General features: G+C 32.8%; 7 protein-coding genes and 1 pseudogene across 14 annotated transcripts; 4 read left to right on the forward strand and 4 right to left on the reverse strand.

The window, feature by feature from the left end:
• Positions 1-16,252: 16,252 nt before the first annotated feature.
• On the forward strand, positions 16,253-19,495 carry LOC18095161 (senescence-associated carboxylesterase 101). 2 transcript variants are annotated; one of them, XM_052449970.1, is made up of 4 exons: positions 16,253-16,414; positions 16,528-16,885; positions 17,710-18,276; positions 18,515-19,495. In XM_052449970.1, exons 1-4 carry the CDS (start codon positions 16,398-16,400, stop codon positions 19,328-19,330), a joined length of 1,758 nt encoding a protein of 585 aa, XP_052305930.1. In that variant the 5' UTR covers positions 16,253-16,397; the 3' UTR covers positions 19,331-19,495. The 2 variants fall into 2 exon arrangements, with proteins under 2 accessions (XP_052305930.1, XP_052305931.1); XM_052449971.1 differs by having other exon boundaries at positions 18,518-19,495.
• A 14,293-nt stretch (positions 19,496-33,788) lies between these two features.
• On the reverse strand, positions 33,789-40,101 carry LOC7470755 (serine carboxypeptidase-like 18). Its single transcript, XM_052449979.1, has 14 exons — positions 39,891-40,101; positions 39,662-39,809; positions 39,410-39,490; positions 39,207-39,329; positions 35,767-35,869; positions 35,643-35,680; positions 35,451-35,552; positions 35,278-35,364; positions 35,018-35,173; positions 34,857-34,928; positions 34,648-34,766; positions 34,450-34,563; positions 34,186-34,255; positions 33,789-34,079 (listed from the first exon to the last, which is right to left on the reverse strand). Exons 1-14 carry the CDS (start codon positions 40,049-40,051, stop codon positions 33,996-33,998), a joined length of 1,458 nt encoding a protein of 485 aa, XP_052305939.1. The 5' UTR covers positions 40,052-40,101; the 3' UTR covers positions 33,789-33,995.
• A 7,961-nt stretch (positions 40,102-48,062) lies between these two features.
• LOC112325867 (serine carboxypeptidase-like 18) lies at positions 48,063-76,603 on the reverse strand. Of its 3 annotated transcripts, XM_052449977.1 has the most exons (15): positions 76,397-76,601; positions 51,071-51,216; positions 50,818-50,897; positions 50,615-50,737; positions 50,122-50,224; positions 49,994-50,031; positions 49,802-49,903; positions 49,629-49,715; positions 49,373-49,528; positions 49,230-49,301; positions 49,025-49,143; positions 48,823-48,936; positions 48,369-48,438; positions 48,153-48,259; positions 48,063-48,115 (listed from the first exon to the last, which is right to left on the reverse strand). In XM_052449977.1, the coding sequence occupies exons 1-14, from the start codon at positions 76,555-76,557 to the stop codon at positions 48,176-48,178; spliced, it is 1,455 nt and encodes a 484-aa protein (XP_052305937.1). In that variant the 5' UTR covers positions 76,558-76,601; the 3' UTR covers positions 48,063-48,115; positions 48,153-48,175. The 3 variants fall into 3 exon arrangements, with proteins under 3 accessions (XP_052305937.1, XP_024458640.2, XP_024448761.2); XM_024602872.2 differs by lacking the exon at positions 76,397-76,601 and adding an exon at positions 51,311-51,616 and having other exon boundaries at positions 48,063-48,259; XM_024592993.2 differs by lacking the exons at positions 48,063-48,115; positions 48,153-48,259; positions 48,369-48,438; ... (9 more) ...; positions 50,818-50,897; positions 51,071-51,216 and adding exons at positions 72,890-73,185; positions 73,295-73,364; positions 73,967-74,080; ... (8 more) ...; positions 75,917-75,996; positions 76,170-76,315 and having other exon boundaries at positions 76,397-76,603.
• Positions 74,230-86,882, reverse strand: LOC127904895 (serine carboxypeptidase-like 7). The gene is made up of 4 exons (XM_052449978.1): positions 86,589-86,882; positions 86,362-86,507; positions 86,146-86,277; positions 74,230-74,375 (listed from the first exon to the last, which is right to left on the reverse strand). Exons 1-3 carry the CDS (start codon positions 86,747-86,749, stop codon positions 86,180-86,182), a joined length of 405 nt encoding a protein of 134 aa, XP_052305938.1. The 5' UTR covers positions 86,750-86,882; the 3' UTR covers positions 74,230-74,375; positions 86,146-86,179.
• LOC18095168 (serine carboxypeptidase-like 18) lies at positions 85,025-106,820 on the reverse strand. 5 transcript variants are annotated; one of them, XM_052449975.1, is made up of 15 exons: positions 106,545-106,818; positions 106,318-106,463; positions 106,065-106,144; positions 105,862-105,984; positions 105,325-105,427; positions 105,176-105,213; positions 104,941-105,042; positions 104,768-104,854; positions 104,507-104,662; positions 104,346-104,417; positions 104,141-104,259; positions 85,735-85,848; positions 85,335-85,404; positions 85,125-85,231; positions 85,025-85,087 (listed from the first exon to the last, which is right to left on the reverse strand). In XM_052449975.1, the coding sequence occupies exons 1-14, from the start codon at positions 106,703-106,705 to the stop codon at positions 85,148-85,150; spliced, it is 1,455 nt and encodes a 484-aa protein (XP_052305935.1). In that variant the 5' UTR covers positions 106,706-106,818; the 3' UTR covers positions 85,025-85,087; positions 85,125-85,147. The 5 variants fall into 5 exon arrangements, with proteins under 5 accessions (XP_052305935.1, XP_052305934.1, XP_052305933.1 ...); XM_052449974.1 differs by lacking the exon at positions 85,735-85,848 and adding an exon at positions 103,943-104,056 and having other exon boundaries at positions 85,025-85,231; positions 106,545-106,820; XM_052449973.1 differs by lacking the exon at positions 104,141-104,259 and adding an exon at positions 85,937-86,055 and having other exon boundaries at positions 85,025-85,231; positions 106,545-106,819.
• An 8,743-nt stretch (positions 106,821-115,563) lies between these two features.
• On the forward strand, positions 115,564-119,311 carry LOC18095169 (serine carboxypeptidase-like 18). Its single transcript, XM_024589662.2, has 14 exons — positions 115,564-115,999; positions 116,081-116,226; positions 116,400-116,479; positions 116,560-116,682; positions 117,114-117,216; positions 117,310-117,347; positions 117,438-117,539; positions 117,626-117,712; positions 117,813-117,968; positions 118,040-118,111; positions 118,222-118,340; positions 118,429-118,542; positions 118,848-118,917; positions 119,018-119,311. Exons 1-14 carry the CDS (start codon positions 115,839-115,841, stop codon positions 119,099-119,101), a joined length of 1,455 nt encoding a protein of 484 aa, XP_024445430.2. The 5' UTR covers positions 115,564-115,838; the 3' UTR covers positions 119,102-119,311.
• A 113-nt stretch (positions 119,312-119,424) lies between these two features.
• Positions 119,425-127,585, forward strand: LOC7470754 (magnesium transporter MRS2-3-like; annotated as a pseudogene).
• Positions 127,586-128,079: 494 nt separating this feature from the next.
• LOC7478666 (uncharacterized) lies at positions 128,080-129,083 on the forward strand. Its single transcript, XM_002300242.4, has 3 exons — positions 128,080-128,470; positions 128,597-128,643; positions 128,799-129,083. The coding sequence occupies exons 1-3, from the start codon at positions 128,245-128,247 to the stop codon at positions 128,931-128,933; spliced, it is 408 nt and encodes a 135-aa protein (XP_002300278.1). The 5' UTR covers positions 128,080-128,244; the 3' UTR covers positions 128,934-129,083.
• The last annotated feature ends 15,096 nt before the right edge of the window (positions 129,084-144,179 follow it).

Genomic DNA, 144,179 nt, shown 5'->3' on the forward strand with positions numbered 1-144,179 from the left:
ACTAGTTTCATTGCCTTCATCTTCCTCATTATTCCTCAGACATTCATCAATATCATTATTATTAAGAGGATTATTAGTGTCACTACTAGTACCAACACCAATATTATGAACATTAGTGCTACTACTAGTACCAACACTAATATTGTCAATGTTATTTAACTCAAAACTCCTTAAATTCTCTAAATTGTCATCAATTCTCTAAATTGGCTAATGCTGATGTGGACTGTTGGATGTGAGCAACTGGGCATGTGGCTATTAATTTGGAGGAAACATATATTGCACTATTGTAGTGTAATATATGTTTTTTGTTGAAATCGTAAAACTGGTACTAAACTCGTGATTGTTTGTGATTTCATCCGATTTTACCGATTTCACTCGATTTTAACCTAATTTTATCAATTTTCTAGTTTTTAAGGCGATTCTACATGTTAAGCATATATTAACTCATAAAATCATACGATTCGTGATTTTAACAACCTTAGTCCTACGTACTCGATTATGAAGTGACCTCCAGCAGGCTGAACTCCAACACTAATAAATCCCCTTTTTTATATTTAAAATTTTCTAAAACCTATGAAAAGGAAATATACCCCCTTTATGTATTTTGTATTTAAAAATATATTAAAATAATTTTTTTAAAATCTTTTATTTATTTTTAACATAAACATATAAAAAATTTAAAATCACTAAAAAAACATTAATTTAAGTTTTTTTACAAGTTAAATACACTTATTCTTTTTTTTTTTTAAAGAAACAACCATTATCCTAAACACCCACTAAAGTCTCGGTGGCTGAAGGGTTGTTCACCAAGAATGTTTCTATATCTAGATAGTTTAATTAATTTTCTTTTCTTCTGATCAGTCAAGACACATAAAAAGGAAAAAAAATGAAGCAATCAACTGTAAAAACAAATATTATCTTACACCTTTCTCTTTTTGTTTGGGTCGTGCCTTGCATGGTACATTACAAATGTAGAACTTCCATGGTAGAAACAAGGAACCAAAAAGAAGAAGAAAGTAACCAGCCACAATGAATGAATTATCAAAGCTCATGTAATTTAACCTAGCTAGTAGATACTCCATACTCTTTCACTAGTAATAGACAACTTTCCTTGTAACCGCTTGGCTTCGACTTCTAGGGCACACATCTACATTGATATTATCACCGTCATCCTCTTTAAACGAACAAGGTTTCTCCTCATCAATTTTCCCAATCTTTCCTATCCCAACACTGTAACTCCTCATTTCCATTCCATTAGACATAGAACCGATATTCCTTCTCACTTCCTCTTCCCTGCAATGCATATTTGGCTGCATCACATGACTTCTCCTCGCTGAAGCTGATTCTGAGAGTACAGTTCCACTTCTTCCCCCTGAAGCTGATTGTAAAGGTCCACTTCTCCTCCCCGAAGCTGATTGTAAAGGTCCACTTCTCCTCCCTGAAGTTGAATATCCTATGCTGCCCTCTCTCTTAGAATTATTGCTAAAACTCTTAGGAAAGCCCGGTTCACCTACCAAACCATGATAATCATTACCAACCATATCAGAAGAATCTGCCATGAACTTCATGTAAAACTCTCCAGCCTTCCTGAGAACTTTAAAGGGTGCTAGCAAAATAATTACGAGCTTGCTTCTCTTCTTTTCTTTGCTTTTCATTGTCCCACCCATGTTAGTGCTAATACTTTGCATAAAACAGAAGAAGAAGTGTAACTATTGAGAATCAAGGAGGTGGGATATTTTGTTGCAAGAAATGGAAATCTTGGAACTTTGTAGTGATCATGAAGAAAGAGTGAATATATAGGTGTGTGATGGTTGAATTTGGATTTGATGACTTTTCCATATATTATAGTGGGGTTTATTTAATTATAATATCTTGCGAGTAATTATAACATCAGATTAAGGTTGAGGTTGTTGAACGGAACAGGAAAAAACGTGCGTGTGGAAACTTTCCAGCCATTAAAGACAGACGCATGGAGGTTTCAAAAGTAAATACCAAATAGTAGTATTAAAGTAGTTCATTCAGTAGGCCAAAATGGAAAATGCACAATCGGCTCAGAATCCCACCTCACGAATGATCAAGTAGGAATAACTTGCTCGACTTCCCTCGTCACCTCTCAGTTGAACTAATCACTGTTTTCGTTAATAATACAAAGATTAATGCTAATAAATCATATATTTATTGTACTATATATATGTTATTATCAGAAGAAATGTGAACGTATCCGCGCTGGGCAACTGGCCCCTTTTATCATATTATATTACGACAGCAGACCAAAATTGTAATACTTGTTTATAGGTTTGCGGGCTTGGGTCGACCATGCAATTTGAATTCTTTAACCGGAACAGGCCATACAATACACAAGTTGTGACAAAAAAAGTATTGCAGCTAGCCTGCCCTATGGCTATCCTATGAGGCAAAGCTTTCCAGCTTGACTTGGCTTCTTAAACAGCAATGTCAACGTTGCCTTCATAATCATTTTACTGATAACTCGGTTTTTTTTTTCAGGACCTAGCAAATCGTAAGCCCCGAGACGTTTTTTTGAGATATTTCTGAAATCTTCGTTTCCAAGCTAGCAAGTTACAGAAATGGAGTGAGAATGCGAAAAAAAGCTTAGTCAGCTCTTTTTTTTTTGTGAACCGGATCAAGTCTGCTCGAAAAAGTCAAGACAAATGTTAACGTTGCCGTTTCCCATTGGACCCGGCCCCAGCTAGCTTCGATGCTATACCTTGTTGTTGAGGTCACCGCAGCCATAAATATGGTTAACTGATTCACAGAGTTTTTTTAACTGCAGAAATCTTCGTTAGAATCAAGGATAGAAATGGAAGCAGATTGCTAAGACGCCCATTGAAACTGATAAGTCAAAGCTCTGTTCAAGCGTGGCACATCCTACATGGTAGAAGTTCCAGCGAAAGAACTTCCCATTTATTATCTATTTAGATCGTTGTGCATTTTATGAAACTCCACACCAAAGTAAAATATTTCTTTAGGGACTAAAGTTAAATTTGGTGTAAACAATGAGGATACGATACTCACATGTATTCGAAAGTAACAATTTCATGGGGATGTAGTTTTTGTTAGGGATAAAGATTCATAAACATTGTTCATATAACGCATTATAGCTAGCAAATGAGGATATTAGATTTATCAAATAAGCTTTCTAATTAACAGAGATCATGTCGATTTGAAATTCAGAATTTTTCACAATATTTTACCTCAAATTCCCACTTCTCTTAGCCCCTGTTTAATTAAATTCATTAGTTGGATAAATAAATTTAATTTAATTTTACCAAAATATTAACGATGGGGCAAGAAAGTGTGAAAAGATCTTTGCTAATCTACTTGCCATGACAGGTTCTCAATTCAAATGTAATCAATAAATAATACCTTATATTTAATTACAATAGACTCACACGTCAGGTCTAATTTGAAGATTAGTTGATTAAAAAAAATTATTAGATTATTGGTTTAACACGTGAATTATTAGGTTAATTATTTTTATTAAAATAATATTATTTTATAAAAAAAAACTCTTGATATTAATATGATTAAGTTGACTAAGTTAATCAAGCATCAACTAATAAGTTTGTAAATCTTGAATTTTAGAGATAAACCTATGAAACCGAATCAGGTTAATATCCAATGATTTCGTTTATTTGCAAGAATAGGTGTCACTTTCTTCATAAGAAAAAGCCCGTAGTGTTAAAATATTAGTAGTACGATGTTTTGCGGCTGCCGATATCTCAAATGGTCTTTGTTTGGAACTAGTCAGGTGTGAGATAGGAACATACAAGTGTAGGAACACAGGGTCTGGTCTATTGTATGATCCTGAGGCAATTATCATGAGGCCTAGACAGAACAATGTTGACTGTATGAGACCCGTTCAAAAGACATTAACCAAAACGGTATAGTAAGGGAGTTTTTCATATATATATATATACATATATAAACACAGTTTATTGTAAATTATTATTGTAAAATTATTTATTTGTCTTTGAACGGATTCATCCTTCAACAAAATTTATCTCTAATATTTTTTAATATAAAAAACACATCAAAATAATTTACATGTCTAATATTTTTTTTTATAAAAAAATTATAACATGCAGCAGAATACAGGCTAGATAACTACTAGTCTACTACACAAGATAATTTTCGTGAGCAACGAAAGAGTAAAAACAAATAACTTTTAGAAAAAGCATAATAGCTCATCATCGCTAATGTCTAGCAACAATCATAGAAACAAAAAAGGGAAGTTTCAAGAAGTGATCAGCACATTAATTGCTTTGGCGGTATCCCATTTAAGTTCATGTAGGTTTATAGAAAAATCTCACTAGTAATACCCAATACTCTTCCTACTAATAGCGTGGCTTTTACTTATATACCAATCTGCCTTCAAATTATCATCCTCCCTGAATGAACAAGGCCTATCCTCATCAATTCTCCCAATCTTTCCTACCCCAACGCTGTAACTCCTCCCCACACGGCCACTAGGCTCCACTGTAGTTTGTTTGATCACCTCTCCATTTCCATCCATATTTGACTCTATTTGATGACGAAGAGTCTTCTTGGCCATCGATTCTAAGATTCCCTTGAGCACCTCATCGTTGTTCGCGTTTGGATTAGGTTTAACACTGAAACACTTAGGCAAGATCATGGCTTCAGCAGTTGGACCGCAAACAAAACTTCCATTGCCACCTCTTCCAACACAACTCCACATGCTCTTCATGTACAAGTACTTGGCCTTGCTAATAATTTTGAAAGGTGATAATAAAATTCGAACAAGCTTGTTGCTTTGCTTGTTTGCAGTGCTCCTCATAGTTGCCCCAACGAGGAAATGAAACTAGCTGGACTGTGAAAAAGAAGAGTATTTCGGAATCTTGAGACTATTGAGATGAACAGAAACGTGAACATGCGCGTTTATATATATGTAATGTGATGATTTCTGGGTTTTAAAATTATGCTAGACTTGTTTCTTGGAGGTAACATCACGCAGGGTTAATTTGAAATGTAAAAGTACTATGGCAGGTCATCATTTTTAACAACGTGAAAAGGAAAAAAACAGGACGAAAACAGTCAAGAAGGCTAGTTATTGGACATTATGAACAGTCCTTCTGATCTGATGCTGACCTTATTGTCGTGGTCAAGGATGTTTCAACAATAGGCAGTTACCATTATTTTGTCTAGTTCTAATGTTTTTGTAAATTTAATACATGAAGAATTGCGTCAATCACCAGTGTAATATTAACCATTTTACTATGAAAACTATAAGATGCTATACCAAATATAGATTTAAGAGATTAACTATCAAAGAATCATTTTAATCCAATAACTTAAGCTGTTAAATATAATCTCAAGTTATGTTTTATATTATTGTTTAACATATTTTTCAAACCCAATAGTTTAAACTATTAGACAAGATTTCAAGATATAATTTATATTATTTTCTAATTAACATTAACATATTTAAACTTTTATTATTGAATCAGAGCTTAAGTTAACAACTATTTTCAAAATAATCGTGAGCTATGGACTCTCTGCTTAAGTTTATAACACATCCTTGAATCTCCATGCCTGGCTTTGATTTCTTGTTTTAGTCCTTAAAAGTTATCTAACCAGAATTCATGAAACAAAGAGAAGAGCTGGCTTTGAAATTAACAAGTGTAAGCAGAATTGTAGAAGCACATAGGTAGAATTGAAGCCGAAACCATAATTATACGAGAGTAAAGTGCATGATCAAATCCCATTGGAAGACTTGGTGCGCTCAGACAGAGTACAATAACTTGGGTAAATTAACTTAAATTCGATGCCTAGACAACTTGGTTTAGTTGCGCCTTTTGTTTGGTAGGTTCGGTTGACCATAATTTTGGTTAAAACGGAAAGCATGCAGCAGCATCCCTAGAAAAGACCTCATATAATAAAAAATTATTAGTGACGAATTTTTTTCTTTGTTTTCTGTCCATGAAATTAGACATTTACTTAGTTTATCCCACAAGTTTGTAGGCAGTGTAAAGATCAATATTATTCAGCTGTAATAACGTTTAAGGCATTTAATCTGTGCGTAGATTAAAACAAATAATATTAATATTCCAGACTGCAGCTCACTGGATTAATTAAGGAGCTAAGCCAATATTTTGTTTCTTTGTCACTACTGTCTATTTGTTTTAATCTAGAAGCAGTCTTTATGAAGCCTTCTTCTCTATATATATGATCAACATAGTTGCTATAAAAAATAATATTTTGGTATATTAATTAACCAACAAAGCGTCAAGAAATTTAGTAATATTTTTGTCTCCAATAATGGAGATTTGAGCTTGGAACAATCAGTGGGTCATGTCTAACTCCAAAAATGTCCTCTCCATCTTCCCATTAGACCCCAAACCTAAATCGTCGTGCACACCAGTTCTTCTCTGTATGCTTCCAAAAAACGATTCAAGCTCACATCATAATCTCATTTTATAATCTCTTATTCTTTTATTCTCAGCTATTGAATTAACAATTTCATTGGTTTTATGATTTTTCATCAATTAATGCCATAGACATTTAGTTGAGAATAATAAGAGGTTTGATCTATTAATTAGCCAATATTTTCTATTTATAAGTGTAGAACAATATACAATAGTAAAGGTAGAAATTACAACACTATAGCAATTCCTATATATATTCCATAATATATATGCCCCTTCAAGCCAAGAATAGAGGATTGACCCGAAGCTTATAGTGAAAAGCAATAAAAAAAAACAGTAGGAAGCGACTTAGTAAAAACATCTACAAGTTGATCATGAGAAGAGATAAAATGAATCTTAATCTCTTTCTTTGCAACACTGTCTCGTACAAAATGATCATTAACCTCAATATGTTTAGTACGAGCATGAAAGATAAGATTTACAGATAAATAAGTAGCACCAAGATTATTACACCAATAAGTAGGAGCAGAAGCAGAAGGGATCTACAGATCGGTCAATAAATACTAAAGCCAAATAACTTCAGCAGTGCCTTCTGCTAAAGCTTTATACTCAGCCCGATAGAGGAGTAGGTAACTGTGTGTTGTTTGCTTGATTTCCTTGAAATCGATGTATGACCAAAGAAAAAATAAGGTAACCCTCTGTAGACTTGCGGTCATAAATACTACCTGCTCAATCTGCATCCGTAAAGCCATGTAATGCAACAGATGAACTGCGAGTGATATGCAAGCCATATGATGTTGAATGTTTAATTTATTTAGTTATATTTAATTAAAATTAAAATTTATATTTGGATCAACATATTAGGAATCTAATGGGCCATAAACATCAAGAAACATTGATAAAAAAAAATTAAACTAGGATGATTTAATTAAGGATGTCTTAATTAAAATATATTTTAGAAATTAAAGACTATAATATAATTAATACAGAGATTATATTTCTAGACCTAGAAAAATCAAGTAAGGACTTGATTAAGTTAATTTCTAAAATTGTTATGAATTAATATATGATTATTATCCATTAGATAAATTGATATTTTGCCAATTTATAAGTTTTTTTTTCAGATTTTCATATACATAATAAGTTATGTCTTTTATTTTTAAATAATTATTTATTAAACAAAAAAATTATATATATCACAAAATATAAAACTAGTAATCTAAACATAACAATGCCTCCATGTATCTAGACGTTGCAGGGACTCCCAACATACCTATTTTATACTTTATGTTCGCTGTTTGATGTTGCTAATTCTCCCAGTTTCGTTAGCTCCTTGCCGTTTCAAGTAGTGTGAGTTGTCATATTTTTAAAGTGGCCGTCTCTCTTGGGCTGGTGTGTGCAGAAGTCAAAAGCATTTTCTTTGTAAGGTAGGATCCCTGCGTTTGCGTGTTTGACAGTGTGGTTACGGGTACTTTTTAAATAACTTTTTATGCTAAAATACATGCCAATGATATTTTTTTATTTTTTAAAAATCATTTTTCACATCAGCACATCAAAACGATCCAAAACATACAAACCATATTAAATTTTAATAAAAACAAAAAAAAAATCAAAATTTTTAGGAACGCGGCTGCGGCCGCGTTCCCAAACGTGTGATCGATACTTTCGTGTTTCTAGAGGAAGAAGGATACTTTCGGTCATTTGTTTGCTTTCTTACTTTCATTCGTGTCATGCTCAGGTGTTTGCTTTTCAGTGTGGTCCAAGTGCATTGTATATTGACTGTTTCACTATTACACCAAACTTATGCGAATAAATATGTAGAGTGCATTAGGGCCAAGTCTTTATAAAAATCATTTTAGCATATTCTATCATAAAAAAAAAAATTTTCTTTCTAGCTCGTTTATTTACAATGAAAAAAAGAAAAAGAAAAGGGCAAAAATATTTTTTTAACAAAATCCAATTTTTTTTATATTTCATGTCCAAACCTATGTTATGCTTTGGGGGAGCTTGGCTCCCCTAAAGTTTTAAAATATCTTAATTTTAGTCCTTCATTTTTTTAAATTTTCATAATAATTATGCATTTATCCCCTTCAAAAATAAAATATTTACTTTCGAACTTTATAATTTTAATGATAGCACCTTTATATAAGATTTTCTAGTTTCGCCCCTTTACATATATATTTGGACTTAATAAAATATATTTTTTAAATCGACCAATATTTGGCTAAAATCAAAAGGCCCATTAATTAGGCCTACATAAAAAAAAAAAACCATGTTTCTTTGTGGAAAAAAAATAAAAAAAAATAAAAACTCTTAATTTACAAGATTTTTGAATAAAAGGGTCAAAGCCTATTTTTACCATTCCTGTTGTAACCCAATTTTGGATTCACCAAGATTTTCTTGAATGTTATTTTATTTCTATTATTATTTATAAAAATTCAAAAACATTAAGAAAAAGTTTAAAATTCAAAAATATTTTTCTCGAGTCAACCACATCTTTCCGTCAAAACCGAGTCCATCAGGTCAATACGGGTCAAACCATGTCGACCAGGGTAAAAATTGAGTTTCGGGCCGTTTCGGATCAAAACCGTCATTTTTGACCAAAACCGAGTTCACCGGGTCAATACGGGTCAAACCATGTCGACCAGGATAAAAAATGAGTTTCATGCCGTTTTGGGTCAAACCTGTTATTTTTTGGTCAAAACCTGGTCCACCGGGTTTATATCCATTGAAAGTTTTTTTATGTTTCAACATAATTTTCGGTAATTAAAATTGATTTTTAGCAGTTGAATCGGGCTTTTTCTAATACTGATTTAAGTTTTAATTTTACCTATATAAATATATATTATTATATATAATAAAACAAAATTAATAATACAGAATTGTCATATTAGGCAGGGCAGTTACATTTATTGTAGGCGAGCAGTTGGATGGATACATTTTTTTTATTTAAAGCAGATGCTTGTTGTCCCCTCTCATTGGCTATAAATAAAAGAAAAGAATTGCAAACACTATTCACGTTTTTTTTACTATTTCTTCATGCGGGTAAGATATTGATTTTTATTAAAAACAATATGGAAAATATCAAATATATCATAACCGTTAAATTTAATAGTGTTTAGATCTGAACCGTTGATTTAATAAAATACAATAGGGCTTACCACAACAGATTAAAACCCAGACACATCTCAGCCCTTGAAATAATCTAAGCTTTGATCCTGTTGCGCCACGTCACTCGGTGTACCGAGCTTTCGGTGCACCGGGTCACACCAGATCAAACCTCCGTTCATCCGGACCGTCCGATCAACCTGCAGATCGAGCCAATCACAGCCGCACGATCTTTCCATCAGAGATCCAACGGATCACAGGCCTCAGCTGCACCAGTGTACCGTGCTAGCGTTCGCACCGTAGCATAACCCAGAGCCTCTCTCTCCTCTCGCCGGCGACTCCCTTTCTCTCTTCCGATCTCCCATCTCCGGCCGTCTCAAGCTTCCAAAACACCACAGAAAGGTCGCTATCCTCATATAAAGCAAAAACCCGGCCGGTTTCAGCGTTTTCTCAGCCCCATTTGGCCGTAAAAGGGCCGCGATTGTCGGCGGCCACCGAAGCTTCAAGTCGTCGATTCTCACTCATCAGCCATCAACGACCGTCAAGACCACCACCATCAGAACCCTCGACATCAGATCTACCAGGATCGACCATCGGTTGGCCAGAAATCTCGCCGGAAAATCTCCGCACCGCCAACAGTAGCCGCGCGTGTGGCACACGCGCCGCCAGTGGCATTTTCGTAATTTTCGGAGAAATTCGAGGGTATTTCAGTATTTTACCTATACAGTGACACTCAGGTAATTTTTTGGGTTTCTACTGGTATTTTTGATATTTTTTATATATATAAATACTTGTAAATTTTCTTGCATGTTGTAAAAAATACAAAAACCAAAGTCGACACGTCTCTTTTTTTTTAAAAAGGACCGATGTCAAAAATATAAACCCAAAATATAATGGATTATATCCAATATTTCTTTTGGTAACCCAAACGTAACTCTCCTTTTTAGGGTTAAAACGTCATATTTTAGACAAGTCTCCTAATTTTTAGGGACTTATGTCATTTTTAACGCGTCTCCTATTTTTAGGGACCGACGTTAACCATTTAAAAAAAAACAAATTACCAATAAACCCAAAATATAATGGATTATATCCATTATTTCTTTTGGTAACCAGACGTCACTCTCCTTTTTAAAGACAAACGTCAATATTTTAGACGAGTCTCCTAATTTTTAGGGACTGATGTCATTTTTAACGTGTCTCCTATTTTTAGGGACCGACGTTAATCATTTAAAAAAGAATTACAAATAAACCCAAAATATAATCGCATTTGAATCAAACAAAAAACACACAAGTAAGGGTAACCTTTTTATTGAAAGGATGTTTTAAGGGTGATGTCTACCTTCCCTTAATCATAACTAACCCCGTACCTGAATCTCTGGGACCAGTGTCTAATTTGGGATTTCTAGTTCCCTCAAATTACTAGATGGCGACTCCAATAAAATCTTTATTTCCCCCAATCGAGAAAAAAACCCTTTTTGTTAAATAAACAAAAAAGCGGGAGCCGTCGCCCGACGTCGTGTATCGACAATTCCTAGGGTCCAAAGCCCAATTTTTATTATCCACTTGGGTTCAACACTTATTATTTTAACAACCTCGTCGAAACCTCTCTTTTTAGGGATAAATATCATTTTTTATATACGTCTCTGTTTGAAAAAGGGGCCAATATTCATATTTTAAAATATTCATATTTTTTATATACAAGTTACGCCATTTTTTAGCAATTTCGATGGAAAACTCTTTTTTTTAACGTCAACATCTTTGATGAGTCTCTTGTTTTTTGGGGCTGATGTCATTTTCTGACTTGTCTAAAGACCGATATCAAATTTTTCACAAAATAATTAGAAATTAGAAAAAATAAAATAAAAGGCTAAAAATAATTAGGATAATTGATGGCAATCACAAAAATAAATTTAAGAGAAAACACATAGTAAAAGTAACTTTTCAAAGAATGCTGTAAAGGCGACGTCGTTCTTCCCTTAAGCATAACTAACCCCTTACCTGAATCTCTAGAACCAATGCTTATCTTTAGGATTTCTAGTTTCCTCTAATTACTAGGTGGCGACTCCTAATTTTCCATGATATATATTTTAGCCCTCGTCACGATATCCATCGAGGTGCGACAATGATGATATTGTGTGTGAGTAGTTGACCAAATTCTTTGTGTCCCAACTTCTGGTCAGATATATATAGGTGCATCATGATCTTTTGGTCCTTCAAAGTCAGTTAGTAGAGGGAAATTTTTTTATTGTCGGATGATTTACTACAAAGAATTGATAATACTGTGTTTGACAATCCATTCATTAATCAACATAGATTTCACTATTATGATCATAGTGGCAATAAAGATGATGAGATGTTAGACCCGAACATTGATGATGATGTTGATAATGATGTTGACAATGAGATAACACCTCTTGTTCTTGAATTTAGAGATGTTTTCGGGTCTACATTTGCTATTTCTTATGATTGAGCACTTAGTCATAGACGTTTTACATGAGGCTCTGATTTAGAGGTTATAAAAACATTCAACAATTAAAATGAATTTGTTAATACAGTTAAATGATGGCACATTGCATATTTGATTGAATACCAAGTTCAATGGTCGAACTCGACCTTTGTTCAATTGCAATGCGTGCAAGCACCTAAATTTCAGTGGTATTTACATGGAGGATATCATAAAATATTGGATTCATTTGAGATAGCAAAGTTAAAAGGGTCACACATATGCACCTTGACCTTTATAAAAAAAAGACCACCATCAGCTCGATGCAAATTCTGTTGCTAATGCTATATCAACCCTTGTGATGGGTAATATTTTAATGATGGCTGCAAGCATACATAATAAAATAAAATTGCATTACAAGTATAAAATATCATATGACAAAGCATGGATTGCAAAACAAAAGGTGTTTGAACATCTATTTGATTCCATTGAGTAGTCATTTAAAAAATTATCAAGGTTGTTGTTGGTAATAAAATAATCAAATCCTAAAACAATTGTTGATTCCACACAAAAGAAATCTTAATTATAGTACAATGATTCTTGGGAGAGTTTCTTGGTCATTTAGAGCTTATATTGAAGGTTTCAAGTAATGTAGACCACTAATAAGTATTGATGGCACACATTTGTATGAGAGATATGATGTGAAATTATTGATTACAGTTGCTTTTGATGCAATTAATAGGATTTTCCCGTTGGTTTTTGTAATTTTTTATGAAGAAAATAATTCTAATTGGAAATGGTTTTTACTTTCCTTATAGCGATATGTTACCGGTTATAGAACATATACATGTATAATATCAAATAGACATGCATACATAAAAAAAAATATTTGTTAAAGTATATTATGATATTTTTTAAAGCATATTAAACGTATTTAACTTCACATTAAACACAAGTACTGTTACATAAGATGTCGCAAATGCGAGGTGGTAAATCTTCTTATGGTGGGTAGACACATTATAAGGTTGACATTCCTAGAGCGTATGACTATTTTCATGGAAAGTTTGAGTCACAGTACATGCCTACCGGGCCCACAGACATTTATGTCTTGCAGTTATAGGATAAACATCGATCAGAGGATGTTATTGCCGGGATTGTAAGTATATTTAACTTCATTTAATAATTTCATTACTTAACATTAAATGTATTATATATTTATGTAATTATATTTTAAATTTTTATGCAGGATAGGGTTAAGATTTATTGTCGGACACATAAGCGGATGAAACTACATAAACAAGTTCAACCATATTTGTTATTGGTTGGTTTTTTATACATCAGTTTTCTAGAGCACATCAAGCTTAATGACAACTGGATCTATGTCCTAATTGAGCGACGGGGACACAAGACATACATATTTCATCTAAGGCATGAGTAGATGACATCAGCACTACAAGATTTTGCAATTTTGCTTAAACTTCATATCGATAGACAAATAATCACATCTACTGTGGTGTATAATTAGGTTGTGTTATGAGAGCGTGAATTTGGGTTGACACCCCCTCCTACTAAATTGAAGTGGGGTAGCATATATCTTAAATATATTGAGAAGATATTTACTATACCACCAAATGATGTTAACGACAAGGTATTGCAAAGGTATCCATTAAATTATGATTTGAATGTGTTAATTATTTGTTAAGTATATGTGAATTAATATAATTATTTAAATGTGTTATATAGGTATGCTAGAGCATATCTATTGCATTTGTTTGACAATGTATTATTTACAGACCTCACGAGGAGATATGTGCCTTTAATTTATCTAACGTTTCTAAATGATTTTGATGTGATTCCTACATATAGCTATATAGCTGGGGATCTATTGTCTTGGCATACATGTACAAACATCTATGTCTTGCATGCATGAAAGAGGTCAATCAAATTAGAGGATGTTTGTTACTTCTATAGGTATGAATGGAAGAATTTTAAATAACTATTTGCATTTTAAATTTTGTTACTAACATTAAAAAATAACTCATTTTTATTTAATGACAACTATGGTCATGAGAGCATCTTCATATGGGTTGGCCCTAAATCCCTATATTGTCACTTATTGCAGTCCAGATTATGAGGGTTACACTTTAGCTCCTATTAGGAAGCAAATAATGCAATGTTATTTTGCAATTATATGCATTTATATTGTTTGATTATAACATTAAAAATACAATTAAGCTAACATATTTATAATGTTATGTGGTGTGATAATAAAGTATTTGATAATAATCCAACATAAGTGTTTTCATTTTATCAGAGCAAGCTGGATAGGCAACAACCTATCAAGGTATTTTTTAAACCATTTGTTAAAGATAACAACTTAACTCCAATGAATTATTGCTATTTAATATTTAAGATACTTATCTTCTACAAATCATGTGGACTCCTTATGAGGATAAAAAATTGACAGTTGCTCAAGTTGTTTGCTCTAGCGAGATAGACATATGGACATTGGTGGCCCCGTTGATATTGTTTCAGATGGTTGAGCTACATTACCTAGATCGAATAATGTGATAGTTTGACTATAGACAACACATTCCAGTCAATATCGATACGAGTGATGCGTTGCACACCATAAATAATGGGAAGGGTAAAAATGATAATTATGACTAGTTAAGCCGCCATAAAACATATGTATCATAGTGAGATGCACAGATGAATGATATATTTATAAAGATACATCATGTGATTACAGAGGAGGAGTATATGATTTGGTACATGGGCATCACAATGCTGGATCCCGAGCAGGTTCCTCCACCTACATACATGCAATACAAGCAACATTCCCAGTGAATTCAAAATACCGTAAGCAATCAAATCTTTTAAGAATTAATATATGTTAAACGATGCATTTTATTTATTGATATTTTAATTTAATATTAATGTTTTATTATTATTATGTTCGCTTGTTGTTATAGGAGGGTCGAAAGGCCATATCTATGCTTCGTAATATTGACAAAGAACACAAAGGATACTCCTATGCATCTCAGTGATTTGATTTTTGCCGCCATGCACTTGAGAACCTTGGAGAGATGTTAACTCTTGATGAAGTCATAACAGAGGATGAGGCCACTCAGGTAGGAACATGAGTAGGATGCAGTCATGCTGCTGATGAACCTAGATCATTCAGTAGACAATGTAAACGTAGATAGATAGATGGTTTATGTTGATATATTTTAAGATTTCAATTAGTAAAATGTTATATTATTTAAGTATTTCATATTCCTTTTGCATGTATGTATGTATGAATGTATGTATATTTATTTATTTGCATTCGTCTCATGAAAATATTCTCATATAGAACTACAGTTCATAAATTTAGTAAGTGAGAATAATTAAGATTTGTGTTTCGAGAGGTAAGTCTGAGGCTGCTTGTGATTATTAAATGTGAAAATTTATTTTGTTTGGTTATTGTGGTTATTTGAAGGTATTTTTAAGCCGGATAAAATTTGGATATAGTTCTAAATAGAGGAAATCTTGTTGAAATTTTGTTAAAATTAAAAAATTCTTTACTCTCTAAAATCATTAACTAAATTAAATATAAGATTAACATATTAAATAATCATTAAAATTATAGTTGTTATACAATTTAATGATAAATCTCGTAAGAACCTTTTTATGTACAGGAATTTTGCTGCTGATTTTTTAAGGAATAGTGAGGGACGGCTAGTGTAATTCAATGGATGTCACGTTCTGTAACGTGACATTCTCAACTATGTTATTTTACCATTTTTTTTATATCGTGTTAATTAGCTAAATCTTTTTACTTTCTATGCTAATTTCGCAATATATCCTGAATTTAGCAGCATCATTTTGTACACATTTTGCAAGCGAGGAATTCCAGGGACAGGGACAGAGTACGGTAAAAGAGTCACTCTCGAGAGAGTCTTGACACTCAGCTATATTTAATTGTCACGTCTAGCTGAGAAGCTGCCTCTTGCAGGTTTTAAAATATCAATATCTTATCCAGTTTAATTAGTACTAAGCTTCAAATTTCGGATTTTCCAGGACTAACTTATTGCGCTGAGCTTAGTTTAACAACTACAGTTCAATTAGAAACACAACCCTGTAAGATTTCGATTCCCAAGTTTTTCACAGATAAACTAAGTTTAACACAATATATCAATTAACTGATTTCGAAGGAGATTTAATTGGTAATAAGTAAAAAGAAAGATATTTTTAATCAAATCAACTAATTAGGTACAGGATGACTTGAATAATTAGATCGAAAAGTTGAAAATAAAACCGAATAAATTAGTCAGCATCAAAAGAGTTTTCTTTATCCACTATTATAAATTCCCCACTTTCCAATGAATGAAGTTCCATCTCTTTGTTTGTGAAAAGAAAGTGATATTCCTCCAGCTGCGTTTCTTTCAACACCAAGAATGAGCCAATTTCCCCAGTAAGCACAAGAATTCTTCTAGCCCATTGACGTTCAGTTCTGGAAATGATTACATCCTAATTTCTAACAGCTTATGCTATCTTATGCCTGCGTGGTTTCGTTCTTGTTTGCAGATTTATCAGTGGACTAGATTTGGCAAACTTAGTGGTCAGCGCAGATTTGCTTCAGCTTTCATGCGGTGCCATAAAGGACCTACACGCAGAAACCAATCCAAATCAACAGTTGTCTGTAAGACACAAACTTGTCAGCCAATCGAATTGTACCACCATAGCTTTTGCCACTTCACCCCTCTGCACAAAAGACCATATTTTACAAGGAGGAGATTTGGTTTCGTCATCAGCTCTCAAGGAGCAGGGGTTTCCTCTCTTTGAATCCTTGTGCTCCAAAGGCAATCCTTCCTTCTCCATTCATAGAGCTGCAATAACCCTTTTTAAGGCCTGTTTTCGGGAGCTCTCTCTACTCAGAACTCAGGTACTCTTCTTCCCTACAATCTCTTGAATCCTTTTCCATATGCCTTTACCTGGGTCTTTTTTATCCTTAGTGTAGAATCATAGCCATTAGATCTGGTGAACTGGTTCACTTTCATTCTCTGTTAATTGTTTCTACCTGTCTCCGGTCCTCCATAGTAGAAAACAGCAAACTATTATTTAGTCCCTGTATTTTTAATAAAATAATTAATCAATCCCTCTGGGTTTAAAAGCCCTATATATATTGAGTGTCTATATTTTGTATCTTCTTATAACTTAGTCCCTCCCATGTTTGATCGTTACCATTTTCTTTCTCCTAGACTGCCCTTCTTTACTAGTCAATTTTTATAATCTCACCAGCTACAAACTAAACCAAAATTCGATTTAAAAGGGCAGTTCGGATATTCTAGAAAAAAATCACAATCAATTTTGGTGAAAGATGTCAAAGAAGTATGATTTCCAAGACTAAAAGGAATAATTTATAAAATCATAGAAAACACAGGAGCTAAATTGTATAATAATCTTAGTCAATTTTAACTTACAACTTTCACATGAGTGTGTTTTCACATACGTGGTAATTTCAGGTTTTTTTGTTTGTCAACTTAATCATTAATCTGAAAAAATGCTCGATTTGGTTTAGGAGTTAATTTTTTTTTAAAAATTTACTCGAAAATATATTAAATTAAATAATATTTTTATTAATTTTTAAAATTATTTTTAATATTAGTATATTAAAATGATATAAAAATATTAATTTGAATTAAAAATAATTTTAAAATAAAAAATAAAACAGTCCTTTAGCTTATATAATGTACTGTATCATGTCAGATCCATGATTCGAAGACTGGTGAATTACTATTGAACTCTCAGTTGATTGTTACCGGACACTCTCTAGGAGGATCAATCGCTTCTCTCTTCACCTTATGGCTGTTAGACAACATCAAACGAACATCCAACAGAAATAAACTCCCCCTCTGCATCACTTTTGGTTCACCCCTTTTAGGGGACCAAGGCCTCCAACGAGCCATCTCAGAGCATTCAAAATGGAATTCTTGCTTTTTACACGTTGCTGCAAACAAGGACCTATTCCCAAGAATTTTCACTACTTCACAACCTAGTCCTCGGTGCAAGCCTTTTGGTACATTTTTCTTCTGTTCTGAGCTAGGATGCAACTGTGTTGATGATCCTGAAGTGGTTTCAATGTTATTGAGAAGCACAATAAATCAAGTTTCCGCCGAAGAAATGGGGATTGATGATTATAGTGGAATTGTGAAGCGTCTGAAGTCCAGACTTATCTTGAGAGAAGATTCACAGCTTGGCCAACCGGTTTTACCTTCACTTCGGCTAGGGATAATCTTACAGCTGAAAGCCATTGGAGTAGAAATAACTGCCGAGGTAACGAGTACTATTTTTTTTTCTTCACAACATTGATTGATGACTTTCACAAACAACCTGTCTTAATATTTTGATGATGCTAAAATCCTTCGAAACTTCAGACCAAGGCTTAACTAGAGTGTTCATAAGATCAACTGGCAACTATTCTTTCCCTTTAATAACTCAAGTTCACTGTGTCTTTTGCTACTTTCTTTTAGTTTTTCGAATAGCTAATGGAAAATCCATTTAAACTCAACAGCAGCAGCAGCAGAACAACAGCATCAATGATCTAATATCAGAATTGGAAAGCCACGAAAATCGAATGGCACAACAAATGAAGGGTATTGACGGGATAGAAAAACTAAACAGAGTAAAGATAAAAATGGCATGCCTAGAATGGTACAAGAAAGACTGCAAGGCTAAGGGGATAGGTTACTACGACAGTTACAAGAACCTGTACTTTTGTAGCGACAATGACGTTACCAAGCACAAGAAAGTCCTCACCAATTACTGGAGAAATTTGGTGGAGGATGCTGAGCGAAAACCCCAGAAAGAAGGAGCATATATGCGGGAGACATGGCTTTATGCTGGGACAAATTATAGAAGAATGGTTGAACCACTTGACATTGCCGAATACTATAGACAGGAAGGGAAACGAGACTACCAAACTAATGGAAGATCTAAACATTATATTCTGCTGGAGCAATGGCAAAAGGAGCATACAGAAAAACTTGCAGGCGCACCAAACGATAAGAAGAAACAAAATGTGGCTGGTAGTCTTACTGAGGATTCTTGCTTTTGGATGAATGTGGAGGAGGCTCTCATTTCTTGCAAACAGTTGAAGGATGGAAGTAATGTAGAGAAACAATCAGCGAGAGAGCGTCTGAATATGTTTGAGCAGTATGTGATGGACCAAATCAATAACTATGCAGTATCTCCTGACATTTTCTTGGAAAAAAGCAGTTTTATGAATTGGTGGAAAGATTTTCAGGAAATCATAGAAACATCCCATGATTCTCCTCTCAGAGGCTTCATGAAGAATTGCAGACGCCAATATGAAAAGGGGCAGTTTTAGACGTTTAGCACTCAAGATATAATCAATTGTTTTACTTTCTTATGAACTATATTGCACCAAAATAATGTGTAATTGCTATCAGACCAAATAACTAAGGAAAGGATTATTGAGTTGCTGCAGAACTCAAACAGCAAACACAAGGATGAGTTTTTTCTTTTTGCAAAAGTTTTCTTCTTGTCCTCGTTCTCAATTAACTAAACATTATTATTTTATTAAGTAAAACTAAAACGCTGAAGAAAAAACAATGCGGTAGGTACACTGTTTTTTCTTTTTTGCCCCTTTCAAAACCAGTCAAGTACCTAGCTATTGGGGTATTTTTGTTATTTTATAGGATCATTTGTCGGAGGTATAATTGTGTTTTTATATTTATTGTGTACAACAAAATGGTTTTATTACTATTGTAATCATAATTTTTAAAGTTGGAGTAAATGAGGCTTTTTATTTTTATTTTTCATGCATAATAAAATGATTAAATTATCTCTAAAAAGACTAAGTTTTATTCACTAATGGTCAGGTATGTTTTGATGATGATTTGATATTTTTATAATGGTTTTTTTTTTATAATAATTAGTTGGTGGAGGGGCTTTATTTAAATCTGGAATTTTAATATATAGTAAAACAAGATGACATCCCGCGCACTGCCGCGGGCTTATAAAACAAATATACTTGATAGTGTTATAATTGTGAACCAGCACTAGATAAGTAATAGAAATTAAAGGTATGATGGAGTAAATATTTCATGACGGAAAAAAAAGTTGTGTTGGTGATCAAAAACTTAGAGACTGAACAAAATGATTTGTAGCAATTTACAGTGTTTTGTGAGGAAAGATACAGTGCTTTCGCCACATGATTTAGCTTTTCAGTTAATAAAAAGCAAAAAAAATTACAAAGCTAAATTCTCTACCAACTTAATATTAAAAAAAAAACCAACAAAGATAATTTTGGAAGGAAAAAAACCAATGAGAAAAAATGTTGCAGCAATTGACAATGTTTTGTGAGGAAAACTATAGAGCTTTTCCCAATAAAATAAACTAAAAAACCATTTAGAAAAATATTGTAGCAATCCACAGTGTTTTGTGAGAAAAACTACAATGCTTTCCTCATATGATTTAACTTTATTGTAATTATAATTTTTAACCAACTCAATATTCAAAAAACAATCGACAAAGATAATTTTGAAAAAAAACATAAAAAAATCACATGGAAAAACATTGCAACAATTCACAGTGTTTTAAAGAAAAAAAATAACAAAGCTAAATTCTTAATCAGCTCAATATTAAAAAAAAAATCGACAGAGACAATTTTAGAAAAAAAATAACAAAACAAACACCAAAAAAAAGAAAAAAAATCATTTTGGAAACACTGTAGCAATTCACAGTGTTTTTTGATGAAAGCTACAGTGTTTCCCCACATGATTTAGCCTTATTTGTAATGACTTGTAATTGTAATTCACAAATAACTCAATATTAAAAAAATAAAATTGAAAAAGATAATTTGAAAAAAATTATAACAAAAAAAAACCATGCGGAGAGACACTGCAGCAATCCACAATGTTTTATGAGCAAAACTACAATGCTTTCCCCACATGATTAAGCTTTATTACAAAGTTAAATTTTAACCAACTCAATATTAAAAAAAATAAAATCGACGAAGATAATTTTGGAAAAAAATATTACAAAAAAAAAACAAAAGAAACTGGAAAAAAACCATGTGAGGAAAAACTGTATCAATCCATAGTGTTTTGTGAGGAAAAACTTGCATTTACTTGTAATTGCAATTCTTAACCAGCTTAATATTTAAAAAATAAAATTGACAAAGATAATTTTAGGGAAAAACATAACAAAAACAGAAAAAAAACTATGTGGGAAAAAACACTGTAGCAATCAACAATAATTTTCGAGGAAAGTTACAGTGTTTTTCTCACATATTGTAACTGTAATTTTTAACCAGCTCAATATTAAAAAATAAAATAGAAAAAGATAATTTCGGAGAAAATAAAGAAAAAAACCACGCGGATAAACACTGTAGCAATCAACAATGTTTTAAAGAAAAAAAAATTACAAAAAAAATTCTCAATCAGTTAAAAAAAATCGACAAATATAATTTTGAAAAATAAAGAAATAAAATAGAAAAACTATGTGGAAAAACATCGCAGCAATCCACAGTATTTTAAAGAAAAAAATTACAAAGAAAAAATTTTAACCAGGTCAATATTTAAAAAGTAAAATCAACAAAAAAAAATTTGAAAAAAAAATAAATGAAAAAAAAAGAAAAAAAAAGAAAAAAAAAGAAAGGGAAAGTTAGCAAAAAAAAGAAAAAGGAAAAACACTGTGGATTACTGTTGTAATCCACAATGAATTGTGTGTGGGGGATTAGTGATTCCCCCTCACGATTTAGATATTGTTGTAATTATTTGGATACTGTCAGGATCAAGAAATTTAAAGCTTTAATTTAGAGTTTTTTTCATCATTTAATCTTACCTTTTTTTTTTATTCTCACGAGGGATAAGGATCATTTTGAACTTTTAGTAAATATAAAATATTAATAAAAAAACAATTGTGGTATATGTCTGGCACATGCCATCAAGTGGATGTCACCCACACTCATCATGTGATGACATTTGACGGTAAAACACAGCCTTTAAATGTAATGTTGGAAGCGCACCAACATCCTTTATATTGTCATGTTGTGTATAGGCTCGTTTGGGAACGCGGCTGCGGCTGCGTTCCCAAAAAAATTGATTTTTTTTTTGCTAAAATTTAATATGGTTTGTATGTTTTGGATCGTTTTGATGTGCTGATGTCAAAAATGATTTTTTAAAAAAATGAAAAAACATCATTGACATGTATTTTGGCATGAAAAGTTATTTGAAAAGCACCCGCAACCACACTGCCAAACATGCTCTATGTGTGTAGCAAAACTTCGGTTGAGGTTCAATAGCCTATTCTCTTTTCCTTTTTTTTTTCTCTCTTTTCTCCTTGCCAAAATATGGAAGTATTCTATCATTTATTTTGTATATTCAATTTAGTTTTGATGTTTGATCACTACATGCTTTGTTTTTTTTTTTTTTTTAATTTTATTTTGATTGAATTTTTCTTCTTCAATTTCATTTTGTCATTCAGTTTAATTTGATTTTTATGTCAAACTTGATACTCATTCTTTTGATTTTTATGCGCTTTTACTAATTAAATTTTATTTTCAATTTCAACCATATGCATTTGATTTTAATTTATTTTTATGTTAAATTTGATTCTCATTCTTTGTTTCTATTTATTTTTTTGTTTTGAATGTTTTTTTATTGCATTTTCTTCCTAATTTAATCCCTTGGTATTTGTTTAGTTAAGAATTCTTCTTTGTTTTCCCTTCTAAAGGGTTAGTCTTGTCCTCATGGCTAGGATAACGAGTTTCGAAGTTTGACACGGGTTGACTTTGGTGTTTTTAGATCTTTTTATAGAATTGATTTATTTTAAATTTTATCCTTCAAAATTTGATTTTTTAATTGATTTCCATGCTTTTTTCACTTGTTTTTATGGCGGGTTAGCCCGATCGTGGGTTGACTTGGATCCTTTTTCATTATTTTTTTTAAATTATTACTTCTTGGTTTCATCGTTAAGCTTTTTTTATTGAGAATTTTACTTCGTTGTTTTTTTGTGTTTGCCTTCTTTGTTATGTAGTTAGTTCCGATCTTATGACCACGATATGTGTTTTGATGGTTAGCATGAGTTGACTTTGATTTTTTTCTGTTTTTTTTTAAATTATTTTTTTTTATTTCATTCTTCAACATATATTTTTTTGGGCATTGATCTTTGTGCTTTTTTTTTCTTCACTTTCCTCTCTATGGATCTATCCTAATCCTATGTCCATGGTTGCAGAGATAACCAGTTAACCCAGGTCGACCCCTATCTTTTTTTTCATTGTTTTTATTTTATTTTATTTTTCTGGTTTTGTCCTTTTTTATAAGTTTGATAATTAAGCTTTCATAATTTTATTTAATTTTTTTTTATTGACAACTTTTTTTTTTACCTTTATTAGCACAAATACTCATTTGATTAGATAAAATATTTATTTTAAGAAACAAATTTACTAGACACAACTGAGTGAAAGACTTGTATTGCAAGCTCAAGTATGTTAATCTTAATTATTTCTTGATCAAATATAAATTTATTTAATATATATATATATATATAATTTCAATTTGAAAAACACGTGGGAGGGTTCTAGAAAAGCAAGGATTTGATTTCTAGAGAAACTAAAAATGATCAGTTCTATTACGCATAGTTTTGAAACCCGGACCGGCCCGGCGGGTCGACCCGGGCCTGGAACCGGTCCGGGTGGAGGTAAAAACCTTCTTGGGAGCTGACTCGGTGAAACCCGATCGACCTGGCGGGTCGACCCGGAACCCGGTCGACCCGGGTAAACCCGGATGAGACCCGACCTTATTTTCTTTGGCAACTGTCTTGCTCTTCGTCTCTCCTTCCATGGCAATTGTCTTGCCCAAGGTTTCTCTATACATTGTCTATCATTTTATTTCTGTACACAATAAAAGAAAAAAAATGGAAGAAACAAGTGAAATTGGAGGGCTAATATCAGCAATAGCAGCCTCCTTTTCCTTTTCTCAATCAAATTTTGTTTTTTTTGCTGATGGCCCTTTTAGTTTCTCTCCTTTCTCTTCTTCAAACCCTTCTCCTTCCCCTCAATCTTCTTCGTCTTCTTCTTCTGTACAATCTCAGCAATCCACTTTGCCTCAATCAACGGCGGGGGGTAATTTAGAGCTCCTAGGAATGGTCACCCACGAACAACACTGCTGGGTTTGATCATGAAGCTTTAGAGAGAGGTGCTAAGGTTTTGAGAGAGTAATCCTCTTTCTCTCACGCTAAAAAGGTTGAAACTTTTCAAGGTGTCCACAAATACAATCTGTAAGGGTGCTTTTACTTTTTTGTGTTTTTGGTGGTGGGATTCATGGAAAATTTATGGAAATGGGTTTTCGGGTTTGCTTGTTTACAAATATAGTCTGTAAGGGTGCCAGCAAAAAAAATTCATGAAACCCAATAAACTTTTCGTTGGTTTTGCTGGGTTTTTGAATTGGAATTGGATTTTCTTTATTGAGTTTTTTTATTGGGTTTTTAATTGGAGGTATTTTTGTAAAATTTCTTACCATATTTTTTTGGTCTTGTACAAGAAATGACAGCATCAACGTGGATGGGGTACAATTATACAATTCATGGGATATGACAGGCAAAATTAATTAGGTTGCCTAAACTGAAAGTTGCTTTTTGGAGCATTTGCTTTAACGAGGAGTTGAAATCTAATAGGTTTTTTTTTTTGGGTTGACCCGGGTTAACCCGGGTCAACCCATCTGACCCGTGACCCGATCATTAGACCGGGTCGATCACCGGGTCGGGTTTAAAAACTATGCTATTACGGCAACATTATGGGCCTTTTATAAATTTTACCATATATCAAGAGTAAGCCATTGATGTTCATTTACCGCGTCGAATTTTGCTAGTGCATAGCAAAACAGCGTACAATAAATCGGCAATTAATATTTTTTTTATTTTTTTTAAAAGATATTTCCAATTTGATTTATTTTCCTCTTAAATTTTTTTCTTCTCTTATTGAATTTTTTTTCCATACTATAAAGAGAAAATAAATTAATGAGATTTTTTTTATATTATATAAAAGTTAGGTGATGATATTTATTTTTATTTAAGGTTGGGTTGAGTTTTCTTATTAAAGCATGTTTATTTTTACTTTTTAAAAATGCTTAAATTTTTTTTATTTTTTTAGTTCAAATAAATATTTTTGATGTTTTTTTTTATTTTATTTTGATGTGATGAAATAAAATATAGATTTTACCAAATTAAAATAAATATTATTTCAATATATATTTTTTAAAAAATATTTTAAGACATTTCCAATTTTATTTTTTTTTAGAATATTGAGTCTGCATGAGCAACCAGACCCAATGATATTGGGTGTAGCTCTACAGGCAGACCCAAGAATATTAGGTCTGGCTCTGCAGCCATACCTAAGGCTATTTTCAATTTCTTTCCCTTAATTTTTTTTTTTAAGATATTTTCAATTTTATTATTTTCCTCTTTAGATTTTTTTTTCCTATTTAATTTTTTTTTCTATATTGTAAAGAGGAAATAAATTGAAGGGACTTGTTTTGTATTGTATAAAAGTAGGGTGATGACAATTTGTTTTTTAATTTGAGGTTGGGTTGAAATTCTTTATTAAAACATGTTTTTTTTTTCACGTCAAAAATTCTTTAATTTTTGTTTTAAATTTTTAATTTTTTTTAATTCAAATTAATATTTTTTTGATGTTTTTGTATTATTTTGATGTGATGATATAAAAAATAAATTTAAAAAAAATAAAAAAATATTATCTCAATATATTTTCTTAAAAAAATATTTTAAAAAATAATAATTACGTAATAATATAATAACTACCATATTAGTCCGCACTCCGCAGCGGGTCAATAACATTTTTTTTTTCAAATGTAAAAATGCTTGAGTTGAGTTAAAAGTATGAAATGTATTTACATCATCACTATCTTCAAATAAAATATTTTCTACAGTAGCACCATGAATAATACATAGTAATGCAGCACTCAATACACCTACAACTAATTTCTTTCCCTTTAATGTTTTCCTTTTAAGATATTTTCAATTTGATTTTTTTCCACTTTTTTTTTCTTTTCTCTTATTGAATTTTTTTTCCATAGAAAATAAATAGATGAGAGTTTTTTCCTTTTTTGAAATCCAAGAAAACCACCAGCAACAACAACAATATTAACAACAAATAGATTCTTAAGAAACCAACACAAACTCACATCAAAACTCTTTAAAATCTTATATTCAACATTAAACAAACGCAAAAGTTCACTTACTCTACACCAAACCAAAAACCCAAAAAATTAATCACAGCTTAAAAAAAGAAGAAGAAAAGAATCAGTAAAACCTGAGCTTTAATAGCGTGGTAATGAAACATCAACCTCCCCTGCAACTCCTCCACAAATGGAGTAACAGAAGGGTCTCTAGAATTCAGCAGCAAAACCACATGTGCAGTAATAATCGCCTTAACATGCTCTAAATTAATAACAATTGCTCTCTCTCGACCCAAAACAGTAGACAAGTAAGAAAGTAGCGGGTCAAGGATCCGAAGGTCACGAGCATGAAGGCCTGTACGATGCATGATTGTGTGCTTGCCAACTTCCACCACCTGGGCTTGTCAGTTGAGTCTAGTAAGAGCCAGGGTCGAACCCCAGTTCCTTTTTTGCGAGAGGATGGGAAAGGGACGTTGAGAGAGCTTGTGGTACAGGCTGGCGCGGGCCGGGTCATTGGGTCCATGTCGTCTTCAGATTTGGATAATATTGGTGGTGTTTGTGGGCGAGATCTCATGGTCGGAGGTGGCGGTGAGTTTTATTGGGCTAAACAAGAAGAGGATGCATAGTTTTGGGAAAGTATTGGAGTGTTTGCTTCGTATCACTACTAAAATTAACAGTTTTACCGACAGAATTTTCTATCGATATTTACACTAACAATCTTTCAACAAAAAGTTTATCGACAGATTTACGGATGGAAATTGTTCATCGGTAATCCATTCGTTAGTAATGTCATTTATGTCAGTAAAAAAACACCGATGGTTTTACAAACAAAAAATGTGTGCCAAAAAAATAAAATTACCCACTTTAATACATTGATGGAATTATTCCGTCGGTGATTGGTAATGACATTTATTGTAAATTTATTCAAACCTTCTGTAAAATACTGACGAAATAATTTCGTCAGTGATGTAACAGTGTTATAGTGGCATATGAAGTAAATTGTTCCCCTCGCCTCTGGAATATACCTACGGATTGTGTTTGTTCGTATATTCATCTATAATAATTAAAATATATATATATTTTTAAAATCTTTTGAACAAAGAAAGAAAATAATAATAAAAAAATAAAATTGTATAAAATTGAAATATGTAAAAATAAACTTGAATAATATAAAATCCAAATATTCATTACAAATTTATATGTTCAAATAAAAATTAAATTAGAACAATGGCGGTGCTGGAGGAGGAGGAGGAAGCTGGTCATTTCTGGGAACAAACGGCCAAAAAGGGGCACACATGTACCTCCCATTTGTGATCTAATATCCATGACATTTGACAGAGTTGTTCATAATCTGCCGAGAGTCATTCATATTTTTCGATGAGATGGGCTATATGTTGTTGTAAGGCCACGAACTTTTGAGACTGGGCGTTAACGGTTGAGACACTACGGGCCGTCTGCAAGTTCTCGGCCGTAGTGTTGGAGAGTCCGTACACTAGATTTTGTATCTGGTCCACCAGATGATCCTGCCTCCATCCATGAATCCGGATCGAAGTCCGGGTGGGTCGATGGATTGTCCCCGTATCTCTCCCTCAACTAGCTGTTATATGTCTCCTAGAAATAAAAATTAAAACCATCAAATTCAATTCAAGAAAATAATAACTTACGGAAGAAAATGGTTGTCAACATACCACAAAGTATTGAGCGCAGTTGTCGATGAACTGTTGCACCCCCTTTTGGTGGTTTTCACTCTGCACGTGCATCTCCATAAAAAACTTCATTGGGCTCGGCTCATGTCCTAGAGTCGTAGCCTGTAAGAAAAAAATGTTGCAAGTTAAATATATTTATAAATAACAACAAATTAATTAAAGATAGATGTGATTAAAATTAGTCTTATCATCTGCTTCACATGTAAAACGAAAGGAACGAAGCCACCGGTGTGCGTGGTAACCGAGCCGTGAATTTGCAGACTCCAGTTCCTCGAACTAGACTTCGAGCGTTGTGTGAAATGCTTGGATGTCACGTGCTGAATATATTCCGCTCATGTATCCTCCGGGATGTATAGCAGCTTGAAATCCTTCCAAATCGTCACGTCATTCCAGCCTGGCAGAGCATTTTCTCTGGCATATTTTTTAGTTTTTTTGTGCCTCATACCAAAAATCACTTAACCTATATAATACAAACGTATTATATATGAGTTAATGAAAAATGAAAAATGAAAATTTAATATTTAAAATAAAAAATAATTGTCGTATTGTTTTCATTGTTACCTAGTTGCAGAGTGATTCTCCCAAACCCTCCTCGCAACATTGTCATTTTTTTTTATCCCATTGAAATTTACCCTTGATTCAAATTTACCCTTGCATTAACAATTTATGAAAAATAAATCAATAATCTAAATAAAGTAAATGAATTTACATAAAAAAATAGTTAAAAATTTAAATTTAATACTAACCTGAAATCTTGAAAACCATACATCGACATGAGGTTTCCAATCAGGATGAATGGAAACCTAACTCCATTGAAACAATGGAATCTCTATCGACAATTTAAATGTCGATGTTATTACTCGGGTGACCTTAATGTTTGTGAATCTAAAAATCGATAAAACTAATAAAATATTAGTTGTTCATAAATTGTTAAACACAAACAAACTCAAAGCAAAACAAATTTACATTGAAAGGTAATCCTTCTAAATATTCAATTAACATTTATACTATAAATTTAAGGAACACAATTAAAATTCAACAAACATAATAAAACATTATTGCAATGTAGACAATAAAATAGAAAAACAAATATAGATTTTAGGAATGGAAAATGCTTACCTTAATAACATGTTTAATTTCAGAGTTTATCTGCATTTAATACAAAAAATAAAAATACATTGTTAATAAACCAAAGAAAAGAAGAAAAATAAGAAAAAAAAATACGTCAAAATATTCAACATATCTACTTGTTGATTGTGTTGAGAGGAAATACTTGAAGATCTTGAGACAAGAGAGGATTGAGAGAGTGAGATTGAAGACAATAAAAGGATTAAGAGAGTGAGATTGGAGATAATAAGAGAATTTGAAAGAGTGATAGTGAGAGATTGAGAGAATTGAGAAAAATGAACTTCCAACGCTCTTGTTGGTTTTATACTGCATTTTTATCAAGGGAATCTTGGACGAAATATTAAATAATATTATTTTTAATTAATCCGTCGGTGATTCCTTTAGTAAATGCACCTAAAAATTTTCATTTCACACTAAAATTTTCCGAAAACCCTCCAGATTTTTTGTTGTTCGTCTGTGATTTCATCAGTAAAAAAATTAAATAGTACACAACATTAATTAACAATGCATTGGAATTCGCATTCCATCAATAATTCCCTCGGGAACCTGACACTAAGTAATTTCCATCATCGATATGAGAAGGGGGGAACAATTCCCCTCACCTTTGGAATACAACGACAAACACAAACCGTCGATGTTTCCCTCGGTGTTGTTGATTGTGAACAGTGCTTGGAGGAGAGGAACAATTCCCTTTGCCTCTGGAATACACCGATGGACACAAACTGTTGGTGTTTCCATTGATGGTTTGCATAATGAACAATGCCTAGTGGAGGGGAACAGTTCCCCTCGCGTCTGGAATACATCGACATACACAAACTGTCGGTATTTCCATCAATGGTTTGTATAGTGAACAATGCCTGGTGGAGGGAAACAATTCCCTTTGCCTCTGAAATACACTAACGAACATAAACCGTCGGTGTTTCCATCGGTGTTTTGCACAATGAATGACAGATTGTATCTACATTCCCTATCTATCCATCTTACAAATACTTAAATTGAAAGCTGCACACATAACATAATAACACCAATTCAAATAACACTTATAAAATAAATACTTATTTGTTGAGAATTTCATCAATAACTATGGCATTACAATACTTTCGTGTTTTCATAGTTAGTTAGAATTGTCTTCTTCTTCTTCAATTGACTCGTCGTCAGCTCTAACACAATCTTCTACATTGATATCATTGCTATCATCACCTTCATCAACTTGTGCTTGTCCACTAGAGCTCAGAACAACATTCAACTCCTCAGCATCAATATCAATAAAAATATTATCGAAGATGTGAAAATTTGAATTTTCTTCGAAGTCAATCAATGGAGCAACTCGATATAGTTCAACCAACTCACTTACTTGAAAGACATCATCTTCGATATTTGAGTCATTGTTCTCATCCTGACGAACCTCGAGATGACCCCTGGGTTTGATTTTCAATACAGATAACCAATCAACTCTTAAACAATCCTTTCTAAAGTAAGGGGTGTATGTGTAATAAACTTGTTGGCATTTCTTGGTGAAAATAAAGACATCATTGACATTGTGAAGTCTAGCTTTTAAGTTAATTTTGACCAAACCATGATGAAGATCTACTCTGATTCCTTTGTCAGTGGTGTCATACTAATAACATTTGAATAAAAAAGACTCTGTTATGCTCTCTATGAGATTGCAGTTCAATTATCTCTTCTAATTTCTCATAATAGTCAACTTCAAACTCATTAAAAGTCAATCCCTTAACACAAACCCCACTGTTATATATCTTTCTACCCTACTTATATTATTCAGTATGAAACACGAAGCCATTACTAAAATACCCGTTGTGGCACTTCACTTTTCTTTCAGGACCTAGACGTAGTAAAGACAATGTAGCGCTAGCATTCCTTCCCATTTTATAAACTTGGTACATCAAGTACAACAATGAATAGTGATCGCGAATTCTATAACGAAATTAAGTATCCCGATAGATAATGAGTTTATGATAGTATTTACATGTGTTCTGAACCACGTCATACACTGGTCATCTTGTAATCGAAAGATTTGAGATTCGGTCAGCTGTGAGTTATTAGACAGTAAATATTGATGATGTTGCCTACGAGATATTCAACAATGTATGAGTTTGTAATATTATATGAGACAAATAGTCCATTAATAACAAAGTTTAAGTAGTATACTTACTGAATAAAAGGTCTCAGTTCACCGCAGTTAAATAGCACAAATTATGTGCTTGTTTGAATTCTATTTCAGACAAATATCTTTGCATGACAACATTTTTTGGTGCGGGTCATCCAGGATTGGAAAATTTTGTTTCATCGATACATCATAAGTCAACACGTTAGAGGGCCACAACTGCGTCAACTCATCAATCAATAGTCAAAGACAAACATCTATATTCTAGCCTGGACTATTAAGACCTGGTATGATCGTGATAAAAACACGAACTCCGGCCTCATACACATCCCCGGTGGTAAGTTGTAAACAATTAATATAACCAACCAACAAGAATAAGGAGCAACAAATGACTCGAATAGATTGAATCCGTATGTACATAGCCCAAGATGAATGTTCCTTGATTCAGCTGAAAAGTGAGGATGCACACTGTTAAAGTGTTTCCATGCTTCACTGTCGGAAGGGTACACCATCACTCCATCAACCGCATTATGTGATTGGTGCCATGTCATGTGCTCATCAGTGTTTGGTGACATGAATAACCTCTACAGTTTAGGTGTGATTGAGAAGTATCTAAGTTTTTTTTTATGTTCTACAAGAGTCTTTTCCCTGCCAATTCTGGGTTTATAATGGGAATACCCACATGCCCTGCACTCGGTTAACTTAACATTTTCAAGGTAGTACAACATGCAGAAGTTGGACACATGTCAATTTTCTGGTATCCTAGACCGAGGGGTTTCATCATGGACTTAACAGCTTAGAAGTTCTCGCCTATTCGACAATTCTGTCATAATCGGCCTCACTCAACCTATAATATTCCGACTTGATGATAAACACCTATGCAATGGCCGATAATTTATTGTGATTTGTGTAGCCATCCCATAATGGTTCATCAGAATCTTTTAAAAGATCAAAAAACTTGGTCGCGCTTGCATTAGGTTCTTCATCTAAGATTCAACATTGACTGACATAACCCTGATTTATTCTCATCACATCCATAACCATAGTCCTATAAGGATTACTGTTGTCAGTTTCAACTCCATGCACGTTGTTAGCACTAGAAGTTGATCCAACCATTCTCTCTACCATGGTCTCGTGAGGAACAAATGGTTCTCCATGTGCATACCAACACAAGTATTCCTCCATGAACCCTTTGTGTAGAAGATGCATCATTACAACATCTAGATGAATAAACTTTTTATTTTGACACCTCCTGCATGGACACCTAATATTGCCTCCACTAATATTTTTCGGAATAGATGTTGCATAATTAATAAAAACCTGAACCCCATTACAATAATCCATCCTCCGCAATCCTTGGGGTGAATCCTTATACATCCATGAACGATCATCCATAACTTTTATTGAACATATATATATATATATATATATATATATATATATATCAATTAATGATAACAACAATATGTATTAATTAATTAAGTTAAGTAAATAATCAACCTACTTTCATACTTCTCTTAATTCATTATCAATTTATATATGTACATACAAATTTGTACACATTAATTTACAAAAAAATATAACTCGACAATAAAATTGATAAAATATAAAACGGACCCGTTAAACAAGTCATTATTTATATCATCACAACACACCTAAGTCGATAATTCGACATGAGTTTCAACAATTTACAAACAAATACAATTTTATAAAATTTAAAACAAACCATAACATGTACAAAACCATGTATCCATACAACAAGTTTTTTTGAGAAAAAAATAATAAAACAAGTAAACACTCAATCAAAATACATTTACTACAAAAAATATGCAATAAAAAATTGACTTTTCAAAATTGTTTTCAAATTAAAAAATAATAGATTTACTTACTTAAAATGAAAAATCCACAATAAAATTGTTGCTATTACTGGAAAAGTCGAGAAAGGATGTGGGGCGGGTGGGGTGGGGAGCGGTTTTGTTTAGTTGTAGAGGGAAAGAAGAAGAAATAGGGGAGGGGAGGGTCGATGACCAGTTCATATATTAACTATTACTGATGGATTTACCAACAAAATGTTTCAATTTGTCAATCCGTCGGCAATTTTGTCAATACTAGTGACACGTCACTGTATGGCATACCCTGTTTAAGTCCAACTGTAATTCCGTCGGTAAAATCATCCATAAAAAAATACACACCATCGTACTTTTTGGTTTTTTAAAATTCATTTTATTCCAATGGTAATTCCCTCGGTATTTACTGATGGACTATTTATGTCTGTAAATACCGACGGATTTAGCGATGGAATGTCTGTAAATACCGACGGATTTAGCGATGGAATAAAATCGGTCAATAAATATCACTCTAAAATACTGACGGAAGTTTTTCTTCGATAATTTTATTTGTATTCATAGATTTTCTGATAGTGGACTTCTGCATATTCACTCGATTACTAAATAATGAGTGCCTATATCTTAGTGGGCAATTTATATGATTCTCTTAAAGTAGCATTATAATAATTTTTTTTTTTTAAAAGGCTGTTCTTGGTGGTTAAGATTATTATTATTGATGTTGTTATTATTATTATTATTATTACATGTTTAGAGATTGTGTTTCAAGCACCACCATCCATATCTGAACATATATTAATTAAGAGGCATAAACAAAGTGTACTAAGATGAACAGTTGCTATCAATTCTATCGAGAAAATAATAATAATAAAAATGGTAGGAGCTAAAAGGCTCGTTAATCCTTGAGTTTTCTGATGTGCAGTAGAAGCTAGATCATATTAAAGATCCCGTTGCTGAAATACGAAACATGGATTGGGCCTTACAATATTTTATTAATTAGTTCATGAGAACATTTTGGTATTGGTTTTTTTTATAGAGGATAGTAATTAAACCACCTATCCATCATGGCAAAGCACTGCTCTGGCCTGTATTCCGGCGCTGTGTGACCCCCTCCCTACACCACCACCACCACCACCACCGATATCAGGCTTTCAAGATAGCATAATTGCTTATTTATATTTTTAGATTAAACAGTTAGATAAGCTAATGTCTGTTCTTACCTTCACAGTTGCAAATGTCAGGTCGTATGTTATGTAGTCTTGCGCATTGTCTGCATACAGCATTGCGTATCTAAAGATGACCCAACAAGCAAAAAAGGATTAGTTAATGTCAGGTCGTATGTTATGTATTCTTCCTTTTTTTTTAATAATCTCTACCGTTTCAAATGGACATGACACATGTTAAAAATATGTAAATTAATTAATAATATCATTATCTAAAAAATAAAATAAAAGAAACCCAAAATTCAGAGATTCTATACTAACCCTGCAACTTGACCATCAACAAACCATGGTTCCCAGTCATACTTAATCGTCAAATTCAGAGATTCTATCCATTCAAGCGTGCCAACGTATGGGATAAGCATGCCATGATCGCCACTACACATGTTAAAACAATGGTTAAGATTGCACTAAATGGGAAAATTCAGAATTCATAATGTGTTCATAAATTATAAACATTACCTGTAAATGAGAGCTCGATATGGTTTCTTGGTCAAGTTCCGATGGTAATCAACAGTACTTTCGACATTGTACGAATAGGCCAGCGTCTTATTGCATCTTCTCCAATCCTTTATGGTTCCCTGGTCATGATAGTTTTATTTTTTTTCCGCCATGAGCAGAGTTATTTTGAATCTGGAAGGTAATATACTTGATAGGGCAAGCATACGTACCTTGCGAATATGAAGAGCATCTCGAACAGTTTCATCATTCGCCCACCCATAGATGTATTCATGATCGTAACTCTACATGCCAATAAGCTGGTTAATAACCAAGGTATGCGATGATTTTTTATGTGTAAGAGAGAAAAAAGAAAAGAGAAAGTTCAATGTACCCGGCACCAAGGTCCAGGAACACGGGGACTTGATAGCAGAATATCAGCGTCATCGGCTATGAGAAACCTTGGATCCCATTTCAATGCCACTGGTTTTGGGGATACGACCTTGAATGCAGGTTCCAGAATTTGTGTATTATGTAAATTTCCAATGCACTATATATAAAGTCAAAAGAGAAGTCAACTTTCATGTTCATAAACTTCAAGTATGATGGAAAAAAATGTTTATCAGAGTTCTGATTTATGAATTGATCAGTCACCTCCTTGATGGCTAATATGTCTTCCATACACGATGCGTTGCTTTGATCTGGATTTAAGTACTCACCCTTGCAAGTTTTCATGAAGGACTAGAAAAAAACATGAGAATAGTTTTGCTTATATGAGAACTAGCTAGCTGGGAAGTTAAAGAGCAGAGCTAGGAGAGGGAATTTACCTCGTAGAGTTTATCTGATATAAGCGCTTTTAGGTGAGCAAAAGGAACTATTGAATTGGTGTCAATCTCATGATCTGTAAGTGGGTTTCCAAGCACATATCCCTGAGTTCCAACATGTTTTACAGCCTTGTCAACTACAACGCAAATAAATAAGTAAAACAAACAAAATAAAACCATGAGTTGATCGAGTACTTTGAGGTTCATTGTTGGCTGACGTCCCACTTCATTTCCTGCAAGAAATAAAACAAAAACAAATTAAACACTTATGAATATTACAAGAAAATAAGTTGTGTTTGAGACAGAAGTTAACTACTACCATCAGAAATCTCCTGGACTATGATAGGTGCAACGATGCCTGAATAGGAGTCCCCAGCAACATAGAGTGGATTTGTAAGAAACCTGGGGTGATCCACGAGCCACTGTGTCACAAACTCATAATGTTAGCCAAATTGTTTTACATTACTAGTTTACTACTAGGCATTTACCTCTGTTGACTAGCATGACTCATGGAGCTGCAAACAACCTTTTGAATTTCACAGTTGTTTGTTGCTATTCTTTAGAAAATAAATCAGTCAATATGACTGTTCTGCGTATCACTATTTCTTTGTTTAACAAACTGATTTGGTAGCAGATTTTTCTACAAATCTGATCCCAGCAGCATAGAGTGGATTTGTAAGAAACCTGGGGTGATCCACGAGCCACTGTGTCACAAACTCATAATGTTAGCCAAATTGTTTTACATTACTAGCTAGTTTACTACTATGCATTTACCTCTGTTGACTAGCATGACTCATGGAGCTGCTAACAACCTTTTGAATTTAACAGTTGTTTTACATTACTAGTCAATATGACTTTTATGCTTATCACTATTTCTTTGTTTAACAAACTCATTTGCTAGCAGATTTCTCAACAAATCTGATTCCATTATAAAACTATGCTTTTCTAGCATATCCATAAATCAGTTTCTAGTTGTCTTCAATATTTGTGCAAAAACCAACAGATTGGTATCAAAGCAATTTTCTTGAGGGACTGTGAGACTAAAAGAGCAAAAACACAACCTTTAAATACTTATCACCTATCACTATACAAATACAAAAAACCTACAATCTATTCAGTATGAATTCAGAAGTTTCATTCATTGCGATTTCACCTCCAATGTTTGATGGAACAAATTATCAAGTATGGGCTGTTAGAATGAAAGTCTATCCTGATGCTAATGATTTGTGGGAAGCTATTGAATAAGAGTATGAAGTTCCACCTCTACCAGACAATCAAACACTTACATAGATAAAAAATCATAAGGAGAGGAAGCAAAGAAAATCCAAGGCATGCAAGAGCAAACTTGTTTACAACTATCTCATCCTTCATTTTTACCAAAACCATGACACTAAAAAAAACTAAGGAAACTTGGGATTCTTTAAAGAAAGAATATGAAGTAAATGAAAGGGTCAAAGGGATGTAAGTATTGAATTTCATTTGAGAGTTCGAGATGCAAAGGATGAAAGATTCATAAACAATCAAGGAGTACTTTGACAAACTTCTTTGTCTTGTCAGCAAAGTAAGACTCCTTGGTATTAATTTTTATGATTCTAGAATAGTTAAGAAGATTCTAGTCATAATTCTTGAGAATTTTGATGCTATAATCTCTTCTTTGGAAAGCCTAAAAGATCTGCCAAGTATTACCTTCGAATAATTACTGAATACATTGCATGCATAGGAACAAAGAATCCTTGGTAGTAGTTGCCTGTGTTTCTCTTACATTCCACAGATTAAGAGAGACAAGTTCGATAAGAAAACAGAACCTAAGATCTTTGTAGGCTATAACTCAAAGTCAAAGGCCTATAGGATCTACTAGCCACAAACTAACAAAATGTTTGTTAGCAAGGATGTCAAATTCTTTGAGTTAGATAGTTGTAGTTGGGAAAATGACAAGAAGGTTGAGTTTCAGAAAGAGAATGAGGATGAATATGAAGAAGATGCAAATAATAAGAAATGGATAGTTGCAATGAAGAAGGAGTTCAAAATGATTGAAAATAACTAGACATAGGAATTGATGGATAAACCTAAACACAAGATAGCTATAGGAGTCAAGTGGGTTTACAAGACCAAGCAAAACCTTGACAGATCTGTAAACAAGTATAAGGCAAGGCTCATTGTCAAGGGATATGCATAAATGTTTGGGGTAGATTTAAAAAATAACTTCAGCCCCAGTTGCTAGGTTAGATAGAATTTTGTTGGCTCTTGCTGCACAAAAGGCTGGGTTATGCATCAAATGGAAGTCAAGTCAATCTTTTTAAATGGATACTCGAATGAAGAGATTTTTGTGGAGTAACTTGAAGGATTTATTTTTCAAGGATAAAAGGAGAAGGTATATCTACTAAAGAAGACCTTGTATGGTTCAAAACAGGAACCAAGGTCCTTGTACATCAAGATTGATGCACACACCTGGTAAACTTAGGCTTTGAAAAAAGTCTGACTAAATTCGCTTTATATATCGGAAAGATTGATGATGAAATATTTGTGGTATCTATATGTTAATGATTTATTTGTTATAGGAAGCAGTACTGGAATTTATTCACAAGTTTAGAGAAGAGATGAAAGAAGTTTTGGAAATGAAAGACCTTGGGAAGATGACTTTCTTCCTTGGTACGTGTAGGAGTAACAAAAACAAAATGAATTTTTTGTTTGCCAATAAAAAATGCAAAAGAAATCCTTAGGAGAATCGCAACCCAACAACAACTCCATTAAATAAAGAGAAATTTTGCAAAGAAGATGGAGCTGAAAAAGTTGATGAAAGGTTATAAAAGAGTCTAATGGGCTGTTTTATGTATCTAATTTCAACCAAGCCATGCATTATGCACTCAATTAGTTTGTTGTGAAGGTATATGTATTGTGCTAGTAAAATTCATTTCAAAGTAGCAAAAAGAATTCTTAGATATGTTAAGGGCATGATTGATTTTGGAATAAGGTTCAAGCAAGTTGAAAAATTCATTCTTCATGGCTATTCTGAAAGCGATAGGGTTGGATCTGATAATGATATAAAAAGAACTATAGGGTATTGTTTTAACTTCGATTCTGGAGTTTTTTCATGGTGTTCCAAGAAACAAGAAGTCATAGCCCAATCCATAATAAAAACGAATATGTAGTTGTTGTTGCTGAATGAAGTTTTTTGGATTAGAAAACCTATGACACGCTTGCAAATGGAACAAGAAGATACCACAATTATTTGTGAACAATCAAGCTGCAATCTCAATTGCTAATGAACCAGTGTTTCGTGGCAAGATAAAACACTTCAACATAACAAAGGCAATTTCAAAGGCTAGATTTGAATTTATGAAACAAAAGCTACGAGGATGCACTTCCAGAGTCAAAGAGGAGAATTGTTGACTAGCATGACTCGTGGAGCTGCTAACAACCTTTTAAATTTTATAGTTGTTTATTGCTAGTCTTCAGAAAATAAATAAGTCAATATGACTGTTATGCTTATCATTAATTTTTTTTTTTAACAAACTGATTTGCTAGCAGATTTTTCTTCAAATCTGATTCCATTATGATATATAAATTGCAAGTCAATATTGATCAATAAAACTATGCTTTTCTAGCATATCCATAAATCAGTCTCCCAGTTGTCTTCAATATTTGTGCAAAAAACCAAAAACCTCTAATTTTAATTAGAAAAAACCCACTTCTGTGCCATTCCTTTTCCTTGACATCCAACTTCTATATCTTGCGATTCAAAAATACACTTTCCCTTACCTTTCTTAAGAACTCATAAGTTTCTGCAGCTGACAATGTATCACTAACTTGGTAGCCTTCCCATGTAGTTGAATAGGAAAATCCGGTACCAACAGGTGCATCTACAAATATTATGTTGGCAATCTGCACGATTACATGAAACATAATTTCAACAGTTACATTTAGTTGCAAATAAATAATTCAAGGGTGCAGAAATTTGCGACCTTTGTCCACGAATACGGGTTCAATGCGAAAACAGGTTTGCCTCCTCCGCTGGATTTTGCATAATCAAATGATAACGGGGCCTATTCATTCATAACCACCATTAGGAGAACTTTTAATAGCCTTAAATTTCTTGGATTTTGGCCAAACGAATTAGGAAATAGAGAAATTTCTGTTTTAAAAAGTGCACGATAAGAAGATTGTAGTTACTGAAAACAAGAATTATGGGGTTAGAAAGATGAAGACACACACACACCAATTTCATATATAAGTCCAGACAGGGCAGAGCATCCAGGGCCACCAGTGAGCCAAAGCACAAGAGGGTCGTCTTTAGGGCTCCTCTCAGACTCGATGAAGTAGTAGAATAGCTGCACGGCTTCCAATTCTCCCACGCCAATATACCTGGACACAGAAAATCATTATCAAAACAGGATAAACTTCACAAAGCCTTGCACCAAAAAGAGAAAAAGTACGTACACTCACCCTGTTTCCAGTACAAATGGAAGGTTACCGTCAAAGCCAGGTAGGGACTTGATTATTGATTTTGATGCAGCGGCATCGGAGAGTAGCAGTAGAGTGAATACAAGGAATAACATCATATTGATTAAGTGGCAATGTGTGTTTCGGAGTCGGATAACGGACATTTCGGTGGTGGCGGGATATATACAGCCCTTTCTTCATTTTCGAAAAGGTTAAATAGCCGGTAGGTATCACGTGTATCTTTCCACCGTACGAGAACTGCAATGGGTACGTACCACTAACATGATGTGACTCGAAATTGAAGATGTAACATGATGTAATAAAGCTACTATACTTGTAGTGCGATCTTTTTTTTTTTTCTTTTTGATTTTTTTTTATTTAACTGAAAAAGAGAAAGGTTTGGTATCTAAGATCTAATTATTAATGCATCTAAATGGTGTTCGGAGAAATTATTGTTTTTCCATATTTAAATACATTGCAGATTACAACAGTAATTTATAATTTTTTTTTAGTCTTTTTTTTTCACTTTTTCTTTTTTTATTTTCAACTTTCCTTTTTTTTTCCAACTTCCCTCTTTTTTCTTTTTTCTTTCATTTATTATTATTATTTTTTCAAAATTATCTTTGTTGATTTTACTTTTTAAATATTGAGCTGGTTAAAAATTTTGCTTTGTAATTTTTTTTCTTTAAAATATTGTGGATTGCTACAGTGTTTTTCCACATAGTTTTTCTATTTTATTTTTTTATTTTTCAAAATTATATTTGTCGATTTTTTTTTAACATAAAACTAAAGGGTGTGGGGAAATCACTGTTCCCCCACACCCAATGCACTGTGGATTCCAATAGTAATCTACAGTGCATTCCTCTTTCTTTTTTTCACTTTTTTAGTTTTTGCACTTTTTCATTTTTTTCCAACTTTCATTTTTTTTTATTTTTTTATTTATTTTTTTTCTAAAATTATCTTTGTTGATTTTACTTTTTAAATATTGAACTGGTTAAAAATTTCGCTATGCAATTTTTTTCTTTAAAATACTATGGATTGCTACGGTGTTTTCCACGTAGTTTTTCTATTTTATTTTTTTTTATTTTTTAAATTTATATTTGTCAATTTTATTTTTTTTATATTGAGCTGATTGAGATTTAGTTTTGTAATTTTTTTTCTTTAAAACATTGTTGATTGCTACAGTGTTTCTCCGCATGGTTTTTTTTTATTTTCTTTGAAATTATCTTTTTTTTTTATTTTTTAATATTTATCTGGTTAAAATTACAGTTATAATATGTGAGAAAAACACTGTAATTTTCATCGCAAATTACTATGGATTGCTATAGTGTTTTTTCTCACCTGGTTTTTTTTTTCTGTTTTGTTATGTTTTTCTCTAAAATTATCTTTGTCAATTTTATTTTTTAAATATTAAGCTTGTTAAGAATTGCAATTACAAGTAAATACAAGTTTTTCCTCACAAAACACTATGGATTGATACAGTTTTTCCTCACATGATTGTTTTCCAATTTCTTTTGTGTTTTCTTTTTTTGTAATATTTTTTTCTAAAATTATCTTCATCGATTTTTTTTTTAATATTGAGTTGGTGATAATTTAACTTTGTAATAAAGCTTAATCATGTGGGGAAAGCATTGTAGCTTTCCTCACAAAACATTGTTAGAATTACAATTACAAGTCATTACAAATAAGGCTAAATCATGTGGGGAAACACTGTAGCTTTCATCACAAAACACTGTGAATTGTTACAGTGTTTCCAACATGATTTCTTTTCCTTTTTTTTGGTGTTTTTTTTGTTATTTTTTTCTTCTAAAATTGTCTCTGTCGATTGGGATTTTTTAATATTGAGCTGATTAAGAATGTAGCTTTGTAATTTTTTTTCTTTAAAACATTGTGAATTGTTGTAGTGTTTTCCCCCATATGATTTTTTTATGATTTTTTCCAAAATTATCTTTGTCGATTTTTTTTTTGAATATTGAGTTGGTTTAAAATTATAATTACAATAAAGCTAAATCATATAGGGAAAGCGTTGTAGTTTTTCTCACACAATACTGTGGATTGCTACAGTATTTCTCTAAATGGTTTTTTATTTTATTTTATTGGGGAAAGCATTGTAGTTTTCCTCACAAAACATTGTCAATTGTTACAATGTTTTTCCTCATGGGTTTTTTTCCTTCCAAAATTATCTTTGTTGGTTTTTTTTTTTTAATATTAAGTTGGTAGAGAATTTAGCTTTGTAATTTTTTTTTGCTTTTTATTAACAGAAAATCTAAATCATGTGGCGAAAATACTATATCTTTCCTCCCAAAATACTGTGGATTACTGCAAATCATTTTGTTCAGTCTCTAAGTTTTTTTTATCACCAACATAACTTTTTTTCCGTCATGAAATATTAGCTCCATCATACCTTTAGTTTCTATTACTTATCTAGCGTTGGTTCACAATTATAACACTATCAAATATATTTGTTTTATAAGTCCGCGGCAGCGCGCGGGCATGCATCTCGTGTTATATAAACTATACAAATAATATTACTTGCCAATATTACTAAAAAATTACTAAAAAAAAGCATACAACGAGAATTTATAAAGAAACTAAAAATCTAGAATTTAGATCCAAAATATAAAAACTATTTTACAAATGGCCGCCAGCTAGTACCTATATTTGTATAATTCACCAATAGCTATGTTACTTTATACTTTTAATTTGTCAAAGAACCATCTCAACCCATTAGCTTAAGCTGTTAGGTGAGGTCCTAGAATATGATTTATATTATTCTCTAACACACCCCCTCAAGTGAAAGCCTTTTTGGGCTTGAAACTTGCACATACCCACATTACCTTGTGCTTAATTTTTATCAAATAAATGAGGATGGTGAGATTCGAACTCGTGATCGCTTGGGCATCAAGGCTCTGATACCATGTCAAAGAACCATCTCAACCCAATAGGTTAAGCTGTTAGGTGAGGTCTCAGAATATGATTTATATTATTCTCTAACATAATTGATACTTTAATTATTGGGCAAGAACTTTGAAGAATGATTATAATTAGCAATTTATGTAAAACACTCTTTTCACCAAGACTTGTAAAAGGGAAGCGAAAACAAGAAAAAAACCTTGATTTTTTTTTTTTGGGAGGGGGAATGTGGAATATATATATGTGTGTGTGTGTGTTTTAGTTTCTCTATATATCAAATCCGTGCTTTTCTAGAACCCTCCCACGTGTTTTACATATCTCTAGCTAAGTGATACAAGTTGTCCAATAATTTTTTTTTAAAAAAATATACATGCTTTTCCAATTTATCTTTTGATATAAAAAGTTTTCAATCATAAGTCAAATTACTTATATATTTATTTAATTAAATAAATTAGTATTTGATCAAGAGATAATTAAGATTAAGATACTTGAGTTCATAATACGAACCATGAACTCAATTGTGTCTAATAACTTTGTTTTTTGTGATAATTTTTTTTGTCTCTAATCAAACGATTTATAAAAGGTAAAAAAAAGTCGTCAATGAAAGCAAATTGAATAATACTATGAAACCCAATTATCAAACAATCCAAAATTGAAGGGCGAAATTGAAAAAAAAATAATTTTAAAAAAACAATGAAAAAAAAGATATGAGTTAACTTGGGTTAACTCGCTAACTCAGCAACCATGGGCACAAGATTAGGATAGACCCAAAGAGAGGAAAGTGAAAAAACAAAGCATGAAGATCAATTCCCAAAAAATATATGATGAAGGATGAAATTGGAAAAGAATCAGTTTTAAAAAAGGACAAAAAAAGATCAAAGTCAAATCGTGCTAACCTTCAAAACCTATGATCGTGGTAATGAGACCGAGACTAACAGTATAGAAGGCAAACACAAAAAACAACGAAGCAAAATTATCAATAAAAAAAGCTTAACGATGAAACCAAAAAATAATAATTTAAAAATAAAAAACAATGGAAAACAAAATATGATTCAACCTGAGATTGAAATAACCTTACATAAAAAAGTGAAAAAAGCACCATAACCAATTAAAAAAATCAAAATTTGAAGGAAAAAATTTAAAATAAATCAACTCTATGAAAGGACCTCAAAAACACCAAAGTCAACCCGTGTTAAACTTCAAAACCCGTTACCCTAGCCATGAGGACGAGACTAACCCTATAGAAGGGGAAAAAATGAAGAAAAATTCTCAAATAAAAAAATGCCAAGGGATTAAATTGGGAAAAAATACAATAAAAAAACATTAAAAAAATAAAAAGAATAAGGACCAAATTTGACTTGAAAATCAAATTAAAATAAATGACAAGGATGAAATTGAAGAAGAAATATCAACCAAAATAAGATAAAAAAACATATAGTAATAAAAAAATAAGGACTAAATTGGATAAACAAAATAAATGATAGGACACACCTATACTTTGACAAGGAGAAGAGAGTGAAAAGAGAGAGGAGAAGAAAATAGTAAATCGAACCCCAACCGAAACTTTGGTGCACACATGCGCCACATAATCATATAAAGGATGTTAGTGCACTTCCAACGTCACATTTGAAGGTTGAGTTTTATCAATGGATGCCACAACATGCGCTGCATGAAGGGTATGTGGGTGGCATCCACTCATTGGCTTATATCAGGCACGCACCAATAACATTTTTTTAATTAATATTTTATATTTATTAAAAGATCAAAGTGCCTCTTGTGCCTTATAAAAATAACAAAAAAAACCAAGATGAAATGATGAAAAAGACCCATAAGGAAGCTTTAAATTTCTTGATCTTGAGAGCATTCAACTGATTTTACTATATATTAAAACTTCAAATTTCAATAAACCCCAACCCCCAACTAATTATTATAAAAAAAATCATTATAAAAATACCAAAACACCCTTGACCCTTAGTGAATAAGACTTAAAATTTTTAGGGGTAATTTAGTCATTTTACTATGCATAAAAAAATAAAAAGACAAAAACCCTCATTGGCACTGGATTTAAAAATTAAGATTACAATGATAATAAATTAATTTTACCATACATAACAAACATAAAAAGACAAATATATCTTCATCAATGTGATAATAATAAATGGGCTCTATAAAAAACAAAAGGAAAAAAAAACCATGCAGGGAAACATTGTAGCAATCTATAGTGTTTCATGAGAAAATATACAGTTGTAATTCTCAACCAGCTCAATATTAAAAATAATAAAATCGATAAAGATAATTTTGAAAAAAATCATAAAAAAAATCATGTGGGGAAACACAGTAGCAATCCATAGTGTTTTAAAGAAAAAAACTACGAAGCTAAATTCTCAACCAGCTCCATATAAAAAAATAAAATCGACAAAGACAATTCTGGAAAAAAAATCATAAAAAAGGAAAAAAAAAACCATGTGGGGAAACACTATAGCAATACACAGTGTTTTAAAGAAAAAAACTACAAAGCTAAATTTTCAACCAGCTCCATATTAAAAAAATAAAATCAACAAAAACAATTCTGAAAAAAAAAACACAAAAAAAATGAAAAAAAAAAAGAAGACAATTTTGGGAAAAAAAAGCAAAAGCAAAATGAAAAAAAATGGAAAGAAAAACATGTGGGGGAAAGTTAAAGCTAAGTTCTCAACCAGCTCAATCTTAAAAAAAAAATCAACAAAGATAATTTTGAAAAAAAACATGTGGGGAAACACTGTAGCAAAACAAAAACCATCTGGAGAAACATTGTAACAATTCACAGTGTTTTAAAGAAAAAATCTACGAAGCAAAATTCTTAACCAACTCAATAGAAAAAAAAATCGACAAAAACCATTTTGAAAAAAAAAATTCATAAAAAAAACCTTGTAGGGAAACATTGTAGTAATCCATAATATTTTAAAGAAAAAAATTACAGTACTAAATTCTTAACCAGTTCAATATTAAAAAAAAATCGACAAAGATAATTTTGAAAAAAAACACACAAAAAAATAAAAAACCAAAAAAAAAAAGAAGAAGACAATCTCGGGAAAAAAAGAAAAAAAAATGTAAAACCCAAAAAAATATGGGGAAAAAACGAAAAAAAATGTGCGGAAAAACAAAAAAAAACAAAAAATCAAAAATAAATGATAAAATGACCAAAAAAAAAATATAAGAAAGCTACAGTATTTGTCCTACGCATTTTAGAGTATTTGTTAATAATTATAATGTTTGTTTAGTTAATTAAGAACGACGACAAAACTGGGTCTGAAATGGGTGGTGGCCGGATACTGCCCTTTCTTCATCTACGAAAACGAAAAGAAGTTGAATTGCTGGTAGGTATCTTTCCACCGTACGAGAACTGAAATGGGTACCACTGACATGATGCGTCTCAAAATTGAAGATGTGGTAAAGAATTTAAAGCTACTATAATTTGTGGTTTCTATATCTAAGATCTAAAGTTATATAAACTATACAAATGAAATTACTTGCCAATATTACTAAAAAAATTACCAGAAAACATACAACGAAAATTTATAAAGAAACTAAAAATCTAGAATTTAGATCCAAAATATAAAAAATATTTAATTTACAAATGAAATTACTTGCCAATATTACTAAAAAATTACCAAAAAACATACAACGAAAATTTATAAAGAAACTAAAAATCTAGAATTTAGATCCAAAATATAAAAATTATTTAATTTACAAATGGTCGCCAGCTAGTAACTTAGCATCCTATATTTGTATAATTCACCAATAGCTATGTTACTTTATACTTTCAATTGATACTTTAATTATTGGGCAAGAACTTTGAAGAATGATTATAATTAGCAATTTATGTAAAACACTCATTTCACCAAGACTTGTAAAGGGGAAGCGAAAACAAGAAAAAAAAACCTGCGTTAACTCATTATCCCTGCAACCATGGACATGGAATTAAGATAGACCCATCGAGAGGAAAGTGAAAAAAAAGCACAACGAATAATGCCAAAAAAAAATATATGTTGAAGGATGAAATCAGAAAATAAAATAAAAAGAGAGATCAAAGTCAACTCGTGTTAATCTTCAAAATACATAATCGTGGTCATGAGACTAGGACTAACCGCATAAAAGGCAAACACAAAAAACAATGAAGCAAAATCCTCAATAGAAAAAGCAAAATCCTCAAACATTCTGATTGGAAACCTCATGTCGATGCATGGTTTTCAAGATTTCAAGTTAGTGTTAACTTAAAATTTTACCAATTTTTTTTATGTAAATTCATTTACTTTATTTAGATTATTGATTTATTTTTCATGAATTGTTAATGCAAGGGTAAATTTGAATGGGATAGAGAAAATTACAATGTTGCGAGGAGGGTTTGGGAGAATCACGCTGCTAGGTAACAACGAAAATAATATGATAATTATTTTTTATTTTAAATATTAAAATTTCATTCGTCATTAACTCATATAGAATACGTTTATATCATATAGTTTAAGTCATTTTTGGTATGAGGCACAAAAAAAAGATAAAAAATATGTCGGAGAAAACGCTCTGTCACGCTGGAATGCCGTGGCGGTTTGGAAGGATTTCTGGCCGCCATACATCTTGGAGGATACATGAGTGGAATATATTTTTAGCATATGACATCCAAGCATTTCACAGTATGCTCGAAGTTAGGTGCAGGGAACCGGAGCAAGCAAATTCACGGCTCGGATACAATGAACACTGACGGCTTCGTTCCTTTTGTTTCGCATGCGAAATGGAAGGTAAGATTAATTTTAATCACATCTATCTTTAATCAATTTGTTCTTATTTATAAATATATTTAACTTGCATTATTTTTTTTCTTACAGGCTACGACTCTCGGACATGAGCCGAGCCCAATGAAACTTTTTGTGGAGATGCACGTGCGGAGTGAAGACCACCAAAAAGGGAGGCAACAGTTCATCGACACCCATGCTCAATACTTTGTGGTATGTCGACAACCATTTTCTTTTGTAAGTTATTATTTTCTTGAATTGAATTTGATGATTTTAGTTTTTATTTCTAGGAGACATATAATAGACGATTGAGGGAGAGATACAAGGGCGATCCGTTGACCCACCCGGTTTTCAATTCGGATTCGTGGATGGCGGCAAGATCATTTGATGAAAAATAAGTAAGGTGTTTTGAAAGTGGTCTCGTTGAAATGAGAAAATAATAATAAAAAAATGGTAGGAGCTAGAAGGGTCGTTAATCCTGAGTTTTCTGATGTGCAGTAGAAGCTAGATCATATTAAAGATCCCGTTGCTGAAACACGAAACATGGATTTGGGCTTACAATATTTAATTAATTAGTTCATGAGAACGTTTTGGTATTGGTTTTTTTTATAGAGGGTAGTAATCAAACCACCTATCCATCATGGCAAAGCACTGCTCTGGCCTGTATTCTGACGCTGTGTGACCCCCTCCCTACACCACCACCACCACCACCACCACCAATATCAGGCTTTCAAGATACCATAATTGCATATTTATATTTTTAGATTAAACAGTTAGATAAGCTAATGTCTGTTCTTACCTTCACAGTTGCAAATGTCAGGTCGTATGTTATGTAATCTTGCACATTGTCTGCATACAGCATTGTGTATCTAAAGATGACCCAACAAGCAAAAAGGGATTAGTTAATGCCAGTTCCTTTATTTTTTGGATACAGCATTGTGTATCTAAAGATGACCCAGCATTGTGTACCTTTATTTTTTGGATTTTGTCATTCTACTTTTTTTTTTAAAAAAAAAAAATTATAATCTCTACCTTTTCAAATGGACGTGACACATGTTAAAAATATGTAAATTAATTAATAATATCATTATCTAAAAAATAAAATAAAAGAAACCCAAACTAAAAAATATATTATTTTTCAGAATATTTGTAACTAAATTCTATTTTATTTTTTTAATTTTATGATAAATTCCCATTGGTTTGGATTTTGAAAAATAAAATCAAAGGGTGTAAATTAAATGATGGATACTGACCCTGCAACTTGACCATCAACAAACCATGGTTCCCAGTCATACTTAATCGTCAAATTCAGAGATTCTATCCATTCATGCGTGCCAATGTATGGGATAGTCATGTCATGATCGCCACTACACATGTTAAAACAATGGTTAAGATTGCACTAAATGGGAAAATTCATCAGAATTTATAATGTGTTCATATAATTATAAACATTACCTGTAAATGAGAGATCGATATGGTTTCTTGGTCAAGTTCCGATGGTAATCAACAGTACTTTCGACATTGTACGAATAGGCCAGGGTCTTATTGCATCTTCTCCAATCCTTTATGGTTCCCTGGTCATGATAGTTTTATTATTTTTCCGCCATGAGCAGAGTTATTTTGAATCTGGAAGGTAATATACTTGATAGGGCAAGCATACCTTGCGAATATGAAGAGCATCTCGAACAGTTTCATCATTAGCCCACCCATAGATGTATACATGATTGTAATTCTACATGCCAATAAGCTGGTTAATAACCAAGGTAAGAGAGAAAAAAGAAAAGAGAAATTAGTTCAATGTACCCGGCACCAAGGTCCAGGAACACGGGGGCTTGGTAGCAGAATATCAGCGTCATCGGCTATGAGAAACCTTGGATCCCATTTCAATGCCACTGGTTTTGGGGATACGTCCTTGCATGTAGGTTCCAGAATTTGTCCAGTATATACTTTTCCAATGCACTATAAATTCAAAAGAGAAGTCAACTTTCATGTTCATAAACTTCAAGCATGATGCAAGAAAATGTTTATCAGAGTTCTGATTTATGAACTGATCAGTCACCTCCTTGATAGCTAATATGTCTTCCATACACGATGCGTTGCTTTGATCTGGATTTAAGTACTCACCCTTGCAATTTTTCATGAAGGACTAGAAAAAAACATGAGAATAGTTTTGCTTATATGAGAGCTAGCTAGCTGGGAAGTTAAAGAGCAGAGCTAGGAGAGGGAAGTTACCTCGTAGAGTTTATCTGATATAAGCGCTTTTAGGAGAGCAAAAGGAACTATTGAATTGGTGTCAATCTCATGATCTGTAAGTGGGTTTCCAAGCACATATCCCTGAGTTCCAACATGTTTTACAGCCTTGTCAACTACAACGCAAATAAATAAGTAAAACAAACAAAATAAAACCATGAGTTGATCGAGTACTTTGAGGTTTATTGTTGGCTGACGTCCCACTTCATTTCCTGCAAGAAATAAAACAAAAACAAATCAAACACTTATGAATATTACAAGAAAAATAAGTTGTGTTTGGGGCAGAAGTAATTAAATACTACCATCAGAAATCTCCTGGACTATGATAGGTGCAACGATGCCTGAAAAGGAGTCCCCAGCAACATAGAGTGGATTTGTAAGAAACTTGGGGTGATCCACAAGCCACTGTGTCACAAACTCATAATGTTAGCCAAATTGTTTTACATTACTAGCTAGTTTACTACTATGCATTTACCTCTGTTGACTAGCATGACTCATGGAGCTGCTAACAACCTTTTGAATTTAACAGTTGTTTTACATTACTAGTCAATATGACTTTTATGCTTATCACTATTTCTTTGTTTAACGAACTCATTTGCTAGCAGATTTTTCAACAAATCTGATTCCATTATAAAACTATGCATATCCATAAATCAGTCTCCAGTTGTATTCAATGTTAAAGCAAAAACCCAAAAACCTCTAATTTTAATTAGAAAAATACCCACTTCTGTGGCATTCCTTTTCCTTGACAGACAACTTGTATATCTTGCGATTTAAAAATACACTTTCCCCTACCTTTCTTAAGAACTCATAGGTTTCTGCAGCTGATATTGTATCACTAACATGGTAGCCTTCCCCTGTTGTTGAATAGGAAAATCCGGTACCAACAGGTGCATCTACAAATATTATGTTGGCAATCTGCACCATTACATGAAACATAATTTCAACAGTGACATTTAGTTGCAAAGAAATAATTCAAGGTTGCAGAAATTTGTGACCTTTGTCCATGAATATGGGTTCAATGCGAAAACAGGTTTGCCTCCTCCGCTGGATTTTGCATAATCAAATGATAACGGGCCTATTCATTCATAACCACCATTAGTAAAACTTTTAATAGCCTTAAATTTCTTGGATTTTTGCCAAACGAATTAGGCAATAGAGAAATTTCTGTTTTAAAAAGTGCACGATAAGAAGATTGTAGTTACTGAAAACATGAATTATGGGGTTAGAAAGATGAAGACACGCACACACCAATTTCATATATAATTCCAGACAGGGCAGAGCATCCAGGGCCACCAGTGAGCCAAAGCACAAGAGGGTCATCTTTTGGGCTCCTCTCAGACTCGATGAAGTAGTAGAATAGCTGCACGGCTTCCAATTCTCCCACGCCAATATACCTGGACAGAGAAAATCATTATAAAAAAAAGATATAAAAAAAAGATAAACTTCACAAAGCCTCGCACCAAGAAGAGAAAAGGTAAGTACACTCACCCTGTTTCCAATACAAATGGAAGATTACCGTCAAAGCCAGGTAGGGACTTGATTATTGATTTTGATGCAGCGGCATCGGAGAGTAGCAGTAGAGTGAATGCAAGGAATAACATCATATTGATTAAGTGGCAACGTGTGTTTCGGAGTCGGATAACGGACATTAATTCCGGTGGTGGCAGGATATATACAGCCCTTTCTTCATCAACGAAAAGAAGTTGAATTGCTGGTAGGTATCTTTCCACCGTACGAGAACTGAAATGGGTACCACTGACATGATGGCCGCCACTGACATAAATATGATTTGTTTCATGAAATGGGTACCACTGACATAAAGAAACTAAAAATCTAGAATTTACAAATGGCCAGCTAGTAACTTAGCATCCTATATTTGTATATAATTCACCAATAGCTATGTTACTTTAAACAGGCACTAATTATAAACACTTAAAGACAGTTTAATTTAATTTTATGGTCAAAATTGTGTTTAGATTTGTTTAAAAAGTTTATTTGCATAAAAAAAATATTATATTAATATTTTTTTTAATGTTTTTGATGTGATGATATTTAAAATAATAATAAAAAATTTATATATTTAATTTCAAGCTAAAATCACTTTTAAAAAAGTACCCTACATCTCAATAGCAAACCTACATTCTTAATAGTTCCAAAAGTATCGTTATCAGTCAATTTAATTTAATTAAGTATAGATTAATTTCACCATACGAAGAGTAAATTTAGGCTTTAGAATTGACAAGTTTTTGAAGGCATGATTTGTTGCTTGTCAATATCTCTTCACCAAACAATCGTGTGGAACATTTTGAACGGTAGAGGAAGAAAAAAGAACGTATGACTGACTGTATTTGTCTTTTCCTAACAAATCTAATTAGCCAAAGGAAATTTGTGTGTTTGGTACCGTGGAGCTTGTTATGATTGTGATTTGAAAAAAGTTATTTTATAAAAAGTATTTTTGATTGAGGTTGATTTAGTATTTATGTATGTTCGGTTAAAACTGTGGTTGAAATTAAGATTGAATAAAAAGTAGTTTAATATGTTTGGTTAATAATGCTTTTGAAATTGAGGTTATAAAATAATTTTAAAAAATATATATTAATATTGATTGTTTTTAATTTAAATATTGTAGATTTAACTATTGTTATTACATCATGAAATAAATAATACTTTATATAAAATATTTTTTATTGTTTCATTAAACTATTTACAATTCCATCACGTATGAAATACATCCGACAAGGACTATAGTTTTTTTGGTTTCTTAAGCGTGCAATAACATCAGGTAAAATATAATCAGGAACAAAATTGGAATTGCGATCAAATTCTGCAAATGCTACATCTTCAAGCGATATATGTCTAATTCATGTAGTGTCATTGAATAATGTTAAACACTAATTTTTCAAATAAAACACAATTAAAAAATATTTTTTATTTTTTATTTTACTGGGTCGGACCTGGTTCAATGCATTTTGAGCTTTGAACCGGTACAATGCAGTTTCATGCTAATTAATTAGCATGAACAGTGCGCAAGAAGTAGCAATTGCTTGCTTTTTTTCCCCTGCGTTTCAGACGCAATAACACTGTGGGACCCATAAATAGTAAAGTGTGTTTTTTCCTTTACCAAACATGTTGCATCTGCGTTTTAAACAAAACGCAGACGCAACCTCATTACCAAACGGCCTCTTAGCTTGTGTTTTGGCTTCAATCCTGAGTTAAATTAAATTTTCTTTCTTGTTCAGATAAGGATATATAGATCATAAATTATAGATTAATTAACCTTCAAGAGTTCTAGTCCTTTACTTTTCATGGTTGGTATGATGGTTAACGTAACGTTCCTTAATTTCTCAAGTTTAATTTTAAATTTGATATACAAAATAATTTGCAATATATCAAAGTTAGAGATGTATGCAATTGAAATTGCTGCCTTTGAAGTAAATCAGTGTGTTGCAAATGGACCCTCACACAGGTCAATTGCACAGAGTGCATATATAGCTTAAGCGACGAGTTATCTCTTGACTTTGTGCTACCTATAAATTAATTGCAATTAATCTATGCTTTTCCACCATGCAAATTATGTCATATTAAATGTTTTTCGAGTTGCAGAACTTCTGTAGGCTTTCTAAACATGTCATAACTTGATTGGGATCGATCATTTTCAACACAATCCGCACACACAGCGGCATTCTACCTGTAGCTTTTCATCCGTTTTATTACATTAATAAAAACTAAATGAGTAGGGGAGAAATCATATCATTATTATCCTCTTCACAAAAGGATTATTTATTAAAATAATAATATTTTTTTAAAAATAAAATTTAGTATTTTTTCAATTTCATTCTTTAATATTAAAATTATTAGGAATTGAATTTTATAATTTATTTTTATTTTTATAAAATTATCTCAGTCTCATTATCCGAATCGTGGGTTTTCCTAGTTAACCCGGTTGGCTCGAGTCTTTTTATCATATTTTGTAATTGATTTTATTTTATTTTATCATTCAATATTTAGGTTAATTGGAAAATAAACTTCATAATTTATTTTGATTTACTTTCTATGAGTTTATCACAGTCTCATAACCTGATTCAATGGTATGACAAGTTAACTCGGGTTTTTTTTAATCTTTTTGTAATATATTTATTTTTTAATTTCATCTTTCAACATTGGATTGATTGAGAATTGAGATTTACAATTTATTTTGATTTTCTTTCTGTTGGGTTATCATAATCTCATGATCCAGGTTTGACAGGATTTTTATTCTTTTTTTAATTGATTTTTTCAACTTCATTATTCTACATTGGGTTGATTGCAAATTATGCTTCAATATGTTTTTATAATTTTGCTTTCTATAAGGTTTCACGATCTCATAACCCGGGTCGTTAATTTTACATATTAACTCGGGTTAAACTAGGTCAATTTAATAAGTTGTTGTCTCAATATTTGTTTTTTTTTAAAAAAAACTTTTTCTTGAATTTTTTTAGTCAAATTATTTTTTTTTCTAGTTATATAGGTTGCATTTGGACTTGCCAAGCTGAATGGGTCACATGGTGTCAGTCCCTACATAATTAATTTTTTTCCTTCTTGAAAATATTTTAGCAATATCTAGATATTTTCTTAATATTTTTAAAGTTGATTTGACTCGCCACATAACATAGGTAAATAATCTAATACTAAATGACTCGGTATTTGTTGCAAGGTTTATTAAGAGCAGTGGATGCATGTACATAAGAGGATATTCTGTAAAAGTTAGTTATTTTTATTTAGTTTAGAAAACTAAATTTATTAATTATATATTTTAAAATTTATTTAGAACTTTTATTGATTTACCATATTTTTAGGTTTCTAGTTTGTTTAAGTTAGTTTTTGAGTTTATTTAAAGAATTGTATATATTTTAGAAAGATAGATTACTTAAATAAAAAAAATCAATAATAAAATTTTAAATTCAAATTTATATGATTCATTTTCAACATAATTTTTTTGTGTTTGTTGTCTATAATTTGTAGCCATAATTAATTGAGCTGGTTTTACTTCAGTATGGAACTGAATAACGGGCTGCTAATAGTTTCTTTTAGCGAGCTCAATTTGAGGGAATTTATCGTCTAGGGATAAATTCTTTCTCCAAAATTTGCTGCCAAAATCCGAAAATGAAGCTCTTTCACTTGTATAGTTTTCCATTTAGCTACCTGTATTTCCATCAGTTGATGCAATTCTGGATTACAGAGACTTAATTGTGTTTCATGGACATCCATTCTAAGATAAGAACATGCTGTCTTTGTTCGATGCTACCCATACCTTTGATCTTATGACTTTATGGAGAGAGTTTCCAGTTTTATTAAGAACTTCATTTTTATAGCTAGCCGAAGAACCACCATGCATAGAGCAGCTTCTAGATATATATGGACCGATTCAAGGAGGATGGATATTTCATTCAAGGGAGATGATTATTTTTTACATGAATGGTTCATATTTATAGTTTTAAGACAAGTTCTTTAATGACCTCTAGACCAATTGAGTTTGGCATTTAACCAAGCATAAGAGAGACAAGTCTAGTAATTTTCCAGTTGGGTCTGACAACTTTCTAGATTCATGTTGCGTTGGGTTCAGTACATTGTTGAACTCAAGTATATTAGGGTGCCTAGAAGCTCAACACATGGCTGAGTTCAAATATACTAGGTCTGACAACTTGTCAGACGCATGTTAATTGTCTTGGACTCAGCATATGGTCAGGGATGGTAATAGGTACACGTGGATCGGATCGGTGACTATCCATACCCGAACTTGAAATCAAAATCATTATCCATACCCGACCCTGACGTGATTGGGTATAGATTTTGAAAATCCGAACCTAACCCGATCAGGTCTCGAATATCCATAACCCGAAAATATTATAGTAGATAACCATAAAAATGAAGATAAGAAATCTTGCCGGTACTAGATTTGTTGCTATATCTACTGCTATTTAAACAGATCACACAACTCCACAGACTTACACATAAAAAAAAAAAAAAAAAAACCTCGGAACAAGACAAAAACATGAAATTGAAAGTGACCTAGTTTTTCATTTTTCTAGGAATTGACTAGCATCAATTAAGAGTTTTTGAAAATGAAAAAAGTAGACAAAACAAGGCTGTCACTTTAAAAAAAAAGGAAATAATAATAATAATAAAATTATTAGCATACCAGAGACGTTAATAAACTTTGTAAATGAAAATTAAGACAATAATAGATTTGCTCTATTAGAGCCACTACATCTAGCACAATAATTTGGTTTCAAAGAAATCAAGATTGTTAAAAGCACGATCAGCCACTACTTGATTTGTTGCTAGACCTGTTGTTGCTATCTTTGGAGGGGCTGTTGTTGTCGTTGGAGAAGAGAGTGAGAGGGAGGAGCAATATGGAAGGTAAAGAGGAGAGGTTAGAGTGTGAAAAAAACCCTAAATTTTCTATTTTATATGCTTGGTAGAAATGTAATTTTCCCAAACTTTAAGGTTAGTTATGTAGTTCAGGTCGGGTTCTGATAGGGTATGACAATATTCATACCCTACCTGAACCTGACTTTTTGATTTTAGGTTTACTCGAACCTAACCCGAACTTGAACAGACAAAAAAAATTTCTATCCATTCGGGTCGGTATCCGTCGGGTTCTGGTAAAATTGTCATCCCTAGACACGACTGAGCGCCCAAGTGTATCAAGTCTGGCAACTCGATCGTCAAACCCATATTCACTTGGGCTTAGCTTGTAGCCAAACCCAAGTATGTTGGATTTGACGAGTTGTCAGACTCACATTATTTTTGACTCAACATATGGTTGAATCTAAATGTATTGAATCTGATAATTTGCTAGATCTATGTTCGTTTGAGTTATCACCAAGTTATGAATTTAAATTTTTTCAGAAAGCATGAAAAATATTGAAAATATCGAGCAAAAAATACTTACTCATCACAAGTTTAGTCCAAAAAGTAGAGAAACACGGCTAGTACACTAAGGAGGTGTTTGAAAGTGTGATAACGATTGTTTTTCAAAGTACTTTTTACTTTGAAATGTATCAAAATATTTTTATTTTTATTTTTTAAAATTATTTTTGATATCAACACATCAAAACTATATAGGACTTTGTTTCTTGATATTTGGTTGAGAAGTTCAGTATACAACTTGATATATGATAGATGATTTGTTGTATATCAATTTTAATTTTCAACGGTTTGACCTGCTCAGCTACTAGTGTTGTTCCTGTCTTTCAGATTCTCGATCGTAAACATGGTCTTGTGTTTTTATCAAGTCTTAGTGGTATTCTGTCTACCTGGAACAGCAGAAACAAATTGTGTGCTTGCAAGGGACTTTGAGTTGCTCTTGATAAACAGAAGATTTTGTTGTGTTTGATTAAGGTTGGAGATGCATAAACTGGTAATTGAATTCCACATCAATCTCTCAAATGGATAGTATTCTTCTCGGACATCCGATTATAAAATTGGAAAAAATGCAGTGATTAGAGTGGCCTCTGCATGTACGAGGATGACAGCAAGCAGCAACTAAGTTAGTTTTGCTTCAATGGCTTTCTATCCCCAGTTTCTTCCTTGTTCTTTATTCTGTGGAGGATTCACATTCGGCAGGTCGGCTGAGATTTTGCTTGCCCCTCCAACAAAAGGGTATTGAATTTGATAGTAATCGAAGTCCTCAGGTAGGTTGCAGTGTCTCCTTTGCTTTTTGATGGCAATTATTTCTCACTTGAAGAATATGGTTTGTTGCAGCGAGGACCATGCATGGCAATAAAGGTCACCCGCCTTTAGGTGATCCCAAGAAGAAATTTCTTCTCATTGCACCAAAAGATCTTCGAGCCATTACTTTATCCTTTGCTTGTGGTGATAGGAAAGCGAAATTCGGCTCCAAAACGTTTTGCTCGCTGATAATTCTACGCCGTAAATGAACATCAGTGGCTTACTCTTGATATCTGGTAAAATTTATAAAGGGCCCATAATGTTGCAGTAATGAAACTAACCATTTCTAGTTTCTCTATATTTCAAATCCGTGCTTTTCTAGAACCCTACCACGTGTTTTACATAATACTAGCTATGTTATACATGTTGTGTTGTGAGTTGAATAATTTTTTTTATAAAAAAATATACATGCTTTTCCAATATGTCTTTTGATATAAAAAGTTTCGAATCATGAATAGAATTGTTTATATATTTATTTAATTAAATAAATCAGTATTTAATCAAGAGATAATTAAGATTAAGATACTTGAGCTCACAATACTGGTTATGCACTCAATTGTGTCTAGTAACTTTGTTTCTTATGATATTTTTTTTTGTCTAATCAAACGATTATACATGCTAATAAAAGGTAAAAAAAAGTCGTCAATGAAAGCAAATTGAATAATACTATGAAGTCCAATTATCAAACAACTCACAATTGAAGGGCGAAATTAGAAAAAAAATAATTTAAAAAAAACAATTAAAAAAAAGATATGAGTCAACTTGGGTTAATTCGCTAACTCAACAACTATGGACACAAGATTAGGATAGACCCAAAGAGAGGAAAGTGAAAAAAACAAAGCATGAAGATCAATTCCCAAAAAAAAAATATGTTGAAGGATGAAATTGGAAAAAAATCAGTTTTAAAAAACGGACAAAAAAAGATCAAAATCAAATCGTGCTAACCTTCAAAACCCATGATTGTGGTACTGAGACCAAGATTAACTGCATAGAAGGCAAACGCAAAAAATAATGAAGCAAAATTCTCAATAAAAAAAGCTTAACAATGAAACCAAAAAATAATAATTTAAAAATAAAAAACAATGGAAAAAAAATCTGAGTCAACCTGTGATCGAATAACCCCATATAAAAAAAAAGTGAAAAAAGCACGAGAAAAAATTAAAAAAATCAAAATTTAAAGGAAAAAATTTAAAATAAATAAATTCTATAAAAGGACATCAAAAACACCAAAGTCAACCCATGTTAAACTTCAAAACCCGTTACCCTAGCCATGAGGACTAGACTAACTCTATAGAAGGGGGAAAAATGAAGAAAAATTCTCAAATAAAAAAATTCCAAGGGATTAAATTGGGAAAAATACAATAAAAAAGCATTAAAAAAATAAAAAGAATGAGGATCAAATTTAACTTGAAAATCAAATTAAAATAAATGACAAGGATGAAATTGAAGGGAAAAAAATCAATCGAAATAAGATAAAAAAAACATATAGTAATAAAAAGAATGAGGACTAAATTGGATATACAAAATAAATGATAGGACACACCTATACTTTGACAAGGAGAAGAGAGTGAAAAGAGAGAGGAGAAGAAAAAAGTCAATCGAACCCCAACTGAAGCTTTCGTGCACACATGCGCCACGTCACCATATATAGGACGGTAGTGCGCTTCTAATGTCACATTTGAAGGTTGTGATTTATTGATGGATGCCATAACATGAACTGCATGAAGGGTATGTACGTGGGTGACATCCACTCGTTGGCTTATACCAGGCACGCGCCAATAACATTTTTTTATTAATATTTTATATTTATTAAAAGATTAAAGTGTCTCTTGTGCCTCATAAGAATAACAAAAAAACCATGATGAAATGATGAAAAAGACCCATATGGAAGCTTTAAATTTCATGATCTAGAGAGCATCCAAGTAATTTACTATATATTAAAACTTCAAATTTCAATAAACCTCACCCATCAACTAATTATTATAAAAAAAATCATTATAAAAATACCAAAACACCCCTGATCCTTAATGAATAAGACTTAATTTTTTAGGGGTAATTTAATCATTTCACCACATATATATATATATATATATATATATATTAAAAGACAAAAACATTTATTGACACTAGATTTAAAAATTAAGATTACGATGATAATGAAGTAATTTACGATACATAACAAACATAAAAAGACAAATACATCTCCATCAAGTGATAATAACAAATGGGCTCTATAAAATAACAAAAATACCCCTATAGCTAGGTACCTGACTGGTTTCTCTCTTTGAATCCTTGTGCTCCAAAGGCAATCCTTCCTTCTCCGTTCATAGAGCTGCAATAACCCTTTTTAAGGCCTATTTTCAGGAGCTCTCTCTACTCAGAACTCAGGTACTCTTCTTCCCTACAATCTCTTGAATCCTTTTCCATATGCCTTTACCTGGGTCTTTTTTAATCCTTAGTGTAGAATTGGTGGAAAGATTTTCAGGAAATCATAGAAACATCCCATGATTCTCCTCTCAGAGGCTTCATGAAGATATGCAGATATCGCCAATATGAAAAGGGGAAGTTTTAGACGTTTAGCACTCAAGATAGAATCAATTGTTTTACTTTCTTATGAACTATATTGCACCAAAATAATGTGTAATTGCTATCAGACCAAATAACCAAGGAAAGGATTATTGAGTTGCTGCAGAACTCAAACAGCAAGATAAGTTTTTTCTTTTTGCAAAAGTGTTCTTCTTGTCCTCGTTCTCAATTAACTAAACATTATATTCTGCTGGAGCAATGGCAAAAGGAGCATACAGAAAAACTTGCAGTCGCACCAAACGATAAGAAGAAACAAAATGTGGCTGGTAGTCTTACTGAGGATTCTTGCTTTTGGATGAATGTGGAGGAGGCTCTCATTTCTTGCAAACAGTTGAAGGATGGAAGTAATGTAGAGAAACAATCAGCGAGAGAGCGTCTGAATATGTTTGAGCAGTATGTGATGGACCAAATCAATAACTATGCAGTATCTCCTGACATTTTCTTGGAAAAAAGCAGTTTTATGAATTGGTGGAAAGATTTTCAGGAAATCATAGAAACATCCCATGATTCTCCTCTCAGAGGCTTCATGAAGATATGCAGATATCGCCAATATGAAAAGGGGAAGTTTTAGACGTTTAGCACTCAAGATAGAATCAATTGTTTTACTTTCTTATGAACTATATTGCACCAAAATAATGTGTAATTGCTATCAGACCAAATAACCAAGGAAAGGATTATTGAGTTGCTGCAGAACTCAAACAGCAAGATAAGTTTTTTCTTTTTGCAAAAGTGTTCTTCTTGTCCTCGTTCTCAATTAACTAAACATTATATTCTGCTGGAGCAATGGCAAAAGGAGCATACAGAAAAACTTGCAGTCGCACCAAACGATAAGAAGAAACAAAATGTGGCTGGTAGTCTTACTGAGGATTCTTGCTTTTGGATGAATGTGGAGGAGGCTCTCATTTCTTGCAAACAGTTGAAGGATGGAAGTAATGTAGAGAAACAATCAGCGAGAGAGCGTCTGAATATGTTTGAGCAGTATGTGATGGACCAAATCAATAACTATGCAGTATCTCCTGACATTTTCTTGGAAAAAAGCAGTTTTATGAATTGGTGGAAAGATTTTCAGGAAATCATAGAAACATCCCATGATTCTCCTCTCAGAGGCTTCATGAAGATATGCAGATATCGCCAATATGAAAAGGGGAAGTTTTAGACGTTTAGCACTCAAGATAGAATCAATTGTTTTACTTTCTTATGAACTATATTGCACCAAAATAATGTGTAATTGCTATCAGACCAAATAACCAAGGAAAGGATTATTGAGTTGCTGCAGAATATGAAAAGGATTTTTTTTTAATCTTATTATGATTGAATTTTTCTTCTTCAATTTCATCTTATCATTCAGTTTAATTTGATTTTTATGTCAAACTTGATACTCATTCTTTTGATTTTTATGCCCTTTTACTAATTAAATTTTATTTTCAATTTCAACCATATGCATTTGATTTTAATTTATTTTTATGTTAAATTTGACTCTCATTCTTTTTTTCTATTTATTTTTTTGTTTTGAATGTTTTTTTATTGCATTTTCTTCCTAATTTAATCCCTTGGTATTTGTTTAGTTAAGAATTCTTCTTTGTTTTTCCTTCTATAGGGTTAGTCTTGTCCTCATGGCTAGGATAACGAGTTTCGAAGTTTGACACGGGTTGACTTTGGTGTTTTTAGATCTTTTTATAAAATTGATTTATTTTAAATTTTTTCCTTCAAAATTTGATTTTTTAATTGATTTCCATGCTTTTTTCACTTGTTTTTATGGCGGGTTAGCCCGATCCTGGGTTGACTTGGATCCTTTTCCATTATTTTTTTTAAATTATTACTTCTTGGTTTCATCGTCAAGCTTTTTTTATTAAGAATTTTACTTCGTTGTTTTTTTGTGTTTGCCTTCTATGTTATGTGGTTAGTTCCGATCTTATGACCACGATATGTGTTTTGATGGTTAGCATGAGTTGACTTTGATTTTTTTCTGTTTTTTTTTAAATTGATTTTTTTTATTTCATTCTTCAACATATATTTTTTTGGGCATTGATCTTTGTGCTTTTTTTTTTCTTCACTTTCCTCTCTATGGATCTATCCTAATCCTATGTCCATGGTTGCAGAGATAACCAGTTAACCCAGGTCGACCCCTATCTTTTTTTTCATTTTTTTTAATTTTTTTTCTTGTTTTGTCCTTTTTTATAGGTTGTTTGATAATTGAGCTTTCATAATTTTATTCAATTTTCTTTCATTGACAACTTTTTTTTTACCTTTATTAGCACAAATTATCATTTGATTAGATCAAATATTTATTTTAAGAAACAAAGTTACTAGACACAACTGAGTGAAAGACTTGTACTGTAAGCTCAAGTATTTTAATTTTAATTATTTCTTGATTATATATATATATATATATATATATATATATATATATATATATATATATAAAATTTCAATTTGAAAAACACGTGGGAGGGTTCTAGAAAAGCAAGGATTTGATTTCTAGAGAAACTAAAAATGATCAGTTCCATTACGGCAACATTATGGGCCTTTTATAAATTTTACCAGAAATCAAGAGTAAGCCATTGATGTTCATTTACCGCGTCGAATTTTGCTAATGCATAGCAAAACAGCGTACAATAAATCGGCAATTAATATTTTTTTTAATTTTTTTTAAAGATATTTCCAATTTGATTTATTTTCCTCTTAAATTTTTTTCTTCTCTTATTGAATTTTTTTCCATACTATAAAGAGAAAATAAATTAATAAGATTTTTTTTATATTATATAAAAGTTGGGTGATGATATTTGTTTTTTATTTGAGGTTGGATTGAATTTTCTTATTAAAGCATGTTTATTTTTACTTTTCAAAAATGCTTAAAAAAAGTTTTATTTTTTTTAAAAAAATTTTTGTAGTTCAAATAAATATTTTTGATGTTTTATTTTATTTTATTTTGATGTGATGAAATAAAATATAGATTTTACCAAATTAAAAAAAATATTATTTCAATATATATTTTTAAAAAATATTTTAAGACATTTTCAATTTTATTTTTTTTAGGATATTGAGTCTGCCTGAGCAACCAGACCCATTGATATTGGGTGTGGCGCTATAGCGAGACCCAAGAATATTAGGTTTGGCTCTGCACCCATACCTAAGGCTATTTCCAATTTCTTTCCCTTAAATTTTTTTCCTTTTAAGATATTTTCAATTTTATTATTTTCCTCTTTAGATGTTTTTCTTTTTTCTATTTAATTTTTTTTTCAATATTGTAAAGAGAAAATAAATTGAAGGGACTTGTTTTGTATTGTATAAAAGTAGGGTGATGACAATTTGTTTTTTTCTAATTTGAGGTTGGGTTGAAGTTCTTTATTAGAACATGTTTTTTTTTGCACCTCAAAAATTCTTTAATTTTTGTTTTAAAATTTTAAATTTTTTTTCTTTAATTCAAATTAATATTTTTTTGATGTTTTTATATTATTTTGATGTGATGATATAAAAAATAAATTTAAAAAAATAAAAAATATTATCTCAATATATTTTCTTAAAAAATATTTTAAAAAATAATAATTACGTAATAATATAATAACTATCATATTAGCCTGCACTCCGCAGTGGGTCAATAACACTTTTTCTTTCAAATTTAAAAATGCTCGAGTTGAGTTAAAAGTACGAAATGTATTTACACCATCATCATCTTCAAATAAAGTATTTTCTACCATAGCACCATAAATAATACATAGTAAAGCAGCATTCAATACACCTACAACTAATTTCTTTCCCTTTAATTTTTTTTTTTTAATATATTTTCAATTTGATTTTTTTCTTTTTTCTTATTGAATTAGATTTTTTTCCTTCTTCTTTGAAATCCAATAAAATTAGGAGCAGCAACAATAATATTAACAACAAATAGATTCTTAAGAAACCAACACAAACTCACATCAAAACTCTTTAAAATCTTATATTCAACATTAAACAAGCGCAAAAGTTCACTTACTCTACACCAAACCAAAAACCCAAAAAATTAATCACAGCTTAAAAAAAGAAGAAGAAAAGAATCAGTAAAACCTGAGCTTTAATAGCGTGGTAATGAAACATCAACCTCCCCTGCAACTCCTCCACAAATGGAGTAACAGAAGGGTCTCTAGAATTCAGCAGCAAAACCACATGTGCAGTAATAATCGCCTTAACATGCTCTAAATTAATAACAATTGCTCTCTCTCGACCCAAAACAGTAGACAAGTAAGAAAGTAGCGGGTCAAGGATCCGAAGGTCACGAGCATGAAGGCCTGTACGATGCATGATTGCGTGCTTGCCAACTTCCACCACCTGGGCTTGCCAGTTGAGTCTAGTAAGAGCCAGGGTCGAACCCCAGTTCCTTTTTTGCGAGAGGATGGGAAAGGGACGTTGAGAGAGGTTGTGGTACTGGCTGGCGCGGGCCGGGTCATTGGGTCCATGTCGTCTTCAGATTTGGATAATATTGGTGGTGTTTGTGGGTGAGATCTCATGGTCGGAGGTGGCGGTGAGTTTTATTGGGCTAAACAAGAAGAGGATGCATAGTTTTGGGAAAGTATTGGAGTGTTTGCTTCATATCACTACCAAAATTAACAGTTTTATCGACGGAATTTTTTATCGGTATTTACACTAACAATCTGTCGACAAAAAGTTTACCGACAGATTTACGGATGGAAATTGTTCATCGGTAATCCATTCGTTAGAAATGTCATTTATGTCAGTAAAAAAACACCGATGGTTTTACAAACAAAAAATGTGTGCCAAAAAAATAAAATTACTCACTTTAATACATCGATGGAATTATTCCGTCGGTGATTGGTAGTGACATTTATTGTAAATTTATTTGAACCTTCTGTAAAATATTGACAAAATAATTTCGTCAGTGATGTAACAGTGTTATAGTGGCATATGAAGTAAATTGTTCCCCTCGCCTCTGGAATATACCGACGGATTGTGTTCGTTTGTATATTCATCTGTAATAATTAAAAAATATATATATATTTAAAATCTTTTGAACAAAGAAAGAAAATAATAATAAAAAATAAAATTATATAAAATTGAAATATGTAAAAATAAACTTGAATAATATAAAATCCAAATATTCATTCCAAATTTATATGTTCAAATAAAAATTAAATTAAAACAATGGCGGTGCTGGAGGAGGAGGAGGAGGAGGAGGAGGAGGCTGGTCGTTCCTAGGAACAAACGGCCAAAAAGGGGGCACACACGTACCTTCCATTTGTGATCTAATATCCATGACATTTGACAAAGTTGTTCATAATCTGCCGAGAGTCGTTCATATTTTTCGATGAGATGGGCTATATGTTGTTGTAAGGCCACGAACTCCTGAGACTGGGCGCTAACGGTTGAGACACTATGGGTCGTCCGCAAGTTCGCGGCCGTAGTGTTGGAGAGTCCGTACACCCAATTTCTATCTGGTCCACCAGATGATCGTGCCTCCATCCATGAATCTGGATCGAAGTCCGGGTGGGTCGATGGATCGTCCCCCGTATCTCTCCCTCAACTAGCTGTTATATGTCTCCTGGAAATAAAAATTAAAACCATTAAATTCAATTCAAGAAAATAATAACTTACAATAGAAAATGGTTGTTGACATACCACAAAGTATTGAGCGCAGTTGTCGATGAACTGTTGCACCCCCTTTTGGCGGTTTTCACTCTGCACGTGCATCTCCACAAAAAGCTCCATTGGGCTCGGCTCATGTCCTAGAGTAGTAGCCTGTAAGAAAAAAATGTTGCAAGTTAAATATATTTATAAATAACAACAAATTAATTAAAGATAGATGTGATTAAAATTAGTCTTACCATCTGCTTCACATGTGAAACGAAAGGAACGAAGCCACTGGTGTGCGTGGTAACCGAGCCGTGAATTTGCAGACTCCGGTTCCTCAAACCAGACTTCGAGCGTTGTGTGAAATGCTTGGATGTCACGTGCTGAATATATTCCGCTCATGTATCCTCCGGGATGTATTGCGGCATGAAATCCTTCCAAATCGTCACGTCATTCCAGCCTGGCAGAGCATTTTCTCTGGCATATTTTTTAGTTTTTGTGCGCCTCATACCAAAAATCACTTAACCTATATAATACAAACGTATTATATATGAGTTAATGAAAAATAAAAATTTAATATTTAAAATAAAAAATAATTATCGTATTGTTTTCGTTGTTACCTAGTTGTAGAGTGATTCTCTCAAACCCTCCTCGCAACATTGTCATTTTCTTTATCCCATTCAAATTTACCCTTGCATTAACAATTTATGAAAAATAAATCAATAATCTAAATAAAGTAAATGAATTTACATAAAAAAATAGTTAAAAATTTAAAGTTAACACTAACCTGAAATCTTGAAAACCATGCATCGACATGAGGTTTCCAATCAGGATGGATGGAAACCTAACTCCATTGAAACAATGGAATCTCTATCGATAATTTAAATGTCGATGTTATTACTCGGGTGACCTTAATGTTTGTGAATCTAAAAATCGATAAAACTAATAAAATATTAGTTGTTCATAAATTGTTAAACACAAACAAACTCAAAGCAAAACAAATTTACATTGAAAGGTAATCCTTCTAAATATTCAATTAACATTTATACTATAAATTTAAGGAACACAATTAAAATTCAACAAACATAATAAAACATTATTGCAATGTAGACAATAAAATAGAAAAACAAATATAGATTTTAGGAATGGAAAATGCTTACCTTAATAGCGTGTTTAATTTCAGAGTTTATCTGCATTTAATACAAAAAATGAAAATACATTGTTAATAAACCAAAGAAAAGAAGAAAAATAAGAAAAAAAATACATCAAAATATTCAACATATGTACTTGTTGATTGTGTTGAGAGGAAATACTTGAAGATCTTGAGATAGGAGAGGATTGAGAGAGTGAGATTGGAGATAATGAGAGGATTGAGAGAGTGAGATTGAGAGATTGAGAGAATTGAGAAAAATGAACTTCCAACGCTCTTGCTGGTTTTATACTACATTTTTATCAAGGGAATCCTCGATGAAATATTAAATAATATTATTTTTAATTAATCCGTTGGTGATTCCCTTAGTAAATACACCTAAAAATTTTCATTTCGCACTAAAATTTTCCAAAAACCCTCCAGATTTTTTGTTGTTCGTCCGTGATTTCATCAGTAAAAAAATTAAATAGTACACAACATTAATTAATAATGCATTGAAATTCGCATTCCATCAGTAATTCCCTCGGGAACCTGACACTAAGTAATTCCCATCATCGATATGAGAAGGGGGGAACAATTCCCCTCACCTTTGAAATACAACGACAGACACAAACCGTCGATGTTTCCCTCGGTGTTGTTGATGGTGAACGATGCTTGGAGGAGAGGAACAATTCCCTTTGCCTCTGGAATACACCGATGGACACAAACTGTTGGTGTTTCCATCGATGGTTTGCATAGTGAACAATTCCTAGTGGAGGGGAACAGTTCCCCTCATGTCTGGAATACATCGACATACACAAATTGTCGGTATTTCCATCAATGGTTTGTATAGTGAACAATGCCTAGTGGAGGGAAACAATTCCCTTTGCCTCTGAAATACACTGACGAACATAAACCGTCGATGTTTCCATCGGTGTTTTGCACAATGAATGACAGATTGTATCTACATTCCCTATCTATCCATCTTACAAATACTTAAATTGAAAGTTGCACGCACAACATAATAACACCAATTCAAATAACACTTATAAAATAAATACTTATTTGTTGAGAATTTCATCAATAACTATGGCATTACAATACTTTCGTGTTTTCATAGTTAGTCAGAATTGTCTTCTTCTTCTTCAATTGACTCGTCGTCAGCTCCAACACAATCTTCTACATTGATATCATTACTATCATCACCTTCATCAACTTGTGCTTGTCCGCTAGAGCTCATAACAACATTCAACTCCTCAGCATCAATATCAATAAAAATATTATCGAAGACGCGAAAATTTGAATTTTCTTCCAAGTCAATCAATGGAGCAACTCGATATAGTTCAACCAACTCACTTACTTGAAAGACATCATTTCCGATATTTGAGTCATTGTTCTCATCCTGAAGAACCTCGACATGACCTCTAGGTTTGATTTTCAATACGGATAACCAATCAACTCTTAAACAATCCTTTCTAAAGTAAAGGGTGTATGTGTAATAAACTTGTTGGCATTGCTTGGTGAAAACAAAGACATCATTGACATTGCGAAGTCTAGCTTTTAAGTTAATTTCGACCAAACCATGATGAAGATCTACTCTGATTCCTTTGTCAGTGGTGTCATACCAATAACATTTGAATAAAAAGACTCTGTTATGCTTTCTATGAGATTGCAGTTCAATTACCTCTTCTAATTTCTCACAATAGTCAACTTCAAACTCATTAGAAGTCAATCCCTTAACACAAACCCCACTGTTATATATCTTTCTACCCTACCTATATTATTCAGTATGAAATACGTAGCCATTAATAAAATATCCGTTGTAGCACTTCACTTTTCTTTCAGGACCTAGACGTAGTAAAGACAATGTAGCGCTAACATTCCTTCCCATTTTATAAACTTGGTACATCAAGTACAATAATGAATAGTGATCGAGAATTCTATAACGAAATTAAGTATCCCGATAGATAATAAGTTTGTGATAGTATTTACATATGTTCTGAACCACGTCATAAATTGGTCATCTTGTAATCGAAAGATTTGAGATTCGGTCAGCTGTGAGTTATTAGACAGTAAATATTGACGATGTTGCCTACGAGATATTCAACAATGTATGAGTTTGTAATATTATATGAGAGAAATAGTCCATTAATAACAAAGTTTAAGTAGTATACTTACTAAATAAAAGGTCTCAGTTCACCGCAGTTAAATAGCACAAATTATGTGCTTGTCTGAATTCTATTTCAGACAAATATCTTCGCCTGACAACATTTTTTGGTGCGGGTCGTCCAGGATTGAAGAATATTGACAAGTTCCCCCTCAAAAGCACTTTACCACCATCGTCATGCCTTGGTACGCGATTAATTCTTGTTCTCAAATGAGGCTTGAAATAGTATAAGATAAATATTGAGATCTCCTTAACAATATAGGTCTCACATATCGATGCCTTAATATACACCTTTTTTTTTACCTTTTTCTTAAGGTTGAACAAGTACCTGGATGGAATAAAATGAATGTTTTCAATTAACAAAACCAATGAAAATATATACATTTTTAATTACATTTCTTGTGTAATCTCTCTCAAATGGATACATCCATCTATATTGCACCGAGCCTCCAACTTTTACCTCGTACAGTAAATATATGGGTAGATGCTCCATAAAGTCAAAAAATAAAGGAGGGAATATCTCAAGTTTGTATATTGTCTCGATGATATTCGTTTCAAGCCTCTCAATGTGCTGTGTCTACAACTTGCTGGAGCATATATCTCTAAAGAAATGATTGATCTCCATGAGTGCATCTCATATCCTCTTTGGCAATAAATCATGATAAGCTAATGGAATGAGTGTTTGTATAAACATGCGGTAGTCATGGCTCTTCATTCCATACAATCTGCAATCCAACAAATTAACCAACCTTGATATGTTCGAGACATGTCCATCAAGAAAACGCAGGTTCTTCAGTCATTGGTACATTAATAGTTGTGCATTCTTGTCTAAGGCAAAAATTGCTTTGAGCTTTGTGACTGGTGACCCAACATAAACCAACTCCATATTTTTACGGTGACAAAACAATGTTATATCCATTCTAGCTTTGATATTATCCTTTGTCTTTCCCTTTACGTCCATGACAGTGTTGAAAATGTTCTAAAACATGTTCTTTTTTATGTGCATGATGTCAAGGTTATGGTGGAGGAGATTGGTCTTTCAATAAGGAAGCTCCTAGAAAATACTTCGCTTTACCTAGTTGGTCAAACCAAAACTAGAAAACTTCTGCTTACCGAATTGGAAACCAAACACAATGTCACCATATTCTGACATCACGTCATACAATTCTTCATCGGAAAGACACGGGGGTGCAACATCCTTTTCAATTTTGCCAATAAAAAAATGCTTTCTTTTCTTTCTGTACATGTGATCCATTGTCAAGAAACGCCGGTGGCAGTAAAAAAAAGACGTTTTACCCCTGTTTGTTAGCGTGAATGCCTTGTTGTTTTCCATGCAGTATGAACATTTTAGTTTTCCATGCGTGCTCCAACCAGAAACCATTTCATAAGGCGAAAAATGATTGATAGTCCACATTAAAGCTGCCCTCATAAGAAAATTTTGTTTCATCGATACATCATAAGTCAACACGTTAGAGGACCACAACTGCATCAACTCATCAATCAATAGTCGAAGATAGACATCTATATTCTGGCCTGGACTATTAAGACCTGGTATGATCGTGATAAAAACACGAACTCCAGCTTCATACACATCCCCGGTGGTAAGTTGTAAACAATTAGTATAACCAGCCAATAAGAATAAGGAGCAACAAATGACCCGAATAGATTGAATTCGTCTGTACATAGCCCATGATGAATGTTCCTTGATTCAGCTGAAAAGTGAGGATGCATATTGTTAAAGTGTTTCCATGCTTCACTGTCGGAAGGGTACACCATCACTCCATCAACCGTATTATGTGATTGGTGCCATGTCATGTGCTTATTAGTGTTTAGTGACATGAATAACCTCTACAGTCTAGATGTGATTGAGAAGTATCTAAGTTTTTTTTATGTTCTACAAGAGTCTTTTCCTTGCTAGTTCTGGGTTTATAATGGGAATACCCACATGCCCTGCACTCGGTTAGCTTAACATTTTCAAGGTAGTAGTACAACATGCAGAAGTTTGGACACATGTCAATTTTCTGGTATCCTAGACCAAGGGGTTTTATCATGTACTTAACAGCTTAAAAGTTCTCGCCCATTCGATAATTCTGTCATAATCGACCTCACTTAACCTATAATATTCCGACTTGATGGTAAACACCTATGCAATGGCCGATAATTTATTGTGATTTGTGTAGCCATCCCATAATGGTTCATCAGAATCTTTTAAAAGATTAAAAAACTTGGTCGTGCTTGCATTAGGTTCTTCATCTAAGATTCGACATTGACTGATATAACCTTAATTTATTCTCATCACATCCATAACCATAGTCCTATAAGGATTACTGTTGTTAGTTTCAACTCCATGCACGTTGTTAGCATTAGAAGTTGATCCGACCATCCTCTCTACCATGGTCTCGTGAGGAACAAATGGTTCTCCATGTGCATACCAACACAAGTATTCCTCCATGAACCCTTTGTGTAGAAGATGCATCGTTACAACATCTAGATGAAGAAACTTTTTATTTTGACACCTCCTGCATGGACACCTAATATCGCCTCCACTAATATTTCTCGGAATAGATGTTGCATAATTAATAAAAGCCTGAACCCCATTACAATAATCCATCCTCCTCAATCCTTGGGGTGAATCCTTATACATCCATGAACGATCATCCATAACTTCTATTGAATATATATATATATATATATATATATATATATATATATATATATATATATATATATCAATTAATGATAACAACAATATGTATTAATTAATTACGTTAAGTAAATAATTAACTTACTTTCATACTTCTCTTAATTCATTATCAATTATCTATGTACATACAAATTTGTACACATTAATTTACAAAAAAATATAACTCGACAATAAAATTGATAAAATATAAAACGGACCCGTTAAACAAGTCATTATTTATATCATCACAACACACCTAAGTCGGTAATTCGACATAAGTTTCAACAATTTACAAACAAATATAATTTTACAAAATTTAAAACAAACCATAACATGTACAAAACCATGTATCGATACAACAAGTTTGTTTGAGAAAATAATAATAAAACAAGTAAACACTCAATCAAAATACATTTACTACAAAAAATATGTAATAAAAAATTGACTTTTCAAAATTGTTTTCAAAATTGTTTTCAAATTAAAAAATAATAGATTTACTTACTTAAAATGGAAAATCCACAATAAAATTGTTGCTACTACTGGAAAAGTCGAGAAAGGATGGGGGGCGGGTGGGGTGGGGAGCGGTTTTGTTTAGTTGTAGAGGGAAAGAAGAAGAAGTAGGGGAGGGGAGGGTCGATGACCAATTCATATATTAAATATTACTGATGGATTTACTGATAAAATGTTTCAATTTGTCCATCCGTCGGCAATTTTGTCAATACTAGTGACACGTCACTGTATGGCATACCCTGTTTAAGTCCAACTGTAATTCCGTCGGTAAAATCATCCATAAAAAAATACACACCATCGTACTTTTTGGTTTTTTAAAATTCCTTTTATTCCAATGGTAATTCCCTCGGTATTTATTGATGGACTATTTATGTCTGTAAATACCGACGGATTTAGCGATGAAATAAAATCGGTCAATAAATATCACTCTAAAATACCGACGTAAGTTTTTCTTCGATAATTTTGTTTGTATTCGTAGATTTTCTGATAGTGAACTCCTGCATATTCACTCGATTACTAAATAATGAGTGCTTGTATCTTAGTGGGCAATTCATATGATTCTCTTAAAGTAGCATTATAATAATTTTTTTTTAAAAGGCTACTGTTCTTGGTGGTTAAGATTATTATTATTATTATTATTATTACATGTTTAGATATTGTGTTTCAAGCACGACCATCCATATCTGAACATATATTAATTAAGAGGCATAAACAAAGTGTACAAAGATGAACAGTTACTATCAATTCTATCAAGAAAATAATAATAATAAAAATGGTAGGAGCTAAAAGGCTCGTTAATCCTTGAGTTTTCTGATATGCAGTAGAAGCTAGATCATATTAAAGATCTCGTTGCTGAAATACGAAACATGGATTCGGGCTTACAATATTTAATTAATTAGTTCATGAGAACATTTTCGTATTGGTTTTTTTTATAGAGGGTAGTAATCAAACCACCTATCCATCATGGCAAAGCACTGCTCTGGCCTGTATTCCGGCGCTGTGTGACCACCTCCCTACACCACCACCACCACCACCACCACCAATATTAGGCTTTCAAGATAGCATAATTGCTTATTTATATTTTTAGATTAAACAGTTAGATCAGCTAATGTCTGTTCTTACCTTCACAGTTGCAAATGTCAGGTCGTATGTTATGTAATCTTGCACATTGTCTGCATACAGCATTGCGTATCTAAAGATGACCCAACAAACAAAAAGGGATTAGTTAATGCCAGTTGCTGTACGTACGTACCTTTGTTTTTTTTGGATTCTGTCATTCTATGTTTTTTTTTTAAATAATCTCTACCGTTTCAAATGGACGTGACACATGTTAAAAATATGTAAATTAATTAATAATATCATTATCTAAAAAATAAAATTAAAGAAACCCAAACTAAAAGATTTTCATGAAGTTAAAAAAAAGGGTGATAGTTTAGTTACAAATATCTTCCTTTATAAGATATTTAATATTAGTTTAAAAATATTACTAGAACAATATTAGCATCTAATAAAAAATTGTTATTAATAAAATCATGAACGAGAGATTTTATTATCTTATGATTAATTATATGTTTGAGATAATTTAACTTTATTGAAAAATAAAAACAAATTAATATGAGTCTTTAAAAAAAAAAACAATATTGCTTTTTTTTTTTCTATCTTTTTTTTAAGTATATTGTTTTTCAGAATATTTGTAACTAAGTTCTATTTAAAAAAAAAATTATGATAAATTCCCATTGGTTTGGATTTTGAAAAATAAAATCAAAGGGTGTAAATTAAATGATGGATACTGACCCTGCAACTTGACCATCAACAAACCATGGTTCCCAGTCATACTTAATCGTCAAATTCAGAGATTCTATCCATTCATGCGTGCCAATGTATGGGATAGTCATGTCATGATCGCCACTACACATGTTAAAACAATGGTTAAGATTGCAATAAATGGGAAAATTCATCAGAATTTATAATGTGTTCATATAATTATAAACATTACCTGTAAATGAGAGCTCGATATGGTTTCTTGGTCAAGTTCCGATGGTAATCAACAGTACTTTCGACATTGTACGAATAGGCCAGGGTCTTATTGCATCTTCTCCAATCCTTTATGGTTCCCTGGTCATGATAGTTTTATTATTTTTCCGCCATGAGCAGAGTGATTTTGAATCTGGAAGGTAATATACTTGATATAGGGCAAGCATACCTTGCGAATATGGAGAGCATCTCGAACAGTTTCATCATTAGCCCACATATAAATGTATACATAATTGTAACTCTACATGCCAATAAGCTGGTTAATAACCAAGGTATGCGATGATTTTTTTATGTGTAAGAGAGAAAAAAGAAAAGAGAAAGTTCAATGTACCCGGCACCAAGGTCCAGGAACACGGGGCCTTGATAGCAGAATATCAGCGTCATCGGCTATGAGAAACCTTGGATCCCATTTCAATGCCACTGGTTTTGGAGATATCTCCTTGCATGCAGGTTCCAGAATTTGTCCAGTAAATACATTCCCAATGCACTATATATAAAGTCAAAAGAGAAGTCAACTTTCATGTTCATAAACTTCAAGTATGATGGAAAAAAATGTTTATCAGAGTTCTGATTTATGAATTGAGCAATCACCTCCTTGATGGCTAATATGTCTTCCATACACGATGCGTTGCTTTGATCTGGATTTAAGTACTCACCCTTGCAATTTTTCATGAAGGACTGGAAAAAAACATGAGAATAGTTTTGCTTATATGAGAGCTAGCTAGCTGGGAAGTTAAAGAGCAGAGCTAGGAGAGGGAATTTACCTCGTAGAGTTTATCTGATATAAGCGCTTTTAGGTGAGCAAAAGGAACTATTGAATTGGTGTCAATCTCATGATCTGTAACTGGGTTTCCAAGCACATATCCCTGAGTTCCAACATGTTTTACAGCCTTGTCAACTACAACGCAAATAAATAAGTAAAACAAACAAAATAAAACAAAGGCGAGCAGAGTTGATCGAGTACTTTGAGGTTTATTGTTGGCTGACGTCCCACTTCATTTCCTGCAAGAAATAAAACAAAAACAAATCAAACACTTATGAATATTACAAGAAAAATAAGTTGTGTTTGGGACAGAAGTAATTAAATACTACCATCAGAAATCTCCTGGACTATGATAGGTGCAACGATGCCTGAAAAGGAGTCCCCAGCAACATAGAGTGGATTTGTAAGAAACTTGGGGTGATCCACGAGCCACTGTGTCACAAACTCATAATGTTAGCCAAATTGTTTTACATTACTAGCTAGTTTACTACTATGCATTTACCTCTGTTGACTAGCATGACTCATGGCACTGCTAACAACCTTTTGAATTTAACAGTTGTTTTACATTACTAGTCAATATGACTTTTATGCTTATCCATAAATCAGTCTCCAGTTGTATTCAATGTTAAAGCAAAAACCCAAAAACCTCTAATTTTAATTAGAAAAATACCCACTTCTGTGGCATTCCTTTTCCTTGACAGACAACTTGTATATCTTGCGATTTAAAAATACACTTTCCCTTACCTTTCTTAAGAACTCATAGGTTTCTGCAGCTGATATTGTATCACTAACATGGTAGCCTTCCCCTGTTGTTGAATAGGAAAATCCGGTACCAACAGGTGCATCTACAAATATTATGTTGGCAATCTGCACGATTACATGAAACATAATTTCAACAGTTACATTTAGTTGCAAATAAATAATTCAAGGGTGCAGAAATTTGTGACCTTTGTCCACGAATACGGGTTCAATGCGAAAACAGGTTTGCCTCCTCCGCTGGATTTTGCATAATCAAATGATAACGGGCCTATTCATTCATAACCACCATTAGGAGAACTTTTAATAGCCTTAAATTTCTGGGATTTTGGCCAAACGAATTAGGAAATAGAGAAATTTCTGTTTTAAAAAGTGCACGATAAGAAGATTGTAGTTACTGAAAACAAGAATTATGGGGTTAGAAAGATGAAGACACCCACACACCAATTTCATATATAAGTCCAGACAGGGCAGAGCATCCAGGGCCACCAGTGAGCCAAAGCACAAGAGGGTCGTCTTTAGGGCTCCTCTCAGACTCGATGAAGTAGTAGAATAGCTGCACGGCTTCCAATTCTCCCACGCCAATATACCTGGACACAGAAAATCATTATCAAAACAGGATAAACTTCACAAAGCCTTGCACCAAAAAGAGAAAAAGTACGTACACTCACCCTGTTTCCAGTACAAATGGAAGGTTACCGTCAAAGCCAGGTAGGGACTTGATTATTGATTTTGATGCAGCGGCATCGGAGAGTAGCAGTAGAGTGAATACAAGGAATAACATCATATTGATTAAGTGGCAATGTGTGTTTCGGAGTCGGATAACGGACATTTCGGTGGTGGCGGGATATATACAGCCCTTTCTTCATTTTCGAAAAGGTTAAATAGCCGGTAGGTATCACGTGTATCTTTCCACCGTACGAGAACTGCAATGGGTAGTGCGATCTTTTTTCTTTCTTTCTTTTTTAATTTTTTTTTTATTTAACTGAAAAGGAGAAAGGTTTGGTATCTAAGATATAATTATATATACATCTAAATGGTGTATGGGGAAATTATTGTTTTCCCATATTTAAATATACTGTAGATAGTTCATACAATATTTTTTTTTTAGTTTTTTTTTTCACTTTTTCTTTTTTTGTTTTCAACTTTCCTTTTTTTTTTTCCAACTTCCCTCTTTTTTCTTTTTTCTTTAATTTATTATTATTTTTTTTTCAAAATTATCTTTGTTGATTTTACTTTTTAAATATTGAGCTGGTTAAAAATTTCGCTTTGTAATTTTTTTCCTTTAAAATACTGTGGATTGCTACAGTGTTTTTCCACATAGTTTTTTATTTTATTTTTTTATTTTTCAAAATTATATTTGTCGATTTTTTTAACATAAAACTAAAGGGTGTGGGGAAATCACTGTTCCCCCACACCCAATACACTATGGATTCCAATAGTAATCTACAGTGCATTCCTCTTTTTTTTTCACTTTTTTATTTTTTGCACTTTTTCATTTTTTTCCAACTTTCCTTTTTTCATTTTTTTTCATTTATTTTTTCTTTTTTTTCCAAAATTATCTTTGCTAATTTTACTTTTTAAATATTGAACTGGTTAAAAATTTCGCTATGCAATTTTTTTCTTTAAAATACTGTGGATTGCTACGGTGTTTTCCACGTAGTTTTTCTATTTTATTTTTTTTATTTTTTAAAATTATATTTGTCAATTTTATTTTTTTTATATTGAGCTGATTGAGATTTAGTTTTGTAATTTTTTTTCTTTAAAACATTATTGATTGCTACAGTGTTTCTCCGCATGGTTTTTTTTTTTCTTTGAAATTATCTTTTTTTTTTAATATTGAGCTGGTTAAAATTACAGTTACAATATATGAGAAAAATACTGTAACTTTCCTCGCAAATTACTATGGATTGCTACAGTGTTTTTTCTCACATGGTTTTTTTTTTCTGTTTTGTTACGTTTTTCTCTAAAATTATCTTTGTCAATTTTATTTTTTAAATATTAAGCTTGTTAAGAATTGCAATTACAAGTAAATACAAGTTTTTCCTCACAAAACACTATGGATTGATACAGTTTTTCCTCACATGATTGTTTTCCAATTTCTTTTGTGTTTTCTTTTTTTTAATATTTTTTTCTAAAATTATCTTCGTCAATTTTTTTTTAATATTGAGTTGGTGAGAATTTAACTTTGTAATAAAGCTTAATCATGTGGGGAAAGCATTGTAGCTTTCCTCACAAAACATTGTTGAGAATTACAATTACAAGTCATTACAAATAAAGCTAAATCATGTGGGGAAACACTGTAGCTTTCATCACAAAATACTGTGAATTATAGTGTTCCAACATGATTTCTTTTCCTTTTTTTTGGTGTTTTTTTGTTATTTTTTTCTTCTAAAATTGTCTCTGTCGATTGGATTTTTTTAATATTGAGCTGATTAAGAATTTAGCTTTGTAATTTTTTTCTTTAAAACATTGTGAATTGTTGCAGTGTTTTCCCATATGATTTTTTTATGATTTTTTCCAAAATTATCTTTGTCGATTTTTTTTTTTGAATATTGAGTTGGTTTAAAATTATAATTACAATAAAGCTAAATCATATAGGGAAAGCATTGTAGTTTTTCTCACACAATACTGTGGATTGCTACAGTATTTCTCTAAATGGTTTTTTATTTTATTTTATTGGGGAAAACATTGTAGTTTTCCTCACAAAACATTGTCAATTATTACAACGTTTTTCCTCATGGGTTTTTTTCCTTCCAAAATTATCTTTGTTGGTTTTTTTTTTTAATATTAAGTTGGTAGAGAATTTAGCTTTGTAATTTTTTTTTGCTTTTTATTAACATAAAAGCTAAATCATGTGGCGAAAACACTATATCTTTCCTCCCAAAATACTGTGGATTACTACAAATCATTTTGTTCGGTCTCTAAGTTTTTTTTATCACCAACACAACTTTTTTTCCGTCATGAAATATTAGCTCCATCATACCTTTAGTTTCTATTACTTATCTAGCGCTGGTTCACAATTATAACACTATCAAATATATTTGTTTTATAAGTTCGTGGCAGCGCACGGGCATGCATCTCGTGTTATATAAACTATACAAATAATATTACTTGCCAATATTACTAAAAAATTACTAAAAAAAGCATACAACGAAAATTTATTAAGAAACTAAAAATCTAGAATTTAGATCCAAAATATAAAAACTATTTTACAAATGGCCGCCAGCTAGTACCTATATTTGTATAATTCACCAATAGCTATGTTACTTTATACTTTCAATTTGTCAAAGAACCATTTCAACCCAATAGCTTAAGCTGTTAGGTGAGGTTCCAGAATATGATTTATATTATTCTCTAACACACCCCCTCAAGTGAAAGCCTTTTTGGGCTTGAAACTTGCACAGACCCACATTACCTTGTGCTTAATTTTTATCAAATAAATAAGGATGATGAGATTCGAACTCGTGATCGCTTAGTCATCAAGGCTCTGATACCGTGTCAAAGAACCATCTCAACCCAATAGGTTAAACTGTTAGGTGAGGTCTCAGAATATGATTTATATTATTCTCTAACACAATTGATACTTTAATTATTGGGCAAGAACTTTGAAGAATGATTATAATTAGCAATTTATGCAAAACACTCATTTCACCAAGACTTGTAAAAGGGAAGCGAAAACAAGAAAAAAACCTTGATTTTTTTTTTTTGGGAGGGGGAATGTGGGATATATATATATATATATATATATATATATATATATATATATATATGTGTGTGTGTGTGTGTGTGTGTGTGTGTGTGTGTGTGTGTGTGTGTGAGCGCGCGCGCGCGCGCGTGGCTTACTCTTAAAATTGTATGGTTTCCAGGGCACTAATTATAAACACTTAAAGAAAGTTTATTTTTAGTTTCTCTATATATCAAATCCGTGCTTTTCTAGAACCCTCCCACGTGTTTTACATATCTCTAGCTAAGTGATACATGTTGTCCAATAAATTTTTTTTTAAAAAAATATACATGCTTTTCCAATTTATCTTTTGATATAAAAAGTTTTCAATCATAAGTCAAATTACTTATATATTTATTTAATTAAATAAATTAGTATTTGATCAAGAGATAATTAAGATTAAGATACTTGGGGTCATAATACGAACATGAACTCAATTGTGTCTAATAACTTTGTTTTTTATGATAATTTTTTTGTCTCTAATCAAACGATTATACATGCTAATAAAAGGTAAAAAAAAGTCGTCAATGAAAGCAAATTGAATAATACTATGAAACCCAATTATCAAACAATCCAAAATTAAGTGTGAAATTGGAAAAAAATAATTTTAAAAAAACAATGAAAAAAAAGATATGAGTCAACTTGGGTTAACTCGCTAACTCAGCAACCATGGGCACAAGATTAGGATAGACCCAAAGAGAGGAAAGTGAAAAAACAAAGTATGAAGATCAATTCCCAAAAAATATATGATGAAGGATGAAATTGAAAAGAATCAGTTCTAAAAAAGGACAAAAAAAGATCAAAGTCAAATCGTACTAACCTTCAAAACCTATGATCGTGGTAATGAGACCGAGACTAACTGTATAGAAGGCAAACACAAAAAACAACGAAGCAAAATTCTCAATAAAAAAAGCTTAACGATGAAACCAAAAAATAATAATTTAAAAATAAAAAACAATGGAAAACAAAATATGATTCAACCTGAGATTGAAATAACCTTACATAAAAAAGTGAAAAAAGCACCATAACCAATTAAAAAAATCAAAATTTGAAGGAAAAAATTTAAAATAAATCAACTCTATGAAAGGACCTTAAAAACACCAAAGTCAACCCGTGTTAAACTTCAAAACCTATTACCCTAGCCATGAGGACGAGACTAACCCTATAGAAGGGGAAAAAATGAAGAAAAATTCTCAAATAAAAAAATGCCAAGGGATTAAATTGGGAAAAAATACAATAAAAAACATTAAAAAAATAAAAAGAATAAGGACCAAATTTGACTTGAAAATCAAATTAAAATAAATGATAAGGATGAAATTGAAGAAGAAATATCAATCAAAATAAGAAAAAAAAACATATAGTAATAAAAAAATAAGAACTAAATTGGATAAACAAAATAAATGATAGGACACACCTATACTTTGACAAGGAGAAGAGAGTGAAAAGAGAGAGGAGAAGAAAATAGTAAATCGAACCCCAACCGAAACTTTGGTGCACACATGCGCCACATAATCATATAAAGGATGTTAGTGCACTTCCAACGTCACATTTGAAGGTTGAGTTTTATCGATGGATGCCACAACATGCGCTGCATGAAGGGTATGTGGGTGGCATCCACTCATTGGCTTATATCAGGCACGCACCAATAACAATTTTTTAATTAATATTTTATATTTATTAAAAGATCAAAGTGCCTCTCGTGCCTTATAAGAATAACAAAAAAAACCAAGATGAAATGATGAAAAAGACCCATAAGGAAGCTTTAAATTTCTTGATCTTGAGAGCATCCAAATGATTTTACTATATATTAAAACTTCAAATTTCAATAAACCCAAACCCCCAACTAATTATTATAAAAAAAATCATTATAAAAATACCAAAACACCCTTGACCCTTAGTGAATAAGACTTAAAATTTTTACTATGCATAGTGAATAAGTCATTTTACTATGCATAAAAAAAATAAAAAGACAAAAACCCTCATTGGCACTGGATTTAAAAATTAAGATTACAATGATAATAAATTAATTTTACCATACATAACAAACATAAAAAGACAAATATATCTCCATCAATGTGATAATAATAAATGGGCTCTATAAAATGACACAAATATCCTCTATAGCTAGGTACTTGACTGGTTTTAAGAGGGGCCAAAAAGAAAAACATTGTGTACTGTCCATGTTGTTGTTTTTCCCACACGTTTTAGTTTTACTTACTAGATGCCATGCCCGCGCGATACCGCGGGCTTGTGGCATGCTTGTGCGTTGTCGTGGGTTTGTGGAAAAAATAAAAAAAAATTATATGGAGAAAAACTGTTGCAATCCACAATGTTTTCAAGGAAAAAACTACAAAGCTAATTTCTTAACCAACTTAATATTAAAAAAATAAAATCAACAAAGAAAATTTTGGAAACAATCATAAAAAAAACGAAAGGAAAAAAAAACCATGCAGGGAAACATTGTAGCAATCTATAGTGTTTCATGAGAAAATATACAGTTGTAATTCTCAACCAGCTCAATATTAAAAATAATAAAATCGATAAAGATAATTTTGAAAAAAATCATAAAAAAAATCATGTGGGGAAACACAGTAGCAATCCATAGTGTTTTAAAGAAAAAAACAGCGAAGCTAAATTCTCAACCAGCTCCATATAAAAAAAAAATTCGACAAAGACAATTCTGGAAAAAAAATCATAAAAAAGGAAAAAAAAACCATGTGGAGAAACACTGTAGCAATACACAGTGTTTTAAAAAAAAACTACAAAGCTAAATTTTCAACCAGCTCCATATTAAAAAAAATAAAATCAACAAAAACAATTCTGAAAAAAAAACACAAAAAAAATGAAAAAAAGAAGAAGACAATTTTGGGAAAAAAAAAGCAAAAGCAAAATGAAAAAAAATGGAAAGAAAAGCAAGTGGGGGAAAGTTAAAACTAAATTCTTAACCAGCTCAATCTTAAAAAAAAAATCAACAAAGATAATTTTGAAAAAAAACATGTGGGGAAACACTGTAGCAAAACAAAAACCATCTAGAGAAACATTGTAACAATTCACAGTGTTTTAAAGAAAAAATCTACGAAGCAAAATTCTTAACCAACTCAATATAAAAAAAAATCGACAAAAACCATTTTGGAAAAAAAAAATTCATAAAAAAAACCTTGTAGGGAAACATTGTAGTAATCCATAATATGTTTTTTAAAAAAATTACAGTACTAAATTCTCAACCAGTTCAATATTAAAAAAAATCGACAAAGATAAATTTGAAAAAAAAAAACACACAAAAAAAATAAAAAACAAAAGAAGAAGACAATCTTGGGAAAAAAAAGAAAAAAGAAATGTAAAACCCAAAATAATATGGGGATAAAACGAAAACAAATGTGCGGAAAAACAAGAAAAAAAGGAAAATAAACAAAATTAAGAAAAAGACAAAACACAAAAAAATTTGACAAAACAGGAAAAAAAAAACCAAAACAGAAAAAAAAAAAAACACATGGAAAAAGCTACAGTATATTCCCTTCACGTTTTAGCTTTAAATTCCCTTCACGTTTTTGCTGTTTGAGTTCTGCAGCAACTCGATAATCCTTTCCTTTGCTCATTCCAAGAAACTGAAATGGGTGGTGGCCGGATACAGCCCTTTCTTCATCTACGAAAACGAAAAGAAGTTGAATTGCTGGTAGGTATCTTTCCACCGTACGAGAACTGAAATGGGTACCACTGACATGATGCGTCTCAAAATTGAAGATGTGGTAAAGAATTTAAAGCTACTATAATTTGTGGTTTCTATATCTAAGATCTAAAGTTATATAAACTATACAAATGAAATTACTTGCCAATATTACTAAAAAAATTACCAGAAAACATACAACGAAAATTTATAAAGAAACTAAAAATCTAGAATTTAGATCCAAAATATAAAAAATATTTAATTTACAAATGAAATTACTTGCCAATATTACTAAAAAATTACCAAAAAACATACAACGAAAATTTATAAAGAAACTAAAAATCTAGAATTTAGATCCAAAATATAAAAAATATTTAATTTACAAATGGTCGCCATGCTAGTAACTTAGCATCCTATATTTGTATAATTCACCAATAGCTATGTTACTTTATACTTTCAATTGATACTTTAATTATTGGGCAAGAACTTTGAAGAATGATTATAATTAGGCAATTTATGTAAAACACTCATTTCACCAAGACTTGTAAAGGGGAAGCGAAAACAAGAAAAAAAAACATGCGTTAACTCATTATCCCTGCAACCATGGACATGGAATTAAGATAGACCCATCGAGAGGAAAGTGAAAAAAAAAGCACAACGAATAATGCCAAAAAAAATATATGTTGAAGGATGAAATCAGAAAATAAAATAAAAGGAGAGATCAAAGTCAACTCGTGTTAATCTTCAAAATACATAATCGTGGTCATGAGACTAGGACTAACCGCATAAAAGGCAAACACAAAAAACAATGAAGCAAAATCCTCAATAGAAAAAGCAAAATCCTCAAACATTCTGATTGGAAACCTCATGTCGATGCATGGTTTTCAAGATTTCATGTTAGTGTTAACTTAAAATTTTACCTATTTTTTATGTAAATTCATTTACTTTATTTAGATTATTGATTTATTTTTCATGAATTGTTAATGCAAGGGTAAATTTGAATGGGATAGAGAAAATTACAATGTTGTGAGGAGGATTTGGGAGAATCACGCTGCTAGGTAACAATGAAAATAATATGATAATTATTTTTTATTTTAAATATTAAAATTTCATTCGTCATTAACTCATATAGAATACGTTTATATCATATAGTTTAAGTCATTTTTGGTATAAGGCACAAAAAAAAAGATAAAAAATATGTCGGAGAAAACGCTCTATCATGCTGGAATGCCGTGACGGTTTGGAAGGATTTCTGGCCGCCATACATCTTGGAGGATACATGAGTGGAATATATTTTTAGCATATGACATCCAAGCATTTCACAGTATGCTCGAAGTTAGGTGTAGGGAACCGGAGCAAGCAAATTCATGGCTCGGATACAATGCACACTAACGGCTTCGTTCCTTTTGTTTCGCATGCGAAATGGATGGTAAGATTAATTTTAATCACATCTATCTTTAATAAATTTGTTCTTATTTATAAATATATTTAACTTGCATTATTTTTTTTCTTATAGGCTACGACTCTCGGACATGAGCCGAGCCCAATGGAGCTTTTTGTGGAGATGCACGTGCGGAGTGAAGACCGCCATAAAGGGGGGCAACAGTTCATCGACACCCATGCTCAATACTTTGTGGTATGTCGACAACCATTTTCTTTCGTAAGTTATTATTTTCTTGAATTGAATTTGATGATTTTAGTTTTTATTTCTAGGAGACATATAATAGACGATTGAGGGAGAGATACAAGGGCGATCCGTCGACCCACCCGGTTTTCAATTCAGATTCATGGATGGCAGCAAGATCATCTGATGAAAAATAAGTAAGGTGTTTTGAAAGTCGGTCTCGTTGAAATGAGAAAATAATAATAATAAAAATGGTAGTAGCTAGAAGGGTCGTTAATCCTGAGTTTTCTGATGTGCAGTAGAAGCTAGATCATATTAAAGATCCCGTTGCTGAAACACGAAACATGGATTTGGGCTTACAATATTTAATTAATTAGTTCATGAGAACGTTTTGGTATTGGTTTTTTTTATAGAGGGTAGTAATCAAACCACCTATCCATCATGGCAAAGCACTGCTCTGGCCTGTATTCTGGCGCTGTGTGACCCCCTCCCTACACCACCACCACCACCACCAATAACAGGCTTTCAAGATACCATAATTGCTTATTTATATTTTTAGATTAAACAGTTAGATAAGCTAATGTCTGTTCTTACCTTCACAGTTGCAAATGTCAGGTCGTATGTTATGTAATCTTGCACATTGTCTGCATACAGCATTGCGTATCTAAAGATGACCCAACAAACAAAAAAGGATTAGTTAATGCCAGTTCCTGTACGTACCTTTGTTTTTTGGGATTCTGTCATTCTACTTTTCTTTTTTTTTAATAATCTCTACCGTTTCAAATGGACATGACACATGTTAAAAATATGTAAATTAATTAATAATATCATTATCTAAAAAATAAAATAAAAGAAACCCAAACTAAAAAATATATTATTTTTCAGAATATTTGTAACTAAATTCTATTTTTTTTTTAATTTTATGATAAATTCCCATTGGTTTGGATTTTGAAAAATAAAATCAAAGGGTGTAAATTAAATGATGGATACTGACCCTGCAACTTGACCATCAACAAACCATGGTTCCCAGTCATACTTAATCGTCAAATTCAGAGATTCTATCCATTCATGCGTGCCAATGTATGGGATAGTCATGTCATGATCGCCACTACACATGTTAAAACAATGGTTAAGATTGCAATAAATGGGAAAATTCATCAGAATTTATAATGTGTTCATATAATTATAAACATTACCTGTAAATGAGAGATCGATATGGTTTCTTGGTCAAGTTCCGATGGTAATCAACAGTACTTTCGACATTGTACGAATAGGCCAGGGTCTTATTGCATCTTCTCCAATCCTTTATGGTTCCCTGGTCATGATAGTTTTATTATTTTTCCGCCATGAGCAGAGTTATTTTGAATCTGGAAGGTAATATACTTGATAGGGCAAGCATACGTACCTTGCGAATATGAAGAGCATCTCGAACAGTTTCATCATTCGCCCACCCATAGATGTATACATGATCGTAAAACTTTTAATAGCCTTAAATTTCTTGGATTTTTGCCAAACGAATTAGGCAATAGAGAAATTTCTGTTTTAAAAAGTGCACGATAAGAAGATTGTAGTTACTGAAAACATGAATTATGGGGTTAGAAAGATGAAGACACGCACACACCAATTTCATATATAATTCCAGACAGGGCAGAGCATCCAGGGCCACCAGTGAGCCAAAGCACAAGAGGGTCATCTTTTGGGCTCCTCTCAGACTCGATGAAGTAGTAGAATAGCTGCACGGCTTCCAATTCTCCCACGCCAATATACCTGGACACAGAAAATCATTATAAAAAAAAGATAAACTTCACAAAGCCTTGCACCAAGAAGAGAAAAAGTACGTACACTCACCCTGTTTCCAATACAAATGGAAGGTTACCGTCAAAGCCAGGTAGGGACTTGATTATTGATTTTGATGCAGCGGCATCGGAGAGTAGCAGTAGAGTGAATGCAAGGAATAACATCATATTGATTAAGTGGCAACGTGTGTTTCGGAGTCGGATAACGGACATTCCGGTGGTGGCAGGATATATACAGCCCTTTCTTCATCAACGAAAAGAAGTTGAATTGCTGGTAGGTATCTTTCCACCGTACGAGAACTGAAATGGGTACCACTGACATGATGGCCGCCACTGACATAAATTTGATTTGTTTCATGAAATGGGTACCACTGACATAAAGAAACTAAAAATCTAGAATTTAGATCCAAAATATAAAAAATATTTAATTTACAAATGGCCGCCAGCTAGTAACTTAGCATCCTATATTTGTATAATTCACCATTAGCTATGTTACTTTAAACAGGTACTAATTATAAACACTTAAAGACAGTTTAATTTAATTTATGGTCAAAATTGTGTTTAGATGTGTTTAAAAAGTTTATTTGTATGAAAAAAATATTAAATTAATATTTTTTTAATATTTTTGATATGCTAATATCTAAAATAATAAAAACAAAACTAATTTTTCTATGTATTTAATTTCGAGCTAAAATTACTTTTAAAAAAGTACTCTACATCACAATAGCAAACCTACACTCTTAATAGTTCCAAAAATATCGTTATCAGTCAATTTAATTTAATTAAGTATAGATTAATTTCACCATACAAAGAGTAAATTTAGGCTTTAGAATTGACAAGTTTTTGAAGGCATGATTTGTTGCTTGTCAATATCTCTTCACCAAACAGTCGTGTGGAATGTTTTGAACGGTAGAGGAAGAAAAAAGAACGTATGACTGACTGTATTCATCTTTTCCTAACAAATCTAAACCAAAGGAAATTTATGTGTTTAGTATTGCAACTGTTGTGATTGTGGGTTGAAAAAAATTATTTTATAAAAAAATATTTTTGATTGAGGTTGATTTGGTATTTATGTATGTTTGGTTAAAACTGTGGTTGAAATTGAGATTGAACAAAAAAGAGTTTAATATGTTTGGTTAATAATACTTTTGAAATTGAGGTTATAAAATAATTTTAAAAAATATATATTAATATTGATGGTTTTTAATTTAAATATTGTAGATTTAACTATTGTTAATTATTACATCATGAAATAAATAATACTTTATATAAAATATTTTTTATTGTTCCATTAAACTATCTACAATTCCATCACATATATATGAAATACATCTGACAAGGACTACAGTTTTTTTGGTTTCTTAAGCGCGCAATAATATCAGGTAAAATATAATCAGGAATAAAATTGGGATTGCGATCAAATTCTGCAAATGCTACGTCATCAAGCAATCTCTGTCTAATTTATGTAGTGTCGTTGAATAATGTTAAACGCTAGTTTTTCTAATAAAACACAATTAAAAAATAATTTTTATTTTTTATTTTATTGGGTCAGATCTGGTTCAATGTATTTTGAGCTTTCAAAAATACAAAAAAAATTGAAAAAAAGAAAAAATTGTTTTTGTCCATACGACCAAGTGTCTCAAAGCTAAAAAATCATATTGTGTTTTTTCATACACCAAAAAACAATGTTTTAGCATGCATTTTGGCTTTAATAACCAGTTTATTAAAGTCAAGAGAACATTGGCCAAAATTTCAAAAAACAACAAAAATTTTATTTTGTTTATCTCTTAGTATCCGGGGTATTACATTACACGTAATGCGTATTCCGGATATTTAATTCTTTTTCGAACAATAGAACGATTAGGTTTTACCGCATTAAGATAAGAACCTCCTTATTAAGGAGGACTTGTCTTGACCCTTAGACAGACCAACAATTAGAAACCACAAAACGACTTTAGATTTTATCAGACAACAAAACAATGCAGCCTACCTTAGGTAGGGCGCAGTTGGGGTGCTAATACCTTTCCTTTATGCAACCAGTCTCCGTACCCGATCTCTGAGACCAGTTAGGGTTCCTAGTGACCAGAATACGAGGTGGCGACTCCCATTCCAATTTTTATTGATAAGAGGCAAGAATTCCTTGCCTCTCCATATTTTGCCAGAGGGATATGACCACATTCCATTTTACCTGAGATGGTGGACGATCGCCGCGACGCCGCACACGTGCGACAGAATGGCGACTCCACTGGGGACCTTGTGGACTAAGCTTTGTTTTGTCTGATTTTTGTGTTATTTTTGGATTTGTTTGTCATTGTTAATATGCAGTTGTTTATTTGCTCATACGCTTTACTTCTGTACATATTTGTTCATGCATTGTATAGAATTGCTTCATGCATCATTCGTATTTTTTTACGAGTTACATTGAAAACTCTAAGTTAAGTGGGGGACTAACAGTTTACCTTACGACTTTTAAGTCAAGGTTTAAGTTTGTGTAAACCCCAACTCTTCGCTGAGTGCTTAGACTGGTAATGATTGGTGCACATGCCATTCCATTACCTACTGAGCCCCCATATTGCCTTCACAAGGGTGATCACTGGGACAGCAAGAGACCCTTTTAGCGACTGAATAGCCAACCTACCCTTGTCACGCAAACAAGAATTAGAACTTGCCTTTAGGGTGTATACTCCTTATGCTTTGTTTTGCATCCAAAACAAACCTTTCCTGAAGCATCTTGAAATCAAGACTTGCGGGTGACACAAGGACCATCACTCAAAAAAAAAATTCATTGTAAAGTGTGGGCAAGAATCAAGATTCTTGTTTCATCATGCAAAAGTGACGATCATATGTCACCCCTCGAAAGGTGAGTTCATCATAGATTACATGTACATGTTCATACATTTGACATGCATACATGCCATGTTGAAATATAGGTCCCCAAAAAGTCTACAACACCAGACTTCGAGCAAGAAACATGGAAGATGAAGAGTGTACTCAACTTGATGCCCATTTTCAAGAAGAGTTGGAGTCTCTGAAAACAAGCGTGACTTGCCTCACTAGCTTACTTGAGCAAACACTAAGAAATACCTCTGGTGAAGGTCCTTCTAACCGACCGGTCACTTTTAATCAGGCTCCTACTACATTTCAGCCTGAAGAAAGAATGAGCGAACATGGTCAAGAGCCTTAGCAAAATCCAACATTTGTGCAGTCAGTGACACCTGCACCAGCCCCAACAGTCATGGAGGCATCTGCTAACGAGTCCCACAAGGCTAAGTCATCTGATAGCTTTGATCAAGCTAAGATAGAGGCGCTGGAAGCCAGACTCAAAGTCATTGAAGGGGTAGACGTATATGACCCGGTACGGGCAGCAGAGATGTGTCTGGTCCCAAATGTAGTTGTCCCTAAGAAATTTCGCATTCCTGAATTCATCAAATACAGTGGAACACAATGCCCCATGACTCATCTCAGGTCCTACTGCAATAAAATGGCAGAGGTAGTACATGATGAAAAACTACTGATGCACTTTTTTCAGGATAGCTTAAGTGGGGCAACATTGAGCTGGTACATGAGATTGGACAACATAAAAATCCAGAGTTGGAAAGATTTGGTGGATGCTTTTGTCAAGCAGTACAAGTACAACATGGACATTGCTCCCGACAGAACCAGCTTGTCCAATATAGAGAAAAAGGACAAAGAAAGCATAAGGGAATATGCTCAAAGATGGCGGGAATTAGCTGCTCAAGTCCATCCTCCACTTCTGGACAAAGAGATGGTCTCTTTGTTTGCCAACACACTCAAAGCACCATATTACGAACATGTGATGGGTAGTTCAGCCCAGCAATTCACTGACGCTGTGGTAGTGTATGAACATATAGAGCAAGGCATCAAGAGTGGTAGAATTTCTACACCCACCGAGAAAAGAGGCTTCGAAAGAAAAGAGGTCCACCATGTTGAAGATGGCTACAGGGGTAGGAAAAACTCATTCCAAAACTACCACACTCCATCCCAAATTGCCTACATCAAAAAACCTGAACCCCAAAACTTTCAAGCCAAAACCGAAAATGGAAATTACCAAAGAGTCCAAGAACAACTACCTTCATTGCCGCTACCCCTGAATGAGATGTATCAAAAGCTATTGAGCATCGAGCATATAGCTCCAGAACCTCTGCCACCTGTGCAGCCACCTTATCCTAATTGGTACAAGCCAGAACTCAATTGTGAATACCATGCTGGTATTGCTGGGCATAACATCCATACTTGCAACGCCTTCAAGAGAAAGCTTCTGCAATTAATCAAGGCCGGGTGGATAGAATTTGAAGACACTCCTAACGTGAATACGAATCCTCTTCCGAATCATGCTGGAAGCAGTGGATTAGAAAAACACTAGCAATGGACTGTTTGGGGAACTGGAAAGCATCAATGGTCCAGCATGGGTGTGGAAATGATAGCATCAATTTTGAAGGACATAAATTTTGACCATAGTGTTGTTCTACATCGTCGTTGAGTCCTCTACACAGAACTTTTGAAAGGAAGGCTAGCGTGAGAACAGATTCACCAATGAAGCCTGCCCTATTATTGTCTTTTGTTTCATGCTTTTGAACAAGACTGTCTATGTCAAATGAGCCCTTGTTAAATAAGATCATGTGTTTCCCTGTGTTCATATCACACTCTTCTTTGTTATTATTACATGTAAATAGCATTTTGAGCACAACTTTTGCTCATAAAACTACAACACAAAGAATCCTTCGGTATTTTCTTTTCTTTCAAAACCATACATAATCTCATATGTTTTCAAGGATATTTTTTTGGGACCTCCAAATTAAGTACAAAAATAAACATCATGTTGGTATTTATCCAAGACAAATGCGTTCTGGAAATTCAAGTGATTCCTTAGAAGGGTAAACATATACCTAGAAAACTTGAAAGAAAAAGACAAAACAAAAACAGAAAAAAAAACCCCATGAGGTGACTTAAAAGCTGAGTTTTATTTGAATGAATAAATCACTTTGTATACGCGCATGAAAGCAAGACCTATCGATCCTCAATGCAGGCATTTGAGATGAGGAAATGCCATCTTTGATAATCCTTTCACAAGGCAGAAATATATCCTTTGCAGTCCCATTTTTTAGCCTAATAACATTTTTTGAAAATAACCTTGACTAGGATCACACCCCACACTGGGGGGCAAATAAGAGAGGTTTTAAAGACCATCAATAGGAAAAGACTTTATTATCATTCAGACAAAGCAGTGAAGATGAGTGCTGGAATTGATCATGTAAATTTTAGTCTTTCATTATCATCCAAATAAAACGGTGACGATAAAAGCTGTGATTAAAAAACCAAAGGTTCCAAAAGATTTGAGCTTCTCATAAAAACAACTGAGGTGATTATGCTTAACCAAACAAAAATGAAGAAAACAAGGAGAAAGAGCCCAAACCCGATACTGGGGGGCATGAAATCCATTTTGAAAAGAAAGTCAAAAGAAAAGGTCAGGGAATAAGCATAAGTGATCCTTAGTCTTAAAATCCCTCAAACACCTTTTTGAGCCTGCAAAATATCATTTTCTTTATAACCAATAGCCTAAGCCTACATTACATACCTAATAAAGCCCTTTCTGATCAAAGGCAAGCAATCTGGATCGGTAGGCAGTGCTTTCTCATGCGGGTCAAGTCATTATTCATGCAAATAAAATAAATGCTTTGAACCGATTCGGTTCTCAATAACCCTCAAATTGAAATTTAAACTTTTTGTGACCAACTAGATGTTACTTCATCTTTAACCCAAAAGCAAACACAAAAAGCTTTCATCATTTCAAGAAACCTGTCAATAGGAATCGCTTGAATTTTTTAGCACAAGTTTATTTTGAACCAATGTTAAAATGATTTTTGTGGTTGGAATAACTTGGAAGTTCCAAAATTTTGCATGGGAACATTTCCTTATACAAAAAACCCAAACTTACTTTCACATATCCTCACCCCAAAGTAAACCAAATTTGAACACTTGGGGGGCATGATAAAGCTGGGGGGCAATAAAAAAACATATGGTAAGGTTGGCTTTATGATTCCCTTTTTAAGAAAAATGTCGGGCAAAATTGGCAACCCTTGAGATAAAGGGTGGAGGACATAGAAGTATGATGGCATCAAACCCTTCTCAGAGTTCAAGAGCACAAGATATGACTCGAGTAGGCAAAAGTGAAAAGGCCATCAAAGTTTACTACCAACACTCCAACTTTTGAGAAAAGAAAGACACCATGAAGAAATTGGGGCCTATATTTCTCAGGTAAGTATACATACATATCAATCGTAATGCATTGCTTTCAACATTTCAGCAAATTGTTAATCCATCATCAAACTCTTAGGTAGTGTGTTTTTTTTAACCCTACCTCTTTTTTTAGTGCGCCTTTGAGCCCTCACTTCCTTTTAAGTGCGCCTTTAAGCCCTCACAACCTAGGTAATGCGTTTTTTCTAACCCTACCTCCTTTCGAGTGCGTCTTTGAGCCCTCGCCCATCTGGGTAGGTCACCCATTACAACTCGACCATTCTCCATGTTTTTATCTGGGTAGGTCACCCATTATAATGCGACCATTCCTCCACTTGGGTAGGTCACCCATTACAACACGACCACTCTTTCTTTTTCCATTTCTGGGTAGGTCACTCATTACAACTCGACCATTCTCCATTTTTTTATCTGGGTAGGTCACCCATTATAATGAGACCATTCCTCCCCTTGGGTAGGTCACCTATTACAACACGACCACTCTTTCCCTTCCCTTGGGTAGGTCACCCATTACAACACGACCACTCTTTCTTTTTCCAATTTGGGTAGGTCACCCATTACAATTCGACCAATTCTCCATGTTTTTATCTAGATAGGTCACCCATTACAACACGACCACTCTTTCTTTTTCCATTTTTGGGTAGGTCACCCATTACATTTCAACCAATTCTCCATATTTTTATCTGGATAGGTCACCCATTACAACACGACCACTCTTTCTTTTTCCATTTTTGGGTAGGTCACCCATTACATTTCAACCAATTCTCCATATTTTTATCTGGGTAGGTCACCCATTACAACACGATCACTCTTTCTTTTTCCATTTTTGGGTAGGTCACCCATTACCATTCGACCATTTCTCCATGTTTTATCTGAGTAGGTCACCCATTACAACTCGACCATTCCTCCACTTGGGTAGGTCACCCATTACAATTCGACCATTTCTCCATGTTTTATCTGAGTAGGTCACCCATTACAACTCGACCATTCCTCCACTTGGGTAGGTCACCCATTACAATACGACCACTCTTTCTTTTTTCATTTTTGGGTAGGTCACCCATTACAACTCGACCATTCTCCATGTTTTTATCTGGGTAGGTCACCCATTACAATGCGACCATTCCTTCACCTGGGTAGGTCACCCATTACAATAAAACCACTCTTTCTTTTTTCTACTTGGGCAGGTCACCCATGAAAATAGACCAGGGTAAGCGTGAGTGTGTGGGCAGGTCGCCCGTGAAAATAGACCGTCTTTTTTCAGAAAACAAAGGATTTGGACACACATGGATTTTGGTTCTGGTTAGAGGGGATTGGCAAAAGGAATCTCAGTTTATCCCAACCACACACAGGACTTTGGGTCCGGTTGAAGTTTTAGGTCCACCAAATTTTGAGAATACCAGTTTCGGAAGACCAATTTTGTTTATCTTTACAACACTTACTACGCAAATTTTTTTCTCCGTAAGCATTGTAAAGAGGGGGGCAACTGTCATAACCCTTTTTTTGAGTCCCCGCACAAAAAAGGAGAAAATACAAAAAAAATAAAAAAAATATATAGCAAAAAATAGAACAGTGAAAAAAGGATGTCAGAAAGCTCAGAAAATGGTCAAAAGTTGGTTGAGGAGGTTTAAAAATACAAAAATTAAAATTTGACAGTATTTTGTTGACTGATGAGAGCCCTATTGACAGAAAATTCAATTTGAGGAAGAAAAGTCCAAAATCAGATGTTTATGGGCTCAATTAAATTTTATTGAAGGTTTAATTGAATTTATAGAGGTTTTGATTGCAAGAAAAATTGATTTTGGAGTTAATTTGGGCATTAATTGGAAGAAATTCAAGTTCTGGGATCAAAATATAATTTTTGAGAGTTAATTTGGTCAAATCAGGGGCTTAATTGCATAAATATTGAAGTTTGATGGCTAATTAGGGACTTAATTGAAGAAATCCAAAACCAAGGACCAAAATGCAAAACGCGCGCAAATTGAAGGCCTGATTTTGAATCTAACGCGTTTTTGGCACCAATTCCCATTTAAATAAAACGGCGCGTTTTGGGAAAAACGACGCCATTTCATCTACTGTTCACCCGAAAAAAAGAGAGAAGCCTGAAACGGTGCCGTTTTAAACGGCACTGCAGACTTTCTTCTTCCCCTGGACGCACAGAAAACAGGGGAAGAAGAAGGTTTTGTTCCCCTGTTTTCACCGACATCTCTCCTCTCCCTCTCTCTCCTAAAACTCAAAAAGACGCCGACCTAAGTACCCCACTTGCCTGAATACTGACCGGTGGCCTACCACAGACGAAAAAAAACAGAAGGGACAAGCCCCAGCTGGCGCCACTGTCCACCCTGCCCTGTCCCCTGATCGGACAGAGGTAGGGCATTTTCACCGCCCTTCTTTGCCTATAAATACAGAGGCAGAGATGAGGCAAAAGGAGAGGAGACAAAAAAAAGAGAGCTGAAGACCAAAAGAAAAAAAGAAAGGGGAAAAGGGCAGAAAAAAAATAGAGAAGAAGAGAAGGAAAACAGAGGAGAGAAGAGAGAAGGACCGCCGCCTGGAGCCACCGCCATTTCGCTGCCAGCATCACCGCCACCAGCGAGCACCACTGGGAGCCTCTACAGCAGCCACCGCAGGTCAGTTTCCCCCGCCTCTCTCTTCTTCCTTCTTCCCCTTCGTTGCTCCGTATCCCTCTGTTTTCATTTGCATGCAGAACGTGAGCCATTCACGTTCTGCAGCAAATGAAAATAATTAGCTGGTTACTGTGTTGTGCACAGTAACCAGCTAATTATAAATTTTTGGGCCGGTGCTGGCCCATGTTCTTTTTGTTGGGCCGGTGCTGGCCCATTTTTATTTTGGCCTGGTGCCGGCCCATTTGAAAAAAACATTAGTGATTTTCTCGCATTTTTATTTTATCAATTTTGGTTAATATCGGTCTGTATTTTATGTCGTAAAAATACAAATCTGGTATTAAAATACCCAGTTTTCGTCAAAACTTTCAAAAATACAAAAAAATTTGAAAAAAAAGAAAAAAATGTTTTTGTGTATACAGCCAAGTGTCTCAAAGCTAAAAAATCATATTGTGTTTTTTCATACACCAAAAAACAATGTTTTAACATGCATTTTGGCTTTAATAACCAGTTTATTAAAGTCAAGAGAACATTGGCCAAAATTTCAAAAAACAACAAAAATTTTATTTTGTTTATCTCTTAATATCCGGGGTATGACATTACACGTAATGCGTATTCCGGATATTTAATTCCTTTTCGGACAATAGAATGATTAGGTTTTACCGCATTAAGATAAGAACCTCTTTATTAAGGAGGACTTGTCTTAACCCTTAGACAGACCAACAATTAGAAACCACAACACGACTTTAGATTTTATCAGACAACAAAACAATGCAGCCTACCTTAGGTTGGACGCAGTTGGGGTGCCAATACCTTCCCTTTACGCAACCAGTCTCCGTACCCGATCTCTGAGACCAGTTAGAGTTCCTAGTGACCAGAATACTAGGTGGCGACTCTCATTCTAATTTTTATTGATAAGAGGCAACAATTCCTTGCCTCTCCATATTTTGCCAGAGGGATATGACCACATTCCATTTTACCTGAGATGGTGGACGATCGCCGTGACGCCGTACACGTGCGACAATTAGTATGAGTTGACTTTGATCTTTTTATGTCGTTTTTTTTAATTTGATTTTTTTTCTGATTTCATTCTTCAACATATATTTTTTTGGGCATTGATCTTTGTGCTTTTTTTTCACTTTCCTCTCTATGGGTCTATCCTAATCCTATGTCCATGGTTGCAGGGATAATGAGTAAACCCAGGTTGGACTCCTATCTTTTGTTTCATTGTTTTTTTTTTCCAGGTTTATCCTTTTATTATAGGTTGTTTGATAGTTGGATTTCATAATTTTATTTAATTTTCTTTTATTAACAACATTTTTTTTATCTTTATTAGCACGAATAATCATTTGATTAGATAAAATATTTATTTTAAAAAACAAAATTATTAGATACAACTGAGACTGAGTGCAAGACTTGTGTTGCAAGCTCTGTATGTATAAAATTTCAATTTGAAAAACACGTGGGAGGATTCTAGAAAAGCAAGGATTTGATTTCCAGAGAAACTAAAAATGATCAGTTTCATTACTGCAACATTATGGGCCTTTCATAAATTTTACCAGATATCAAGAGTAAACCATTGATGTTCATTTACCGCGTAGAATTTTGCTAGTGCATAGCTGAACAGCGTTCACTATACTGATAATTAATATTTTTTTTTATTTTTTTTCTTAAGATATTTTCAATTTGATGTTTTTTCTTTTTAAATTTTTTTCTTCTCTTATTGATTTTTTTCCCATAAATTGATGAGATATGTTTTATATTATATAAAAGTTGGGTGTGATGATAATTTTTTTTTATTTGAGGTTGGGTTGAATTTCTTTATTAAAGCATATTTGTTTTTACTTTTAAAAAATGCTTTTAAAAAAGTTTGAATTTTTTTTTTCCTATAGTTCAAATAAATATTTTTTGATGTTTTTATTATTATTTTGATGTGATGAAATAAAAAATAGATTTTATAAAATAAAAAAAATATTATCTCAATATATATATATTTTTAAAAATATTTTAAAACTTTTTTAATTTTATTTTTTTATGATATTGAGTTTACCTGGGTAACCAGATCTAATGATATTGGGTGTGGCTCTGAAGCCAAACCCAAGAATATTAGATCTGGCTTCGCAGCCAGACCCAAGGATATTTCCAATTTCTTTCCCTTAAATTTTTTTTCCTTTTAAGATATTTTCAATTTTATTTTTTCCTCTTTAGATATTTTTCTTTTCTCTTATTTATTTTTTTTTATACTGTAAAGAGGAAATAAATTAATGAAACTTTTTTTGTATTGTACAAAAGTAGGGTGATGACAATTTTTTTTCATTTGAGGTTGGGTTGAATTTCCTTATTAAAACATGTTTGTTTTTACATCTCAAAAATGCTTTAATTTTTTAAAAAAAAATTGAATTTTTTTCTTTAATTCAAATTAATATTTTTTGATGTTTTTGTATTATTTTGATGTGATGATATAAAAAATCAATTTAAAAAAATAAAAAAATATTATCTCATTATATTTTCTTAAAAAATATTTTAAAAAATAATCATTACGTAATAATATAATAACTATCATATTGGCCCGCACTCCACAACGGGTCAATAACACTTTTTTTTTCAAAAGTAAAAATGCTTGAGTTGAGTTAAAAGCACAATGTATTTACACCAACACCATCTTCAAATAAAGTATTTTCTATAGTAGCACCATGAATAGCACATAGCAAAGCAACACCCAATACACTTACAACTAATTTCTTTCTTTTTAATTTTTTTCCTTTTAAGATATTTTCAATTTGTTTTTTTCCACTTTAATTTTTTTTCTTTTCTTCTATTGATTTTTTTTCTATATTATAAAAAGGAAATAAATTGATGGGATTTTTTTCATTCTTCTTTGAAATCCAATAAAACCACCAGTATCAACAGCAGCAGCAGCAACAACAACAACAACATTAACAACAAATAGATTTTTAAGAAACCAACACAAACTCACATCAAAACTCTTTAAAATCTTAAATTCAACATTAAACAAACGCAAAAGTTCACTTACTCTACACCAAACCAAAAACCCAAAAAATTAATCATGGCTTAAAAAAAGAAGAAGAACAGAATCAGTAAAACCTGAGCTTTAGTTGTGTGGTAATGAAACATCAACCTCCCCTGCAACTCCTCCACAAATGGAGTAACAGAAGGGTCTCTAGAATTCAACAGCAAAACCTCATGTGCAGTAATAATCGCCTTAATATGCTCAAAATTAATAACAATTGCACTCTCTCGACCCAAAACAGTAGACAAGTAAGAAAGTAGCGGGCCAAGGATCCGAAGGTCACGAGCACGAAGGCATGTACGACACATGATTGCATGCTTGCCAACTTCCACCACCTGGGCTTGGCCAGTTGAGTCCAGTAAGAGCCAGGGTCGAACCCCAGTTCCTTTTTTGCTAGAGGATGGGAAAGGGACGTTGAGAGAGGTTGTGGTACTGGCTGGCGCAGGCCGGGTCATTGGGTCCATGTCGTCTTCAGATTTGGATAGCGATGGTGTTTGTTGGCGAAATCTAATGGTCGGAGGTGGGGGTGAGTTTTATTGGGCTAAACAATAAGAGGATGCTTAGTTTTGGGAAAGTAGTGGAGTGTTTGCTTCATATCACTACCAGAATTAACAGTTTTATTGACGAAATTTTTTATCAATATTTAAACTAACAATCCGTCAACAAAAAATTTATTGACAGATTTACGGATGGGAATCGTTAATCGGTAATCCGCTCGTTAGTAATGTCATTTCTGTCAGTAAAAAAAACACTGATGGTTTTACAAATAGAAAATGTGTGCCAAAAAAATAAAATTACCCGCTTTAATACACCGATGTAATTATTCCGTCTATGATTGGTAGTGGCATTTATTGTAAATTTATTTGAACCCTCTATAAAATACCGATAAAATAATTTCGTCAGTGATGTAACAGTGTTGTAGTGGCATATGAAGTAAATTGTTCCCCTCGCCTCTGGAATATACCGATAGATTGTGTTTGTCTGTATATTCATCTATAATAATTAAAAAATCTTTTTTAAAAAAATCTTTTGAACAAAAAAAGAAAATAATTAAAAAAATAAAATTGTATAAAATTGAAATATGTAAAAATAAACTTGAATAATATAATATCCAAATATTCATTATAAAATTATATGTTCAAATAAAAATTAAATTAGAACAATGGCGAAGGAAGAGGAGGAGGCTTGTTGTTCCCGGGAACATACAGCCAAAAAAGGGGCACACACGTACCTCCCATTTGTGATATCATGTCCAACACCATTTGGCGGAGTTTTTCATAATCTACCGAGAGTCACTCATATTTTTTTGATGAGATGGACTATATGTTGTTGTAAGGCTACGAACTCCTAAGACTTGAATGAGGCTTGAAATAGTACGAGATAAATGTTGAGATCTCCTCAATAATATAGGCCTCACATATCGATGCCTCAACATACACCTTGTTTTTTACCTTTTTCTTAAGGTTGAACAAGTACTTGCATGGAATAAAATAAATTTTTTCAATTAACAAAACCAATGAAAAAATATATATTTTTAATTACATTTCATGTGTAATCTCTAACCTCTCAAATGAATACATCTATCTATACTGGACCGAGCCTCCAACTTTTGCCTTATATAATAAATGTATGGGTAGATGCTCTATAAAGTCAAAAAATGATGAAGAGAATATCATCTCAAGTTTGTATATTATCTTGACGATATTCGTTTCAAACCTCTCAATGTGTTGTGTTTGCAACTTGCTGGAGCATATATCTCTAAAGAAATGATTGATCTCCGTGAGTGCATTACATATCCTCTTTGGCAATAAATCATGATAAGTTAATGAAATGAGTGTTTGTATAAATATGTGGTAGTCATGGCTCTTCATTCCATACAATCTGTAATCCGACAAATTAACCAACCTTGATATGTTCGAGGCATGTCCATCAGGAAAACATAGACTCTTCAGTCATTGGTACATTAGTAGTTATGCATTCTTGTCTAATACAAAGCTTGCTTTGAGGTTTGTGACTCGTTACCCAACATAAACCAACTCCATATTTTTACGGTGACAAAATAATGTTATATCCATTCTAGCCTTGATGTTATCCTTAATTTGTTTTTCCCTTCACGTCCATGACAATGTTGAAAATGTTCTCAAACATGTTCTTTTTTTATATGCATGACGTCAAGGTTATAGTGAAGGAGATTGGTCTTCCAATAAGGAAGCTCCCAGAAAATATTTTGCTTTACCCAGTTATGAGTCTAACCAAAACCAGGAAACTTTTGCTTACCGGATTGGAAACCAAACATAATGTCACCATACTCTGACACCACGTTATACAATTCTTTACCGGAAAGACGCGGGGGTGCAACATCCTTTTCAACTTTGCCAACAAAAAAAATCCTTTCTTTTCTTTCTGTACCTGTGATCCATTGGCAAGAAATGCAGGTGGCAGTAAAAAAAAGATGTTTTACCCTCGTTTATTAGCGTGAATGCCTCGTTGTTTTCTATGCAGTATGTACATGCTAGTTTTCCATGCGTGCTCCAACCAAAAACCATTTCATAAGGTGAAAAATCATTGATAGTCCACATTAAAGTTGCCCTCATAAGAAAATTTTGTTTCGTCGATACATCATAAGTCAATACGTCGGAGGACCACAACTGCGTCAACTCATCAATCAAAAGTTGAAGACAAACATCTATATTCCAGCCTTGACTATTAAGACTGGGTATGACCGTAGATAAAAACATGAATTCCGGCCTCATACACATCCCCGATGGTAAGTTGTAAACAATTAGTATAACCGGCCAACAAGAATAAGGAGCAGCAAATGACCCGAATGGATTGAATCCGTTTGTACATAGCCCAAGATGAATGTTCCTTGATTCAGCTGAAAAGTGAGGATGCACACTGTTAAAGTGTTTACATGCTTCACCGTCGGAAAGGTACACCATCACTCTATCAACTGCATTATATGATTAGTGCCATGTCATGTGCTCATCAGTCCTTGGTTACATGAATAACCTCTACAGTCTAGGTGTGATTGAGAAGTATCTAAGTTTTTTTTTATGTTTTACAAGAGTCTTTTCCCTGCTAGTTCTGGGTTTATAATGGGAATACCCACGTCCTGCACTTGGTTAGCTCAACATTTTCAAGGTAGTACAACATGCAGAAGTTTGGACACATGTCAATTTTCTGGTATCCTAGACTAAGGGGTTTCATCATGGACTTAGCAGCTTAGAAGTTCTCTTTTAGCCTATTCCCTTCAGGTAAAATGCTTCTCGCCCATTCGACAATTCTGTCATAACTAGCCTCACTCAACCTATAATCCGACTTGATGGTAAACACCTTTGCAATGACCGATAATTTACTGTGATTTGTACAGCCATCTCATAATGATTCATCAGAATCTTTTAAAAGATAAAAAAAACCTGGTCGCGTTTGCATTACGTTCTTCATCTACGATTCAACATTGATTGGCATAACCCTGATTTATTCTCATCACATCCATAACCATAGTCCTATAAGGATTACTGTTGTTAGTTTCAACTCCATGCATGTTGTTAGCACTAGAAGTTGACCCATCTATCCTTTCTATCATGGTCTCGTGAGGAACTAATGGTTCTCCATATGCATACCAACACAGGTATTCCTCCATGAACCCTTTATGTAGAAGATGCTTCGTTACAACATCTGGATGAAGAAACTTTTTATTTTGACACCTTCTGCATGGACATCTAATATTGCCTCCACTAATATTTCTAGGAATAGATGTTGCATAATTATTAAAACCTTGAATGCCATTATAATAATCCATACTCCGCAATCCTTGGGGTGAATCCTTATACATCCATGAACGATTATCCTTAACTTTTATTTAACATATATATATATATATATATATATATATATATATATATATATATATATATATATATATCAAACAATGATAACAACAATATGTATTAATTAATTAAGTTAAGTAAATAATCAACCTACTTTCATACTTCTCTTAATTCATTATCAATTATCTACGTGCATACAATTTTTTACACATTAATTTACAAAAATTATAACTCAACAATAAAATTGATAAAATATAAAACAGACTCATTAAACAAGCCATTATTTATATCATTACAACACACCTATGTCGATAATTCGACATAAGTTTCAACAATTTACAAACAAATATAATTTTACAAAATCTAAAACAAACCATAACATGTACAAAACCATGTATCCATATAAGTTTGTTTGAGTAAAAAACAATAAAACAAGTAAACACTCAATCAAAATACATTTACTATAAAAAAATATGCAATAAAAAAAATTGACTTTTCAAAATTGTTTTTAAATTAAAAAAATTGTAGATTTACTTACTTAAAATTAAAAATCCACAATAATTAAAAATAGTAGATTTACTTAAAAAAGTTTTCCTTCGATAATTTCGTTTCTATCCGTAGATTTTGTGGATTCCCTGCATATTCACTGGATTACTAAATAATGAGTGCCCGTATCTTATTGGGCAATTCATATAATTCTCTTAAAGTAGCATTATAATAATTGTTTTTTTACTGGGAAATAATATAATATATCATCTTGGTGGTTAAGATTGTTATTATTATTATTATTAGTACTACTATTACACGTTTAGAGATACAAAGATGAACAGTTACTATCAATTCTATCGAGAAAATAATAATAATAAAAAAGCTAATGTCTGTTCTTACCTTCACAGTTACCACCACCAATATTAGGCTTTCAAGATAGCATAATTGCTTATTTATATTTTTAGATTAAACAGTTAGATAAGCTAATGTCTGTTCTTACCTTCACAGTTCCAAATGTCAGGTCGTATGTTATGTAATCTTGCACATTGTCTGCATACAGCATTGCGTATCTAAAGATGACCCAACAAACAAAAAAGGATTAGTTAATGCCAGTTGCTGTACGTACGTACCTTTGTTTTTTTTGGATTCTGTCATTCTATGTTTTTTTTTTAAATAATCTCTACCGTTTCAAATGGACGTGACACATGTTAAAAATATGTAAATTAATTAATAATATCATTATCTAAAAAATAAAATTAAAGAAACCCAAACTAAAAGATTTTCATGAAGTTAAAAAAAAGGGTGATAGTTTAGTTACAAATATCTTCCTTTATAAGATATTTAATATTAGTTTAAAAATATTACTAGAACAATATTAGCATCTAATAAAAAATTGTTATTAATAAAATCATGAACGAGAGATTTTATTATCTTATGATTAATTATATGTTTGAGATAATTTAACTTTATTGAAAAATAAAAACAAATTAATATGAGCCTTTTTTAAAAAAAAATATTGCTTTTTTTTCTATCTTTTTTTAAGTATATTGTTTTTCTGAATATTTGTAACTAAGTTCTATTTTTTTAAAAAAATTATGATAAATTCCCATTGGTTTGGATTTTGAAAAATAAAATCAAAGGGTGTAAAATGATGGATACTAACCCTGCAACTTGACCATCAACAAACCATGGTTCCCAGTCATACTTAATCGTCAAATTCAGAGATTCTATCCATTCAAGCGTACCAACGTATGGGATAAGCATATCATGATCGCCACTACACATGTTAAAACAATGGTTAAGATTGCACTAAATGGGAAAATTCAGAATTTATAATGTGTTCATAAATTATAAACATTACCTGTAAATGAGAGCTCGATATGGTTTCTTGGTCAAGTTCCGATGGTAATCAACAGTACTTTTGACATTGTACGAATAGGCCAGGGTCTTATTGCATCTTCTCCAATCCTTTATGGTTCCCTGGTCATGATAGTTTTATTTTTTTTCCGCCATGAGCAGAGTGATTTTGAATCTGGAAGGTAATAGACTTGATAGGGCAAGCATACCTTGCGAATATGAAGAGCATCTCGAACAGTTTCATCATTAGCCCACATATAAATGTATACATAATTGTAACTCTACATGCCAATAAGCTGGTTAATAACCAAGGCATGCGATGATTTTTTATGTGTAAGAGAGAAAAAAGAAAAGAGAGAGTTCAATGTACCCGGCACCAAGGTCCAGGAACACGGGGACTTGATAGCAGAATATCAGCGTCATCGGCTATGAGAAACCTTGGATCCCATTTCAATGGCACTGGTTTTGGGGATATGTCCTTGCATGTAGGTTCCAGAATGTGTGCATTACATAAATTTCGAATGCACTATATATAAAGTCAAAAGACAAGTCAACTTTCATGTTCATAAACTTCAAGCATGATGCAAAAAAAATGTTTATCAGAGTTTTGATTTATGAATTGATCAGTCACCTCCTTGATGGCTAATATGTCTTCCATACACGATGCGTTCCTTTGATCTGGATTTAAGTACTCACCCTTGCAATTTTTCATGAAGGACTGGAAAAAAACATGAGAATAGTTTTGCTTATATGAGAGCTAGCTAGCTGGGAAGTTAAAGAGCAGAGCTAGGAGAGGGAATTTACCTCGTAGAGTTTATCTGATATAAGCACTTTTAGGTGAGCAAAAGGAACTATTGAATTGATTTGAATCTCATAATCTGTACGTGGGTTTCCAAGCACATATCCCTGAGTTCCAACATGTTGTACAACCTTGTCAACTACAACGCAAATAAATAAGTAAAACAAACAAAATAAAACAAAGGCGCAGCTGTGGACTTGTAACTAATGCGTATTTGGATTTTCAGAGTTGATCGAGTACTTTGAGGTTCATTGTTGGCTGATGTCCCACTTCATTTCCTGCAAGAAATAAAACAAAAACAAATTAAACACTTATGTATGCATATGGAGGTTGAATATTACAAGAAAGATAAGTTGTGTTTGGGACAGAAGTAATTAATTAAATACTACCATCAGAAATCTCCTGGACAATGATAGGTGCAACGATGCCTGTATAGGAGTCCCCAGCAACATAGAGTGGATTTGTAAGAAACTTAGGGTGATCCACAAGCCACTGTGTCACAAACTCATAATGTTAGCCAAATTGTTTTACATTACTAGCTTGTTTACTACTATGCATTTACCTCTGTTGACTAGCATGACTCATGGCACTGCTAACAACCTTTTGAATTTAACAGTTGTTTTACATTACTAGTCAATATGCCTTTTATGCTTATCACTATTTCTTTGTTTAACAAACTCATTTGCTAGCAGATTTTTCAACAAATCTGATTCCATTATGATGTATAAATTGCAAGTCAATATTGATCAATAAAACTATGTTTTTCTAGCATATCCATAAATCAGTCTCCAGTTGTATTCAATATTTATGCAAAAAAACCCAAAAACCTCTAATTTTAATTAGAAAAAAAACCCTTTTCTGTGCCATTCCTTTTCCTTGACAGACAACTTGTATATCTTGCGATTTAAAAATACACTTTCCCTTACCTTTCTTAAGAACTCATAGGTTTCTGCAGCTGATATTGTATCACTAACATGGTAGCCTTCCCATGTTGTTGAATAGGAAAATCCGGTACCAACAGGTGCATCTACAAATATTATGTTGGCAATCTGCACCATTACATGAAACATAATTTCAACAGTTACATTTAGTTGCAAATAAATAATTCAAGGGTGCAGAAATTTGTGACCTTTGTCCATGAATATGGGTTCAATGCCAAAACAGGTTTGCCTCCTCCGCTGGATTTTGCATAATCAAATGATAACGGGCCTATTCATTCATAACCAACATTAGTAAAACTTTTAATAGCCTTAAATTTCTTGGATTTTTGCCAAAGGAATTAGGAAATAGAGAAACTTCTGTTTTAAAAAGTGCACGATAAGAAGATTGTAGTTACTGAAAACATGAATTATGGGGTTAGAAAGATGAAGACACGCACACACCAATTTCATATATAATTCCAGACAGGGCAGAGCATCCAGGGCCACCAGTGAGCCAAAGCACAAGAGGGTCATCTTTTGGGCTCCTCTCAGACTCGATGAAGTAGTAGAATAGCTGCACGGCTTCCAATTCTCCCACGCCAATATACCTGGACACAGAAAATCATTATCAAAACAGGATAAACTTCACAAAGCCTTGCACCAAAAAGAGAAAAAGTACGTACACTCACCCTGTTTCCAGTACAAATGGAAGGTTACCGTCAAAGCCAGGTAGGGACTTGATTATTGATTTTGATGCAGCGGCATCGGAGAGTAGTAGTAGAGTGAATGCAAGGAATAACATCATATTGATTAAGTGGCAACGTGTGTTCCGGAGTCGGATAACGGACATTTCGGTGGTCGCGGGATATATACAGCCCTTTCTTCATCAACGAAAAGAAGTTGAATTGCTGGTAGGTATCTTTCCACCGTACGAGAACTGAAATGGGTACCTCTGACATGATGTGTCTCAAAATTGAAAATTTATAAAGAAACTAAAAATCTAGGATTTAGATCCAAAATATAAAAACTATTTTACAAATGGCCGCCAGCTAGTAACTTAGCATCCTATATTTGTATAATTCACCATTAGCTATGTTTACTTTAAACTTTCAATTGATACTCCAATTATTGGGCAAGAACTTTGAAGAATGATTATAATTAGCAATTTATGTAAAACATTCATTTCACCAAGACTTGTAAAAGGGAAGCGAAAACAAGAAAAAAAAAACCTTGAATTTTTTTCTTTTTTCTGGGGGGAGGGGCCGGGGACGTAGGATATATATATAATTGGCTTAGACGCTCTTAAAATTGTATGGTTTCCAGGGCACTAATTATTACAAGATACTCTAAATGCAGGGGAATTACTGTTTTTCCGCACATAAAATACTGTGGATTACAACAATAATTTAAGTGATTTTTCTTTTTTTTTTTTCTAACTTTTCCTTTTTTGCTTTTTTTTTTCAACTTTCCTATTTTTTTTTTCATTTATTTTATTTCCAAATTTATTTTTTGTTGATTTTACCTTTTAAATATTAACCTGGTTAAAATTTTTGCTTTGTAATTTTTTTTCTTTAAAATATTGTGTATTGCTGCGATGTTTTTCCACATAGTTTTTTCTATTTTATTTTTTTATTTTTTAAAATTATATTTGTCGATTTTTTTTTAATATTGAGCTGGTTGAGAATTTGGTTTTGTAATTTTTTTCTTTAAAACATTGTTGATTGCTACAGTGTTTCTCCGTATGTTTTTTTTTCTCCGAAATTATTTTTTTTATTTTATTTTTTAATATTGAGCTGATTAAAATTACAGTTACAATATATGAGGAAAACACTGTAACTTTTTTTGAAAATTACTGTTGATTGCTACAGTGTTTTTTCCCACATGGTATTTTTCTGTTTTTTTTAATGATTTTCCCTAAAATTATCTTTGTCAATTTTATTTTTTAAATATTAAGCTGGTTAAGAATTGCAATTACAAGTAAATACAAGTTTTTCCTCACAAAACACTATAGATTGATACAGTTTTTCCTCACATGGTTTTTTTCCAGTTTCTTTTGTGTTTTCTTTTTTTGTGATATTTTTTTCCAAAATTATCTTCGTCGATTTTTTTTTTTTAATGTTGAGTTGGTTAGAATTTAACTTTGTAATAAAGCTTAATCATGTGGGGAAAACATTCTAGCTTTGCTCATAAAACATTGTGGATTGCTATAGTTTCTCTCCGCATGGTTTTTTTTAATATAATTTTTTTTAAATTATCTTTTTAAATTTTATTTTTTTAATATTGAGTTGTTTGTGAATTACAATTACAAGTCATTACAAATAAAGTTAAATCATGTAGGGAAGCACTGTAGCTTTCATCACAAAACACTGTGAATTGCTACAGTGTTTCCAACATGATTTTTTTTTCTTTTTTTGGTGTTTTTTTTGTTATTTTTTTTTCTAAAATTACCTCTGTTGATTTTTTTTAATATTGAGTTGATTAAGAATTTAGCTTTGTAATTTTTTTTCTTTAAAACACTGTGAATTGTTGCAGTGTTTTCCTATGTGATTTTTTATGATTTTTTCTAAAATTATCTTTGTCGATTTTTTTTTAATATTGAGTTGGTTAAGAATTATAATTACAATAAAACTAAATCATATGAGGAAAGCGTTGTAGTTTTTCTCACAAAACACTGTTTTTTATTTTATTTTATTGGGAAAAACGCTATAGTTTTCCTCACAAAACATTGTCAATTACTACAACGTTTTTTCTCATGGGTTTTTTTCCTTCCAAAATTATCTTTGTTGGTTTTTTTTTTTAATATTAAGTTGGTAGAGAATTTAGCTTTGTAATTTTATTTTTTTTATTAACTGAAAATCTAAATCATGTGGTAAAAGTACTGTATCTTTCCTCACAAAACACTGTAAATTGTTACAAATCATTTTGTTCAGTCTCTAAGTTTTTGATCACCAACACAACTTTTTTTTTCGTCATGAAATATTTGTTCCATCATACCTTTAATTTATATTACTTATCTAGCGCTGGTTCATAATTATAACACTATCAAGTGTATTTGTTTTATAAGTCCGCAGCAACGCGCGGGCATGTCATCTCGTATTAATTAAAAGTGATTGTTTTTGCCATGCGAACATTTAAATAATATAAAAAATTTAAAATAATTATTTAAGAGTGATTGTTGATGTTAAAAATAAATTTTGAAAAATAAAAATAATAATTTAATATATTTTTAAGTAAAAAATACTTTAAAAAATAATTGTTACTAAGGTACCGGATGGTTTTTTCAATTTAAACCCTAAAATTTTATTTTATTTTATTTGAACCCTTGAACCTTCTGATAACTCATGGTGGTCAATTTTTTTCTAAAAAGTTATGGGTTGATATCTTGGTGATAAAAAAAAATGATATTTTCATCACAACATTGATAGAGATTGGTTTTTGTAATGTTTTTATATTTATTTTTTAATTTATGTAACTATATCACTGTTTATAATTGTTAAGAAAGTGGCAAATTTGTTCCAAATATCAGGAGAGCGAGAAAGGTTGTCAGAAATGAAAGTGCTGGAAGCATCCTATAAAGGGGGATGATCATTAGAAACAACATTCCTGATTCCAGCCTCTGGATAGTCAAAAGCAGTCCCTTTGGAGATTGAAACTTCCAAATGGCAGGAAATATTCACACGAGCACTGAACTCTTGAATTCAATAAACCTAATCAGTTTACATTATCGATCAATCAAGAACTGATGGGGGGGGAAAGGGTACAAAAATAGAGGTATCTTTCAGAAAGATGTCCAAGTTGAAACTGTTGAAAAAACCCAAAATCATAAATCCAACCTAATTGAGAGCATCAGCTTCTTCTTTTTTCTCTCTGCAAAGAATGTACATGATTTCCAAACAAACACAAATATGGGACCCAAAATAGACCAAAAGAAATATATATATATATATATATATATATATATATATATTGAAATTTTTTAAAAAAAATGGAAAATAAGATGCCAGATGGTGAAGAATTTTTTTTTTAAAAAAATGCAACCAATCATGTTTTCACATGCTACCAGCTCTCCCAGGAGTGGATTTTCCTGGCTTGAATTTTGAAATATCTACTAGGTCTCCAAATAGCTTGTAAATGTTAAAATAATTCAGATCAAACATAAAAGGAGGCTAGAATTCTCAATAATATGTTTATTATGAGTGCTTAAGTTAACCTAAATACAAAGGAATTATATATAGGTTAAACTGAAAATACTATTCTACCCTTAATAAATAAAACTAGATAAATATTACTTAACATCTCCCCTCAAACTCACGATGCGGCATCTACAAGCATCGAGAGTTTGCCAACTAGAAAACGAAAACGAGATATGGAATGGGTCTTGGTAAAGAAATCTGCAATCTGCAAGGAAGAATGAACAAAAGGCAAAGTAATGGTGCCATGCTTGAGATGATGATGAGTAAGATAACAATCGATCTCGATGTGCTTAGTTCGCTCATAAAAATCGAGTTGTGAGCAATTTGAATAGAACTCTGGTTGTCACAATTCATAGGAGTAGGATGAGAAAAGAAAACTCTCATATTAATAAGTAACCAACGTAACCAAACAATCTCTTTGGTAGTAAATGCCATGACAGAAGCTGAAGATGAGACAAACAGAAATACCAAATTGCAAAAGCTGAAGAACAGTCGAAATACCAGATTTTGCAGAAGCGGAAGACAAAATATCACTCCAATTTTATTTTTATTTTGCAAAAACTGAACACAAATATCAAATTGCAGAAACTGAAGAGAAGAAGAAATACCAAATTGCAGAAGCTGATACCAAATTGCAGAAACCGAAGAGAAGAAGAAATACCAAAACAATTGCAGAGACAGAACAAAAATACCAAATTGCAGAAGCTGATACCAAATTGCAGAAACCGAAGAGAAGACGAAATACCAAAACAATTGCAGAGACAGAACAGAAATACCAAATTGCAGAAGCTGATACCAAATTACAGAAACCGAAGAGAAGACGAAATACCAAAACAATTGCAGAGACAGAACAGAAATACCAAATTGCAGAAGCTGAAGAATCTAAAATAAAGTTTCAGATATTAATTCTTCAGCCGCAAGCACAAAACCTGATCTTCATCCTCCATCTTTTAATAGGTCAAACAACCCATGTCTGATGTTTTGAAAAATGGATCTGAAGTTAAGCTTCAAAGGAATGCATTGAGCGTGCTGGAACATCCTACAGGGAATGAAGTGGATGATGATAACGATTTTGATACGAGCAGTGACTTTGACATTGGTGAACATGATTTCTACAAGGGCAGCGAGTTCCATAAAATTAACAAACCAAGGGTTCGATCAACTAGGCTCTGGATACCATGTTAAAGTAATTCAGATCAAACATAAAAGGAGGCTAGAATTCTCAATAATATGTTTATTATGAGTGCTTAAGTTAACCTAAATACAAAGGAATTATATATAGGTTAAACTGAAAATACTATTCTACCCTTAATAAATAAAACTAGATAAATATTACTTAACAGTAAACACTTAAAGAAAGTTTATTTTTGTGGTTAAAATTGTGTTTAGGTATGTTTTAAAAATTTATTTGTATGAAAAGTTTGACTTACCTGAGAAATATGATCAATATAAAAAGTTTTAAAAATGCATTATGATCAATATGCATGTATACTTACCTGAGAAATATAGGTCCCCATTTCTTCATGGTGTCTTTCTTTTCTTAAAAGTTTGACTCTTGGTAGTAAACTTCGATGGTCTTTTTGCTCTTGCTTACTCGAGTCACATCTTGTGATCTTGACCTCTAGGAAGAGCTTGATATCATCATACTTCTTTGTCCTCCAACCTTTATCTCAAGGGTTGCCAACTTTGCCTTACATTTCGTTTTCTTAGAAAGGGAATCATGAAGCTAGCCCTATTATATGTTTTTGGATTGCCCCCAGCTTGATCATGCCCCTAAATGTTCAATTTAGGTTTTCTTTGGGGATGAGGCTATGTGAAAGAAGGTTTAGATATTTACAAGGAGTTGTTTTCGTGAAAAGTTTTTGGAATTTCAAAGCTATTCTAGACATATAAATCATTTTGGTATCAGTTTAAAGCAAACTTGTTCTGAAGAAATTCAAGTGATTTATATGGATAGGTTTTCAGAAGCGATGAAAACTTTTGTTTTTTGTGAAAATATGAAGGAACACTTTGTTGGTAAAAAAAGTTCAAACTTCAATTTAAGGGTTATATAAAACCGATCTTCAAAACATTGATTTTGTTTGTATGAATAATGACTTGTTTCTCATAAGAAAGCATTGCCTACTGATCCAAATTGCTTGCCTTTGATCAGAAAAGGCTTGATTGGGCACGTAATATAGGCTTGAGCTCTTGGTTATGAAGAAAAAAAGATATTTATAGGTCCAAAAGATGTTTAAAGGATTTCAAGACTTAGAATCACTAGTGCTTATTTCCCGACTTTTTTTTTTGTTCATAGATTTTCTAGACCTTGGAATTGACTTGCAAAATGATCCATGGTGCCCCTTAATGTTAGGTTTGGGCTTTTTCTCTTTGTTTTTCTCTTTCTTCATTTGGTTGAGCATCATCATATCAATTATTTTTGTGGAAAGTTCAAATCTTTTGGATCCTTTGAATTCTTTTATGCCCCAACACTTTTTTGTTTTGTTTTAAGCACCTTTAATCATTGAGAATTTTTCTTGCACTTGCCCCCTATATGCAAAAAACATTACTACGCTCAAAAACGGACTGCAAAGGTATATTTTAGCCTCGTGGAAGGATTATCAAAGATGGCATTTCTTCATTTCAAACGCATGTATTTACGATCGATAAGCCTAGCTTTCATGCGAGTATGCAAAATGGTTTCTCATTATTCATTCAAATAAAACTCACATTTGGAGTCATCTCATGGTGTTTGCTTTTCTTCTTCAGGTTTTCTAAGTGTATGGCTACCTTTCTATGGGATCACTTCAATTTTTAGAATTTGTTTGTTTGGACAAACACCAATTTGATTTATGTTTTGAACTAAAACTTTGAATTCCTAAAAATCCTTTTGAACATGTGAGATCATGCATAGTTTTGGAAGAAAAGGGAAACACACCAAAGGATTCTTGGTGTAGTGGTTTCATGAGTAAAGATTGTGCTCATAGTGTTATTTGCTTGAAACATCAACAAAAATGAAGGCACATTGTGAACACAGGAAAACACATGATTTTATTAACAAGAAAGACTCATTTAACAGAGAAAGTCTTATGCCATTATAAGTCAAATTACCAACAAGACTGAAACAAGTTGAAACAAAATAAAAAGCATTGCAGGCATGATCAAGAGGTAGTTATTTTTTGACATAACATGAACCGACTCCATTCTCCAACTCTGGTAAAATTCCCCTTCGGTCAGCCTCCCTACAAAAGCTTTTGCAGAAAGGTTGGATTGTGTTGAGGCTCTTAACCATGTTCGCCCATTATTTCTTTGGACTGAGCTGTTGTTGGGGTTTGAACAAAGATGATGGATCGGTTGGAAGGACCTTCTCCAAAGGTATTTCTAAGTATTTGCTTGAGTAAGCTAGTGACAAGAGCCACGCTTGCCTTCAGAGACTCCAACTTTTCTTGAAAATGGGCGTCACGGTGATGACGCTCTTCATCTTCCATGTTTCTCACTCGAAGTTGGGTGTTGTAGACTCTTAGGGGACCTATATTTCAACCCGATGCATCTATAATGTTATTTACAATGAATTGATGTATGAGTATATAATTGAGACAACAATATATTAAATTGACCCAGGTCAACCCGAGTTAATTTGTAAAATTCACGACCCGGGGTATGAGATCGTGAAACCTTATAGAAAGCAAAATTAAAAAACATATTGAATCATAATTTGCAATCAACCCAATGTAGAATAATGAAGTTGAAAAAATCAATTAAAAAAAGAATAAAAATCATGTCAAACCTGGATCATGAGATTATGATAACCCAACAGAAAGAAAATCAAAATAAATTGTAAATCTCAATTCTCAATCAATCCAATATTGAAAGATGAAATTGAAAAATAAATATATTACAAAAAGATTAAAAAAAACCCGAGTCAACCTGTTATACAATTGAATCAGATTATGAGATTGTGATAAACTCATCGAAATCAAATCAAAATAAATTATGAAGTTTATTTTCCAATCAACCTAAATATTGAATGATAAAATTAAAAAAATATCAATTACAAAATAGGATAAAAAGACTCGAGTCAACCGTGTTAACTAGCAAAACCCACGACCCGGATTATAAGACTGAGATAATTTTATAAAAAGTAAATTAAAATAAATTATAAAATCCAGTCCCTAATAAATTTAATATTAAAAAATAAAATTGAAAAAATACTAAATTTTAATAAATAATCCTTTGTGAAGAGGGTAATAATGATATGATTTCTCCCCTACTCAATTAGTTTTTATTAATGTAATAAAACGGATGAAAAGCTACAGGTAGAATGTCGCTGTGTGTGCGGATTGTGTTGAAAATGATCGATCCCAATCAAGCTATGACATATTTAAAAAGCCAACAGAAGTTCTGCAACTCGAAAAACATTTAACATGACATAATTGTTAGAGAATAATATAAATCATATCCTGGAACCTCACCTAACAGCTTAAACTATTTGGTTGAGATGGTTCTTTGACATGGTATCAGAACCTTGATGACCAAGTGGTCTCGAGTTCGAATCTCACTATCCCCATTTATTTGATAAAAAAATTAAGCACAAGGTAATGTGGACCTGTGCAAGTTTCAAGCCCAAAGGGCTTTCACTTGAGGGGGTGTATTAGAGAATAATATAAATCATATCCTGGAACCTCACCTAACAGCTTAAGCTATTGGGTTGAGATAGTTCTTTGACAATAATTTTCATGGTGGGTTGAGATAGTTCTTTGACAATAATTTTCATGGTGGAAAAGCATAGATTAATTGCAGTTAATTTATAGGTAGCACAAAGTCAAGAGATAACTCGTCGTTTAAGCTATATATGCACTCTGTGCAAATGACCTGTGTGAGGGTCCATTTGCAACACACTGATTTACCATGAAAAGTAAATGACTAGAACTCTTGAAAGGTTAATTAATCTATAATTTAACTCAGGATATTGAAGCCAAAACACAGTCAGTCTCACTTCCTCTACCGTTCAAAACGTTCCACACGATTGTTTGGTGAAGAGATATTGACAAGCGACAAATCTTTGTATGGTGAAATTAATCGATACTTAATTAAATTAAATTGACTGATAACGATACTTTTGGAACTATTAAGAGTGTAGGTTTGCTTTTTAAAAGTGAATTTAGCTTGAAATTAAATACATAAAAAAATCAGTTTTTTCTATTATTTTAGATATTAGTACCTCAAAAACATTAAAAAAATATTAATTTAATATTTTTTTCATGCAAATAAACTTTTTAAACACATCTAAACACAATTTTGACCATAAAAATAAATTAAACTGTCTTTAAGTGTTTATAATTAGTGCCTCTTTAAAGTAACATAGCTAATGGTGAATTATACAAATATAGGATGCTAAGTTACTAGCTGGCGGCCATTTGTAAATTAAATATTTTTTATATTTTGGATCTAAATTCTAGATTTTTAGTTTCTTTATAAATTTTCGTTGTATGTTTTTTGGTAATTTTTTTAGTAATATTGGCAAGTAATTTCATTTGTATAGTTTATATAACTTTAGATCTTAGATATAGAAACCTTTCTCTTATTCAGTACTTAAATAAGATTTCTTTGTAAAAAAGAGGAAAAAAAGAGAGTAAATTAGATAGCACCACAATTATAGTAGCTTTAAATTCTTTACTACATCTTCAATTTTGAGACGCATCATGTCAGTGGTACCCATTTCAGTTCTCGTACAGTGGAAAGATACCTACCCGCAATTCAACTTCTTTTCGTAGATGAAGAAAGGGCTGTATATATCCTGCCACCACCGGAATGTCCGTTATCCGACTCCGAAACACACATTGCCACTTAATCAATATGATGTTATTCCTTGTATTCACTCTACTGCTACTCTCCAATGTCGCTGCATCAAAATCAATAATCAAGTCTCTACCTGGCTTTGACGGTAACCTTCCATTTGTACTGGAAACAGGGTGAGTGTACGTACTTTTTCTCTTTTTGGTGCAAGGCTTTGTGAAGTTTATCCTGTTTTGATAATGATTTTCTGTGTCCAGGTATATTGGCGTGGGAGAATTGGAAGCCGTGCAGCTATTCTACTACTTCATCGAGTCTGAGAGGAGCCCAAAAGATGACCCTCTTGTGCTTTGGCTCACTGGTGGCCCTGGATGCTCTGCCCTGTCTGGAATTATATATGAAATTGGTGTGTGCGTGTCTTCATCTTTCTAACCCCATAATTCATGTTTTCAGTAACTACAATCTTCTTATCGTGCACTTTTTAAAACAGAAATTTCTCTATTTCCTAATTCGTTTGGCAAAAATCCAAGAAATTCAAGGCTATTAAAAGTTTTACTAATGGTGGTTATGAATGAATAGGCCCGTTATCATTTGATTATGCAAAATCCAGCGGAGGAGGCAAACCTGTTTTTGCATTGAACCCGTATTCATGGACAAAGGTCGCAAATTTCTGCACCCTTGAATTATTTATTTGCAACTAAATGTAACTGTTGAAATTATGTTTCATGTAATGGTGCAGATTGCCAACATAATATTTGTAGATGCACCTGTTGGTACCGGATTTTCCTATTCAACTACATGGGAAGGCTACCATGTTAGTGATACAATATCAGCTGCAGAAACCTATGAGTTCTTAAGAAAGGTAAGGGAAAGTGTATTTTTAAATCGCAAGATATACAAGTTGTCTGTCAAGGAAAAGGAATGCCACAGAAGAGGGTTTTTTTTTCTAATTAAAATTAGAGGTTTTTGGGTTTTTGCTTTAACATTGAAGACAACTGGAGACTGATTTATGGATATTCTAGAAAAGCATAGTTTTATGGATCATTGACTTGCAATTTATACATCATAATGGAATCAGATTTGTTGAAAAATCTGCTAGCAAATGAGTTTGTTAAACAAAGAAAGAGTGATAAGCATAAAAGTCAATATTGACTAGTAATGTAAAACAACTGTTAAATTCAAAAGGTTGTTAGCAGCTCCATGAGGCATGCTAGTCAACAGAGGTAAATGCATGGTAGTAAACTAGCTAGTAATGTAAAACAATTTGGCTAACATTATGAGTTTGTGACACAGTGGCTCGTGGATCACCCCAAGTTTCTTGCAAATCAACTCTATGTTGCTGGGGACTCCTTTTCAGGCATCGTTGCACCTATCATAGTCCAGGAGATTTCTGACGGTAGTATTTAATTAATTACTCCTGTCCCAAACACAACTTATTTTCTTGTAATATTCTTAAGTGTTTAATTTGTTTTTGTTTTATTTCTTGCAGGAAATGAAGTGGGACGTCAGCCAACAATGAACCTCAAAGTACTCGATCAACTCATGGTTTTATTTTGTTTGTTCTTCTTATTTATTTGCGTTGTAGTTGACAAGGCTGTACAACATGTTGGAACTCAGGGATATGTGCTTGGAAACCCACTTACAGATCATGAGATTGACACCAATTCAATAGTTCCTTTTGCTCACCTAAAAGCGCTTATATCAGATAAACTCTACGAGGTAACTTCCCTCTCCTAGCTCTGCTCTTTAACTTCCCAGCTAGCTAGCTCTCATATAAACAAAACTATTCTCATGTTTTTTTCCAGTCCTTCATGAAAAATTGCAAGGGTGAGTACTTAAATCCAGATCAAAGCAACGCATCGTGTATGGAAGACATATTAGCCATCAAGGAGGTGACTGATCAATTCATAAATCAGAACTCTGATAAACATTTTTTTGCATCATACTTGAAGTTTATGAACATGAAAGTTGATTTCTCTTTTGAATTTATAGTGCATTGGAAAAGTATATACTGGACAAATTCTGGAACCTACATGCAAGGACGTATCCCCAAAACCAGTGGCATTGAAATGGGATCCAAGGTTTCTCATAGCCGATGACGCTGATATTCTGCTACCACGCCCCCGTGTTCCTGGACCTTGGTGCCGGGTACATTGAACTATTTTCTCTTTTCTTTTTTCTCTCTTACCTTGGTTATTAACCAGGTTATTGGCATGTAGAGTTACAATCATGTATACATCTATGGGTGGGCGAATGGTGAAACTGTTCGAGATGCTCTTCATATTCGCAAGGTATGCTTGCCCTATCAAGTATATTACCTTCCAGATTCAAAATAATATTACCTTCCAGATTCAAAATAACTCTGCTCATGGCGGAAAAATAATAAAACTATCATGACCAGGGAACCATAAAGGATTGGAGAAGATGCAATAAGACCCTGGCCTATTCGTACAATGTCGAAAGTACTGTTGATTACCATCGGAACTTGACCAAGAAACCATATCGATCTCTCATTTACAGGTAATGTTTATAATTATATGAACACATTATAAATTCTGATGAATTTTCCCATTTAGTGCAATCTTAACCATTGTTTTAACATGTGTAGTGGCGATCATGACATGACTATCCCATACATTGGCACGCATGAATGGATAGAATCTCTGAATTTGACGATTAAGTATGACTGGGAACCATGGTTTGTTGATGGTCAAGTTGCAGGGTCAGTATCCATCATTTAATTTACACCCTTTGATTTTATTTTTCAAAATCCAAACCAATGGGAATTTATCATAAAATTAAAAAAAAATAGAATTTAGTTACAAATATTCTGAAAAATAATATATTTTTTTAGTTTGGGTTTCTTTTATTTTATTTTATAGATAATGATATTATTAATTAATTTACATATTTTTAACATGTGTCATGTCTATTTGAAACGGTAGAGATTATTAAAAAAAGAAGAAGAATACATAACATACGACCTGACATTAACTAATCCTTTTTTGCTTGTTGGGTCATCTTTAGATACGCAATGCTGTATGCAGACAATGCGCAAGACTACATAACATACGACCTGACATTTGCAACTGTGAAGGTAAGAACAGACATTAGCTTATCTAACTGTTTAATCTAAAAATATAAATAAGCAATTATGGTATCTTGAAAGCCTGATATTGGTGGTGGTGGTGGTGTAGGGAGGGGGTCACACAGCGCCGGAATACAGGCCAGAGCAGTGCTTTGCCATGATGGATAGGTGGTTTGATTACTACCCTCTATAAAAAAAAACCAATACCAAAATGTTCTCATGAACTAATTAATTAAATATTGTAAGCCCAAATCCATGTTTCGTGTTTCAGCAACGGGATCTTTAATATGATCTAGCTTCTACTGTACATCAGAAAACTCAAGGATTAACGAGCCTTTTAGCTCCTACCGTTTTTATTATTTTTATTATTTTCTCGATAGAATTGATAGTAACTGTTCATCTTTGTACACTTTGTTTATGAAACACAATCTCTAATCATGTAATAATAATAATAATAATAATCTTAACCAGTAGCCTTTTCAAATATATATATATATATATATATATATATATATATATATATATATATATATTTTAATGCTGCTTTAAGAGAATCATATGAATTGCCCAGAAAGATACTCCAACCATGAGATCTCGCCCACAAACACCACCGCTATCCAAACCTGAAGACGACACGGACCCAATGACCCGGCCCGCGCCAGCCAGTACCACAACCTCTCACAACGTCCCTCTCCCGTCCTCTCGCAAAAAAGGAACTGGGGTTCGACCCTGGCTCTTACTAGACTCAACTGGCCAAGCCCAGGTGGTGGAAGTTGGCAAGCACGCAATTATGCGTCCTACAGGCCTTCCTGCCCGTGACCTTCGGATCCTTGACCCGCTACTTTCTTACCCGTCTACTGTTTTGGGTCGAGAGAGAGCAATTGTTATTAATTTGGAGCATATTAAGGCGATTATTACTGCACAGGAGGTTTTGCTGCTGAATTCTAGAGACCCTCCTGTTACTCCATTTGTGGAAGAGTTGCAGGGGAGGTTGATGTTTCATTACCACGCTACTAAAGCTCAGGTTTTACTGATTCTTTTTTTTTTTCTTTAAGCTGTGGGTTTTTGGTTTGGTGTAGAGTAAGTGAACTTTTGCGTTTGTTTAATGTTGAATTTAAGATTTTAACGAGTGTTGATGTGAGTTTGTGTTGGTTTCTTAAGAATCCATTTCTTGTTAATGTTGCTGCTGCTGCTAGTTTTATTGGATTTCAAAGAAAAGCATAAAATGGATGCTGTGCTATTTTGGCTCTTTACCTCTTAACTAGAAACCAATGAGGGTATTTAGAATGGTGATACTTAAAGTTGGATTTCGGATTGTCGGCGTAGCTAATTGAAATGTACATTGTTAGTAAGATTTGTAATTTGTAATTGAAATTGTAAGGTGGGTTAATATTAAGTAAGTGGTAAGTGGCTTACACAGGAGTTATTTTGACTCGCACATGAAATACATTGAAAGTGCTATTTTTGAAGTTTCTGTTAAAGACACACTTTGAATATGTCTCTTTATTGCTACTCTAAAGTCATACTCATACGTTTCTAATGTTTGCTATTGTGTAATTGCTTTTGCATATGTTTCAGATTGTCACTTGCTTTCTTTCTTTCTTTTTTATATTGTTTTGGTTCTTGTATAGGAGGGCAATGGTGATCATTCAAAGGCAAATCCTTATCACGTGGAAGAGCCTGAGTCAAATGGTTTGAGCCCTGAAAATTTCCAGAAGGCTTTTCACATTATCAGGATTGCAACGAGGGAGCAAAACAGGGTCTCGAGAATCAAGATGAATCAAAGGTTCTTCCATTTGAGTTTGTTGCATTGGAAGCATGCCTTGAGGCTGCATGCAGTTGCTTAGAAAGTGAAGTAAGCATGTGCAATTCCTTGTTGGATAGGTTTTCTTACAAAATGAAGTAAATATTCTTAATCTCGAGGCTGATAACTTTCTGGTAGCTTAAAATTCTTCAGTCTAAGTATTTCCTTTCCCTTTTCCATTTCCTATGCAGGCAAAAACACTGGAGCAAGAGGCACATCCAGCATTGGATAAACTGACTTCAAAGATCAGTACTCTCAATTTAGAACGCGTCTGCCAGATTAAAAGTCGATTGGTTGCAATAACTGGCCGAGTGCAAAAGGTTGTTAAGTTTTTTGTCTCCATATTTATTTTATTAGTGTGTGGCAATAAGCTGAATATGAATTTTGATCTGGTTTGGAAGTTTAAGCAGGTTTAGAAGTTCTGTGCTCCAAATGATTTATTTAAAGCTCTCCTCTTATGTTATGGTAACTAACCATGCATGTAATCTCCAGGTTAGGGATCAATTAGAACACTTGCTGGATGATGATGAAGACATGGCAGAGATGCATCTAACAGAAAAGCTGGTTCAACAACAGCTTGAAGATTCTTCAACTTCCTCTTTAAATGAGGGAGATGGCATGGATGATGATGACCTTCAAGCAGACTTGGACGACAGGTACCTAATAATTTAATCACCTCATACATATACCGTCTTACATTTTTCTCCTCTTGTTTGCTAAGCTATCTTTTCGCTGAAATATTCTCATTATTTTCCTTCAGTATTCCTGCTGAGGTGTCATTGGGTGTTCTTGAGGCCTCTACTAGCCATGAGGATGATACTAACAACATTGAGAATGAACATGATCATCTTTTTAGTGCACCTAATGGACTTGGAAGATACAGCTGTATCCATACTAGTACAACATGAAGTTCAATAAGCAAGCACCTTGATGTCGAGGAACTAGAAATGCTCTTGGAGGCGTACTTTGTACAAATTGATGGCACATTGAACAAACTATGTACGGTATGGAACTTTCCACCTGATTCTTCTACATAGGTCCACAAGCATCATTTCTTCGCATGTTTTTTTAATTTGCATTGTGGACATTGTCCATACTCCATATGATGTGTGCTCAGATAGCCATATGCCTATGAACTGCAAGTGATTATGTTGAGTCCTAGTGGAAGTTCATGTCACGGAATTTAATGGTGTAACTGCAACTAACAAGAAAGAGGTATTCTCTTTGCAAACAAGCATAGGCCACCCAAATGCTCTGATGCTACCCTGGTACATAAAGCTCTTAACTCATTCGCTGTAGTTCTAACTTGTTTGTGCTCATTGTGTCAATATGTGCTAACTAATAAAGCATGAAACCAAATGATGCTATGATGTGGGACAAAAAAGATATGAAGCTAAAGAAGAAAAAAAGAGAAAGCTAAGAAGAAGCCAAAGAAAACAAAAAGAAAAAGTGGAAGAAGAGAAGGATGAGGCTGTAAAAGTCTGCAACTTTGCAATTTTTATTCAATTCATCAAAAACTGATTGTATTGTCAAGAAAATTACATATAAATAATAAAACTTCAATCAGAATCAAATTTGGGCTTAAAGCTCGTTAACTAATAAAAATCTAATAAAATAACATAAATTGAAGTTCAATAATAAAAATAAATAAAATCTAATAACTTGGGCTTGAATGAGCCCAATCTCCCAACCAAATAACAATGGGTTGGGCTACCCTTCATCATTGATAATCATACGCATGCCTAAATTGTGTCTCGGATCCAATCTACTCATCAACTCTCTCAGGGTTAGAAGAACTCGACCCCATTGAGTATAGTTCAAGGCGACTTCGATAACGCTTCTAAAGATCATGATCAAGCAATTATGATGTCTCTCTGGTAATCCAAGTATAATTTGAATCCAGTCGCCTAGCTTATATACTGGGATTCGCTAAACTTCACCATCCCTGGTAGAAAACAAGTGTATCCAAAGTAGCATTACTATGTTTCTTTTGTGCCAATGATAAGGATAATGAGTTAGGGATATCAATAGGAGCATTAGGAATAGATTGTGTTTTATATATAATGAGGTTTTCTATGTTAAAAGTAGAATTAATGTCAACGTTTAATGACATATCTATTTGATTCAATCATTTACAACACTTTAAATAGTCTAGCACTAGCAATTTATGACTGATTCTCAAAGGATACCGTTCAGGTCTAATCTGTATCATTAAATAATCTCTAACATTAAGTGCATCGTGATACTTTTGTAAATCAACTCGAAATTTGTGTTGTTTATTACTCGCTTGAATATGTTTTATGATCTCAACATACAAATTATGAACTTTGCATGCAAAAGACTCGGTTGAATCAGACATTGTAGAGTGAGCAAACAAAGGAGGAAGATCTATCGGCATCCTAGGTTTGTGACCATGAACCTTATATGACTGAGTGTGGAATGAAACACTTTTTAAATTCTTGATGGATATAGATTGGACATAACCTAGTGAATCGGGGTCATTCTTATCCTTTTTACCATGGATAAGGGGTAAGGATTCAGGAAGCTCAGCATATTGTTCAAGACTTATGACATGTTAGATGTCAAGCATAGGGGACAAAGCATTAGTTAGCTTAGGAGGTTGTTCAAAATCTAAGATATGCTGGATGTCAAGCATGGGGTATGAAGAAATAGGAAGCTTAGAAGGCTGCTCAAAATCTATGGCAAGTCAGGTGTCAAGCATAGAGGTTGAGGAATTAAGGAACTCAGAATGACAACTATCTTGGAACTCTCCCGACATTGCACTTGCCTCTTCAGGCAACTCTACTAGACAGTCTCCAGAAACTTATACACCTAAATGAGACGCAACTAACTCTTCATGAACCTCATTTTCAAACTCTTTTGGACATTATGTTAGTCATATTTACCTTCTTAGGTAGTTCCACTAAAGCATTTCTTGAAATTTCTTTTACAACTAAACCATATACAATAGGTTATTCCTTAACGTCATTCTCAAACTCATTGTTTTATGTCCTTGTTCTTTCACATTCTCCCTTTACTTGTTCTTATTGCTAGGTCCTAGTGGCAATCCAATAAATTTGATCTTTCTACCTTTAAAAGTGAAAGAACATGAATTTGACCAATCATAAATTATGATGTCTAAATTATATATCCATGGCCTTCCTAAAATGACATGTCCTACTTCCATTGGAATCACATCAAACCAAATCTCATCATGATAGTCTAGGAATTTGACAGGGAACAAACATTTTTCATTGACTAATTTGAAGGTATTATTAACTCATGACACATCATAGTATTTGAAGATACTGCATTGATACATCAAATCTCATCATGATAGTCTTGGAATTTGATATGGAACAAACATTTTTCATTGACTGCTTTGAAGGTATCATTAACTAATGACATATTATATGGCTTAGGATGGGGAACAAGTTTTAGGCCAAGCGAACTACAGTATTTGAAGATACTGCATTGATACAACTTTCATTATCAATGATAATCTTGCAATCCTTATCCCCACACTTGATATAGGGGTGAAAGATATCAATCCTTCTCCAATCTTCAGTTCTTTTGGGTTGTGTAAAGGCATATCTAACTACACCCAATCTAGTTGTCTAAAACTCTACGGTGTTTGTTCATGATTGGTTATAAAGATATCACTCAAGATCAAGTCTATGGTAGTTGTAAACTTAAAATTGGATACTAGATGACTATTCACAAATGCATGCAACACTAGCTTAGAAATGGAATTAAGATCATATATTATTCATGCAAGTGAAATCACAATACAAAAATAAAAGTAATTTTATTTTTTTTAAATTGGAGATTAATCAAGAACAAAATACACCAATAAAATTTTAAGCATGTATTGCTAAACCTTTAAGTGTAAATTATTAATTAAATATAATGTCACAAGCAAGGACTCACAATCATCAAAAAGAACTAGATGCTAGATATCAATAATGAAGGAGATTGATGAGAAAAACTTTACAGATAAGTATGCAATGTGAGATTAATATTTTCAGACAAAAAAAAAAGTAATACTATTAATGATAAGTTGAATAATAAGTGTTTGCCTAAGAAATAAATTTCAACAAATCAAAGAGTTAAGTAATTTACCAATCAAAGTACTTAATGTTGACGACAAACTACTTAGATCATGTGAGCTGTCGTTGATATCATGAAGCTACCGTCGTGATGTTTCAAATAATGTCCTTTTGTTGCTTTCATTTTTTTCTTTTTTCTTCTTTTTTTACGGTCACTTTTCACCTTTTTTTTAAATTTTTTTCACTGTTCTCTCTCTTTTTTTTTAATAAATCAATATAAAAGAAAATAAAAGTGCAGTAAAGATGGGAGATTGGAAATTGGCAGAAACTCCCTATAAAATTCCTTTATCCTTCATGTCTCTCTCTCACTCTTGCTATTGGACGCGTGCTATGGTTCGAGGTGGAGAACCTGTTGATCTTTGTTGGGCGATGTTTGCTGGTTGAATAACAAGTGTATTTCCAAAGAAATAATATTCAATGAATCAAAGAGTTAAGTAATTTACCGACTAAATTGCTTAATGTTGACTATAGACTACTTGGATCATGTGATGTCATGAATTTGTCGTGATGTTTCAAATAATGTCCTTTTGTTGCTTTCATTTCCCTTTTTCTCTCTCTTTTTATACGGTCACTTTTCACTTCTTTTTTCTTTTTTTTTGGCCACTTTTTTTCTTACACCGTACTCTCTTTTTTTTCCCCTTTTTTTTCTTGAATTTTGACTTTTTTTAATAAATCAATATAAAAGAAAATAAAAGTACAGTGCAGATGAGAGATTGGAAATTGGTAGAAACTCTTCCTATACATTTCCTTTATCCTTCACGTCTCTTCTCTCTCTCTCTCGGATGCGTGCTATGGTTCAAGGTGGAGAACCTGTTGATCTTTTTTTTTTTTTTTTTTTGGATAAATGGGCTTGGGTTGATGTATTTTGTTCAGTTGGCTTAAGAGAAGAAGAACAATTTTTTTTTTCAGATCTCAGTTGTAAACATAATTATTAGAGGATCTTTTTTTTTTCTAGATCAACTATATAATTTCTAGGCTTAGAAACTGCGTTGAATTTGGAGGATTTTCACAAGCCCTTAGAGATTGATTAACTGAATGAACAATTAAAAATTAGACTTTGATATCAAAGTTGATGCGGGACAAAAGAGATTTGAAGTCAAAGAAGAAAGAAAAGAAGAAGCTAAGAAGAAGAAACCAAAGAAAAAGAAGAAAAGGTTGACGAAGAGAAGAAAGGGGATTGGAAAAGTCGGCAACTTTGCAATTTTATTCAATTCATCAAAAATTGATCGTAATGTCAAGAAAATTACATATAAATAATAAAACTCTAATCAGAACTTAGAACTCACCAACTAATAAAAGTCTAATAAAATAACATAAATTAAAGTTTAATAATAAAAATAAATATAATATAATAACTTGGACTCGAACGAGCCCAATCACCCAACCAAAAAACAATGGGTTGGGTTATCCTCTATCTTCAATGATCATATATGTGCTTAAATCATGTCTAACATCCAGCGTCTCCATCATGCTATTCGATGTAATGCTACAAGTTTAACTATTTCCCACACTATAGAAACTGATCTGGTAGTGCCCACTTTGAACAGAGGACAAATTAAATGAGAACTATATTTGGAGAAGAAAGATTGTCAAGAGAACTTGAGGCTGATGGCTAGAACGTTTTTGACTTTTCCCATCATCACCTTGCCTCAGGGAGAATTCATATCTAAGAATGACCACAGCAGAATTTGATGAGTGTAACATATGTATACAACCATTTACACCCTTCTCAGTGAAGGTTTATCCAAGATCAGAACTAGCTGGTTTCTCTAGATATGCAGTAAGTCGATAACTTTTCTGAAGTATGTATGCCCTTCTGGATCCTGAGTATGAGTTGCCAGTTCGGGTTTGCAATACCACTCTCAATATAAATTCGTATGATGCCACTCCAAAGAGTGAAATGGAACAGTGAGTATTTTGTCATGGGGCATGAGTGCATGACTTCGATTGAGGTGTAGTGGCTGGGTTGCCTGGACAAGTTAGACAGCCCCAAATTTGATTAGAAAAAAGCCACGGCCAATGACAGCGTAGAGTATGTGCATTCCATTTGTGGTGTTGTGCGTCTATATACATGTCTTTGCCTGTGATCTTAACATGATGCAGCAATGTTGCACATGATTAAACAGGCAAAAACACAGTTATATCCTTTTCAATTATCAATCATATAATTAGCATCGTTTCTAAGGTTATAGTTAATTTTCTCCATGGCTGCTATTTAACTCCTTTTTGTTCCTATGTCATCTGATGGTCTTGAAGCTGATGGAGTATGTTGATGACACAGAGGACCACATCAACATAATGCTGGATGACAAACAGAATCATCTCCTGCAAATGGGGGTTGTGTTGACGACAGCAACCTTAGTGGTGAGCTGCTTTGTTGTAGTTGTTGGTGTTTTTGGCAAGAATTTCGGAATCAAAATGTTCAAAGAAGTGCAAGCTGGAATGTCGAAGTTTCTATGGACTGTTGCTGGTGGCACTACTGGGAGCATGTTCTTATATGTGATTGCTATTGCCTGGTGCAAGCACAGGCGATTGTTAGACAATTGAATTGTTGTGTATTACTGTATTACAGGCAAAAGTATGACCGGCTGTTGTATAATATGCTGTGTTTCATATAAAAACCATACATAGGGAAACAAAACTCTGGACACGTTCTTGTGCTGATGTTACCAGGCAGTTGTCAAACCACTTTTGCTTGCCAAGGTCACCCTGGCTGGCTCTTCATGGAATGTCAAAAATTGAATGACACTACGGACTAGCCCAATGACTGTCTCGCCATAATTTTACTCTCCGAACGTTAGGTAGCAGCTGCTCCTCCTTAAGGTGTTGTGAAGTCTTTCACCCCTCAACCTTCCTGGTTAAGTAAGCTAACCTTTCATCGTCACCGTACTGCTGGTTTTTGGGTTTCTTTTTATTAACATTTTCTGTAGCTTGATTTTGTCTCTTCTTTCGCACCATTTGCTGGTTTTGTTAGCTGCAATAGCTGGTTCCAGCATTAAAAAATTAAAAAGGTTAAATGAAAACCCCGACATGTCGCTTGTGTGAAAGAAAGGGCTGATTCGCACGTGCCAACTTGTGTGCACTTTTCAACTTCTTAGTTCCTTAATAAGCCCTGTTTCGGATCGAGGTTCAAATGTAAATTGGTTAAAATTTAAAGATTTATATATATATATATATATATATATATATATATATATATATTTAGATTGTTTTGATATGTGAATCTAATATATATATATTACTCAACATCCACGGAGTGTATATTTTGACGCTAGAAAACAAAGTGTTAGGACGAAGTCGAAGATAAGAGCCATGAAACCTCATCATCATCTATAGGCTCAAAAAAACTGGTGGCTGTGGTGCCGCTGCTACTAACTGCAGAGAGAGAGAGAGTTTGTGTGTTTGTCTAATGGTTTTTCACAGATGAGTTCAATATCCCAAAGTGTGTTGATGGCACTGACCGTTACATTCAACAAGTTTGCTTCGTCAAATGTTAATGCAGTTCATAAAAAAGAAAGTAAAAGAGCAGCTGCAGCAACAACAGCTAAAGCAGCAAGCAGGGCAGCTGACATTGGAAGAAGAGGAGTCCTCTTATCCACCGTGGTTGGTGTATATTCAGTCAATGACTCAAGGATTGAACTTCTTAAAAGTACTAAAAACACCACTTCTTGTTTTGCACTTCCATTTTAGCCATTTCTTGCAGCCCGTGGAATGCCATATCTTTCTTCTTCTCTGGAGTCTTAGCTGACCGTTTTAACCATTGTTGGATTGTCAGAATATTTGAAGAAATCAGAGGATAACAAGACCAAAAATGACAAGGAGGTATAACATTTAGAGTCACAGTACTACTACTACGTGCCATCGCCAAGAATCTCTCTTTTTAGGAGTCAATTTTATTTCATTCTTCCTTCTATGCTTTAATTTCTGCAATTCGCATATACCTTCCTGTTAATGAGTGGCATATTTTGTTTTTCAAGAGAATGGATAGCTATTACAAGCGGAACTACAAGGATTATTTTGACTTTGTGGAAGGATCTTTGAAAGGGAAGAATGAGCAGGACCTTACTGAATCAGAGAAGGGTATTCTTGATTGGCTAAAGAAAAATAAATAAACAACATGTAATAGATTTTCCCTCAAGATGTTGTCTGTGGAACTTACTCGCATCTTGCTTTCTCCCTTCCCTTTTCCTCTTTCTTTTCTTTTTTTTCTTGTGAGGCAATGCACTAAATTTGAAGTACAATCACCATGGTTTTACACTCTATGCTCGTTCGTTTATTTTATTTGGAGATCCACTGGTCTGAGGCTCCATAATTAAAAAAAAAAAAAACTACTTTCTGTTTACTACAATCTGAAATCTCCGTGTTAGAAATCAAATGCTGGGTCCAATACAATTCTTGCATTTATTTCAATACTCCATTGCCATTTTTATCTGATATCTTTTGGGCTCCCTTCTTCTTTTTCTTGCCATTTTCCCTTCTTCGGGATGTTTTTTAAACAAACGGTGAGGACTGGGAACTTCTCCGATTATTGAATTGCAATGAGAAGTATATATGGAAGTTGAGTTCAGGCACATGTTGTTCCAAGCTACAGCTATGATGATATCTGCTGTCAAATTTTGGGGCTCAAGTTTTCACGTGCGTGATAAAAATTGAGGCTTGTTTCTTTTATTTTTAAATTAACCAAACCCATGACTGTCTGTCCGTAAAATAAAAATCATATCTTCCAACTCCAAAAGGAGATGTTGCTTTTATTGATGAAAATTAATGATTATTTGCACTAGAAAAATTTGTCCCCTGCTGTTTTGCTGATGATATCTAAGCAGGCTACAATTATATCCTGGTGTTAGATTAACATGTACATATATAGCATCATGATATTGTTGAAAGTAATTCAGATTTTTTTTTTAGTTTAACGTGGGTGTCTGGGCCAGCTTACGTGCACCTCGACTAATTCCACGGGCCCTGAAGTTAACGACCATGTAAGCCTCCAGTGGCCATCATATGAGCAACCATATGGCTCGAACCTGAAACCACAGAGGGAGCAAACCTCTTGATCTCAAGCTCTTACCACTGGACCACCACCTAGATGGTTAAGTAATTCAGATTTTAGTTATATAAAAAGTAGAGGAACCGGTTAACTGGTTCTCAAACGATTGACCAGTTAAGCCTGCAGAATATATTTATTGTTCGGGATTTTTTTAATATAGTTTAATTTCTTTAATATAGTTTAATTTCTTATTTATTTAAGATTTAAAATCTATAAATAAATTTGTAATCACAATTCAACGTATATCCCCAGCCGAGTAGTTTCTACATATCTAAACTAGGTTGATTTCTTTAATTAGGTTAAAACAGATTGTTTACATCAAGATTAATTAACGAATTTATAAAGAAAATTATATTCATAGAGCCTGATAGCGTGGAAATCAAATCCCACAGTATTTAACAAGATTGGGAAAAAATGACCACTTGTCAATTAGATAAAACCTCATTAATTACAATACAATACATTCATTATCAGAATTTTTAGATTTATAATAATTATTTTTCAAATATCTAGAATATACCATGGATTTAGGTTGTTGGTAACCCCATCCATAATAATTTAGAAATTTGTTTTTAAAAAAATCTATTAAACATAAATAGAAAATCAATGGCATTTGCGGTAATTTTTTTCAATCGGTAACCCCATTAGTAATAATTTTAAAAAAATCAAAAAATATATATTAAACATAAATAGAAAATAATTAAAATAAATTAAATTAATATAAAAATCAAATATTTATTACAAATCTAAACATTTATAAGTTCAGATAAAATTAATCTAGAATAGAGGCGTTGGAGGAGGAGAAGGCGTATCTTTGCCGGGACCGTGAGGCGAAGCAAAGGGAGCACATGTACCACCTATCTATGATTTCATCTCTATTACCATTCGGTGGAGTTCAGTCATCTTAGTATTGAGTCGTTCATAATTAGCAGCAAGATGGATTGTCTAAGCTTGAACTCACTCGTCTAAAATCACCTCGAACTCTGGAGTTTGAGGGCTCGGAACCGATTACAAACATCTAATGGTTGAAACATTGTGGGTCGTTCGCAAGTCCTCAGTCGTAGTGTTAGAGAGACTGTACAACCAATTTCTATATGGTCCACCAAACAATCATGCCTCCAACCACAAATCTGGATCGAGATCTGGATGGGTCAAAGTATCGTCACCATATCTCTCCTTCAATCAGGTGTTATATGTATCCTGAAAAAAAAAGTCAGCAAATTCAAAAAAAATAATAACTTAAGAAAAAAATGGTTGAAAACAACATGCCACAAAGTGCTAAGCTCGGCTCTCCACGAGCTATTGCACTCCTTTTTTGCGGTCATCAATCCACACGTGCGTTTTCACAAAAAGCTCCATCGGGCTTGGTTCGCATTCAAAATCATAGTTTGTAAGAGAAAATTATTGGTAGTTAAATATATTTATAAAAAAATAATAAAAAAATGGATGTAATTAAAAAAAAATTCTTACAATCCACTTTGCATGCGAAATGAACATAATAGAGCCACTTGTGTGCGTGGTAACAGAACCGTGAACACGCCAGTTTCAAATATCTACACCAGAGTGTGATCGTTACATGAAATGTTCGGACATTACATGCTGAATATATTTCACTCACACGGCCTTCGAGACATATGACGGTCTCTTATCCTTCCAAACTGTCACCTTCTTCTAGCTTGAAAGTTCTCTTTCTTTTGTATATTTTTGGCTTTTTTTTTCCTCATACCAAAAATCATGCAACCTATATGATACAAATGAATTATATATTAGTAAATGAAAAATAATATTGAATAAAAGGATTAAAAAATCTTATCTTCACTTCAATCGTACCTTGTTGCAATGTGATTCTCTCAAACCCTCCTTACAATAGCGTTGTAAGCTCTATCCCATTCAAATTTATCCTTGCAATTAAAATTTGTAAAATAAAAGGTTCATTAATATGTTAATAAACTAACTGAATTAACATAATAAAAATATATATTTAAATTAATATTAACCTTAAATCTTCTGAACCATACATTAATCATAGGTTTCCATTCAGAATGTTTGGAAACGTATCTCCATTAAAAAATGGAATTTCCATTAAAGATTTTAATGTCGATATTATGGTTCTGGCAGCCTCAATGTTTGTCAATCTGAAATTGTATTCATTAATTGAAATTAATTTTTCAAAAATTATTAACAAGTCGTTGTGATGGACCCCCCTCGACATAGCGGCATTGCACCTGACGAGCTCGCATCATGAGTAGATGCATGTGTCTTAGGTGCCTGTTCTTAGTCGGCACCTAACGACTCATGGTCATCTGAATCGCTGCTAAAAGAACTAGCAGTGATCATATCCATACAACGTGCTATTGACTTTTTCCTAGGTATCTACATAAATTAAAGGATTAAGGTACCGTAAACCATTCATATTTAAAAAAAAAAATCGGCAGCACCTTCCCTCGACGGGAGACTACCCAAATTTTTTAAATCTGCAAATACACAACAATTTAAATTGGATTGCCATAAAGCAGTTGATTTTATTTCAATCTATGTCAATCGAATAATTTTAATTTTGTTAATTTAACCAAATTTTCAATTAACTTTGCTACGACAATTTATGAAATGATCATAGGATGTAAATATAAACACATTAAATGATATATAGTATCAATATTTCACATTTAAAACTACTCATTTATCATAGCTATTTTTTATTTATTTTTATTTATGTGGCTACTATTTTATTATTATTTTTAAATAATTATTATTTTTCATGAAATAAAAAAAAAATTGTTATCACCAACAAATCAATTAGCTAACCATAGTGATTATATGGGCCTTATACATAAAATAATAATCTAATAATATTCAATGAGAGATAAGAACATAAAAAAATAAAAAATAAAAAAAAAATCCAACAACATTTATACAATCATTAAAGAACAGAAAAAAAAAATTCCAACAACATTTATACAATCGTTAAAGAACAAAAAAATAAAAAACAAATCCCAACAACATTTATATAATCATTAAACAACAGAAAAATTAAAAAAATCCATCAACATTCATATAATCAATAAAGAATAGAAAAATGAAAAAAAAAACACAAAAAAAGAAAGAAAAACAAGAATCTTACCTTAATGTCATTGTGAGAAGAGAAAAAAACATAAAAAAAATACGTTCAATTATTATCAGAAATATGCCAAGCATTATCGACGTCTTTACCATCGAAAAATTAAAAATTAATATTTTAATTTTTTCATCGATATTTATGTCTACAATGTCTAATTGAAATTTTCAATTTAATCAAAAAATTTCAGAAACCTGCCAACTTTCACTAAATAATTTTCAAAATGTCGGTGATCCCTTATATAGTGAACAATAATAAACAGTGCAAGTGAGAAGTAAACAATACCTTAACTCTCGGGAAAATACTAACACACATTACTCGTCAATGATCCCCCATGTACTAAGAGAAAATACTAACATACATTACTCGTCAATGATCCCCCATGTACTAAACATTAATAAACAGTACAAGTGAAAAGTGAGCACTATCTTAGCTCTCAAGAAAATACTGATATACATTAATTGTTGGTGATCCCATATGTATTGAACAGTAATAAATAATGTAAGTGAGAAGTGAATTGTACCTTAGATCTCAGGAAAATAGCAACGGACATTTTTCGTTGGTGATCCCATATTTATTGAACACAATGACCAGTGTAATTAAAAGGTGAAAAGTTTCTTAATCTGTCGGTATATCTGTTGGTATTTTAAAGTCGGTGTAAAACTGTTAATGTTTTCAGATTGTAAATGTATTCCTCATCTATTCATCCAATAAATACTTAAAATCACAGCAATACACAAACACAATAACACTAATTCTTTGTAGAATATTAAAATCACATAAAATTATTGTTTCCTTTTCATTTAATAATGAATTAATGTCATTTTCATAATATTACATTATGATTTATAGCATTACACATTCTTGTTGTGCAAATTAATCAGAATTGTCTTCTTCTTCAATTTCATCATCTCTATCACAATCTTATATGTTGATTTCATCGCTATCATCATCTTCATTGACTTCTGTATGTCTGCTATTTCTTAAAATATCATTTAACTCCTCAACCTCAATATCAATAAAAGTATTCTCGCCAACATGAAATTTTGAATTGTCCTCTAAATCATTGGATGAAGCAACTCGATATGGATCAACTAACTCATCAAGTTGAAAGGCATTATCTTCCATAGTTAATTCATTGTTGTCATCCTAAACAACCTAGACATGAACCTTGGGTTTGGTTTTCACTATGGATAACAAATCAACACTTGAACGATTCTTTCTAAAGGAAGGAGTGTATGTGTAATGAACTAGCTGGTATTGTTTGGCAAAAATAAAGACATCATTGACGTTGCAGAGTCTAGCCTTTGTATTAATTTTGACTAAACCATAATGAATATCTACTATGATTCCTCCATTAGTGGTATCATACTAATAATACTTGAATAAAAAGACTTTATTATGCTCTTTATGATATTACAATTCAATGACCTTTTCTAACTTCCTATAATAATCAATTTCAAACTCATTAGAAGTCCATCCTTTAACACTGATATCACTATTATATGTCTTTCTACCCTAACCATACTCTTCAGTATGAAACACATGTTCATTGATGAAATACTCACTATAACACTTCACCTTTCTTTCAAGACCCAAACTTAGTAAATTCAAAGTAACACTAGTATTCTTTATTGATAAACCTGGTACATGAATTACATCTTCATCACAGTTAATGAGAAATGTGTAATAAAATTAAGTATCTCAAGAGATAAGAATAATTAAATAGTCCTTACATATGTTATTAACCATATGGAAAAATGTTCATCTTGTAATTGAAAGATTTCAGATTCAGTCAGCTGTGAGTTTTTGAACAGTAAAAATTGACAATGTTACTTACAAAGAATTCAACAATAAGTCAGTTTATGATAGTACAAGAGATAAATTGCTCGAAAGTAATAACAAATGGATTATTATACTTACTAAATAAAAGGTCTCAGTTCATCGTAATTGAATAGCACATAATTATGTGCTTGTTTGAATTCTATCTTTGTCAAATATCTTCTCTTCACAATATTTTTTGGTACAAGTCATTAAAGATGAGACAATATTGACAAGTTCACACTCAAAGGCACTTCCCCACCATCATCATGTCTTAGAACACGATTGATTCTTGTTCTCAAGTGAGGCATAAAATAGTACAAGATAAATGTTGAGATCTCTTCAACAATATAAGTCTCGCATATTGAAACCTCAATATGCATCTTTTTTTTACTTTTCTCTTGAGGTTGAACAAGTACATGCATGGAATTAAATGAATGTTTTGAATTAAAAAAAGAAGATAATAGAATTGTAATTATGATGCATATGTAATCCCTAACCTCTCGAATGGATACATCCATCTATATTGGACTAGACCTCCAACTTTTACCTCAAATGATATATGTATAAGTAGATGCTTCATTGAGTCGAAGAATGATAGAGGGAATATCATTTCAAGTTTGTAAATTATCTGGACGATATTTTTTCAAGCTTCTCAATGTGTTATGTCTACAACATGTTGGAGCATATATCTTTAAAGAAGTAATTGATCTTCATGAGTGCATCTCATCTCTTCTTTGGCAATAAATCCCGATAAACTAGTGAAACGAGTGTTTGCATAAACATGTGGTAGTCATGACTCTTCATTCCATACAATCCAAAATCACCAAACTTGATATGTTCGAAGCATGTCCATCAGAAAACACAGACTCTTAAGTCATTGGTAGACAATTAATTGTGCATTCTTGTCTAAGTCGAAGCTAGCTTTGGACTTTGCAACCTGTGACCCATCATAAACTAACTCTATATTTTTACGGTGATAAAAAAAGATATATCCATTCTAACCTTAATGTTGTCCTTTTTCTTCCATTTCACGTTCATAACCATATTTGAAATATTTTCAAACACTTTCTTTTCAATGTACATGGCATTAAGGTTATGGTGGATGAGATTAGTATTCCAATAAATAAGCTCTTAGAAAATACTTCGCTTTACCTAATTATGAGTCAAACCAAAACTAGGAAAATTTTACTTACCGGATTGAAAACCAAACACAGTGTCATCATACTCCAACACCATGTCATACAATTCTTCACCCAACGATAACAGTGGTGCAACATCACTTTCAAGTTTACCAACGAAGAAGGCCTTTATGTTCTTCTGTACCAGTGATTCACTAGTAAGAATCGCTTGTGGCAATAAAAAAAGATGTTTTATTGTCATTTGTTAACATGAAGGCCTTGTTATTTTTCATACAGTATGGACATGTAAGTTTTTCATACGTGCTCCAACAAAAAATCATTTCAAACGCAGGAAAACTAATGATAGTCCACATTAAAGTTGCCTTCATCTGAAAATTATTTTTCTCGATACATCATATGCAAATCCCCGAATGACAACAAGTACTTCAACTCATAACCCATTTTTGGGTTATTCCCCAAATTCAATTTTTTCTTCCAAAAATAAAAAATATATATTCGGACTAAAAAATATCCAAAAAATAATAACAGTGAGAAGAGGATGCCAAAGCGCCCAGAAAATGACTAAAAATTGGTTGAGGAGGTTTAAAAATACAAGGATTGAAATTTGACGGTATATCGTTGACTGATGAGAGCCCAACTGACAAACAAAATTCAATTTGAGGAAGAAATGTCCAAAATCATATGTTTATTGGACTCAATTAATTTTTATTGAAGGTTTAATTGAATTTATAGAGGGTTTGATTGCAAGAAAAATTGCTTCTGAAGTCAATTTGGGCTTTAATTGGAAGAAATTAAAATTCTGGGGTCAAATTATACTTTTTGAGAGTTGACTTGGTCAAATAAGGGGCTTAATTACATAAATATTAAAGTTTGATGGCCAATTAGGGACTTAATTGAAGAAATCCAAAACCAGGGATCAAATTGGAAAAGACGCGTAAATAGAAGGGCTGTAATTGACGGAATCAGAGGCTAAATTGAAGCAATTAAAAATTTATTGATCAATTGAGAGTCAAATTGCATAAATCAGAGACCAAGAACTAAAGTGAAAAAGGAGGTCAACTTCAGGGCCGGCGATTGAATTTGGCAGGGATGCAATTGAATTGATTTTTAAAATCAAAATTGCAATTGAGGACTTGATTGAACAAATCATAAATTAAAGGCTGATTTGGACTCTAACACGTTTTTGGCGCCATTTCCTTTTAAATGAAACGGCGTCGTTACATCCACTATTTCAAAACAAAAAAGAGCAAAGCCCCAAAACGGTGTCGTTTTGAACGGCACTATGGGTCTTCTTCTTCACCTGGACACGCGAGGCAGGGGAAGAAGAAGAATTTTCTCCCCTGCTTTTCTCTTCTCCCCCTTTTCCCGAAAGCATCAAAAAGACACCAACCAAGACCCCCACTTGCCTAAACTTTGACCTATATCCTACCATGGGGCAGAAAAGTAGAGGGGACGTGCCCCTTAGGTGGTCCTGGGGTGGCTGCACAGTGGCCGCCCCGGCCACCCTACCCCTGCGCCACGACTGGGCAGGGGTAGTAGGCCTCTCTCCCCATGTATTTGCCTATAAATACATGGGAAGAGAGAGCAGGAAGAAGAGGAAGAAGAGAGGAAGAAAAGAAAAAAAATCGAGACAAAGAAGAGAAGGAAAACAGAGAGAGAAAGAAAAAAACAAGGGAAGAAACAGGAAGAACCGTCATCGCCATCATCATCCACCGCAACCTTCCTCGTCGTCGCCACGAGAACCGTCTTGAGCCGCTGTCGATAGCAGCTCCACCACCAACAGAGGCAGAGGAGAAACCGAACCAAAATAGAGAAAAAAAAGCAGGGGAACCCTCGGTCGCTTCAGTTCTGCCACCTCCTCCGCCACCAGCAGCTGCGTTCTGGCACCTCCACCACCGCCAACAGCACCGTGAGCCACCACAGGTAAGCCTCCTTCCCTTTCCCTTTCTTCTTCTTCTTCTTCAGGTCTCGCCACTGTTCACGTTGCATGTGAACAGTGGAGAGATCCACTGTTTAATGGGCCGAGTCCAGCCCAATTCTAAAAAAAATTCAAAAAATTCTTTTTAAAAAAATTATAATTTTTCCGTGTATCTTTCTACTAAATTTTGCTTAATATTGGTTTGTATTTTTATACCATAAAAATACAAAATCAGGTCTTAAAATACCCGGTTTTCATAAAAACACACACACACACACACACACACATATATATATATATATATATGTTTGTTTCATGCATATGGCCAAGTCTCTCAAAGCTAAAATCATATTGTATTTTCATACAACAAAGAAAACTTCAAAAAAATATGTTCTAGTATGCATTTTGGCTTTAATAACCAGTTTATTAAAGTCACGAGAATTTGGCCAATATTTCAAAAATTCTAAAAAAAAATTATTTTGTTTTGTTTTAGTATCAGGGATTATGAATTTATACGTAAAACGTATTCCCAATATTAAAAAAAGTATTTCTTTTGACGACATAGAACAGTTAGGTTTTTATCCAATAATAAAAGGATCTCCTTACAGAGGACTTTTCTTCAACTGTAGACAGACCGACAATTAAAAACCACAACAAGACTTTAGATTTTATCATACAACAAAATAATGCAGCTTACCTTAGGTAGGGCGTAGTTGGGGTGCTAATACCTTTTCTTTACGCAACCAGTCTCCATACCCGATCTCTGAGACCAGTTAGGGTTCTTAGTGACCATAATATTAGGTGGCGACTCCCATTCAAATTTTCCACTAATAAAAGACAAGAATTTCTTATCTCCCTATATTTGTTGGATAGACTTATATATACTTGAGGGTGGACGATTCACCTCGACGCCGTACACCTGTGCCATCATCAATCAATGGACGAAGAAACACATCTATATTCTAACCCGAACTATTAAGATCGAGAATGACTGTAGATAAAAATATGAATTCCGACCTCATACACGTCCCGATAGCAAGTTGTTAAACGTAAGTATCACTGACCAACAAGAATAAGGAGCAGCAAATGACCCGAATAGATTGCATCCATTTGTACATAACTCTAGACGCATGTTTCTTGATTCCACTGAAAATTAAATTATGTATAGGCTTCACCATCAGAAAAGTCCATCATCATTCCATCCACTTCATCATGTGAATGATGTCATATTATGTGCTCAATATTCTTTGATGATATGAATAACTTTTGCAATTTAGGTGTGATTGAGAAGTATCTAAGTTTTTATATGAGACAAGAGTCCTTCCCCTGCTAGTTCTGGATTTATAACGAGCATACCCACATGTTCTGCACTCGATCAACTCTATATTTTCAAGGTAGTATAACATGCAAAAGTTTAGACACGTGTCAATTTTATGGTATCCTGGGCTAAGTTGTTTCATCATGAATTTAACAGCATAGAAGTTTTTTTCAGCCTATTCCTTTCAGGTAAAATGTTTTTCACACATTCAACAATTATATCATAATCAGTCTCACTCAACCCATGATATGAGTTGATGGTGAACACATGTGCAACGATCGATAATTTACTATGATTTGTGCACCCATCCCATAATGGTTCATCGAATTCTTTCAAAAAATAAAAAAATCTGGTTGCGTCTGTATTAGGTTCTTCATATACTATTGGACATTGATCAACATAACCTTGATCTATTCTCATCGCATCCATAACCATATTCCTATAAGGATTACTATTGTCATCTACAACTCCATGCACGTTGCTAGAACTAGAAGTTGACTCAACCATTCATTTTATCATGGTCTCGTGAGGAACATATGGTTCTCTATGTACAAACCAACACAGGTATATCTCCATTAACATTTTTTTTAGAAGATGCATCATTACAACATCTAGATTGAGAAACTTTTTATTTTTACACCTTCTATATGAATATGTAATATCACCTCCACTAATATTTATTGGATTAGATAGTGTGTAATTAATAAAACTCCGAACCCCATTACAATAATTCATCATACTCAATCCTTTGGGTGAATCTCAATATATCCATGAATGATTATCCATTACTTATGTCAAACCTGTATAGACTGTTGATGCAACATGCATTAATTAATTACATAAAATAAATAAATAACAAAACATTGGTTTGACTCAAACTTATTCAAACTATTTTTATAGTAAAACTAATTCATTATCAATTTATCTATATAAATTTAAATTTCTATACATTTACCAAAAATTCCAAAGTCAACAATAATATTGACAAAATATAAAACGAACTCATTAAGTAAGACATTATTTATTTAATCACAAAACACCTAAGTTACAAATTCAAAATGAATTTCATCAATTTACAAACAAATATAATTTTACAAAATCTCAAACGAACTCTAACATGTACAAATCATACATTCATACAACAAATTTCTATGGAAAAAAGCTATAAAACAAGTAAACACCCAAACAAAATACATATACAATAAAAATAACATTTTAAAATTGAGTTCAAATAAAAAATAGATAGTTTTGCTTACTTGAAGTGGAGAATCCTCAATAAAATTTAAATCAGAACAGGGATGCTGACAAACTAGGTGTTGGGATAGCTAGATTTATAGTGGGAGGTTGATTTGTGATAAAAAATTGAGGGGTGTTTTTTGTTGAGAGAAAAATAAATGAAGAAAAAGAAATGGCGGATGGAGAAAAGAGAATCGTTCATCGGGTCATAAATTAAATATTACTGATAGATTTACCAACATATTTAATCGATGGATTTAAATTCATCGGAATTATGCCTGTAAAAATAACACGTCATCGTACTATTTTTACATTCATTCTTTTCTCACTGTAATTTTCTTGGTATATACCGAGAGAATATTTTTGTCGGTATTTACTGATGGATACTGTGAGAGCATATTTAGTCGTTGGAAAAATTCACTATAATTTACCGATGAAAATATTTTCTCGGTGTGTATTTGTATGTGTTAATTTTTTTTAGTAGTGATTATTGTTATGTCTAGGAACTTCAAAGTAATTAATATACATTTAATGGATGATCCATTCTGGATATGGACGTGCGCACAAACATTCATAATGTTTTTCATTCGTTGACATAGTAATATCCAAGACTTTAGCAGAAGTATGGGGCTTTAGCACAACAAACCTTTCAGGTCTGTTTACAACGGAGATGGCATTGTTATTTAAAATCACATTTTCCATGTTAGGGTGGCGACAGAGTGATTAATGCCTGTGTGTGTGTTTCTTGTGAAATCATTCAATTATCTTGTGTATTGCATGCATTGGTTAGGGCTAATCGTGAACCAGTTCACATAATTAAATTGTGTAGAACACGTTACAAATGATTGAGACACCTTTTTATACTAATGGGTTAATTTTAATACAAGAATATCATTTATATTATTCTTTAACACATCCCTTCAAGTAAAAGTTTTTTTAAGCTTGAAACTTGCACAGGCTCACACTAACTTGTGCATAATTTTTATCAAATAGATAATGAAATTCAAACTCATGACCAAATGATTATAAAAGTTCTGATACCATGTTAGAAAACACTACCAGAAAATCAATAAATACAAACGAAAATAGCGAGAGAATATTTTCATCGGTAACTTTCCGAGGGATTTTACCGACGGAAATATTCCCTCGGTATATACCGAGGGAATTACAGTGGGAAAAAAAATTAAAACAAAGCAAAAAATAAATGATAACGTGTCATTTTTACCAACGAAATTACTTCTTATATGTAAAAAACATAAATATCTATTTCTTTCTCTTATGTTCTCTCCTCATCTCCTTCTTTTCTCCTCCATGCTCGGGTATGTCTTCTTCTTCTTTCTTCTTTTATCTTCTAAGTTTTTTTTTTTAATTAATATGCTTTACGAAATTTTTTCTCTCTCCTTAGCTTCACTTGCAACTATATTAAGGTAAGATTTTTCTTTTTTCATGATTTTTTCACTATATTTTATTTTATTTTATTTTTAATTGTTTTTGTTATTAATAATTGTATAAATGTTGTTGTGAGATTTTTTTCATATGAGATCAATTTTTAGTTGATTTATTTATAGGATTTTTAAATTTTTAGCAATTGCAACTTCATTTTTCTCATATGAATTTTTTTAGTTGAATTTATTTTTTCAGTTTTATTTATTTGTTGCAAATTTGTTTGAGTTGATTTTCTTATTCTTTTTTCCAAGCATTTTGAGTATATATTATAGAGTGTTGATTTATGTTAATTTAATTATTTTTTAATTTTTTAAAATGGATTTTTTAAAAAATATTTTTAAATAATTACCGACGAAATTACCGATGGTCTTTTTCGAGGGATATACCGACGGGATCAAGCAGGTAATTTTTTTTTTACGCGTCTGTTCCGTCAGTAAATCCATCGGTAATAATATTTTTTTATTATCAACAGATTTACCGACGAACTAAAAATTACCGATGAAAGATTCACCGATGGAGCATTTCCACTGGTGATTTTGTTGGTAAATTAATTACCGACGGAATATGTGTATTATGACGACGGAAAAATTCCGTCGGTAAAACTGTTAAATGTTGTAGTGAAATCAATTCAACCCAATATAGAGCTTAAACTTAACACAATTTAATAATTTTTATTCTTTCAAAAGTTCTAGCACACCCCATGACCCATGCATATGCTGAAAAAATGAAAAATGGAATAGAAATACCTAGCTCTGCTACTTAGTACGTACTGCTTATGTGTATCGCTCGTTCAAGTTTCGATTCGAAAAGCTAGCTTGCTTAATCACCCGTATGGCCCTAGATGTATTTGTGCTTATTGCTTTTGATATACTTTCTAACGCCTCATATTTTTATATTCTAATAATTTAGCATTAGTCACTTTTTATTTTATTAATTTTACTATTTTTATTTTGATTTTGATTTTTTTAATTTAATTTAATCTATTTTACTATCAATTAAATTTTTCATATTTTAATAACCTAGAAAAGTTATAACCTGGTTTCATACTCCATGTCAAAATCTCTTTTATTTTTCTATTCCAAGTTCAATTCTATTGAAAGTAAGTACTTGATTTTTTTAAAAAAAACTACATGGCCACTTAATTTCTGCCTTGATTGCAGAAACACGTCCTTGTGCCCCTTCTTTTAATTAACCAATAAAATTTGTTATTATAATGGCATGTAGACGTCCTTGTTAATTATATATGAAGAACAAATTAGAGCAACAGAGAGAGAGAGAGAGAGAGAGAGAGCTATACATAATGAATGATATGATCTTCTATTTTAGAAGTTTAGATGATCAGTTATGGTACTTGCTGATTCATAACACATGTAGCGATGGGGGTGGCAGAGATGACAAGAGACAAGGAGACTATTGTCATGAGAAATGGGAACACTTGTAGTTAAAAACGGCATTGGAGACAGGAATACATATCAGCTAAGCGTATATAAAACGACAAAGCCGCTCCGTTCCCCGCTGTATGTTACAGGGGATTAATGAAGGTTTTGTTTTGGTAGTGGTTGGAAGGGCAATGGATGTTATTCCCATACTCGCTTGGATCCTTATCCAAAATGATGGGCAGCACTGGGGAGGCAAAACCTAACACTGACCACTCCTGATTATATATGTTATTATCGCTATGCATTTGTTTACTTGATCTTTTAGAATTCTCTTTGCTCTTTGTTTAGGGTTTTGTAATTTTTTTTTACTACATAGAGAACTCCCATTGCAGAAGCTGTGAGGAAAATGAACATGTGGGGTGCAGCTCAGAACTTGGACATCCTAAATTCCCAAGGGATATCTTTTGTTTAATCTTACTCAACCTCATAGATAGATACCAAATTATATATACATAATGCCATAATTAGAAATGACCGAGTATAGCTGAATGAATAAAGAAATGCAAGGGAAGGATATATAATTGTGCATGACATCAAGTCCAATGACAGATGCAAAGCAGACAAGGTTGGAGAGGGCAAAATTTTCCATAAAATATGAACACTTTTATATATATAAATTGTTTTTAAATAAGATCCTTCCAAAATGAGATAAAGAGCACGTAACAAACAAAATGAGGCATGTTCCATTGGGTCAGGAAGATCTGAGGCAGGATCTCCAGGGCTTAAAAAAGGGTCATGGAAATGCATTTGAAATATTCCAACATTGAGTTTGTCATTTCCTTTGTCATCTCTGAACTTATCTGACTACCCATCACCCCTAATTGCACTTTCCATCATCCTGTCTCAATTTCATGTCCATATTAAGCCAAATCTTTG

Source organism: Populus trichocarpa, chromosome 1, assembly GCF_000002775.5.
Source record: "Populus trichocarpa isolate Nisqually-1 chromosome 1, P.trichocarpa_v4.1, whole genome shotgun sequence".
Lineage (NCBI taxonomy): Eukaryota > Viridiplantae > Streptophyta > Magnoliopsida > Malpighiales > Salicaceae > Populus > Populus trichocarpa.

Bases quoted from the DNA above. Each gene is read 5' to 3' on its own strand.
- LOC18095169 (XM_024589662.2), top strand. From the start codon at position 115,839: ATGTCCGTTATCCGACTCCGAAACACACATTGCCACTTAATCAATATG. The intron at 117,713-117,812 runs GTGACTGATCAA...TTGAATTTATAG, and splicing joins ACATATTAGCCATCAAGGAG to TGCATTGGAAAAGTATATAC. The intron at 118,918-119,017 runs GTAAGAACAGAC...GTGGTGGTGTAG, and splicing joins TGACATTTGCAACTGTGAAG to GGAGGGGGTCACACAGCGCC.
- LOC7478666 (XM_002300242.4), top strand. From the start codon at position 128,245: ATGAGTTCAATATCCCAAAGTGTGTTGATGGCACTGACCGTTACATTC. The intron at 128,471-128,596 runs GTACTAAAAACA...TTGGATTGTCAG, and splicing joins AAGGATTGAACTTCTTAAAA to AATATTTGAAGAAATCAGAG. The intron at 128,644-128,798 runs GTATAACATTTA...TTGTTTTTCAAG, and splicing joins AGACCAAAAATGACAAGGAG to AGAATGGATAGCTATTACAA.
- LOC112325867 (XM_052449977.1), bottom strand. From the start codon at position 76,557: ATGTCCGTTATCCGACTCCGAAACACACATTGCCACTTAATCAATATG. The intron at 50,032-50,121 runs GTAGTATTTAAT...TATTTCTTGCAG, and splicing joins AGTCCAGGAGATTTCTGATG to GAAATGAAGTGGGACGTCAG. The intron at 48,937-49,024 runs GTAATGTTTATA...TAACATGTGTAG, and splicing joins TATCGATCTCTCATTTACAG to TGGCGATCATGACATGACTA.
- LOC7470755 (XM_052449979.1), bottom strand. From the start codon at position 40,051: ATGTCCGTTATCCGACTCCGAAACACACATTGCCACTTAATCAATATG. The intron at 35,553-35,642 runs GTACTCGATCAA...GTTGGAACTCAG, and splicing joins AGCCAACAATGAACCTCAAA to GGATATGTGCTTGGAAACCC. The intron at 34,256-34,449 runs GTTAGTATAGAA...GGTCATCTTTAG, and splicing joins GTTGATGGTCAAGTTGCAGG to ATACGCAATGCTGTATGCAG.
- LOC18095168 (XM_024602861.2), bottom strand. From the start codon at position 106,705: ATGTCCGTTATCCGACTCCGGAACACACGTTGCCACTTAATCAATATG. The intron at 106,464-106,544 runs GTGAGTGTACGT...TTCTGTGTCCAG, and splicing joins CCATTTGTACTGGAAACAGG to GTATATTGGCGTGGGAGAAT. The intron at 105,043-105,175 runs GTACTCGATCAA...GTTGGAACTCAG, and splicing joins AGCCAACAATGAACCTCAAA to GGATATGTGCTTGGAAACCC.
- LOC18095161 (XM_052449970.1), top strand. The intron at 16,886-17,709 runs GTACTCTTCTTC...GTATCATGTCAG, and splicing joins TCTCTCTACTCAGAACTCAG to ATCCATGATTCGAAGACTGG. The intron at 18,277-18,514 runs GTAACGAGTACT...TAAACTCAACAG, and splicing joins GAGTAGAAATAACTGCCGAG to CAGCAGCAGCAGAACAACAG.
- LOC127904895 (XM_052449978.1), bottom strand. From the start codon at position 86,749: ATGTCCGTTATCCGACTCCGAAACACACGTTGCCACTTAATCAATATG. The intron at 86,508-86,588 runs GTGAGTGTACGT...TTCTGTGTCCAG, and splicing joins CCATTTGTATTGGAAACAGG to GTATATTGGCGTGGGAGAAT. The intron at 86,278-86,361 runs GTGTGTGCGTGT...TTTTTAAAACAG, and splicing joins TGGAATTATATATGAAATTG to AAATTTCTCTATTGCCTAAT.